This window comes from Ammospiza caudacuta, chromosome 3 (genome assembly GCF_027887145.1).
Source record: "Ammospiza caudacuta isolate bAmmCau1 chromosome 3, bAmmCau1.pri, whole genome shotgun sequence".
Taxonomy (NCBI): domain Eukaryota; kingdom Metazoa; phylum Chordata; class Aves; order Passeriformes; family Passerellidae; genus Ammospiza; species Ammospiza caudacuta.
In genome coordinates, this window is record NC_080595.1 from 45,467,063 (window position 1) to 45,581,979 (window position 114,917).

The 114,917-nt window shown below is 41.6% G+C and overlaps 1 protein-coding gene across 2 annotated transcripts; it reads left to right on the forward strand.

Moving 5' to 3' along the window:
• The first annotated feature begins 47,228 nt into the window (after positions 1–47,228).
• On the forward strand, positions 47,229–114,715 carry PGBD5 (piggyBac transposable element derived 5). Of its 2 annotated transcripts, XM_058801785.1 has the most exons (8): positions 47,244–47,452; positions 47,561–47,679; positions 72,753–73,180; positions 81,111–81,245; positions 92,228–92,410; positions 99,203–99,398; positions 105,252–105,357; positions 106,846–114,715. In XM_058801785.1, the coding sequence occupies exons 1-8, from the start codon at positions 47,244–47,246 to the stop codon at positions 107,039–107,041; spliced, it is 1,572 nt and encodes a 523-aa protein (XP_058657768.1). In that variant the 3' UTR covers positions 107,042–114,715. The 2 variants fall into 2 exon arrangements, with proteins under 2 accessions (XP_058657767.1, XP_058657768.1); XM_058801784.1 differs by having other exon boundaries at positions 47,229–47,679; positions 92,228–92,408; positions 99,201–99,398.
• Positions 114,716–114,917: the final 202 nt, after the last annotated feature.

Consider the following 114,917-nt stretch of genomic DNA (forward strand, 5'->3'; position numbering starts at 1 on the left):
GACAAGGCATAGCGTAAAGGAGCTGCTTAACTTCAGACATCCTGCCTCAGGGCCCCACACAGCAGAAAAAAAGGCTGTGGTTTTCCACCTTCAGCTCCTCCTGACATGCTCACAATGACAGCTAGGAAAGCTCTCAAAATGGAACTTAATTATTTTGAGTTAACCTGAAAATTTCTTCTCCATTGTTGAGTTAGCTGGCTAATTGGAGTTCAGTGATACCCCAGGCATTACAGAAGTAGCAAGACTGGAGCAGAGATAACTGCATATACCTGATCCAGCAGACTGTTAACCACAATTCAGGGATTATCAATTTATTTCCATCAGGAGAGGAAACAAATGGCAGAGTTGTTTATTACTTTGATAATGTGCTTACTACAAAAAATTACAAAAGGCTACCTTTTTAAGACAGAGCTTTCAAACAACAGCACAACGTTGCATTGGTTTATAGCCAGATCCCCTTTAGTTAGTGCTTTGCCCAAAAATATCTGTTAAACTTTTGATCAAGGTTACATTATTCACAAGCAGGACCATGAAAATAATCATAGGCCTTGGACACCTCCCTTTTGAAGAAAGGCTGAAAGAATTGAGGATTTTCAGTCTGAAGAAGAGAGCTTTTAAGAAGGATAGAGAAAGACTTTTTACCAAGGTCTGTAGTGTCAGGACATGGAGCAATGACTTTAAACTAAAAGAAGGTTGATTTACATTGGATATAAGGAAGAAAAGTTTTTACAACGAGGGTGGTGAGGTACAGGAATAGGTTGTCCAAATAAGCTGTGGATGCCCCAGCGCTGAAAGTGTTCAAGATCAGGCTGGATGGGGCTTTGAGCAACATGTGCTAGTGAAAGATGTCTCAGCCTATGGCAGGGAAGTTGAACTAGATGATCTTTAAAGGCCCTTTCCAAGCCAACTCATTCTTTAGTTCTGTAGTTCTGCAATGCTGTGACTGTCCAGATTGCTGTTCCTTTTCTTTCATTCCATATTGTTTCTTCAGCATCTCTCATTCTGTCACACACACCCCTCCCTTAGTGAACCCCTTACCTGTATTTGGTTTATATTTCTCAGCATTTTCACATTTGTTTGTTTGTTTTGCATTGTGATACGTATCTGTGTTTTTATTGAAAGTGGCATGGTTTCAGCCATTTGATTTCTTTAGGGAGCTCTATGGTTCCTTAGGGGAGCTCTATAGTTTATTATACTTATCACAAAGGAAAGATAGCAGTTGGATGTTGCAAGTTCAGTGAGATTTAATCAAATCCACAATGTGTTTTGGAAGAGCTGGGGAACAGAATTTTTCACCTTTCTCTTTTTTTTAATAGGTAGCTCTTAGAGAAAGAGATGGAAATTTAGGTGTCCCTTGACAATAGGAATTATGAATTTTTAGCATTTTAGCCACTGGATGTCACTAATGATTCACAGAAACATAGAAATCTGTGCACTTTTTCTGAAGGGTAAAAAATTATTTAAAGGTCACAAGATTTGAAGGAGAAACATTTCCATCTGAAATGAGAGCAAATTTTCTTAGCCTGCAGTAAGCAGAGATCTGGTTGAGCTTGCCAAGTTTTGTTTAACTTGATGATTTTTAGGGTGGCAAAAAGCTACTCTGTTATAAGATTCTGAGAAACAAAGCCAGCAAAGTTTTTTGCACATTTCATTTAAGAGGTGTGAGGTAACCAAGTTGGAAGAGAAACTCTGCATGGGAAAATGTATGTGTGAGTTGTGGTACATAAATCATGGATATTGCATGTAATCTTGTACTTACACATGTGGAGCCCACCTAGCAACACCACAACAGAAAAAATAATGAAAAAGGCTCAGATGGGCCATTATTGTATAAACCAATTAAGAGGAAAAATACACACCTGAGGATTTTAATAAATGTGCTTTGGGATGGCAAAGCATCTTCTGGCCAACATCCTCATAAGTGCCACCACTGCTGTGCCTTTTGCACTGCAAATCTCAAGAATACCAAATGACCTAATGCTGTCATGAATTTTGCATTAAATTAGCAAACCCTACAAAACCTGTTACAGATGTGTGTAGGACTTCTAGACTCCTCTTCAAGAAATCCTAGAGAGCGATTTCTATTTATGCAGCGCACATGCCAGATACCAGACATACCCCAGCTGCTTCAGACTTGCTGTGAATGTACAGATCAGCTTTGCAGCCACTGTGCAAGGGATGCTGTCTGCTGCAGCCCAGGCAGAGGTTTGGTCAGCTCCACTGGCCTCAGACACATTCCCTTTGACTGGAATGCCACGAATTTCCTGACGTACCCTGCCGATCTTCTCAAGCACCATCAGCTGTCTGCCAGGGGATGCCTGGTTTCTAGAGATTGCAGAAAAATAATCAGACTCTGCTTTTTCTTCTAAGGGCATAAAATGCAGGAAGGAAAGGAGGGCATACCAATCGAGAAATGAATCTATGAGTAAGAATACAGAGAGATTTTACTGTAGATTTAGGCAACAATACTATAAATACAGGATAACCATTCTGGTCTGGGGAGTGGCACACATGTTAAGGCAAGCTGCTTTTATTAATAAACACATATTTGACCAAATTGTCATTTAAATCTTCGTGGTTTTTTGCTATCTTGTTTTGAGTACTATTATTTTTTTGTTTGTTCATTATAATTTCCATTTTAAAGTTTCATCCTGGTTTCTAAGCTGTAGTCATGTGTATGTTTTTGTTCTTATTAAAGCCCAGGCAGAAGTGGAAGTGATAGTGGCAGTGTATTCAAGGTAACAGTTTTACAGTATGTGTTACAAAACAAACTCAGACTTTAACGAGGCTCAGTGTACTAACCACCTTGGTACAACTCTTATGACTTCAGATGGATTATATTAATTGAATAAAAGTTTAGTTCCTTAGTGTGTACAAAGGGACGTGCTGTGCCATGAGGCGCAATCAGTCAATGGGTGCTGAACATAAGAGAGACATCTGTGCTTTTAAGGGACTGATCATTCACAGACACCGTACCCATTGCTCTCTTTTATCACTGCTAGAGGCAAGGACAGACACTACAAGATGTGCTCTCAGTTCCTTTGTGGGGCTGTATTCTGGTTTAAGGCCTTGGGAAGCTGAAACTTAAAATCTCAGCCCTGACATTAAGTTAGTTTTGATTAGAGACAATGTGCTTACTCTTTACTTGTACATTTTTTGATGTACATTCCTGATGTACATTTTTAAAAATTACTCTGCACAGTTAGAAACTTTAAATTACATTATTTAAAAAATTAATATCCTCAACTAAAAAAAAAAAAAAAGTAAAAAAACCACCAAAAAATAATAATCCTAAACTTTATTTCAGTTAAGCTTACCCAAAGGCTCATAAAAGTCATATTTGATTTGAATTAAGTTTGCCTGTTCTTACCAGGATGCTGTCAGGCTGCATCAATTTTTTTCTGAGAAGAATTCTTAATCCTCATGCAGATGGGAAGTAACAATAAACACCATCTGCTGCAAATTAGGTTACTCTCTTAGCAACGAGTGAGATCAGGCTCTGTCTCAGCCTCTCATTTTCTGTGCTGAAGTACACATTGGCACTTCAGCCTGTAACAGAGCAAGTGATCAGAAACAAAGTAGAAAAAAGAAATGAAAAATCTTTCTTACTCCCCTCCTGGCAAGATCCTTCCTGTCCCCGACAACCCCACAGTTTTATTGCTGTATGCCAAAGGGGCCAAGATCGGCTCATCACCCCATCTTCTTCTGGCTCCTGCTTCTCCTGTGGGAGTGGGAGCAGCATCATGAAGTGCTGGCAATCTCTCATGACTGCTAGGTGCTGGGAGCCAGCCCAAGAAGTAAATAGGATCAGCAGGGGAGGGTGGTGTGTCAGTTGAGAGTGGATTTAAAGCTGTCTGCTGCTGGCAGAGCTCTCAGGGAAGAGGGCCAGTGAGACACTGTGCCTGACTTCCCCTGGCAGAACCTGTTCACTGACTCGGCTGCCCCGTGGCTGCTGTTCCCCTCCCCAGCTCCTCTCCAGGACTGCTCCACGATTAGAGTGTGTCAACTTGTTAAGGACAGCAGGTGTCGGAGCAGACGCTTCTCATTAACTTGGCATGACATCTCTCCACAGAAGATCTCCTGCACCATGACAAGGTGATTTTGAAAGAGAATGGTCGGGTTTTTCCATTATTTTGTACCCTGTCTGATGAACTTTCTCTGTTGGCAATGTTCACAGTGTCTTGACCAGATTCGGGCAGCTCTTAATTCAAGTGCTGTGCAGATCACAGATTCATACACACTCTTAGAAGATAAAAATTCATGGATTTTAGAAGTCATTTAAAGCATCCTTCTGATGCAGCTATATCAGGAAGTGTTATATTTGCCCTCAAATCACCAAAATACACTTGTAGTTAAAGGACTCGAGTTTGACTCATTACCAGGGGAAAGTTCTCTCTGCTCCTTATTCAAATATTTGTGGAAAAACCTGCACATCTTGACAGTTTCAAGAACTCATAGAAATCATGTTTGTGTCGTTCCTTTTTTGTATTTGTCATACTATGGTTTCCAGTTAATGCACAGGTAGGTGAGTGTCAGCACGATTAGTCACAGGGAACCAACCTTTTTTAATACTTTCAGAAAATTTTACTGGCTCTGTATTGGATTTGGTAAATTAACACTGGTGGTGCTCCTAAAGTTTTAAGACTCAGCTAAGTACTAAAAGCCATATAGAATATTCAGTTCCTCTATGATACACCTCCTGAGCGTGTACAGATGATAACCTCCTGGGAAGGGTACCTGTCATGAGCACACGTGCTACACTGTCCACATGGCCGTGTGCTGCTCCTGCAGGCCAAGCACTACACATCTAATCTACTGATGCTTTGAGGAAATATCCCCATTTCCAGGCATACAATAGGCTGGTTGGAGCTAGTGAGAAATAATGCCAGCTGCCCAAATGTGAGAGATCCCTTCATTGTACCCAAGAAAAGATTTTGAGTGGAAAGAGACCATACCTGAGACAGATGGTATCCTGAACTACACGTAGGGCTGCCTTTGTCTAATGCTGTACAGATGGGGGGGGGGGGAAATACCCAAACTACAAGACTATGATTTTCAATCTTCATTCTGTCCTTAGGCTAGTTTTGTCAGACTCTCACTTGGGCTACCAAATAATTTACACACGGCAATAAATGATTGGACACAAGCTCATATTTTCTGTTGATTCCACCATTTTCTGCTTGTCCTCTGCCATCTATTCTTAACAAATGGCTCTTGTCAGGACACTTGTGCAGCCAAGTGCCTTTGATAAAAAAAGTTTTTCTCTGACCTCAGCTGCAATATAGAAAGATATTACAATTGCAGATGAAATTTTTCAATCATAGTTTTATGGAGCTTTTGGTTTAGATAACTTACAACATTTTAAGGGACTGCATATTTAAAATCCATACTTGAGGCTTCTTATGAATCAGATCCCTACAAATGGACCACATTTAGCATCTGAAAAGCAAGGCAGGCACAATCATGAGTCATTTATTAAAAAGTAGGACATATCTGTGTTTTACCAGTGGTGTAATTATATGCACTGGGTTAAGAAAGTTCTTTTTATTAAAAAGGAATTTTTAGCATGCACCCTCCCGAGATATAAGCAAAGAAATTAGCAATAGAAATTACCTGATTGGTCATTAAGTCCATCCCTTCACAGCAGGATAATTGCTGTGCAATAAAGAACACAAATCGCTCCAATAAGCTTACATTTGTCATGGGGAAGACTAAAGGCAAGATATGATTTCTTTATACAGATTAAAAAGATTTGTCTTGATGAAGTGGTCACCATTTGTTATACAAAAAAAATAAATCTTTGTGCCAGAAAGGCAATGCCCAGCCTGACCCAGTTCTTCAAATGCAAGAACTGTGTTTTCATCTTTTCCAATGTCTTTGAGAATACTGTTCCTGTGAGATATGGAAAAGGTGTGCAATGGAGATTGATTAGAAACAGGAGTGCTAAATATCTTTTGCTATGAGGAACTACTACTCCTCCCTTACTGATCAAGGTTACTGGCATTGTCAGCTTTCTGAGAAAATACATGTGGTCCTATTCTGCAAATCTTGCATGAGGAGCACTGGATATATGGAGCTTTCTGTGGGGACTCCCCAGACCCACACTAAATGTCAGGATGGAGGGCAGGGTTCTGGCATGCCCACAACATTACCTGTGGCCTTGCTCTAAACTGACAGAGCCAGTTACCCCTGGGTCACCCCACTGTGGGGGAGCTGCCAGTGTGAGGGAGGCATTTATATCAGCTGCTCTCAGTGCTCCCACACCTGCTGCTTGCTGGCAATTTTCATTAAAATCTCACAATGCAGCACTTGTTTCCTTGAGTTTCTCTTCATCATAGCCAAGTGGCAGAGTGAACAACAACTGTTTTTCAGTACTTGGATGAATCCTTGGGGACATGTACAGGGGATGAGGCACATATATATTCGATTGACAGTTAGAGAAATTAGAACGTCTCAGATTGAGATCAGAGTTGCACACCTCCCTGATGCAGGGTGCAACCCAGAGCTTAGCTGACAGGTGGTTTTGAGAGTGTTCTCTGGGTTGCTGTCTTTAAAAAGTTGTGGCATTGAGGAAAGCCCCATAACATATTGAGTGTTACTTTGCATTTTAGAATACTTGCATCTCAGGAAAGTAGAGCAAAAAACAGAGGTAGAAAAATAACGAAGGAGCCAGAGTGGTCTGATCTTACTAAATAATCCCATATACAGATGCTGCTAAGGTGCCCGAGAGTGCTGTGGGAAGAATTTGAGCTAATGGAATCACAGGAGATGAACCTGGAAGAGTTACGGTACATCTGGAAATGCCAAAGAAGGAGGATTGAACTCAGGGGAAGGAATAGTTCCTGCTTCAACTATGGGAGAAACTCATGAGGAAAACAATGATGCTGTAATATTTTAAGCCTTTCTGAAGCTCACCTCTAAATTGTTGCCTTCAAAATTTTTGGCAGCACTGAGTCATCTGATGCTCTGTGATGACAATTTCCCTCACTGTTCACAGCTTGATTCCGCTTGACCAGGTACCTTAGATCACCTCCATTGCCTGACTGGTTTTGTGCATGATGCCGAATTTTGCCCCAAAAGGCGAGAATAACTGCTTAAGAGACTCAGCCTAAGTCAGATAAGCAGGAGGTATTTTATTACGACGCGTCGGAGAAATCACGAAGTGGATTTCTGAGTCCACATAGCAAAAGCAAGCCTTATATACAATTTTGGGTATAGGATTACATCAGATCAGATACATCATCATGCATATTCATGTGGGGCGTGGTGTAGGCGGAGCGTGGGCGGAGCGTAGGTGGAGACATCTCTTTTGGGGAATTTTCAGGTGGTCGCTCCTGTTGCCTTCATCATAGATGGGGTCTTTCCGATGAGTCTTCCTCTTTAAACTTTTGAACCTCTTCCCTAATTTGGTTAATTCCCGGTGTACTTGGCTTGGTCTCTATAGCTTGGCAGAGTTCTTAGGGTCAGTTTGACATTGTTGGCTCTGAACATGCTTAGCCCATCAGTTCCCCCTATCCCTATCTCCTTCCTGTCCTTGTGTTTCATGCTTTAGCTGATTAATTGCTCTATGTGTTTCCTAATATTATGCCTTCTTCAAATGCCTCACATTCTATGTTTTCTTGGAGGCTGTCTGCTTTGGGGCTTCATGCACCCCTGAAGTCTCATAAGCTGCATTTCACATAGCTGTAGTGAGTGATTCCCAGCTGGGTATGTTGTCATCCACAGCAATGACATTGTTTGATAAAGAGAGAAAAGAGCCTGGGAGAATTTTCAAGGTAAAAGTACCTTTTGAGTAGATATAAATAGACTAAAGTTATCATCATACCTGCCTCTCTTCTCTAAAGTGCTGCAGATCACAGGCTCTAAGTGACACACTCAGCAAGGACAGGAGAATACAGAAGAAAGGAACAAGTGCTGTGGGCAGTTTAAAAAATACAGGGTTTAAATTTATTTTTGACTCACAGACCCTAAATCATGACTATTTTGTGCAAGTTGTGAGTTAAGCCGTGAAAGCACCTTGGGTCACCTTGCTACAAATAAAACTCATTGCTATTTTCTCCCATTGTCTCATAAAGTATGACAGGTGAAATTTCAGTTCTGCTTTGCTGTTCCAGCTCTCTCACATCCTGCAACCTCCATGTCCTAAAATGTTTTCTCTAGTCCCCTCTTTAAATTAAAAATGTTTCTAATTCAGGTTTTGGTTTTTTTTCTCAGATGATAGCAGTTGCTACAGGAAGTCTGATTGACAGCAGCTAGCCCCACATTCTGTCTTTGATGGTGTCTAAAACAATAAGAATATTTATTAAATCACTGAAAGATACTCTACTGAAATCTTGCCCTAGATAATACTCAAAGGGACTCAGATGCCTCAAAGCAAGTTAGCAACCTGAGATGTCAAAAAAATCTCTTCTTATGCCAAAAAATTGATTGCAATAACTTCATTAAGGAAACAAAAGAGCAAGTCTGGGGCTTACAGTTAGACCCAGCCTCAGCCAGATCCAGTGACTATCTCAGCCTTGTGCTTATAAGGACCCTGCCACATGCCAGACCCTTCATTCTATCAAGCCAGCCCTCTGCAGCAGCCTCTGCTTGGAGAATTTAACTGAAGATAATTGAAGATCCCTTTCCCTTGGAAGGAAGGACAGCTTGATGGGCACTGTAGCACAATTAGTAGTGATGCTGGAACAACAGATGTGTTCTTGTGGGACGTGGTGGGTTTGCAGCTCCCAGATCTCTTCTGCAGTGCCCCATGCAAACACTGAGCCCATGTTAGGATCAGCACTGCCCTGTAAAAGTCCTGGTGAGTCTTGGGAAGCAGGTACAATGTGGAGTGGAACACTGGAGGTGAATAAAGAGAACATGGGAGAGGCAGAAAGGATGAAAACAGTCATGGGATGGACTCTCACCACGTGGGTAAAGGTAAATGTGTTTATTTTAGGACAACTTAGAGTTCTGAATCCAAGTTTGGCAGATGGCCCAGTTTTATTTCAGGCCAGTCTTTACAGGAGGCATTCACTCCTCACCAGAGAAGGAGGAGAATTTTTTTCAAAACATCTGAGCTGACAGGGCCAGCTGGAAGCAGATAGCATGGAAAAGGCAAAGCAGACTTTGAACTGGTCTGCAACCAGCTTGGATGGTGGCAATAATATAATTTGCTCCTTCAACTCAGAGGCTTTGCAGAGGGCAGTGTCTCATCAGCAACCCAATTTATCTTCGTGACCCTAGGACAAAAATATCTACTTGCATTTCTTGCATTGACCTCTCAGATTTTTTGTTTGGTTTGTTTTGTTGTTGTTTTTAAATAGGGCACAAACGCTCTAACAGCATTTACCGTTTATTATCCTCCACCTCATTCAGATTATGGCTTGCAGCTTTTGCTCACTGGGGAAGTTTGCATAATAGTTTCAGTTCACTTGTTAACAGTAATTATTTTTTCCAGTCTCTCTTTTGATGTAAGCTGAATAGCTTGGCCTCTAAGAGATGTAATTAGTGATTCCTGCAGTTTGCTATGGAACAGGGCAATAGCATCATTAAATTCAAGATAAGTCTTAACTCGGTGTTTCAGATGCTCACATAATGTGTTATGCAACAAGGCAATAAAAGCTGCACAATTCTGCCCTTTGGAACTTTGCCCCAGTTATTTCTCCCCACAGCTTCAATGCAGAGAGGAAACACAGGTTTCTCATTGCAGATGAAAGGACATCAGCTTCTCAGATAGCTTGGCTGGCATGTGCTTGGCTTGTGTGACATGGGATGAGACAGCACAGTTCCCCCTCTCCCCTCACCCTTTTGTCCATGCAGTTCATGGAATCTGGGTATAACGTGCAGCAGCAAGGATGAGATGTGATCCTAACACAAGCGAAAGCCAATAAATACTCCCAATTTATTTGGATGAATTGTATCTAGAGAAGTCAGGCCATTAATTCAAGAGGCTTATAATTTACTCTTTTCTCTCAGCTTGTTGGTTGTCTTCTTTGGATCCCATTTACTGTAACAACAACACTTGAAATTTTTTTAGCATTTACTCTCAGTGGATCTTAAAATTCTTAGTGTTATTTAAGTCTCATCTCACTCCTCTAAAGAAATCACTATGATATTAATAGAAATACCTGTTACTTACCTCATAGGGAAACCAAAGCACAGAAATTGTAATGTAGTTTGTGTATGGCTGTGCATGAAGTAAATGATAGACCAAAAAACTGATCTCTAGTATCATGCAGCTTTACCAATTCCCTACCTGCCTGTCTTACTTCAGTAAAAAAGGAAATCAGTAAAAAATCCAATCACATGGAAAAAATAGAATTTTATTTAGTAATATTAAAATCTACTGTTTAAAATATTATTTACTATTTTCATTTTATTCATACCCTTTCTTTGCAGATAACTAGAGATGATTTTAAAGTAACAGTTCCTGAAGTTTATGTAAAATCTTCTTTAAAAATCCTTTTTTTGGGACTGTCCTTTTCTCAAAGTCATATGGCAAACCTCTGACAGAAATCCAGACTGCCATGAAGATTGATAGGACACTGCCACATAGGAGACAGGAGCACATTTTTAACAAATTTCAGTCCTATCCAGGGCTGTTATGCAGAAGTGTATAACGCTCAAAAAAATGGCAACTACACCAAAACTCATCACTTTTTTTTCTGTCTTCCCTGACCTGAAAGCAATCACATAGCTGGCTGGGCACCTCCAATGTTTCTTATCAAACCATCAGTTCTTCAAACCATGCAAAGCCCACACAGTCGTTCTTTGACTGTTCCCTCAAGTGGGGGCATACATACAACATGTGTCCATTGTACAACCAGAATTTTTAATAAGATTAATGCCTTGTCCTGTTGATATTCTCAGAAAGCAGAGAGAGAGGAGAATAGAAATGTTCTCTTATTTCCTTGTGTAGCCTTTATTCACTTATTTTTGTGTGGTGTATCTCTTGCCTACATACATATTGTGAAATGCAGTAATGGTCTCTTCCCGCCTTCCCTTTCACGTGTTTTCCAACAGTTTTTTCTTCCTGTTCTCCCCACCCTTCCATTCCAATTCTTCATTTTAACGTTCCTAGGAGAATATCCTAGATATCCCAATGGATTCTGCGACAGATTTAAGATCCATTTTAACCAAGGGAAATCTCTCAATTTCTGCTGTAGATAGAAATAGCATATCAGGAACTGGCGGCTGGCATATCTGGTGTCTTATTCCACAGCACAGATCACACACTGGAATTTGGCAGCTCTGTCCCATATGCTGATTTTTATCTTTGCAGAGATACAGTTCATTTGTAGGCCTTGTACATGTTTCCTAATTTCTGAATTAGCCAGAGCTCTTTTAATTTTAACATCCAGACTGTCTAGTAAACATGTCTTATTACAGCAGTACCAGTATTCCCTTGAAGATAATATCCATTTCAATTTTTGCTTTTTTGGACAAGCTGCATCTTGCCTAAAACCTACAACCCAGAATCAATTTTTTAAAGAGTCCTTTTACATTCAATTGATTTTTCTGTTGTATCTAATGTATGAGGCTTTTAGTTCATTATTCTTGCTGTGGCCAATAGGCAAGAGGAATTCCTCTAAAGCTTGTTACCAGAGGGATCAAGCCCAACTTCTTAGGATGATTTATGGAATGTGCATGGCTGTACTCAAGTGGCTGATCCTCTGTTTCTCTTCCCCACAACTGCCTGTCCCACTGATGGATACACATTATTGGGATCTGTGATGTGAGAAGGACTGTGTAGTGTGTCTCTTCCCAGCTTTGTTTTTGCCAAAAAGAAAAAAACAACAGGTGAAAATCTCTGATTAGGTTGGGAGCAGAGACTGTTCTAGTGACATATGTGAAGAGCAGCTCCACTTGCATTCCCAGGAAGATCAGCTACCAATAGACGATAATTAGTTCATTAGCATCCCCATTAGAGTCTGACAGCATGTGATTAAGCTGCAGAGAGCACAGTGTAGGAGCCAGTCGACAAGCTAGGAGGAAGCCACCCAAGCCACTCTGAAGAAGTCTGCCAACACCAGAGCATTGGGAGATACCACTGAGGTGTCAACACAAGTCACAAGGAGATGGATTGGACATCCCACCGGATCTTAGGGAATGTGAAAGGTTGATTGGCTTGTTCTCCACTTTCTCAATCTCTTCTTTCACCACTCCCCTCAAAACCACAAACTTTTAATTGATTCCCAACATGAAGCAGATCCATGTAGAGCACTGCTCATCTCTGGATGATAAACACCAGGGTCTTTCATTCTCCCTTCTCCTTAAACCATGGTTTAGTGACTAGCAGCTCCGAGCAGCACAGCAAGGCACAGATGCAGACAGATGTTCAGGAAGGCAGGGCCCATAAGCTGACCCCAGAAGAGTATCACAGACAAGGGAAGTGTGGCTGCCCTGGTGTTTTGGTGGTAGCTTTGGTCCTGTGGCTGTTGCAAGCTGTCATACTACTCTGGGATCAGTACCTCACCCAGAAGAGGTTTCTGTGTCCTTATAAAGACCTATGTAAAATAACTGGATAGGGAGTTTTTGAAAGATCAGCTGTGGGGATTATTCATCCATTCATTGCTAAGATAACATTTTCTTACACCTCTATCTTCTATTGTCTTAGAATTTTTGTTACTACAAGAAAGCACTACCCAGTACTATTTCTTTTATTTTTTGCTCTCTTTCATGTTATAAACTGTGTTGCTGATGGAAAAACCGTGTCTTCTTACCTATGACATAGATTCTCTGCATTAGCTGTAAGTCTTTTGACAACCAGAATAGAAACTTCATTCTGTTTCACAGAGGGAAAGGTTGTTTACCTTGTAGTTCCTCTGTTTCCTAGAACCTGCAAGGCTCCTCTCACTGTGTGGGAGGTGGATAAGTGCATCACTTCTGCATGTTTCTGCCTTGAACGGCTGCTCCATACCCAGGACTCAGCAGTGGAGGCGTGCAGAGGTTCAGATGACACCAGCAGCTGCCTGGCCCAAGCTCACTTGCACAGGCACTTCCACCAGCCATGCTCTGCACTGTCCAGTCAAGTAGTCCCTCACAAAGCCACCTGGAAAAAGAGCTGAAGACAGACCAGAGCCCCTCTTCTTGTTGTTACAATTTCCCACTCTTCTCAAAGGCAGAGGGCATAACCTTGCGAGTCAACATACACACAGGGGCACAAATCCAAAGGGTAGCATGCCAAAATCCAGAGCTGGAATGTCCCTTTAGGACAATGTAGCTGCTAAAAACACCTCCTCCACAATCACTAAAGATTGCATTGTATAAGTTATTTTACACTCACCTAGGGAAATATCTTCTCTATGCCTTGCCTATTGCAATGACTTTGCAGTTTGTGAGAGGCCTAGGCTGTATTGATTTGAAGGATTTCTTACAGTATACTCACCTCTTTATTTTTAATGAAGTGGCCTAAGAAAGTTCTGGCAGCTATGTTTTAGCCATTTTTTCCCCCAGTGTGGCTTAGGCATTATTTTTCCTGTAGTTAGCTCTCTTTTATGAGAAGCATAAATCATCAGTTGTATAGCACTGTACTGGGGATACAACCTTCAAAACTGTGAGAAAGAAGCCAATTACTGTAGAAATTATTTTGGATAGCCAAAGAAAGCTGCCTTCATATGCCAGACTTAGCTGTCTTGTCAAGACATTAATATTTTGTTGGCAAACCGGTTTTTTTTTTCTTTTAATCTATATTTTTAGTTCAGAGGCTATACTGATTTTACAGAATACTAATAATGAACTAATCCAAACCATGTAAAATCAGGGCACAAAGATATACAGAAAAAGCAATGAAAAGGAGAAAAAACATGAAAAAGCATATTGTGGCAGGGACTGAGTTCCTATCACTGTCTGTAAGTCTGCCTGACACTTCCCAGATAAGACTGCTTTCTGTTGACTGTAATTATATAACTCTTTAGCTGTTTAGGATGAAACATGCCTTGCTGGGGGACTGCCACAAATAGATTTATTTCTTTCTTTTTCTTTTCTTTTTTTTTTTTTTTAAGCCAGTCAAATACTCAATAACAGAAAAGAAACCACGGGGAAGCTTTCTCTGATGTTCACCATCTGGAACAGTAAATTCCAGAATGGCATCCTATAAACCAGGACCATCCAGAAAAGCCTTTTTAATGGATTATTATATATTTTGCTATTGACATAAGCAAATAAAAAAACCTGCCTGCTTCTTTAACCTATGTAGCAGTTCTCTGTCCTTGGAAACCTCAGTCTTATTCAGTGACCTATCCATTTTAAGAACCCACTGTTTCTGTGATGGGATGGATGTGACAACTTCCCAGTTTTGCAAGGCAGTGCAGTACATCAGATCTATTTTTCAGAAACTGAGGACAGCAAAGGTGACTGACTTTGCTGGTGATGAAGATGAGAGACTAAACTTTTCTATGTATTTTGATCCTTGCAGAGGCAGCTGTAGTCAGTGTTGTGAGCTACAAATGCAGTGGCAGATCTTTTGGTGAGGAGGCAGACAGCTTTGCATGTTAACTTCACAAGGGGACTATTCCTTTGTGCTTTGAGAGCAGTACTCCAGAAGTGCCTCATGAATCCACCTGTAAATGGCTCAGATCCCTTTAACAGAAAGATGAGTTGTTTAAGAGCTGTCCCTCTACCCTGTGCCTCTCCATCTCTTTCCTCAGCCTTTAGTCCAATGTGTGTTTGAGGCTCATTCTCGTCCATCAGTTCAGTCATGTCCACTCTTGGTTTGCTGTGAGGGATGGATGATTCCTGATCCCTTAGCTCCAGCTCCCTCTACAGAAAGCAAATAACAAAAAGTTTCCCTGGGGTCTGTGATCAGTGACCTACTTTGGCTGGGTAGCTCCAGGTCTGCAATTTATGATTGACTCAGACCTCATTTCCAGTGAACAGAAAGCACCAATGGACCAGTCTGAGGCACACAGCCCAGAGAAAAGCCACAACAGTTTTAGGGACTGGTCCTCTCTTCTCTGAAGTTCTTATGGGTGTCATGGTTTAACTCCAGCCAGCCACCAAGCCTCAGTCACTCACTCACTCACTCACTCACTCACTCACTCACTCACTCACTCACTCACTCACTCACCTCCTTCCCCACCAGTAGAACTGGGGACAGAACAGGAAGGGTAAAAGCAAAACAACTCAGGAGTTGGGATGAAGACAGTGTAATAGGAAAAGCAAAAGCCATGGATGCAAGTAAAGCAAAACAAGGAATTAATGCACTGCTTCCCATGGGCAGGCAGGTGTTCAGCCATCTCCTGGATCCCCCTTCTCATTCTTCCCCCACTTTATATACTGAGCATGATGCTATATGATCTGGAATTTCCCTTTGGTCAGCTGGGGTCACCTGTCCTGGCTGTGACTCCTCTCAACCTCTCTTGCACTCCCAGCCTCCTTGACAACAAGGCAATATAAAAAGCAGAAAAGGCCTTGGCTCTGTAAGCCCTGCTCAGCAATAACAAAACCATCTCTGTGTTATCAGTCCTGTGCTCTGCACAAATCCAAACACAGCTCTGTACTAGCTGCTGGGAAGAAAATTAACTCTACCGCAGTCAAAACTAGCACAATGAATTATATAAGTGGATAAAGGGCACAGTGCCTTTGCAAGAGACACTCACTTCTTAGTTTTATTAACAATGGAGGAAAACACTCATGACATAAACAAACTCACTGAAGCCATACTTTTTCAAAGCATGACTTCTGAAGCTGAAGAGATGCTGAGCTTTTCTCTCTTTCTTTTTGCATTCTCAGGGTATCCTTCTTCAACTATTGGAAGTCAAAAGACATCAGATTTGTCCTTGTATGAGGTAGAAAACTTTTTCTTCTTGAGTTCTGATATCCTGGTTAAAGTCACATTTTTAATATAACTTTCAGCAGTCAGTGCTTGTATACATACCATTGGCAGTTCTACCAAATCAACTAAACAAAGCTGAAAAATCAGCTGGATTGCAGCTGGATTCAAAATGCTGGTCTGTAAATACACCCCAAGCTGAAATTTTGTTAGCAATAAGATTGATAAGAGTTGCCAGATTTTGAACAATTTTTACAGCTCTTGCCTTCAAATCTTGATGTGCTACTAAACTTTGGGAAATAAAATATTTGAAACAGATGTCTTAAAACCATGAATCTGTTACTTTGATTGCCTGAATTTACTTGTCACATGATCTTACATTTTGTCAGATTTTAAAAAAAATTATTATTATTATTATTATTATTATTATTATTATTATTATTATTATTATTATTATTATTATTATTATTATTACTACTACTACTACTAAGCACTTGCAAACCTCATCAATTTCCAAGCTTCTGGTAGCATTAGTATCAGAAAAAGTTATGGCTTCCTACCACTTTGGGTGAACAAAATTGAGCTGGATTTTGTTTCATAAGAGGGTAGTTGATGAAATTTCCAGACTGCAGAACTTCAGAGAGATGTTGTTCATTGTGATTCAGTAGCAAAGGGAAAGATGAACATTTCCATCTGACATGACATACCCCACCATTCAAAGTCTCATTTCATGAACTTTCAAGGCACCCTTTCAAAATAAAGTGTACCAGACAATTTTAGAAATGAAAGCCAATGCCTGTACACAGACAGTTCCTCTTGCTGGATTAAAGACATGCATGCCTAATGCTGTGACTAACACTTCCCACCTTATGTCCTGAAATGCAGCATCCTGTTCGGATCATCTTTTGCTTCCTTTTTCTTCTCTATGGAGTTATATAAACAGCTTTTGTCTCTTATGGCAGTTTTGGCTCATTGCATTCAGAGCATGCCTGTGGCAACTACTACATGTAGCTCAGATTTCCTTCTGCTGCCATCTGCTTTCTACACCTGATACAAAGCCTGGCCTGTTAGAAGAATCATCACTGTGAGTACTCTGATTTTCTTCCACAAGAATCTGTTATTGTTCCCCAGAATCGCCCATCTCAATCACATCCATCCTTATTGGGGGTGCTGGTGGACGAGAGGCTGCGCATGGCCCAGCAATGTGTGTCTGTAGCCCAGAAAAGCCAGATGTACCCTGGGCTGCCTCCAAAGCAGTGTGGGCAGCAGGGCCAGGGAGGGGATTCTGCCCCTCTGCTCTGCTCTTATGGGAACTCACCCAAGGGCTGCATCCAGGTCTGGGATCCTCAGCGCAGCAGGGACCTGGGCCGGCTGGAGCAGGTGCCAGAAGAGAGCAACAAAAACAGTCCTAGGGCTGGAGCATCTCTGCTATGGAGAAGGGCTGAGACAGCTGGGGTTGTTCAGCCTGGAGAAGAGAATGCTCTGGGATACCACACAGCAGCCTGACAGTCCCTAAAGATGTCCTACGAGAACGCTGGGGAGGGACTTTTCAGCAGGGTCTCTTGTGATAAACCAAGGAGCAAGAGTTTTAAACTTAAAGGGGGTCAATTTAAATTAGATATAAGGGAAACTTTTTATAATGTAGTAAAACACACACAGATTCCCCAGACATGCCCCATATCTGGAAGCATTCAAGGTCAGATTGTATGTGGCTCTGACCAACCAGATGTAGTTGATGTCCCTGCTCATTGCAGGGGGGTTGGACTGCATGACCTTTAAAGGTCCCTTCCAACCCAAACTGTTCTATGATTCTATGTGACTTGTTTATTTATTGTCCTTCAGTTTATTTATAGCTCATTTGAAATCATCAGCAGCTCCTCCCTCATGCTGCAGATTATTTGACCATAGAAGCTGGTTCACAAAATTGCCCCGAGCAGGATGGCTCACAGAGATGCTTATGTTAACTCCACATCCAAATATCTGGGTAACAGAAGGTCTAAACAAGATTCCTTCTTGCCTAGATTTATTTTTTGGACGGGATGGTTCTGCACTAGACATGTGATTTCTGCACTTAAAAATATCATTGTTTCTTTGGAGGCTGCTTTAATTGCATACTGAAAGTACCTGAGCTGGAGATTGTGTTTACTTGTCTCCATTCTCAGCATAAAGATGCTTTTGATCAACAGTTTCTGTATAACCTTTTTACTTTAATTACTGGAGGGTTCTTGTACTGGGTCAGAATAAAGACAGCTCTAACTCGATATCATGTCTCTGATACTGGCCAATAGTGGCTACTTAGAAGAAGAAATTGAGAAAATGGCAAATATGAAACAATCTTTATTCTATTTATTGATGCATCAGCATGAAGAGCTGCAGATTTTTGGACTGGGAGGTTTTTTTACCTCCAAGATTTAACTGAGCTTATATTAAACATCCCATGGCCAACTTGCACACTAATGAATATATCTAGCAGGGCTTTTTTAACCTACTCTTGCTTTTGTCTCCCTAACACCTCCCACACAAAGAGTTACATGGTTTCATTACCTGCTGTGCAAAAAAAGCACTTACATTTTTATTATTTATGCTTGCTACCGGCTATTTTGGTTTTGTGCACCTTTATTCTTTCATTACAAGAAGCAATGAAGATCTGTTGTTCTTTTCCAAGCCATTATCATTTCATAAATGTTGATCATATTTTCCCTCAGTCATCTCTTTTCCAAGTTAAAATGCTCTGAGCCATTTCCATAGCTTTGACCCGACTTTCCTTTGTCCACATCTTTTATGGCAAAAAAAAAATTCTCAGAAAAAGCATGGGCATACTGTACTAATCCAATTAATGATGGTTTCTATTTGTGATTCCTGTTTTTTTTTTTTCCCCAATGTCAGTAGCTAAATTAGAGCTCATTCACTTTTATGTATACATAGAAGTGTTTTTCCTGTATGTGATACAATGGTCTTAACCTTAAGTTTCACCTGCTATTTTATATCACAGCTATTCAGCATTGTGAAATCCCTCAGACACTTTTTGCAGTCAGCTTTAGAACCGATTTCACTAAACCATTTTTAATCATCAGAAAAGGTTTTTCACCTACACATGCAGCTTCCTTGCCTGTAACTGCTTCCCAAGTCTGAGCACATTATCTTTGGGGTTCTTAGTGGCAATTTCCCTTCTTTGTGAAAAGTGACCAAGTGTTCATATCTTCTTTCCCCTATGTCATTAGCAGATTTTAAATGCAAGAATGACTTCTCTTCCATGCCATGACAACTATATTTGGCTAAGAGCTTTCTGTGAGAGCTCACTGAAAACACAAAAAGGAGCAGTGCAGCAGCAGCAGCAGCCTCTGAAAACTGGGGATTCAGATTGCAGAAGCAAAGCATCTGGGTCAGCTGGAGGGAGACAGAGCTGCTGAAGGTCACGGCAAAACAGCTGCAGAAGTATTAAGGAAACATAAAATGAGGTCTGTCTGAGAGAAAATCAGCTGGAGAGGCTAAATGATCAGCCCATATCAGGTCTTGCTCAGAAAGCTAATTCAGATTAAGCCATGCAATGTGAATGTGAAGAATTATATTAGAATCATGTCACAGAAAAAGAATTAGATTACTTGAGGGACATGCTGTATGTCTCATTCCTATTTGGTTGTCATTTTAAATCCAGATTAGGGCTGTGCTCCTTAAGACTTATTAGCATCTCATGGCCTATCTGAGTACATTATGAACCTCTATTTACAAGCAGTCATTCAAATAGCAGAACACAGAATTTCCTCTGGGTGGCTGTTCCATGCCTGGACCAGTTCTCATGACCCAGCCTGCGACTGTGTATGGATGGTATTTTGTCCCAGATTTTCATATTAGAAACTGCTCTTCTTTGGGTGGCAATTAATTCAGAGGAGGAATAGTACTTGGTTTTGTCCCACAATAAATTTTGAGGAGACAGATCATTGAACTGGTTTTGCTTCAGTCTGTTAGTGATGAAAGGTGCGAAAGACTGATGGGATCAGAGAAGCCAAAGACTGACTGGATAGGAGGGAAAACATCATTCACAGTCTACCAGCAAACTCATTTCCAATGGGCTTGCACTAATGACTGAAGACACACTATTTTGCCTGGTGAGATCTTTCACTCAGCCTACTCTGTTTTGTCTTTATGCCACTGCTTACCTCTGATCCAGCAGATTTATAAATTTCATCATTTTGAGAGAGAGGTTGAAAATTTGTTTTGAAAAATATTAGGAGTTGCTTCTTCATTTCCCAGTCTTGGCTTTTTGTATGTGCTGCATGCCTAATCCATCTTTGTAAGGGTCCATGGAGCTTGTTGCAAGTTGTCCTTCTCAGTAAAGGAATTGTGGCATTTTATCAAATGTATTTTTATTCTCCAAACTTACATTTCCAACTGCTCCTTCTGCAATGTTAACACATATATTTAAAAAGGCAAGGAAACAAAATTGCTACATGATCTATTTGAAGCAAAGCAATGGCTGACTGGAAATATGAATTTATTTAAAAATATACATGTTTTAGTTGACTGAGACAGAGCTTTAACCACTATCAGAAAATTCCTTCTGTATGTGTAGTTATGTGACTAACAGAATTACAAGGAAGAAGAGTTGGCATTTCTTTGTGGAGCTTTCTCCTGTGTCATCACAGAAATGTACCTGGTTGACCACTGAGGGAATGGTTTTGCTGTGTGAAAAGACAGGGTTTGTTATGATGTGCAGCTGTGCTGTGCTAGTGGAGGCTTTTGTGATGCTGTGCACAGAGCCAAAAACTCTTTCAGTTTGGATAACTTTAATTAAAATTACAGGTAACAAAGACAGAAAAAAAATCCACGTCAGAGAAAATACAGTGTGTGTCTGTGTGTCTTCTGTTCAGACTATTGGAAACTCCCAGAGAGTTATTAGCTTGAAGAGTTAGACACTGGAAAGGTGAGTTGTATTTCCAATGCAAAACCTTTGTCTTGAGCATCTTTGTCCCCAGCTTTCCAATTTAGTAAATAGATGGCCAAAAACCCTCTTGCCACCTTCTCTGCCTTTATTCCAACATATTTGCTGACCAATTTTCATTCGGAATTTGATGACTGGAGTTGAAGATACCCATTCTGGGAATACCTTTTCATTCCCACCCATCCATTCATGATTTCTAGGCAAAAACTTTGTGTTTGGGTGAGTGTGGGGGGGTGTGAATTAGTGGAGAAGGCAGAAGGTGAGAGAGTCAAACTAGCAGAGGGAAAAAGGATGTTTGAAACAGTGACAATTTAAAGGGGCGGAGGGGGGAAATGTTGAGTTTAAGTGTTTGAAAAAAGGGGCAGAGAAGAGCAAAAATGCTTGAACTAAGAGAGAAAAGGGTGAACAGAAAGCCAATGATCAGAAAGAAGGAAAGAATAAAACTGCAGGGGTAAAGTAATAGAAGGGATGAAAGCCTAGGAGAATGGTATTAAAAAAGCCTCAGTATTTTCATGAGAAATCAATTTGGTTTTATGCCCATGCCTTAGTGAATGAAGTTGGCTGTGGTGCCAATTAGTTTCTGGGAGTTTACAACTTGTCCTCATTTTTCACTGCATTTTTCCTCTTGTCTCAACTGCAGTTCCATCTCAGGAGCACAGCTGTAAGCCTCTTTTCTCTTGCTGGAGTTCTGGGAACCATGACCTTCCATGCCACCACCATCTCACTGGACATGCATGAAAAGCTGCAGGGACATCCAAGGCAGGACAGGCAGCAGCTGTCTTTGGACAGAGCTTCTTCAGCTGCCACACACATTCCTCAGAGTAATAACCCAACTTGTCAGGGTCTAGCTTCACCTTGGCAACTGCTCACACATTCTCAATACAGCATTGTTGCAGTCTGGGGCGTCAGAAAACATTCATTTGTCTAAAGCCCTTTAAAAGGTGGAAAGGAAATGTACAGTTTTTCAGAGGAGTTGGTACGCTTTCTGTAGCATTTTAAAATTGTGGGGAAGGCATAATTTTTCATGAAAATTATGGGCATTTTAATATTAATTTCAGTTGAACTCCATTTAGACACTTGAGTGTTGTTCCCGAGACCAGTCAGAGAAAAGATCTTCCCAAGACCATAGGATGTTGTGCAGAAGGACAACAGGAGCAGCAGTTTTGAAAAAAATTTTTGGCACAAGGAATAAAAATAAAATTTTAACCAAAGAAAGGAGAAACCTGAGAAACCTTTCACATTTCCAGCTGTAGAATCCACAAGAACCCATTTCCAGAGCTCCCTGAAAGAAGTGGTGAGCTTCACTTTTACTCTGCATGTTCCACAGTGGTGTCTCAGCTCTCCCTTTAATATGAAAGCAAGGTACCCTATGACTAATTTGTTTAGCATCTAAAAGGTCCTTAATTCCTCATACCCTGTAAAAAATCTGCAGTGAGATAACAGCAAAAAGAGCATAATTTATATAAAAAAATTATAACAGTGTAGTAGTTTCCTTATGCATGAATACTTCAATAGGAAGCCCTCTGGAGAGCATTTTTATTAACAAGAAGAAAATTAATAATAATAATGATGGCAAAAAGGAAGAAATGCATTTTGCCTTTAAACAAAGGAAAAATGTATCTAGAAATTTGCTTCCAACAGAGACATTCTTCTAGGGACATGCACTTACTGTGTTACATATGGATCTAATGAAATCTAGGCAACCATGCTTCAGTTTCAGATATCTGATATTTTTAATAAACTGCAAGAATAAAATCCATCTGTCAATAGCATGAAGATCTTTCAGGGGCAGGTTTTATTAATGTTTATTCCTGCCAATGAGCTCGTAGTCACATGAGGAATCCTAGTTAAATGAACAAGAGAATAATGTGAAACTTCTGCACCTCTATAGATAATTACACATAACTTAGGGAAGAAATCTTAGCAATATTTTCTTTGTTCCTTCTCTTACTGAAGGTGGTGGTTGAGCAAAACATTTATAAGTCACATATACAGATTTGTAACCAGTGCCTGAAATTAAGGTTTTAAAGCTACTTTCTATTGGTTTTGATCCAATTTTGGGATGTGCATGGTAAATATGAATGTTAATTTAGTCCTTGTGTTGACTCCAGCTACTAACATAGAATGCACTCTGCTTATCAATAATGAAATGCTTTCCCTCGCATTAGTGGGAAACTGCCATGTAGTATCAGATTTGCATGGCATAATCCTGAATCTACATTTTTCCTCTGGCTTTGAGTCCCTTAGAGTTCCCTTAATGATTCAAATGGTCAATATATGTTTTAGACTCTGCATCCCTTACTATAATTTCTCTTAATATTACTGTTGTTATTACCAGATATCCTTCCTTCTTCAATGAGTTCCCCCACTGACAGAAAGAATGAATGTGTCAGGTTCAAGAGAAAATTTCTGAAGTCCATGTTTATAGAATTATTCACATCTCTCTTCACTCCCTCTCACCCTTTCTTTTCTCAGATACAGGGAAGGTAAATGATTAATCAAGAAGTTGATTGCTAAAAATAACAATAGCATCAAAATCCTTTGATTGTTCTTATTGTGCAGTGAGTTCTTACATTTTAATGTTTTTTCAGTGCAAGTCACATTCTATTCAAAACTAACTGCCAATTTCTTTCTAGAGTGTATTGGTGGGGTATTACACTGGGGATTTCTTTCGATTCTGGGGTTTAGGTTTATGTTCACCTGCCTTTTCCTTCATTGATTTGCCCCTGGCATTTCAGGTACTTATCTCAGCAGAATCATTGACTTAAGCTAAGGCAACCACAACAAGCAAATGCAAAGCTGCACACCCACACAGCAATTTCTGCCTGGCGTAGTACACGAATGACAAATGCTCTTTTGCCTGTTTATGTCAATCACCTCTGTTCTACTCATCAGCTTGAATGCTATCATCATTTTCCCTTTCATTAGGTAACTTTAACAACCTCTCCACTGCTGCAACAACAATTTAAACATGAATGCTCACCCGTCAGTGCTTAGACTCATTCTGAGTGAGCTAGTGCTCAGCGGAAGTGTGAGTGGGTATATAAGTCTCAAAGATGATTTTTCTGGTAGCAGTTTTCCTCTGTGAGTCAGATTCTACATGAACTATGAGAACATAGATTGAAAACCCCTCCTCTAACTTGATTCTGTGTATTTTCTCCACTTTTCCAGCCTACAGTTGTAGGCAGGCATCATTAGTGTCTACAGAGGAGGTCATAGCTCCAAATGATGTGAAATACAGTAGCTGGGAAGAGCATCTGAAGTTGTTTACTGTCTCTAAAGAGAATATTCAAATGCTGTGACATCCACTCATCAGCACCTACAAAGGAACTGTAAATGAATATTAGATATTTATGCTGAAAACTAGGTCAAAATTTGTCCCAAATACCAGCTCCTTAAGTATGCTTGCTTGCTTGCTTTTGAAACATCCCTGGCAAGTAATAGGAAACATGATGAGAACATGATTTTGCCTTCTTGTGTGCCTAGTCTGTTACCTATTTTCAAGCCTGGGGACTGTTCATCACCAGAATTTTGTTGCTCAAAGCCATCTTGATTTTGCATTTGAAAAACATTTGCAGATGGAGCGAAGAAGCCCGTTTCCTGTAGTGAGCACTCCTCTCTCTGCCACTTTCTTGTTTTCTTTATGGTGATTTTTCCTTTTTTTAGGAGGAAAAGACAGCATTTAGCTGAGTATTACCATAATGTTTTCTAAAAGCACTTTCCATGATTGAAGAGACCACTGCTGGATTCCTCATAAGCCTGCTCAGTGGCCTTGCAACAAAAAAAAAAAAGTAAGATAATGAGACAAATCTTCAAACTGAAATAATTCCCCACGTTAATAAATATTTCAAGTCATCCCAGTAATGCTACAATTTTCTAAGAATACCCAGAACCTTTCATTTATGACCTCTGCTAATGCCTTTTACCGGCTGGAGTCGTTCCTCTCCGTGGCACTAATAGCAGCGTGACAGACAGGCCCGTAATGGCGTCCCGGGGGCTGAGCTCAGCCGGGGCCCTGCCGGGGACAGCGAACTGGGGGAGCTGGGCCATTCCCTTTGGGAGGGCCTGGGGTGCCTCTGAGCAGGGGATGTCTCTGCCAGGGCTGGGCAGTGAAGGAATGGTGCCCACGGGACGACAGGGATGATCCAAAGAAGGGGAGAGCTGGGGCAGCCCATCGGCTGCTCTGAATTTTGTGTGGGACTGAGCACATCCATGGCCACTTCAGCGGCAGGGAAACAGTGGGTGAAGGTTGTGAAAGCCCCTTCCTCCCCACCTCTGCTGCTGCACTCAGGAATATTGTCCAACATCCACAGCTAGCATTTACCTTTGGGATTAATGTTTCTAAAGCAACGTCTCCTAAGAATACCAGGGACTAGGACCAGAATTTAGCTATGTAAGAAGGTAAAAAAAAAAATCCAGATTTTGGCAATCATGACCCAGTCATCATTTTGGTCCCTATATGCAGACAATATTCTGAACACTTCTCATGGAATATTTCTCATGCATTTTTCTGATATCTGTTGAAAAGGTTTGCTCCTGCCCCCACAGAGGCCACTGAGGGGTGGAGACTGTCATCATCTAAGTGGGGAGGAAAAGGCTGCTGCCCTGTTTGATGCTCTGGGACACATTCATTTGAAGCAGATGGCGGGAGGAGAAGGCTGAGAGCTACAACAGCACCCTGAAAAGGCCCCTGCCTGTCCCCAAGGCTGGCTGAGAGCCTGTCATCAGGGCCTCTTACACTGTAGGATCTTACTCTGTCACTGGAACAGAACTTGCTGCAGGACGCAGCCTTCCCTGTGCTCCTGGGAACACAGCTAACTGGTGTCATTTATGGAAATGCCTTGCCCAATTTTCAATAACAAACTTCTTGGGCAGACTTTGGGACCACCACTGTCATTGGGACTGACAGCCCAACCCAAAACCACCCATGCTGCTAGCCATTCCCAAGCTACTGTTTCCCCAAGGGAACAGGGTCTGGATTGGGTTATGCACGGGATTGCCCATCCATGGCCATCACTGGAGGGAGCTGGTTCTTGGGATCAGCACTTGAGCTGAAATCTGAGCAAAAATTGAATTAATTTAATCCCTGGCAGACTGATGGGGAGCAACAGTGATCTCTGAATTCTTGTTTGAAGCAAAATTGTCTAAGCTCCCTCTGTGTGCCAGAGACAAACATGATGCCGTGATAGATAAGTAATGTGATGGTTGACTCTCACAATTAAGAGGCAAACATCAGGTATATATGTTTACAGACATTTTATTGACTTAAGAGTTATGTATTAACCTCCTTGCATTGTCCTCATGGGATGGCCTGGGTTTGGGACATTTGGGAGTGTTGGCTTGTTACTATGGCAGCACCTGACCTCCAAGATTTAAGGAAGTAAACTCCACCACTGGACAGTGAAGAAGGAGTCAGTGGACAGAACTTTGGGATGGGCTAAAGAATTGTAAAATGTGGGGTGACCCCAACGTCTGGGAAGAATGATGTGCATTGCATCATGACTTCATTATATCAGGAGGCTAATTAATTACTTTATTATACTATATTATTCTACTTTATTATAATGATTAATTACTTTATTATACTATATTATTCTGTAGTATATTACACTACATCTAAACTGAAACTGAGCAGTTTCAGTTTAGATGTAGTTTCAGTTTAGATGTAGTGTAATATAATATAGAATGATATAGTATAATAAAGTATAAGAACTCACTCAACAAAATCTCGTGACTGTCTGCCCACCGACAGTCTGGACACGCGCTTGGCCCTGACAGGTCAAGGAAACAAAATCCCATCACTTTGGGTAAACAATCTCCATATTGCATTCTACTTTGGCACAACACAGGAGCAGCAGATGAGATAAGAATTGGTTTGATCATTCTTTTCTCTGCTTGTCTCACTGCTTCTCTCAGGTTCAGAGAATGTGAATCCCACACTAAAGGGTTAAAAGGGGAAACCTCCATTGTGTGGATGAGGGCATGGTGGGGAAAATCCTCTGCTTCCAGTGCTGTAATATTTTCTCTATTCAGTCTTCTGTTGTATTTTTTATATGGTTTTAATAAACCTTTGAATTTTTTACAAACGAGTACCATTCTCACACCATTCCTAGCATTTTCCAGCACTATCTCTGTCATGCAGGAAATTATTGACAAACAACTCCAAGTTATGCAATACAAATCCACCTGGTGTGCACCTCATGCTGTAATGCCTTTCATCCATTCACAGTATCAGTGTCTTTTCAGACAGATGTCAAATGGTGGTTGCAGGGGTGGTTTTTTCATAGGCTTCTGGTGTGAACATCTTTTCTTGGAACTTCTGATGAAAAAATGTAGATCTGTAGCTCAGCATGGTCAGTTTTCTTACAGTCTTGCTTAGAAGCAAAGAATTTGTAAGACCTAGTGAACTGAGTTTGTCCTCCATATTCTCCTTAAACATGCACAATTAAGGGAGGAGCTGAAGAAGCAAAACAATGAAACAGGACAGGTACTCTTAAGAGACACATCAAATATGCCTGACTTCAAACTGAGGTGAAATCAGCTTTGCCTCTGTATGGAATCTTGAAGGGGGGAAGAGATTTCTAACCTTAAAATGACTGAAGGACATCTTTGCTTACCCTACACTGAATGACTTGGGTGCTTTAACAAGTCCAGACAGGGCACTGTACACTGTGGCCAGCTACAGTGATTGGTAGGGAGCAGTAAAGGTGTGCAGTCAGAGGTGCAGAGCTCTCTCTCCTGGCTAGCATGTGATTCAAAGCAAGAGGCCACATCTGCAGGTGATAAAACTAATTTCACTGTAACCCAAGGACAACACTGGTCTGTTTGCTTACAGGACATGGCCAACTGTCTTCCCCCACATATTCTTGAGTAATGCACTGGAGATGATCACAGACTACAACTTCCACTTTGCAACTTTGACTTTATAGTATGCCACATCTGTACCTTTCACAGACAGGAACAAACAAATCAATACAGGCTAAGTTCTGGTTAGTGAGTTTCAAATGTTCCACTTTTGGATATATTATCTAGAAAAAATACTACCTGTATTATAGAATTATTAGCACCGAAGTGCTAAATTAAAGGATTTTTCTTTTTGATTTTGACTGTTGATACTAATGAATTGTTTTGCTTAAAATACAGGCCTTGCTGAAGATTTGTTGTTACCTTGCAACAACCCTTGTCTGTAGTTTTTATAAAACATTGAGCTATAGCAGTTCCTCCACTGGGGAAATTTAAATGTTTAATAAATGCACATAAACTAACCTCACATCTTACCCAAAGAACAGAAGAATAATTCTGTGTTTCTGGTTTTACAAACAAGGACAGGATCCTGAATGTGCCAGAGTCAGTGGAAGGAGCAGCTCTGGTTGTGATTCCTGACTGCATCCCTTCCCTCTGGAAGATGGGTTCTTTACTATTTGTCTTCCTGCATGCTGCTGTGATCCCAGGGATGTTTGTCGTCAAAAGAGGGATCACCTTCATGTCTAACATTTCACAGAGCTGAGTGCCTGATGAGTCCAAATTTGGATCAACCTAAAACCATTAAAAAAATAGGTTTTTTCAATTGGAATGTTTCCACTGAAAACTGCTGGCATTTTCTAAAAACTGATCTAAATTCACTTCTAAGTGGAATTAATGCTTTAGCACTTAAGAGAGATATTTGGACTCAACCAGCTATAAAAAGGCAAGTTCTTCTCTGACCACTGCTGAGTAATTCATGCATCTAATTTCTAAATTGATTTCTATTAAGTTACATACAGCTGAAGAAGTCAGAGAGCCAAAGAAATTCCGTTTTAGTTTCAAATCAGAAAGTCAAATTGGGATGAGACTGAGAAATCAGATTTCAGCACCTCTCCTCTATCAAATCAGTTGATCCAAACTGTGCTTGCTTGAATTGAGTAAGAAAAATAAATTTGTAACACATAATGGAGTTCCTTAGAGAGTTTTTAATCTATGAAAATATATGTATTTAGGTAAGGGACTACATGGAAGTAAACTCTCCTGAAGAGTTCTCATGTCAAATTTACTCATTATTGAAAATGATAAAACTCTTTTGTATCAAAGGATCATGGTGGATGACACCTGTGATGCATAATCATCAGCTTTGAATGAAGCTTTGGACAATCAAGGTAATTTTCAGCAAGCTGGTTTCTTAAGGAATAATGCAGATTCATTCAAGACAAAACTTCTTGCAGGAAAGTGTCAGTTCTGACATTTATTTTTACCTTTAAAAATTTCAAATTGATAAAAAAAGTTTTAACAAAAGTATTTTTCTAATTACACCATATTTCAATTATGTTTAATGAGTTTCCCCCTGTTGAAACACTTGTTTATTACTCCATGGTTTGAGTAACATGAAATTAAAATTGTGTGGAAATATTTCAAAGGTTTTGAAACAAAAAATTGGCAAAAATGAAATGTTTTTCTTCAATTTCTTTCTTAAAAAGCCCAAAGAGATAAATAAGCAACCTCCAAAGCCCATCAAATCCCAGGATTTCACTTCTTGATCTATAGATAAAGTAAGTTCTTTTATTTGTTTTTTTTTTTTTTTCCTTAAAAAATCTGGGTCAATATATATGCATTTAGCACATAAGTTTGTTTCAAAACACTGACTAATATTTGTACTGTTTTTTTCTCTTTTCCAAAAGCCCCTGATTAAGTTGTGAAAGAAACCAATGTCTTAAAGTTCAGCGCTACAAGGAAATTACAGATGGTGCATCAAGCCCATGAGAGCCTCTCTAACAGAAGGGAATGGGCCTGTAGTTATGAAAACACAATAAAGGTCTAAAAAATCCTGTGTGAATTCCATAGGCTGTTCTCAGCCCTCCAGCAAAAATTAGCACCAGGGAAATTTCTGCAGCTGAAAGCCTCAAGCCCAGTCTCAAATTCTACTCTTAAATGTTAACATCTGTGGTTATACTGTATAGTACTTCCAGAAGATCTCTCACTGAATAAATATGATCCACCAATAACATGTTACATTTTATGTGACCTGCAGCCTCATCTGGGTAATTAGGAGATGAGTTTGTGTCATTCAACCATCTTCTGTTCCAAGGTATCATTGGGTCACTTCCACCCCCTCGTGCACACTGGCACATTAAATCCCACAAACTAATTATCATTATTTGCATCTCTCTCCTAGAAACAAAAGGTGGCCTGAGGCATGTTCTTCCATTGTTGTTTATTGGTTTGGCATTCTTGGTCCCAAGAATACTAACTTTTAAAATATAGACACTTCAATGGCAACTATGGATGACAGTGACATATGTGTTCCTGCTATGACCTTCATTTCTCTTAGCTTTAATACAAATTTTAGTCACAACTGAGCAGCTCCACCAGCATTGCAGGGGTAAGAAAGGCATAACCAAGGCTGAAACAATCTTCATTTGTAACTGCCCTTCTCACCCTGGCACCTAATGTATGTTTTGTTTTCTATTTTTATTTGTATTCTCAGCATCTTTAACAAACAACATCTGCATGCAACTGTTTGTGTTGTTAGGAACAGCAAGACAGCAAGCACACAGCACAGGCTGTCCCTGGGGGTGGAAAGGACTTGCCTCTTCCCAAAGGACCTTGATGCAGCTGCAGCATCCAGGTATTGATTTTTGAGCTGCTGAATGGGTTTCAATAGGATCAGATAGGATCCTTCCACACTGTCCTTGTGCCAGGGCTTGATTTGGTTTCCTGAGAGCACAGGTATTCCCCACCTCCCTGGACTGTCCTCAGAAGATGTATGATCCATGCCTGCACAACGACAATGCAGTGACAAAATGGCCTCTCAACTCCCTCCCTTTCCTCTGGATAATTTGTTACTGTCCTTGTCTGTTTAGCGATGCATTTTATAGTGGCAGCTGATTCTTTCAAGCTTAATAATGCTGCCAAGCTGCTTTCTGACATTATCCCAACATAATCACTATAATTCCTTCTGTTTCCAATATAGGTCAAATTCTCCCTGATTCAATAAAACACTGTTTTTTAGTAAGCATCATTCATCTTAGGGTGTATTAGTCTGTTTCATTTTGGTAATTGGTCTCTATAATTTTTTGTTTGCTCTTTCAACATTTTCCTTGCTCCTTAATTATCTAATCACCCTATGGATTATTAAGAAGCTGAATCCCTGTTAAATAAGGTGACCATAGGCAGAAATTTCTTTGCAGTTTCATTTCCATTCTTTCAGGATTCAGAATTCTTGGAGCTGAGCAAAGAAGTGAGTTCTGATTTTCAATTATAGGCATAGAAAAGAACAGGAAATAAAGGCTCTCGTTGTATTCAAATCTGAAATGGAATAGAAGTAAAAATAATTTTAAAAATAAATGGACTAACAGAGATGGTGCAGGGGGCATGGGGACTGGATATTTTATTCTATGGCATATGATAACTTTTCAAATGTGGAAAGCATCAGCAATGTTGGAGAGGGAAACAGACAACTGTAGATGTAAGGGATTGTACTTTTCTTTATTATTAGATGTATCTGAGCCCAGTCTCCAAAATGACAGAGGTGCAAGTCAAAGTGATTTGCAATGAACACATTAAAAATAAATACTAACCAGTTTTTGTGACTATAAGTGGCTTTAGCCTGGAAGGGGCCTCTCAGCCACAGGCAGAGGCTCCCCAGCAGATGAGGGTCCTACACATAAAGACTTGGTTCCCAAGAAGCAGTTTTTCAGAAAGTTCCAAATATTTGTGGAAAGAATACATGATAAAAATTGTTCTGGTCTTCAGTATCTTTTGATGGGTAGTAAAAAGCTGCAAATGAAGTTCTACTTTCTATTTTTAAAAATTGCTTAAATAATAAAAACTTAAATTCTGAATTTAAATTTGTTTATATGTTAAATACTTTATTCTGATTCTACTGAAATGCTTAATAAAGTCTAAACATAAAATATAAATATATTTAGTACATGTACTGATAAATGTAACATATTATTAATATTTTAACATGTCAAAATTATGTGAATGAAAACAATGCAACCTAAATTCATTTATCAAAACAAGACAAACACAAGACATTTTTTGTCTATTCTCTATTATACATGTGAAAAAACCAGGCATATTTCTGTGAAATATGGGGAGAGGAGATCACATTTTTAGGGAAAATGGATATATGGATATATGGATAATTTTGCAGCCCCGTTTCCACCAGACATTTTTAAAAACACTCTGTTTACTGTCTGATGACAGTTGAAAGTTTAGCTTATACTGTACAAACAGATGAATACTGAAAGTAATCACAAGTAATCATTATATATTATTTATTCTTACTTGTATGCTCAGTGCTCTTATGGCTCTGTAGGCCCAGCAGAAAGAGTGGTGCCTTCCCAAGAGGGTAGCTGGAAGACTTTGATCTGTGACAAGCTTTCTACTCCTTCCAATAAAATAAATATAGAGCAGAGGTCTACCTTCTTATGTTCTGCAGAGAACTGCCAAATAAAATTAATACAGTCCTTGTCTGATTTGACATTTTTTGCTGGGTTAGCCTAGAAAAAACTTTTGCCACACCGAAGAGCAATTCAGGATGATGTGATTTCTTACACTGATTAAGTCTTTGACATGACTTCTTGAGGGATCACATCTTTTGAAGATAACAATTTTATGTAAGTGCGCTGTGATTTCCAAGTGTATCCAAGTGGAAAAAAAGGCAAGCTCCTCAGTGTCAGGGACAGCAATTAGGGTTGTGAGCTCCTGGAGCAGCAGCCACTAGCTTTTAGTTGACTTAGAAGATGACTGAAATCAGAATACGAGATGAAGTTGCTGTGCAAGAGGTGATTTTAAAAGTAGTCAAGGCATGATTCAAATAACAAGTGAAGTGGAAACACAACTGTCTTAAGGAAAAGAAAGCATTGAACTTTAGATTTTCCCTAGCATTATATTTTATGCCCTCCAATTCGTGGAGGCCCAAGAGACTCCATAATTTCTCCACGGTCTCTGCCTGTGTAGGGGAGCTTCTGCAAGCGTAACAGCCTCTTGATCTGGACACAGACAAAGTCTGACCCCGGCCACTGGAGGAGATGTAGGCACACTTTTTCTGCAGTTTCACTGCCATTTGTAACTCTGTGCATGTGGCTTCAACACCTGTTAAATACGGAAGCTTCAACACCTGTTAAATACGGAAGCTGGCTGGGTTACCAGGTCAGACTCATCCCACACAGAAGTACACACACAGAGAGCAGAAATACTCAGGTTTGCTGGATGCTTTAGCCTGTACCAAGCATCTCCTTTGGGTGCACAGTGTGGCCTCAGGGCTGAGCACACAGCAGCCCAGTCCAGCTGTCCTGCATGGAGCTCTCCTGGGGCTCAAGCACGTACTGCTGCACCAGAGCAGCCTGGTGCTTCTCAGTGCTTAGGGACAAGAACCACTGAGTTGTCTTTGTTGTTCTCTCCACAGGGAAAGGGGGCAGAGTGCCAGCAAGACACAATAAGTTTTCCTCTTGTAAGATTTTCTGTCTCTGGTGCCCAGGGGACATCATCAGGGGACTGCAAGGGCCATTCCGTGTCTCTGTGAGAGACCTCCAGTGAAGTAGTGGGACAAATCAGATGCTTTCCAAACCCTGGGGGAACCTGCTGTAATTCTGCATTTTTCTGGAAAACAGTGTGGTTTTTGCTTTTGTTTGGAAGAAACTGCTTCTTTCCACTGTGACCTGTTTATATAAGAGGGCAGAATAAACCAGTTTCCAAAGATGCTATTATTTTCTTCGGTGCTGGCTCCCTTCCCCCATTTAAGTCTGCTTTTAATATGCTTTTTAAAGTCTGCTAATGAATACATTTATCACATTTTCCAAATATTCTTTTGTAATTCACTGACTTAACCATTTTTGAAATTGCTACATTATCCTAAACATTTATTTTAAGGCAAAGATATATGGAAAAAAAAAGAGTACATTTATTTTCATTAAATTGTTCCTTTTTCTTCAGACTTCCAAGATCTCTTTCTTTCCTTAGATTGCAAAGTAACCAAGAGTAACTAACTAAAACCAAATAAATTATTTAATTAAAAATAATGAATTAGGAAAAATAAAATTTATAACTAGAGGGAGAAACCTTCCAGCCTTCATTCTGTCTAGTAACAATTTTTACTAAACTAATCAGGCTAAAACAGGTGAATTTAGACATTCTTGGGGTGAACAGGGAAATAAAAATACCTATTTAACCAGTGGTCATCTCCTTGTAAGGGACTAAAAGGATCAAACTGTTCAGATTGCATAAAGCAAAATGTGCATCATAATTCCATAAAGGCAAGAAAGATGTCAATAATGTTTGGAGCACGTGAATTTTCACATGAAATATTCTAAGACAGAGCTGCTGGAAGCCTCTTAAGGCAACAATAGCTGTAAATTCGTATATTACTTGTAAATAACCTTGCTGTCAACACAGGGAAAATTTTAATCAAAACAATTATTTTCATCTTTTCACAATTTCAAAAATAACAGAAAGGGAGCTGAGGTCTTGTCTTCTAGTTTTGCATTTGTTGTTAGTGGAACTGGTGCTTAATACGGGCAGCAGTGCAATAATCAGAATGAAGCTGTTTATCCTCCCAGCTGCTGACATTCGCTCCTTGCCTCCCCCATCCTCCTAGGCTGCACCTGGGCCCCTCTGATAACTGGTCCCTGGTGTAGTTGTGCGCTGAGTAGCTACATCATTTCTTCTCTCACCTTTTCATCTCCTCCCGTCTCCAATGAAATGTCACCATTTTCACAGTGGCAGCATTCTATTATTTTCTGTCCTCATCAAGAATTACAATAAATGCTGTTATTTCTCATTGATAATGTCTACTTCATCCAAATGTGAAAAGAGAAGTTGTATGGTCCACATCTTGGTCACCTCTTACCTCTCGCTGCAACTTGGTTCTCTGTAGCTTCCTCTCATACCTGTTCTTTCTGAGGAAGAGCTGAGGAAGAAAAAGTTTGCATTACATATTTTCCTATGATTGTATGCACCCTTGTTTCCTTTTCCATACTTTTGTCTCTGTTTTTGCATGAGATTAAAGCACTTCAGTTCTGAAGTTCTCCACCTCATTATGCTCTAATCAGCAACTATTATCCATGAAAGAGAAACTGATTATTTTTCTGACTAATTCCAGAAAGGCATAGTTCACTATTTGGCATCCATGAAATAGGAAAGCAGAAGGCAAAAAAATAGTAAGAAAGGAGTAGAAAATAGAAACATCAACAAGTCTTTGCCAAAGTTTGCAATGCACTTACACCTAGAAAACTTCATTGAGCTTTGATTAATCAATGTTTAAAAGGATATAGTGAAACTATAAAATTATAGTTAAATACAAAATTATATAAAACAATATTTTTAAAATATGTAAATGTATAAATTTATGTTTACCACAGAGAAGATGAATGATAAATAATTACTGCCTTTTTCTCATAGTACAAGAACTGAGGGACATCAAATGAAATGATCAGGTGACAGGTTAAACAAAAAGAAATGCTTCACAAGCTGTTCTTAAATAGTGGAATTCATTGCCACAGCATACTGTAAAGGGTGTTGAGAAAGCTGATAGTAAAAGTTTGCTCAAAAAGGAATCAGAAAAGTGAAAGACCATTAGACAGAAAGGTATAGTTACATCTGTTCTTGAAAATTCCTAAACATTATCATTCTTATTTTGCTTCCTTCCCTCTTGGTGGGACTCCTTTTCCTCTTAACCTCCTGAAGGACATCATTCCTACTGTAATCCTCCCATGTCCTTCACCTCTTTCATAGGAATTCCTGGGTATTGATTTGTCCTAAAACCACACCACGATGAGACTTATACTTCTAGGGCATAAGTCTTCTGAAATATCAACTGGTTTTCCTAAGGTTTCATCCTTTTTTAGCATTTGCACACTGCTGAGAATACCTCCAGGGATGAAGAAATGTGACTATATCTTCCAGCTTCATAATACCATGCCTACATCTCACAGACTTTCTTGTGGTAGCAGAGATCAATATGAAAACAAAAATAGGAGAAAGAAATAAGAGATGGATGGGTGCATTCTACATTCAGCATTGATCAAGGGAATGAGTTTTGCTTCTGAGTTAATGCAGAAAAGGTATGACAGTGAGGGACATGTCTGAAATCCTGACCAGAAGAGCTTTTATGGGAGCAAGGCTCCCATGCCAGAGAGGCATGCTTCTGATGGAAGGCACAAAAATATGGCCCAACATCTGTCTGGTGACAAGACATCCATGTGACAAAGGAGTGTGGCATCTGGCACTCTCTGTCAAGCAGCCTGACACACCCATCACCCAGTGGCAGCACTGATCTCTGAATTACACAGGATGGCTGTGCACCAGACACCCTGAGCCAGCTGTCACTGTTGGAACTACTCATCCAGCCTGCAGCTGACTCTCAGCTGTGCCTGAAGTGTCCTTCTGAGAGAATGTGGCAGAGCCTTTGTGAAGGAAAAAGGGGCACAGATAAGGTGGATCTTGTCAGTGTCTCATGGAATCCAGGTTGCAAGCCTGCATTTTTGTGCTGCTTCCCACTCTGCACACAAGGCAGAGGAGAGCACTGACAAATGGAGGCTTCCCCAACACGCTCAGTATAAATCTTACAGCCAGATAAGGCTAATAGGGCTGAATATTATTGAATCACTGTTACTACCACAGATTATCTGGCCTACCCTATTGATTGATCTCAGTACCTGCTGCAAACACATATCCTCATGAACAAGCAATCATTCACTGACATGGCAAATTATAAACACATTTATGTGATTAAGAAATAGGCAGATTTCCCTTACTACATATCTACATCTGTGCCAGATTCTTTTTGGTGGTGCTCTGGGACAGATTAAGAGCAGTGGCCATAATCGAAATCACAAGAAGTTTCAACTTAAAATGAAGAAGTTCTTTACATTGAGAGTGGCAGAGCACTGGAACAGATTGCCCAGGGAGATCGTGGAGTCTCCCTCTCTGCAGAAATTCAAAACCCACCTGGATATGTTCCTGTGTCACCTGCTTGAGGTGACCCTGCCTTGGCAGGGGGGTTAACTGGATGATCTCCAGAGCTCCTTTCCATCCCTAACTATTCTGTGATTCCATTATTTTCCACAATACAGAAATTCATTAGTATGCCCTTATTCCTAAAGAAGTGCCCTATATACAGTCAGCTATTTTGCAATAGTCTTTACTTATTATTTTCTCTCAGTAGAATCAATGTCTCTTTACTTAAACCACCAGAATAAAGGCGCCCAGTACTGAACACATCTGTTTAACAAGCTTTGTAAGATAAATCTTGCAGAATATATATTTGGAAGTACATTTTCAAGACAGCTAAATGCTCAAGTTTTTCTTTTAGATTTCAGTGTGCTTTTGTGTATTTCAAGATCAAGGAGATTTATGGGATTTGAGCTTGCTGAACTAGAAGAAAGGGGAGAGTGTTACAGCCAACAGCTGACAATTTGACCTCTGCTCATCTTTGTAGAGTCTCTGCTTGGAAAAAAAAAGAGTTGAAATTAAACAAAGATGGTTTAAAAGTATAAATCCAGCTACTTTCATCAGACAGTATATTTGGGGCTATGAAATTACTGAACATTCAAAAATAAGCCTAGTAAGTGTCCTTGGAAAATAATTATATCAAACTATTAATCTATATTAAATAAATTGGTTTGACTTGTACTGCAGCTGCCTGCAGCAAATACCTACTTTACTAAGAAGTTCAAGGCTCCAGAGTATCATAATTTACATACCAGTCTTTAAGTACTGCTAAGACTAATTGTCTTTGAGACAGGGGTGTAATACTCAGTGTGCTCCCGAGGCATCAACTTGTTAGTAGGTGCTGAAGTAGTTGAAGATATCCAGGATGCAAAAGTGGATGGTAAGATTTCCTGGAGAAGACAGTTGTCAGACACCTAGTAGCAGTAACTGAGGATGGGAAGAAGTTATGAACAAGATTTTGTCTTCTTTCTAGAAGGCAAAGACATGGGTTACATAGGAAAATGGAGCCCTGGGAATGACAGATATAGAGTTACCCAGGGACATTGCTTGGTGTTTCAATGGCTGTTCAGACCATGCCTGGAATTGCAGTGAGGAAGGCTGAGTCGACAGAGCAGCAAGATTTCCCCTCTTTACTGGGTAAGGAATCACAGTCAAAAGAGAATGTTCCCTCTGCAATTGTAGCAATTCACTAATAAGGATGACCAGAGGGGAAATCAAGCCGTGCAACAGTTTTTTAAAGAGTAATTACTATAAATCCAAAAACCTGCAAGATATTTTTTGTTCATATAAGTCAGTCAGTTCCTGATTCCTCATTGCTTCACAAACACACATCAGGGAGTGTTATTAATTTGTGATTTTTTTTTCTATATTTTGAGCATGGCAGGGTGAAGAGGATTTTAAAAAAACTCAACAAAACCAAAGAGAAAGAGCAAGCCACCATGGGAAAAGACTCCTAAAATCAAAAGTCCTACCAGGGAAACCTTACAAGGAAGATGAAGTTCATGAGCCTATTTTTAGCTAAAAAACCCCCACTGGTCCTGATGAGACAGGTGGACCAAATGGGAGACAAACCAATTCAGGGCTGTGTGTAAAGGAAATGAAGGGGAGCAGTGTGTGTCCTCAGCCTTCAGTCAGCAAAGAAACCTCTCATCTGTGACAGCACATTTCCCAGACAATAGTTGTGCAAAATGGAGAAGATGAAGGAAAATGCAACTGTTGTATAAATCAGGAGAATAACACCATATTTCCTTAAGCTGTTTGTGCAATCTCCTCCAGGGATTTATCTCACACATAAAACATTTTGAAAAGGCAGGTGGCCCAAGTGAGGAAAAGTTAAACAGACATTGTAGTGCACAAATGAACAGTTTGACAGCAAGCAGCTGCAGTATTTTGTGTAATATCTATCTTAAGCTTCAATAACTCATCTGGCATTCAGAAGTCTTTCTCTTTCTCTTTTATACTAGACTCCATGTTACAGACTAACTTTGAAAAAATAATAATTAAGTACCTGTCAAATATCACTGTCCCTCTAAAATTTAGTAAACCCTTTACCCCCTGTGGTCTTTCATTTGCTTCATGAAATTAGGAAGACTAGGACATGACACATGAAGCACGGATAGGTTTATAGTGTTAGCTGAATTTCCATGAACATTCTGCTGCTTTCAGCAGACATAGCCTTGCAAAAAAACAAAAAACAACTCAGTAAAACTGTGCTCACCTAGCAGAATTTTTTCTGCATATATATATAAAAGAAAGAACATGAAAAAAGTTGTGTGTTCGTTGTCCCTTTTTGGAGAAAGCAGACAATGGGGAAGGCTGATACCCTGAGGTCGTAGATGCCTATTCCAATCCAGGCCAATGTGTTCTGCCTAATTTTTGTAGATTTCTGATAGCTGGACAATGCTCTGATGGAAAAATCATGGTACATCTCTAGACAAAGTACAACTTGAGCGTTTGACCAGTGACAGAATAAGCACAAAGACAGAATTGATCTCTTCAAGTAGTCTCTGATGATTTAAGAAGAGCAATCCCCAAGCTAAGCACTAGGAGACCTTCCAAGGTCTGAGAAATGGACTGCTCTGCCATGAAGCCTCAGTGAGCAGGAAGTAGCTTCCCAGTGTGAGCTGCAATAAACTGAGATACAACCAGAAACAGTGGCTTTACAGCTCTTATTTGGATTTAACCTCTAGGTTGGTGCTGTCAGGAAGAAGACAATGCAGCAGCAGGGGCATTGCCAGCAGCTCTCTGCAATGGTGATCCATTCATTGATCCACCAGGTAACAATGGCATGGCACACATGGCAGAGCAGCCTTCATGGCACACGTGGAAGGGCAGCCTTCATGGCACACATGGAAGGGCAGCCTTCATGGCACACCTGGAAGAGCAGCCTTCTGGCTCAAGGTTGCTGCACCTGGTCACCAACACTGCTTTAATGCCTCTTGGACCACATCATTTCCCTGCAAAAAAAAAGGGCCCGGAACAGGACTCCGTCATGTAACAGTGCTCTCACATTTCCTTAAGTCAGTTGGAACAGGCTTTTAAAGTAAAATGTTATGCTTCTTTTGAAATGTAATCAACCCAACACACAACAAGGTCGCCAAATGATGAAAAAATATGGGAGTATGTCAGGGCATGCCCATGTAACAGTCATTAACCAAACTGCCTAAGCTACAATAACAACAAAGGGAGAATGTACGTCTGACGTAAAAGCCAATTTGTATTATTTCTTTTGGTTTTTTAAAATTATTTTCAGCATTACTTAGTGGGAGCTTCTGAAAATGCATTTCAGTTAATAATTTTCTCCATCTTGCAGTACCAAAAACTCTGATTTTTATCTTGACAACACTCTTTGGAAATATTCTTCTTTTGAATCCTGACTGCATATTTGGAGAAAAACTGGCATGCGAATAAAGCCATTTCTGACAGAAGTTCACAAATATTTTTTTCCAGATGTCTTTTAAATATCCTATTTCTAACAACATTGCAAGCTATTTAGAGACCTCAGCTCCTGGAATTGGTAGCTTTCAGTGGTGCATCTCAGAATAGAAATTCCGAGTGTGCTGAGCCAGCAGCCAGTTCCATGCCCTGAAAGAACCACCTGATGGGCCAAATCCTGAGAGCTGGCAAGTGTTTGTACATTTCATTCACTGCTGCAGCTGTTCAATTACCCTCAAGAGCAAAACCCACTTAGTTTGTGATGGCTGAACATTCAGCCTTTGCTTGGAAAAAAACAATTATCTCCCATGGGGGGGCAGATGTCAAACAGAAGGTTTTTTTGAGATTAACAATTATTTTTACTAATGAAAATAATCTGCCACTCTTCTTCCCTGCTCCCTTTTACATTTTCAGTTTTTCCCCTTTTATGATCAACGTTTGACTTCTGAAAGACTTCTTTTGCTACAGCTAATTGAGACCTGATCTATTTCATGTTTGCACTGATTGAACAGAGTGGGTAAACTCTTAATTTAGTGGTGACTAACAGACATCTGCCACAGTCTATGACTAACATTACTCTGTTTTTGTGGGAAGATGTGATTCCATTTCAGATCCCTAAGCGATTCAAATCACCCTATAGAGATGGTATTTTGACTTTTCAATCTTTTTTTCCCCTCCAGAAAGAAACTGAATCCCTTAAAAAATGTGATGAAGGGAGTTGCTTTTAACCAAAACTTCAATGAATCTGTTTGGTGTCTGATGAAATGCAACAGAGCATGAGTCTAAACTCACTTTGCTAACCTGTACTGCTTTGCAAGGACTACCTATTCCAATAGGATTAAAATTGTCTGACAAATTACTAGAACAAAAAAAAAAAAAGGAAAGAAACAATCTCTTATGTGAAGGTTTAGCACAAGTTATTGATGGGTTGGAGCCTATTTAGATAAAGCTAATCAATGCATCTTGGCAACTGCCAGATGGGGTACTGTATTTCCTGGTGGTTTTAAAGGGCATTTTAGAAAAACATGCTAGAAACCAGAATGCATAGAAAAATAAAGTGATGGTAGATAATAAACAACTTGAGGAACTGGTTTTGGCCACTATGGCTCATCTACCTACTCATGGGTTATGTTTTCTGTCTCCAAGAAGAGGTCTTCAAAATGTTATTGCGGATTTGGGGCCTCTTTTCAATAACATCGTATCCTAATGTTATTATATTATTATTCTAAACATTAATGTTTTAATAATAATAATAATAATATGAATATGGTAATTTAAAATTAAACATCAACTATTAAATATTTATTGTAGAAGATGAATGTTTGCACTATTTAACGATTTTACCACTTCTGTGTTGGAAAAGTAAATTAACAAGCTGATACTCAGAAAGAATGAGCTCATTCTGCAGCTGAAGAACCCTCTAGTCTGAGCTGCAATGACAGTGTAATCTGTGGAGGAAATAGACAGAATATGGCTGTATCCATGCACCCAGACAGGTACCTGCCTTGGCACCTGAGGCATCCTTCAAGAGAAATCCCAAGAAAGCAAACTGGGGAATCTGCAGACCAGTGGTGATAAAGCAAGGGTGGCCATGGCAAAGCAAATACTATGCATAACAGCAAACTAGGAACCAGCCTGGCTGGGATCCCATTTTCTGATCACTTCCTTCATGTGCTTCCACAACACGACTTTCCCTGAAATTCCTATTATGTTTTTACTGAGCTAATGAACAAATACAGGATAGGATATGAAATTATGATTTGCAGCAAACAGGGTTGTAGATGGTAGAAATTCAGGTAGCTTTGCATGTGTGATTTGCATGCTAAGGAGTGTTCTCTCAGACCTGACTGTGAGTTGTAGGTCACAAGGATCTAAGTTCCTGTCACTAACTTTGGGCATCAAGCCCTGCAAACTTCATAATCCTGTAGTGTGCTTTAATAGAATTAACTAGCTAAACAAAGAGCCTCCAGATGGTTCCACACTACCAGTCCCAGGGACTTTCTAGGTTTAGGTCCCATGATGATCAAAAGTTAAACCTGATCTGCACTGCAGGGGGATGCAGGCTGTTGTAGAGCAGTGGCTTAAGGACTGCAGCCTTTAACAGTGCTCCCCTGAGGCTCTGCCTGACTGTGGGTGGGGTCAGCCCTTCCAAAAGTGCATTTCAAAACTGCATGGTTTTCAATGGAAAAGCAAGTATAGCCGTACAGCACTCTGATTTTTGAGTGACAGCACTGCTCTGCTCTGGCCAAATGCATTTAGCTTCTCCCACACCCCCACCACAGAGGAAGGAAGGGTTTTTGCAGATCATTGCAGAACACCCTATGCACCCTCCGTAAATTATTGATTAAACTGCTGATTTTCCACACATGCATGAGCCACACACCTTATCTATCCCTTTGGAGCTTAGATGAGTCCTGTTCATAATACAGCTTTTGCTAAAAATGTACTGGGCATGCACAAAAATGTGGTTTCCACAGGCTCTTAATCTCAAAATCAAATTTTTTCATCACTGAAGCACTGAAATTTCTCTCCTGATTTTTAAATTTCAGTGCACTTTTGCTTCAGTATTAGAAGAGTCAAAAATCATCTCTCCCTCTCATACTATAAGAAAAAAACATATTTGTTCCATTTCTCTCATGTGAAAACAGCAGCTTGCTTTATTCCTTTATTTGGGTCAACACCATACTTGGGAAATGTTAAACATAAATCCAAGAATACAGGGTTCAAACAACACAAAGCAATTGGAAAACAGAAAGCAAAAAAGAAATACTTAGACGAGCATTTTATTGTATTCACCATGTCATGTGCTGTAAATACTTAATTAATTTAAAAGAAAAAAAAAAACCACAACCCACATGTATTATCAGTGTTGCTTCCAACAGGAGAGTTGCAGGGTGGATGAGAAGGAGCTCCACAACAGCCTGCATGGAGCATTGGATTTGGCAGGGCAGGACAGTGGCAGATCAGTCCCTGCTGAGCTGCTTTCCCCTGTGCCATGCAGCAAGACATGGAACAGAAGCCTTTGTGGAGGGTGAGCAGAGCACTGTAACAGGATTCTACAGAGATTTCTTCCCTGCAAAGTAGGGACACCAAATGGCCCTGTACTTGAGAACCAGACTGATCCATGATTTCTGCCAGTCCCTCCCTTCCCTCTTCTCAGGGGCTTGGGAGGAAACAATCCACTGGCTCCAATTCATTACTGTTTTCAGTCTTGATGAAGCTTTTTTCCCAAGTTTTTCTGTTCTTCTGAGGCCATTCAATAATGGAAGAGGGAACAGAAGCCTCAACCTGGTTAAGGAACTTGACTCTGAATCCACAGACTCCTTTCAGTGGGGTCTTGAGATGGAAGACAGTTTGTAATCTGAATTACAGGCTGCACTTTCAGAACAAGGGATTTTGTAATCCAATTAAATATTATTGCATCTTGGTGCACTTGTGTTATGAAAGGATCAGGCACACACGAGGGCTTGGGTCTACAAACTCTGTGAAATCAATAGGAATTGAGGAAGCTTAGGTAGGAGACAGAAATGTCAATATTCTTTTGGATCTAGGCCATGGTTTGACAGTGTAAATATGGTGGAAGATGGCACAAGACCCTTCTTCAAAGAGTTAACTATGAAAAATAAGTTTCTGAGAACTGAGAAACACAAGATTTCCCACTATCATAGTCTTAACCATGAAGATTGTCAGGGTCAGAAGGAGTTTGCAGAAGGCATCTTTGCTGTTGCAATAAAACCAGAAAACTTCAAGGAAAATAACACCAAACATTTTCTCTGTAGACAAATTAAAAGTGGATTCACAGGTTGCCATGGCTACAAAAGTCCATTTACTCCAGTAGTGTTTTCTAGCAGCTAAACACAAGTTTAAGTGATTCGGGAGAAAACACAGCTATGTTTATAACATTCCATTAGGTTTATATAATTAGATCTTTCAACTGCAAATCACCCCTGGTGATGGTTTTCTTGGCTGTTCATAAAAATCTAGTGGACTTATGTAACCATTTTTAGAATCATTCATCATATCTCTGTGCCTCTGCAATCATTTGGGATCAAATGACTGCTAGCATGTCATACATGGCAATTTTCACAGTCCAGAATACTCATTTTGGGTTGCAGTAATCCAATCAGCAGCTTCTGTGGATGCTCAGAGGGGTACATATGAAAAACTGTCTTAGACCATAAGGCAAGCCAAAACCTTAGGCATGCAGCCCTGTGTGGGAGCCTCTATAGAGCCTCTATAGCCTCTATAGCCTGAGAAAAGTAATCTTCCCATGCGTGCATGAGAGACTAAAGCAGCTTCTCTGCTTGTGGGACAGGCAGAAGAGGGACCTGTCATTGTATAGGCTATGCTGAAAGAGGGCAAATTTCCATCAGCAAAACCTGCATGTGTTTGCATGGCAGCAGACTCCATCATTAAAATGTCATGTTGGATTGGTAGATTAAAGAGTTAGTGCCACCTTTCTCCATCAATGCAGTGGTCTCCTCCCAGAGCTCTTGTGTACATCACTCTCTTAAGAAATGAAAATTGAAGTTTTGGCCATGAGGTGGGAAGGTTCTGGCAGTGTGCATCAGGCAGCTGGGATGGAAGCCTGTTTTTGGCACAAAGCATGCATGAGTTGGGAAACATTGTCCTTGCTGCAACCAGCAGCTAGAGAGGGCTGTGTGGGTTTCTTTGGTCTCTGGACAGTTCCCATCCATTCTTTTACTGGGAGCCCATTCTCAAAAACCTTATCTTTCTGTCCTGGCCTTTGGAGCTGTCCTTCCAGCTGTTGTGTTTCACAAAAAAGAATCAGCAGATCTGAAGACATTTGACATTTGAGACATGGATGAGGTCCATCCATGGACACTTCCATAGAACATGGATGCCAAGGTGAATTCTACATCACCTAAATGGACACCTCCATTCTTGTAAAAATCAAAAGTTTGTTTCAATGTCCCTACTACAAAGAACATGTCAACATATTTAAAGTGGCTTTTTTCAGTCTTAAAAACCATTGTGTGAGATGTTCAACAAAGGCCATCCCTAATTTTTTTGTTTTTTGAGAACAGCTATAAAACAGACAACATTTGTGAAAAAGAGTCTATGGCTTTCTACATGCCAACCAACCAAAGAGGATTCATGAGGTTCAAGATAGTCACTCATCATTACCAGCAAGAAAGGTTCTTGCTGGTAATGATGAGTAATATCCAATCATGCCTTCCCTTCACAGTATTCTGAAGACACAGGGTGGCATGGATCTATTAAAAGGTTAGCTTGGCCTACAGAGCTATGATTTCTGGTCACCAGTGAGATGAAACGAAGATAGTGCAATGCTCAAGTCACAGGCTAAGTTGGCTGAGCTTGCAATTAAAAAAAGTTTGTATATAAACTTACAGATTTTTTTAATATAGTCAGTAAGACAGTTTTGACATTTTTGAAAGTAGAAATGGAACTTAAATCTCATCCCTCAAAATACACTAGGCCTTCCTGTTTACCTAAGGAGGCAGAAGATTGATTTTTTTCTCTGGATTTGCCTGTATACATTATATAGAACTTTAAAGTTTTAATGAAGCTATTGCAACTTTAAAATATCTGAATAGAACATAAGGTTGGTCTTTTAAATACCTACACATTCCAGATTTTATAATTTTTCATGTTGTGCTAGAGTCCTTGAGAATCATCAGAAGGTCATTAATCTTCCTTTCCTAAAGACAGAAACATTCAGTGTTATAAAATTTGATAAATCTGCAGCACTAACAGATCCTCAGACCAACCTGCACTGAAATCTTGCATCAAAAATTGCAAATTTTAAGCTGCACAAAACTCCTCCACCCCCCTGAATCCAATTGCTGTTTATTTTGAAAGCAGTGCTGTGAAAGGGTAGGCTCAATAGCTGCTATTGCTGTTGACAAGGGAGGGAAGGACTGTCGTCCTAATAAGTGTTTGTACAGTAACCAGCACAGTAGGATGCCCAGTAGCAAACAATAAACCTTGATCAGGGATTTCAAACATTCCTGTAACATCAGAGAGACCATTCTGACTGCTGCACAACCAGGGGCATCAGCTGCTGTACAAAATCCTTAGATTACTCCAGGGATGTTTCGGAATCATGTTTAACTAACCCAGTCAGGGCACGGATGTTTTCACTTCTCTCGTTTTTCTTGTGCCGTGACATTACTTTTAAATCAGTGGCGATTTTGGAAGAATGGTTACTCCACTCTGTACTCACTTGAGAAACCAAAGTGTGCACTGGAAGCAGAGCCCGACGCCGGCAGAGAGCTGGACAGGCAGGAGCATGTGTGTGTCCCTAAGGCCAGTCAAAGTCTGCACGGCGCCCCAGCCGGGTGGCAGGGCCTGCCAGGTGCCAGGTGTCCCACAGACCGTGCTCCAGCACCTTCCCCACTTCCCTTCTCGGACTGCCCCGGCGCTGGAGCTGTGTGTCCCACTTTGGGCCAGGGACACGACGGTCCCCACTGCTCACGCTGCCCTGCATGACGGGCTGTGTGGCCCGGCCAGGCTGTCGGGGCTCGGAGCCAGCGGGTTAACACCTCGGCGCTCTCCTCCAGCCCTCTCGGAGCCCTTCTCCGTGTCCCCGCCCGCGGGCCCTACTGAGGGCCCCGCAGGCACCGAGGCCAGCGCTCCTGCCTCTGCCCTGCGCCGCTTCAGCACCGCGGCGGCGAACAGCTCCGGCCACGATCGGGGGCCGGGACCGGGATGGGGGCCGGCACCAAGGGCTAGGATCGGGGCCAGGACGGGGAGCTGGAGCGGCGCTGGGCTTAGAGACCCCCTCCCGGCGTCGGGGCGCAGCGACGGCCCCGCGTCAGCCGGCGCTGTGGTTTTAAATGGGCGGAGCGGAGGCGGGCGGGAGGCGGGCGGGGGGCGGCCCGCGCTGGCTCGCGGCGCCCATATAACCCCACCTCCCGAGCGCGGAGTGCCGCGGCAATTGGCTGGATGTGGTACTTGGAGATGTTGAGCTGGCTCCTTCCCCCCATGTCCCTGCACACACACAGGGGCGGGTGGTGCGGGCGGGAGAGGGAGGCAGGGCTCAGCCCCGGTGGCGGCGGCGGCGGTGGGGCTTCCCCTACTCGCTGCCTGCCCGCCGCCGTGCCCGAGCCGCTCCTGCTGCTGGGCTGCTGCCTGCGGCCGCAGGACCCGGCCGAGCCGGGCCGAGGGGAGCGCGGGCGGCTGCTGGCGGCGGCCGAGATGATGGCGGAGGGTGGCGGCGGGCCGGCGCGCAGGAAGGCGCTATCGCTGCTGGAGGCGGCCCGATCCCGCTACGAGAGCCTGCAGATCTCCGACGACGTCTTCGGAGAGTCGGGCCAGGACAGCAGCGGGAACCCCTTCTACAGCACCTCGGCCGACTCTCGCTCCGCCGCCTCTTCCCAGGACGAGGACGACGACGAGGAAGACCAGGGGCGCCTGGCGGTGTCGAGCCCGCGGAGCAGGGCGGCCCGGCGCCGCTCTCCCCGGGCGGCGGCCACCCCGGCGGAGCGGCGGCGGCAGCGGCAGGTCTGCGGCGGCAGCGCCGTCCCGGGCGGCCCCGGCCCTATGGAGGAGGAGGAGGAGGAGGAGGAAGCCGAGAGGGGGGGATGGACCCGGTCGCTGCGAGACGTCCCACCCCCTCATTTCAAGGATGGCAGCGGTACGAGGAGAGCGGGCTGCCTGGGCCGGGGGCGGCGGGCCCGGGCTGCCGTGGGGGTGACAGCGGGGGGTGCGCGGAGCGGCGCAGCACGGGAGAGAAACCCGTACGCGGGCCCGGCTGCCGCTTGGGCTGCTGCCCGGCGCCGGGCCTGGCCGGGGGAGCACGGCAGGTGCCCCCTGCCCTGCCCGGCCCCTTTCCGGGAGCGGCCCCGCTGTCCGGCCGCTGGTGCCCGGGGCCAGGCGCGCCGGTGCTGGAGAGCCCGGCCGAGGCGGTGAGCGGGAGGGCGAGGAGAGGCCGCGTGTGCTTAGTCACAGGCATCCCCTCCCCGGCGGGGCTGAGGCCGTGCCCCGAACGCCGGCAGCGCAGGCTGCCCCGCGGGATGAGGACAGGCGCTGCCCCGGGCAGGGTGGGTGTCCGGGCCCCGCCGCGGCTCCGCTCCGGTGTGCGGCTGGCTCCTCGTCCCCGCTCACTACTGAGGAAAGCCGCGGGTCACCTGCCCTGCGCTGTGCACTGAGGCTCTGGGATTCGGACTGGGATTCCCCCTGGCTGCAAGGTTTTCTGTGCAGCCGTCCCTAAACTTAACCCTCCTTGCGTGGCTTTTGGCCAGAGGAAATACCAAGAGAGTGGTGAAATGACACAGCGCGACCTACAGCAGCAGTGCACAGCACGGAGATCTCCGTGGAGTGGCTTGTGTGGCAAGTTACAGCGCTGGCTTGCCGAGGGAGCCATTATAACCTATAATAAATCTGCAGGCCTCGGCAGCCAAGTTGACCGTGTAGCAAGGCATTGCAAGAACAGGGTAATGGTTATGAAAAGCTGGGATGTGAAACTCAACATGTGCATCTCAGAATAGGATAGGATGATTGCCTAAGGTTGCTTGTCTTTTCTTTTTAGTAGTGTTTAATTCCTTCATTTGGCTGTTAAAAGTAAATGCCAAAGAGTGCTGCTGTCCTCAGTGTAGTGTGCTGAAATTTGTGCAGTGAGGTAGGCAGGAACCTGTCTGAGGAAGCAGCTTTGGATGGTTCGGGAGGAAGGTGGAGCTAGCACTGGAGCCCGGAGAAAGTTCAGTTGTGCTTCTGACAAATGTGCAAATAGGAGCTGTGTTTGCCTCTGTAAATAGCTGAACCTTGTAAAATGCTTTAAAATCACTGTTATGTGCCTCTGTAAAAAACCTCCTGAGTTGTATTGAAGGTTCTTATTCATAAGCATACCTAGGATGACATTCTGGACTATAAGCTTCATGATGTGATGATATTTCAGCATTGATTTTCATTTAGTTTATCTGCCTTTGATGGCTTATTCCTTCATATCATTGCTTTATAGTAATATCCTTTTTAACACAGGCAAAACTGGGATTAGTGCTTTAATACTGATTTGGAAAGGAATTGCATGACATGTTAGTTCAGGAATTCATATTTCCTTTGAACTGAAGGAGTCAGATTTATGGTTGACAGGAGCAATGCAGATGTCCCTTGAGGAAGGTGTATAGATATTGCTGTAAATATTTCCTCTCACTAATAGATGCAGAAGAGGTTTCTTCTGCCCTTTAGTTGTGTTGATTGTGATGATGATGATAGATGCTGCATGGTCTTCATAGAATGGTGATTTGGTTTGGCAGAAGTTCAGGTAGTGTCATGATTTAATATGTGGGAAGCATGAACTATCTGTGATATTTTTATTTTTGACTACTCAAATTCCAACTTATGGAAACTACTGCATTGTATATAACTGGGATCTTATAAATCCAGTTTGTACATTGACTGGCTTTAGGCCTTGCAGATATCATTATCAGAGTCATGCTGAACGTACTTGTGCTGGTACCATCGTTGCTTCATTGGACACCTTTCTGACACGAAAGTTTGTATCTATACTTGGTGAGGAAAAGGTCTCCACTGAGGTGCCTTGCAGTGACAGCATGTCTTTCAGCCCCTTATGGAACACAAGCAAGAAATACAAGGTTAGAGCACCAATAAAACTGTGTTCTCAGTTGAAATGTGTTGGATGTAAGATTCTATCTTTCTAGGTTCTGATATTAAAAGGAATAAGTTTACATGAGACCAAGATAAAAATTACCTTTGGTTAGCACCAAAACTTTAGAGCATGGCCTTTTGGTCAAAATCTCAAGGTTTGCTTAGGGCAAGTACTTGACATCATCTCATGCCAGGAGACAAATATCTCATGAGACTTCAGCCTCATTGATGCTGGAGATAAATTCTCAAATGAGACCAGGGTCAAACCTAGTGTCAAGCTCTTTGGTTTGGGAGACTGCTGCTTCATGAAAGGGAGTGTGTGGAGGAGAAAAAAGTTTGAGTTAGTTATTGAGTGAGCTAAAGCTTTCAAGAGAAAAAATAAAGAGCCACTTATAAAGCTTGTGGTCTTTTTAACTACAAGTAGAAAATACTATCACTTCCCTTTTTTCTTTTGAATTGATTGCTCACTACTGCCTTTGCCTTCCCAGCCTCAATATTAAACTTATGTCTTTAAAAAGCATTGTATCCATCCCTAGAATTAATCTTGAGCACAGACAGGCTAACTGACACTTCATCCCAGAAATACACTCAAGACCCAGATGTGCTGGAAGCTGCTGGCAGTGTGTTAGATGGTTGAGTATGTCCTTAGTCTGCAGTCGGTCACTGCATCTCTGTGTGGTGATGCTGCCTTGCTTGTGGGCAGGTTCTGACAAACTGGGAAAGGTCTAGCTTATCTTCTGTGCCAGGAGATAAGTGACTGGCAGAGCTATGCAGCACAGTGCTGTTTGTGTCCCAGATTTTTTGTTTTCTGCCACTTTTTCAGAGATCTCCACTTCCTGTTGTTCCTTTTCCATTTAATAAAAATAGTGGGTGCTTAGATTCCCTGGGGGGGAAAAAAACCCACCACAATGTTAATAGCTTTAGGTGACTTCCTTCGTTGAAATCCAAAATAGCTGTTAACTTTAACATAGAGGTTAGAACAGATGGCTTGCTGCCACTTTGTTTCCTGTTAAACTATTTTGCAAATCACTCTTTTAGTGGGTGAGAAAATTCTCAACCATATGATTTGGTACCCTGATTTTTAAACTGGTAAGCTGTAGCAGTGTATAATTCTAATGAAATCAGGTTCAGGAAACAAGTGTCTGTCACAAGCACCAAGGCAATAATATAAGTTCTGAGGTACTGGGATGTGGTTAATGGATATGAGGACTTGGGGAAGTTGCTGAAATGCTTTTCCTTCACAAAGAGCACCTGGCTACAGCAGGTTGTTTAGCATGGTGTTTAAAAAGATGTCATCCATGATCAAATGCTGGATCCAAGCTTTTTGACCTAGTTGTAGAAGGCAGAAAGAATAAGATAACAAATTGCTACTGGGATTGGGAAAGCATGATTGAAAAGGAGAGAGAGCAAGCAACTACTATTACAAGCCAGTATATGCCAGTAACTCAAGATAAGCCCTTCATCTCTGGTCACTCCTGCCTCAGACTTAATAGGTGTGCTCTTCCTTTCTTTAGGAGTGAGGTGGCTCTGAGCGGTGCTTTCCCTTGTAAGCTCAGTAATCTTGCCAGGAACTGTTGTGTAATACACAGAGGCAGTGTTGCTTCTGCTCTTGGTTTTTTTGGGGTCTTTGGAGGTAAGAATATCCTGGTATTGCTCAGCTGGATGTTCCTGATTTGGGGTAGCTGGTGTTTTCTTCCTAGGATCCAATGCGTCCTGTATCCATGTAGTTCAACAAGCAGAAAATTTGACCTCAGATGTAGGAGCACTTCTTACTGTTAGGATGCTATGATAGAGTTATGTTTTAGGGTGGCAGCAATAGCAGGGAAATCTAAGCAAAAGTTAAGGTTGAAGTCTTCAAAGATAGAGGCAATTAGTGCCACTGTTTCCTTCATTTTCTATGCCCTCCAAACCATGTTCTTAAGCCTAGACCTAAGGACAAAATATTAAGAATGTTCCTTGCTGAAAGAGCATAGCAGATCCTCTTCAAGTTGCATTTAGACTGTGAAAATAGCTTTTATAAATTTCCAGAGTGTTTCTCTGAAGCAGTGTGCCATAAGTTGCCATCTTTGAAGAACATGTTGGTGTATAAGAGAATGTGCTCAGGAAGAAGCTGCTAAGACCATTTCAGCAATCTTGTCACTTTGAAGAAGTTTAAGCAAATATTTAAAGTAGTTTCTAGTATTTTCTGTTCCCAAGAGCATGAACAGTCAGATGGGAAGTCAGCATTCTAACAGCAAGAAGCCTGGAGGAAGAGCTCTTGGATCAGGCTGGGCCATAAGAGAGGGCCATACACAGAGTACCACCTAACAGTGCAGGAGCTCTTGGTTCAAATCCTGAATAGAATCTGAAGGCTTTCATCTTACTAGATTGATGTCAATATTTAAAAGTTTTAGAGTAAGAAAAGTATGAATGCTACTTAGTCACTTATGTCAGATTCTGCTTCAGAAATATCTGGCCCAAATTTTCTGACTCTAAGTGGATAAAGTGATGCTGATATGCTTTGTTCTTATTTATGTCATCAGAGAACTTAGCTGCTTTTGACTTGTATAACCATGGAAAATATTGGGGGAAAATGCATATTTATATGATCTCTTCTTGCATTCTACGTAGAAGTTACTTATAATGACAATATCACAACACTTTCAGTGAGATATGATAAATACATCTCAAAGATGTACATTACTACTTTGCAAAGCCTTTATAGGATGATTTAAAGTCTTGAAGTTTTGCTAAATAAGTGAATTGTGCAAAGGCTTAATATCTCATACATCTTACAAAATCTAGATGTGCTTTTCAGGAGGTTTTAATGGCTTTAGAGCACATTTTTCTGCTTCCATCGTCACTGAAGAGAGCAAAGTGCATATGACAGCCTTATTGATTAAAAAATTTAGTGCAGCTTAGCTATCTTGCCATGTTCCCTTGTCTCTTTTGCTCATACCTCTGCCTTAAACATGCATTTGGGGAATAACCTGGTATTTAGATAGATTTTACAGGAAAAAAGAACCAACACAGTTTTTTCCTCTGCTTTTACAATCTGTTCTAGTCAGTACTTGAGACAGGAAAGTCTGTAAGCTCTGCAGATTAAGGTCTTCTCCATAGACACTTGCCTAGCCTTTTACAGAGGAAAAGTATATTTGCTCCTAGATCTGTTACTGCATGAAATGAATGTTTTCTCCTTGTAGGTACTGATGGGGTCATTTAAAGTAGATCAGTTCCAACAGCTACTAATGTCCTTTAGTCCACATCTCAGAAACAGGACAGCAAACAGCTTCCATGTCTGTCTGTATGCCTTTAAGTCAGCCTAGAGATGAAATCAGCCTCTGCTCAGTCTAATGAGGATGCTAATGGTGGCGTTGACTTGCAAACTCTGCATTGACTGCTAGGTCACGGGAAGTTGTCCTGGATGCCCTAGATTTAAAAGAAACTGGCAAGGTCTCTTACATGTTAGTGTTCGTATGAGTTTTGCTTCCGTCCTGTGCTAAAGCTTCAAAAATTTTGGAGTAGATGGATTTAGTAGTTTGGAAATACCTTGAATTTCTAAAAGGGAAGGTAATCATGGATACAGTCACACATCCTGACTAGAGGTACTAATCACTGAAATACCTCATTCTTTCGAGTACTGCCAAAAATTGAGCATGTTATTAGAAAACAGAACAGATGGACTCAAAAGGATTTGCATGGCTGAGACAAATGCATGAGGATACTATAATTTGACATCTCAGTTCCTTGTAGCAAGGCATTATTTCTAGGAGCTTATCCAAGCTCCCTCTTCATATTCTTTAAAGAACAGGATGTTAACCAGTCATTGGCTCTGTGTGAAAATGAATGAACTGATACCTGAGAAGGTAATTTAAAAATTAAGGCAGAGTTCCTTGATTGACAGACTGCAGGATCATAGGCTTGGAAAGCTCCACAGCTGATTTTGTGTCTGTATAAATTACTCTTGGACTATGTCCTTATTTTCTGTGAAAACAGCTGGTATTCATGTAACATGATAGAAAATATGCTTTTGAGTGTTCTTTCTTGGATAACATGAGGGATTCACATGACCTGTATTGACAAACCATACATGGTGTTAAGGACAAAGAGCAAAACCAAGCAGCTTCTGTTCAGCAAGCAGTACAAAGCTGTAACTATGCACCTGAAACCTGGGCAAGGTGAAGTGTAGTCGATGAGGCACACTGTAAGGATGCCAAAATCATGTTGGAGAGGGATACACAGGGGAAGAATACTGTGCATGTGTCTGTATGGATGGGGGCAATTAACTGGTGTTGGAAGGAAGATTATTGGACTGACATAAAAGATACTGTGAGCCCACCAGTGGGCACAAATGAAGGTGTTATTTCTAGTGAAGAAAAAGCAGAAAAAGATTTAAAGCAGCTGCTGTTATAACTGTGATTCATTTCTGATTACATATGGCAGGGAGGTGGGTGTGTATGAAAGATTAAATTCAAGTAAAAAATGAGAATATTTTTCTTTTTTTTAAAGTTACTTACAAAATTCACTGTTGTGGAAAGTCTGCCTATCCAGTGCATGTAGTCATCTCTGCATTTTTTGGAAAGGTAGATGGTGGTTAACTTCTGAGTAGGGAGCACCTGTAGGTGTGCAGTGCTAGGGTCAGCATGTAGCTGTGGGTGTGTGACTCTTGCCATTGATGTCATGGTGCTGTCTGCTGCTGGGTGCACCCTATTGATATAGACAATGGTAATCTTGTCAGTTCATGCCCAGGAAAACTACTTGGAGGAGGCTACATGTATTGAAACTTACACATTCAGATTCACAGAATCATTAAGGTTGGAAAAGGCCTTTAAGATCATCAAGTCCAGCTGTCAACTCAGCACCACCACAATGTTCATGACTAAACCAATTTCTCAAGTGCCGTATTCATAGGTGTTTTGGACATTTACAGGATGGCAACTCCCTCCCCAGAGGGCAGGGTGGTGGTTCATAAACCTTGTGCTGCAGCAGCCAACTGAAAATGAACCACCTTTGGTTTGGGGCAAGGGATTCCCAGGATGATCTTGAAAACTGTGAGATGCTCTTATATCTGTCTTGCTGGATATGTTGCACTGTCAACATAAATTCATGTGTGGATATAAATTCTTATTTAGCCTTTCAAAGGGCTTCTGACCTTCTGGACTGTATTTTTGAAAAGGATTACTAGATGAGAGGACCTCCTTAAACTGAAGTCTTTCTCATTTTTTGGCTGTTGTAGTTATTCCTTACTCATAAACTTGTCCTTTTATGTAGCTAGTGGTTGTTTTGAGATGAAAAAAATACAATGTTTGAAGGTTTATACTTGGAGATCTGCATTAGTTCTCTCTTGTCACTGACTCTGAGATTAAAAGAAATTAAGCTCTAAGATTTGGACTGCATTTGAGTGATCTGTAGATATTTTCATGGCGCTAACATTGTTGCAAGTAGTTTCATTTTTTTTCTTTTAAGGATATGTTTTCAAATGCATCAGAAACCTTCCCCCTTGGGAAAAGAGTGATGGATTTTAGGGTAGATGACATCTTGGTCTTTCCACTTGATGAATAAAGAATGACCTCTTAAAAAAGGCCTTTCTTCATCTGCTTCTGTACTACAGGGTAATGACTCACGCTTAAACTGACATCAGGGATGGTCTAAGAGATTGTCCAACCTCTAGAGCAGCCCCCTGCCCGTGTCCCTGGAGTCTGTCCCAGCCAGGTCAGTTGCAGCCAAGGGCACTGAGGCAGCCCCAGGCACTGGGGTGAGGCTGGCTCAGGATGTGGGCCCACGGCAGGGCCGGGCTGTGCCAAGCTGGAGCCTGGCCCAGCTGGGGTGGGGACTGATGGCCCTGGGGAGCTGTCATGGAGCGCTGGGCCAGGAGGGCCAGGCAAGGCCAGTCGGGCACGGTGGGGGCACCGGCAGCTGCTCCATGGCAAAGCCATGACTTTCTGTAATGGCTCTTCCACAAAAAAAGCATTCAGAAGGAAACTTGTCAGTGCTCAGTTGAACCATTCTTCCAGCCCACTTCCCTGTGGCTGTGCCCTATCCCTACAGGCTGTTGGTAGCCAGCCCTCCTCCTGTCAGCCATGGAGAGCCTGGCTGCTGCCACACTCGAGTGGCCCTGGGAGTCAGAGTGACTGGGAGATAGTGCTGTCTTGCCATTACCTTGGTTTCATGGGTGCCCTGCAAAGTTCTTTGGCTTCAGATTACCTTCAGTGTTTGTCTTGTGAATGAAACAAACGTGTGAGGGCTTTTGGTGCATGGAGCAGTTGTGGTAAGCAAGGAATCAGCTGATCCTTGTGGAGGCCCCCCATGGTCACTGTGTTCCATAGGACTTCACTGCTTTGTTTTCTGCAGTGAACTGGAGGCAAATTATTGGGGTGGGAACCATCTCTGCAGTACTGGCTGTTTCACATTGTGTTTTGCATTACACTACATCTCTTGCAACAAATCTTAGACATTAAAATATGTAGTGGGGCAAAGCCGGCAGATGAAGAAATATCTGATTGGATAGATACCATCCAATCGCCATCAGGTATTTTCACTAAAATTGTTATTACTGAAAATGGCTGTTTGTCTCGATTTGAATTGGATGGATGTCGCCAAGCATCTCTAAAAATGTGTGGCATAAGGATCTGACAAAAGCTTAAATATTCTGATGGGACATTTTTACTTTTATTTTTATTTAATTTCACTTAATTTTATTTTTTATTTTTAATTAATAAGAACCTAAAAGTGCATTCCTGAATGGAGCTGGACTTCTTGAGATTGTTTATTAAACCTTTGGATAACATGAAGCTGGGAGTGATTGGATGTACACTGAAGAGCAAACTGAGGATTTCTAAGCTTGCTGATAGCCTGAAATAGTCTGGTACAGGAAGCACAATGACATGGTGCAAGAGGGGAATGCTCAATATGAAGGCAGGGCTAACAGCAGAAGTGGAAAATGGAGGGGAAGAACTGTCGAGGTGGAAAAGGAACTGGTGGTTAGAGCTGAACACTAGACTAATGTGACTCAGTGTCATGCTGTTGTGAAAAGGCAAACATCCAAATGGAGTGTACAAGACTTGAAATGAGACTGTTTTGCTACTTAAGAGAGAGAGTCTGGGTAGCCAACCCAGGTGAGAAGCACGTAGTTAATTATGAAGAGAAAGGACAGAAGCAGAAAATCTACTAACTTGGCTGCCTTTTAGTATTCTGGTTTTAAGCCAAAGGGCCATATGGGTAAGTAAAAGAGCTATTATAGGAAAGGGAATTATCTGCCTTACCTGCTCTGAAAACTAAATATGAGGAATAATGGGTATAAATTGATGGATAATTGAATCAGACATGATAGAAACTCTCAGACAGTGCAGTGGTGCAGAAGACAAATGCATCACTGAAAACCTAAGAACAAGTGTTATTAACCTGTTATATCTTTTGTAACAGACTGACTGACACCCAGTATGTGTGCTGAATGGGGATAGAGGCCTTGGACTGAAGGACTTCCTGAGGTCCCTTCCAGCACTCTTTTCCTTTGTTTTAGATTGGCTAAGATAAACTAGCAAGCTGCTTAATGGCCAGTTAAATGCTGGACTGTTATGTAAAGGACTTGCTACTTGCATCTTCCATGTCAGCTTTTGGAGTGGGGAGAAAACTGTGCAGCTTGTGGGAAAGAGCTGTGTGCTTGCAGAAGGCTGCCTGGTCTGTTAAGGTGAAACTCCCTCCCTCCCTTTGTCCTGGAAAGTGGCCCAGGCAGACTTGATAGTTGGAGTGTTGTTTCCATACTCCCTTCTATGGTAATGAGTTGTGTGCCCATGAATCTTGTATCTCTACTCAAATGACTTACTCTGAGACTCCTTTATGTTCAAAGCACTAAACTGCTTATGTTAGGGATGTCTGATGGGACACTGCCCAAAGACTTGTGAGATTAGCAGTGCTATACTCTGGAGGCAGTGCATCATCCTGGGTGGTGCCTGGATTTGTACTTGCCTGGGTGGTGCCTGGGTTTGTAGTTGCCTCTGTTCATGACACTTCTTGAGGTACAAAGAGCCTCCTTGAAACTGAATCCCAGCACAACCCTCTGTAGACCATAAGGATAGATACATGGAGGAAGACAAGTGCCGGTCTGGAGGAGGCTTGGCTGGGTTATGGTGCAGACACCTGCAATAACTGATGATCATGGAACAGGTGTCCTGGCAGGAAAGAACATCAGAATGTTTACTGCATGTTTTTTCTGTTCATGGACTGGGCATCAGAAGGTTGTTTCTTCACTTCTTTGTGAGCATTGCAATATTGTTTCATCTTCAAAGACTACTTTTTGGCACTTAACATCATCTTTTTCCCTGATATTTACCTCAAGTACATTTAAAGAGATTTGCTGTTTAGCTTTCTTGTGGTTTTCTTCTCTAGCTATTTCTTTTTCTTTTTTTCCTTTTTTTTTTTTTTTTTTTTTCTCCCAAGGCTAAAAATAAGAAAGTATAGTATTTCTTCACATTTCCTTGCAAGAATACACTCCTACTTCTAGTGGTAGTTCTCTGCCTTTTCCAGTGTAGGGTCAACTCTTTGTTGACAAATTGCACAGGTGTCCAAGTAAGGTCTTAAAGTTCCTTGTTCAAGGTACTCATATGTCACTATCTTCATTAAAGGTAACCTGCTTTATGCTATCCAAAAAGTGACTGTTCTAGAAGTCAGTTGTTTGAAAAAGTCTCATTTTTCTGCAGAATAAGAGATTGTGCCTGATTTCAGCAGATAATTAGAGAAAAAAACACTTTAAATATGTGTTTTTAAGATTTATTTTGGCCAATAAATTCAGGTATTATCCCATGGGATGATCAACCCAGTATTTTCTGATAGTGTGTGTAGCATAAAATTGGTTCTAATTCCATGTCCTGGTAAAAAAAAAAAAAAAAATTAAACAATGCCTGTCTGTACAAGCCATGGCTGTTTCTGGTTACGAGGGATGCGAGTTCAGCCAGCAGTACCAAAACCTTTAATCCCAGTAGACCTGGATAAATTCAAAATACATTGAATTATGTTGAGTGCAAATAGTAGTGCAGACATCTCACTGCTTTCAGGGGACAGATGAGTGTGAAATAGTCAGCTATGGATATTTTTGAGATGGTACTGCCAAAGCGGGTACTGAGTATGAAATGGTTCTAGAAATATGAAATGGACTTGACACTGTTAATGTGATGTTGTTTGGTTTTTTTGTTTGTTTGTTTGGGTTTTTGTTTTTTGTTTTTTTTTTTTGGGGGGCTGCTGGCTCTGTCTCCCTGAATCAATGAAAAGAAACTAAGTGAGCATTAGTTTTTTTCTAAAAGCAGCCACTTGTATCATATGATGAAGCAGAAACGTTTGATAATATTTTATGGACATATATAGCAGGAGAGTGAGCAAGATGTTAAAATAAAAACCGTACCTTTTCTTTAGGTTTTTTGCTGAAAGGTTCGCTCAGAAGGGGTCTGAGTACTGACCTGGAGCAGCTTGACATTGAGCAGTGCACTGCCAATTGCTCTAATGTCAGCTTTCTTCCCAAGATAAAAGGGTGATGGATTTTTTTTTTTTTAAGCTGAAATGGGCAGCTAAAGGGAGAATCCGTCAGCACAATGCTTTAATCAGAAAAGGAACAAGAAATAAGTGTAACAAAAGCTGCTCAAAACTTTACTGTTAAGCTTTCAGTTTCTACTGAATCCTTTTCATCTGTACTATAACCTCTTTCTAACCTGCCCTTCTGTGCTGCAGCATTTAGTTTCTCTAATTGTATTTTGCTTTCTAAAATCTTCTCCTGTCATAAAAATGAACCTTTCTCTTATATCTTAACATAGATTCTACCAGTACTTCCCATTTTAACATCTTGTTCTTAGTCATTATGAAACTACCTTTTTTTTTTTCCTCTGGGCTCTGCTGGATACCATGTCTCTACTGTTCTTGTTAAAATTGCAAGTAGTCAGGGGCAGGAGTTCATCAGATTTTGCTTCTTAGTAAGCCAGGCTTTGTGCAATTTTGCTCTGCCCTATGTCCATTCTTGTGGGACGAGAAGGTAAAGGTCCTCCAGATATTGAGTCCTTATCCAACTTATGGGAAGATAGCTGATGGGGTGACAAATAGCTGAATTGCCCTTGCTGAAAGATGGCTCACTTGAGTTCAATCCTTATTAGACAGCACATTTGTAGAGAGGAGTCTGTAGGCTCCAACAGCATCTCCTGTGATGAAAAAGCAGTTGATGTTGAGATGTGAGGTCATGTGAAACCAGACTCTGCCTGTTCTTGCCTCATAGTGTCACATAAAGATAATAGGTGGTATTTCTAACATAAGAAAATAATGGCCAGGTGCTCTTGACCACATTGCTCACCCAGTTTGCTACAGCTGATGCTCCAGATCTGCTTTTGTGGGAGATACAATATGTGAACTGTCACACCCACCACAGCATCTAACGCAGCATTAAAAAGCTTTGTGTAAAGCTCAACAAAATCTGAGTTCAGATCTGATGGTTCATATGGGTTTGGTTATCCCATGATTGTTCAGTCTTCTTTTTGGATGAAGTTTGCACTTCAGGAGTGTCAGCTGCCCCCGCATGGAGTTTTGTGTTAGCATTTCATTGTGTCTGAATGCATCTGTGTTCTTGCTACCTAATAGAAGAGACCAGTGCAGTTTTAGAGGCTAATGCCCCAAGTAATGGGCCCAATTCTTTATAGCAAGCATTTGAGGAATATTCTCCCTTCTCACTCACTGTATTGGCAGGAGTGGAGATTGCGTTTCCTGTGTCTGGTTCTTCACTCACTTTGTGACGTGTACCCTGTAGTCCCTTATTTGCCAGACCTTGGTTCTAGAGGTAGGAGGATGTGACCAAAATCAAGTGATATTTTCTATAAAGAAAGCAAAATGTTATAGTTTTTATAAGCAGTTTTGAGGTAGCTGTTGCTTTTCTTTTCCTCATTGAGGCTAGCTGAACTCAATGTTCTACATACTGGTGGATCTTGAATGCCTCTGAAAGAAAGGAGACACGAAGATCTATTTTAAGTTTTTCTTTCTCTGACTACTGTGGTAGAGAGTCATTGTTAGCTACCTTGTTTATAATTTAGAAGAGGGAGGAGAAGGTAAGCAAGTTTTTAAACAGGAGCTTTTTCTGAGCAGAGTTTTAAGTACCTCTTTTGCTGTGTGTTCAAGGACTCCATACTATACTTGCCAATATTCATTCTTTTGCAGTTATTTCTGTGTTTTATTATGGACTGCATCACTTGACATTGTAATACTTACACTGTTAAGTCATTTGCTTGGGGCAATCCTAGGCTAGAAGAAGTGTGCTTAATCTCACTTCAAAAACATGCACTTCAGGGTAGTGTTGCACTGATGCCTAAGAATAATTTGATCACCGTAGTTTAAAGTTAAGTATCTGCCTCAAATGGTTCCTGCTGGGCTGGAGTGAAAAGACCCTAGGAGTGGTTACTGTTGTCAAACTGTAGCTTCAAAAATTTCTTAGAAGACATCCCTTTTGATGTTTATTGAAAGTACAACCTGTTTGCTTCATATCGTCACAACAGCACAAAGTTTGGGATCAGATCTAGTAGAAACTAACATTAAATCCCTTGATCAAAAGGAAAAATCCATGCTTCCTGAAGAACATGAGTTCCAATTTGCTTGCTAGGGTTTGCAGAGTGAGCAAAATCTCTGGTGGTCGTAAGGTCCAGGAGGGAGGACAAAGTGGCTGCAGGATAAACTACAAAGGATTTTCATAGTGAAAAGACATTCCCCATTTTTCCTGCCATGACGCATATTGCAGCCTCAGTCTTGCTTTTAGGATTAATAATTTGCATGGCTGACTGCAAAATGAGTATCTGCTCTGGAGAAAAACACAAAGCTCTTACACCTCCTTTTGTTTTGCAAGTGACACAAATTAAAATTCAAAGGGGAGTGTCAAGGGATGTGAATATAGTGCATTATTCTTTGAATCCAGAGATGCATATAAGTATATGAATAGGTGGTACTACCTTGATATGTGATATGTGGCATATGACTTGAGTGATATGTATTCTTTAGTGACATGAGAAGTGTCATACCAATGCAGAAGGACCTCTGACTGATCCCACCACTCCCCTGTTCTTACAAGAAGACAGTTTTCTTAAAGGACAAGGGGAAAATACTCCTTTTTATATTGATATAAAACCTAAAGTAGATCAGCTGAAGCTTATAGGATTTGAGCACGTGTTCAGCTCTCTGCTAGGTGAACTGTATCTGCAAGGCTGCTTTAGTCCTGAGTGCAGTTACTGGAGAGCTCTAGGGCAGTGTTCTCCAATCATTTTTGATCATTCACCCCTATCAGGGGAGGTTTTCTCCACAGGTACCCCCAATCTATGTTTATTTCTTTATTTATAGGTGATATACCTGCACTACTGTACTAATACACTCTGTACATTATAAAGCATACACAAAGCCAGAATTTAAACCAGGATGATACAAAGATGAAATTAGCACAATTTAATTTTTTTATTTTTTATTTGTTAACAACAGAAAAAAATATTTTCTTCCTGCTGTAGATTGTCTTATGCAGCACCCTGTGTTGGAAGCCACTGTGCTAGGGCCTATGTAAGGATGTTGATAAAAGTTCACATATGACCACCAAGCAGATGGTGCCTGGCTCTTGGCAAGGAGGACTGTGGTCATTTGTGTCCAGCTCTGCCAAACTGCTTCAGTTCAGGCCCAGAAAGAGAATTTCTGTGAAGTGGTTTGAATCCCTCTGCCAGGGATGCTAACAGACCCAGATGTAGCTGGGATGAAAAGCCATATGTTCACCTGCATTCTCTGTCTTCTCTCTCCTCCCAAATAAATAACATTCTACCTTGCCTAGTAGGCTTGGGGTTTTCTCAGACAAGGCTATAAAAACTCCAGGCCCAGTTTTGCTAAAAATACCCCCCACTAAAAACATCAATGAGGATTATAGAATCTGGACCTTAAGTGATGCATGTAAAAAATTCTGGATGTGGAAGGTAAAATGCTACCTATTCACGGCCATTCACAGTGAGCGGGAAAGGAGCTGTATCAAAGGTGGTGGAAGAAGCTGATGGAATTTCACAATAGATCTCTTAATTTTATGAGGCAGTCAACATAAAGAATTAAAGGAAAGAAATGTTTAAATGAGAGCTTTGTGAACATAGTAACAAATGGCTGAGGAACTGGAAGGAACAAATCTGTCTGTAATATAAAACCACTTAAGCAGTTAGGTCCAGAAAGCTTAGGAAGTGGCAGGCTCCTTTTTCTTTTAAAAAGTGAACACACCATGAAGTTCTTTGAAAACCTCTGCTGTCTGAAATCTTTCTTGCTGCTAGGTCCAAGATGAGAAATACAAGATACTTTCTCCTTTTGTAACCTAAACTATGTTCTTACAGAGACTAATTCTTATGAGATCTTTCAGCTTTTATTGGTTCATATGTTGGCAGCCCCCAGGAAGCCTGGACAAGTTGATCTCTAAGTGTAGCTGTGATCTGGTGTTCTGGATGGCTACTAGTAACCTGTCTGGTGACCTCCAGTCTTTTCACTGTATTCTGTTCTCAGAATACAGCACTCTAAGCCTGTGTTTGAAGAGGTGGAGTTTGGCTCCAGAGCGACCAAACATCTTGCCTGAAAGGCTGTGGGGGGAAGTACACAATGCTTTTCTTTGCAAACCTAGTTCCATGGCCTGGTTCCTGCTGCCCCTGCCAGCCGTGCAGCATGGCGTGGGCTGCGGTGGGAGCTGCCGGGAGCCGAGCAGTTCCACAGGCTGCACAAAGTACCTGGGCACGGGTTGTGAGAGGGCTGCTGAGGGACTGCTGCTGAGAGTGAGAGGTGCTGTGCCACTGAGGGTCCCACTCTGAATCTATGCGCTGTTTAGCTCTGAGTTGTGTTTCTGGCTTGCTCTCTGTAGATGCAGCTCCCTGAAAACCTTTCCGGGGGGTACAGTGGCTTGTAAACACGTTTGTGTCACCCTGAAGTTAACACAGGCAGGGCAAGTAATAAATCCCACCTTTTCCACAGGTGACTGCCTTTTTTTTCACTCTTAATTGTAGAAGAAGCGCACCGATTTCCTAAAACTGGCAAGTTGTGGGTTTATAAGAGTTATTAGGAAGCCTAAGCACTTGGGGTGCTGTGGAGTGTGTCATGTATCCTGCATGTGGTAAGAGGATTAGGGATGTTGATGTACATGGTGTAGAGAAGTCATTTATTGAACTTTCCAACTGCTTGCCTGTTTTGAGTTGAGATGTTCAGACAGCCTGCAGCACTGGTCACTTCTTAGTGCAGGCAGAACAAGAATGGAAAAAGACAGTCTAACAACAGGGGCAGGAATAAAAGATCAAAAAGAAAACAAAAAGCACACAAAGTGATATTGTGCATATATGAAGAAGTCCTAACCCTAGCAAGGATTTCAGAACATGACTTCCACTTTGCACCATAGGTGTACTAAGAAAATAGTAAGATTTTCACCTGCCTCTAAGCCTAATGCAGGGAACATGTGGCTTGCCCCAGGATTTTTGAGGGTGTTGGGGAGGAACATGGAGAATATAAAGCAAGGAAATTACAAATTTAAAAGTAGGTCTGTAAGTGCAGATGTAATATGGAGTAATGAGAGTTCCTTTACCTCTTAATCTAGGGTGATGATAGCAGAGAAGACTTTTCTTACTGGGCAGTTGATGAAACTTGCTTAGAAATGCAAGTGCATGCTTTCCTACAGAGAGCAGTAAAATCCAGGGGAGGCTGGTACAACCTAAAAGAAACAGGTTTGAAAAAGCCTGAATATTATCCCCATGCAGCCCTGTCACCAGCCTTCTTGGCAGATTCCAGAATTTGAGCTCTTCTAGCAGAGCTGCGGCATCACCCCACTGATGACCTCTCCCAGGTGGCTGCTGCAGTAGGTGCTGACATCTCTTTGTGAGAAGTAGCATTGAATACCTTGGGGACTATGTGCTTACCCTAACAACTACTCCCTGTGTTCTTCAGGAAGAGCCTGTTGCTGCTGGGGAGCAATTGCAGACACCAGTACTGTAGCTACCTTAGCTCATGTGAGGTGGAGATGAATCATTAGGAGGTTCTGTACTGAAATTAATGTTTGTGCCTTATAAGGTTGGTCTCCAATGCTTTACTGAACTGTCTGGATTTCTGGTTGCTATATATTTTTTTCTTTTTTCTTAAATAACTAATTTTTGAACAAAACAAAGCCATTTCTTTGTGAGACTTACTCAAAAACTGGAGGTTCATTTTTCAATAGCATATGTGTGTGTTGTATGTAAAAGGCAGGAGTTGATATGAAGGCTTTCAGTATCTCATTAGTTGGTAATTTATATTGACTTATTGACTTTTATTTACAAAAAATAAATTAAATATTCTGATGGTTTTCTTGGAAAACATATCAGGCTATTTTCCCTTCTTCAAACACAAAAGCCCTACCTTTCAAGGCAGGGTCCTCAAATCAAATATTGCTGATGCATAGGGTGGATTTTTATTTTAAATTTCTGGAAAGGAGAGAGTTCCATGGGAGTAATGGTATTTGTGACCAGTGTGTATTAGAACAGACCAGGAGCCTGGGAAAGAAAGATGGGATGGTGGGATTGCACCTGCAAGAGTTGCCAGTGCAGGAGAGGAGTCTGCCCATGGAACCATCCCAAAGCAATCTTCTGGGATTTAGCTATGAAGGTCACCCTGCTGGTTATGGGAGTTGTGCTGACATAAAACTATCCCTGCTGCTTTGTACAGTTATTTTGTAAATGTGCACAGCTGTGCCCACAGACAGATGTGTAGCTGCTACGTGATCTACTCAAAGCTGTATTACAGGTGGTGTATGGAGTCAGCACATCGATGGTCATCTCTCATCTGCTAGATATGCCCAGTGTCAGCTGGGCTGCCAGGAGCAGGGCAGTAAAATGTTCACAGAAAACTGCAGTGGCAAAAGAGCGCAGTGGACTATTGCCATGGAAGCTGCTGCAGCAGGAATTCCCCTGAGGAGGAGCATATGCAGTCCCACAGCCAAATAATGTGCAAAGAATTATGTAAACTGACACAACAGGGTACTCTACTTCAGCATTGACTCAGCTGCTTTAGGGTCTTTGACTCTTGGAAATTATTTTAACCCAAAGACCTTGTACCAGTGTTTTGGGAGGGTCTGTTGGATGTTAGAAAAATGGTGATTGGTAGATGGCAAGATCTCACCACAGAAATTAAGTATATAATTAAAGGTGTCAACATCAGCTGTAGTAGGCTGTTTATTCTTTGTACTTGTCACAGCTTGAAAGCTTTGTGGCTTTAAAACATGATGGTAAACACAAAGAAATACTCTCTTAATTAAACAGTTTTTTACCATGGCTTAAATCTACAACAAGGCACTTCCATGGAAACTGCCACAACATATCTGGCGTGTTCTCATTCTCAGACCAGCGCTGTTGGTGTTACAGCATACATTTAATCAATGAGAAATGTGTAAGTCCTGCCTGCTTGGTCTCTTGAAAATACCCCAAAATTTAGTTGTGCTTCTACTGTGTCTTTTCACACAAGATAATCTACTGAGTGACAGCCAAAATTATTTATCCTTGGTATCCCAGTCTTGATGCCCCATTGAAGTTCTTCACCTTTTGCAGGCTGAACTGCCAGCACATGGCAGTATGAAGGAGGAATGGGCAGGGTGCCTTGGTTATCACCCCAGGCTTTGGAAGGTCACCATCTCATCAGGGGAGGAGACTGTCTTGTGTTTGGTGGAACAGTGCATCACTCATCCCTGACCTACGCCAGGCTGACCTGCTACACTTAATGCTCAAGGATTTTGCTATAATGCTTTGAAAAGCTGAATGACAGTCTGCATCCAGTACACAGCACAGAAACAAGCTAAATTGCAGGAAGTTCTTTAGTTTGCGAAATACTTCATTAATTTTACTGTTTGATTTTCTAAATAAGTTCTCTATTTAATTTATCAGTAACTCAGTGCTGCTTGCTGTGGAGGCCAGGGACTCTTAGGACCAGAGTCAGCACAGAGCAGCTCTGTGCTGCTTTTCAGTCCACTTTCATTTGTCCTTGGATTGCTTCTAGACACAGCTCTTAATGCTCTCTATGGATAAAAGTCAGACTGCAGTCTGTGGATCGCTTTATTGCTGACGCTGTGAAGAAAACAATCCTTTTTAATGCTGGGGAGGGAGGAGAAAGTGGCCTTCAGAGAAGCTCTTTGGAACAATTTTTTGACTACGGTTATTACGTGCAGCCGTGGAGGCATTGTCAAAGGATTATTTATAAGGTTGGAAGAGTGCAGACAAATCACACTTTGCTAAATAGCTTGGAATAGACTTAGTGAAACTAAATGTAGAGCAGAAGTGTGGCTACTGAGTGCCTACGCAAGGGTGCAAAGTAAGTTTCTGTAAAGGTGACCTTGCAAAAACTTCCCCAGAAGCATGGGCTGCTGAGAGTGAGCCCTTACAGTCTACAAAAAGAAGCATCTTTGGAAGGATGCTGTCGAGTTTTTTCTAAGCCAAGAGTGTCTGCATGGGAGTTGTTGACTTTTTTATTGCCTCCTCCTAAGTTAGCTTCCAGCTCCAAACAATGCCACAGTATGGATCATGTTTTCATCATTTATTCTTGCTGATTCTTCTCATCGAGTTCTTGTGTAAGGCAGTCCCTAAAGGAAGCTAAGTTATTTTGCTAAGATTTGTCTAGCAAAATAACAGATGCAGACATCTACTCACCCAAAATCCTGGTCAGAACCACAGTTGGTATATATTAGGATGATGCCTTTGACTTAACAAAGTAGCTTTGGTAGCTTTTTCTAATGGAGATGAACAAAAACATGCAGCATAATATCCTAAAAACCTGGATGCTTGCCACCCAGTTCCTACAGGAGAGCAGTCTCTGAAATAAACTGGAATAAAACTCAGAAAAAAAGTGTGAAGTGAATTTACTTCAAGCTGTCTTGACAGGCTTGTTGTAATGCTGTCAAACCAGCTATGGTTTGAGGATGGTCTGATGTACATTTCTAGGCCATTAATAATAGAGCTGATATGAAGACTGATATTCTGGCAAGCCAGATAAGCTCCAGTGCTTCCAAAGGTTGCATGAGGAAACTTAGTGTGAACAGAAATTCTGAAAAATATTCACTTGGGAAATATTAAAACATCACTTTTTGTTTTCTTGCCTTTTTTTTGAGCTCTTTATAATGCTCCCTGCACATTGAAAAAGATGAGAAATTGTTTGAACTCGCTGTCATATTTCATTAATTGACACCTTCCATAAAGACATCATGATTTTTTTGATGGATGAGTATTTTCTGACGAAAAGCTTCTGTCAACATTTTTTTATGTTCTCTAAATAAGACCCAAAAATCATGATGTGTACTTTTGCAGAGGTAACTTGTCAGGAATATAAAACAGTTTCTAATTGCTTAGACTTAGGAAAAAGGAATTAATTGGCTTTTTAAACCTTGGTTTTTGAAGGCTGTACCATATATTGGAGGAGAAGGTACTTCCCAATGGCCAAAAAAATAAAAAAGTTTCTGGATTGATTTTTCTTAGGTATGTATCTGCATATATTATGCTTAATGTGCTATTCTTGTACGTGGCTATAAATTGTTAGATTTTTTCCTCAAAGAAGATAATAAAATTACTTCAAAATTATTGAACTGATACTTCTACTGCTCCTGTTCCTGATTTGGGAGTATTGGGGTCTGCCAAGCTGTTAATGAAGTTGCATTAATTTCAAAATGAGCTGTGATTACCTCTGCACAAGGTTTTTTTACCAGCCATGCAGTTTGGGTTATACATAGGGTAACCCCTGGGCCTATCAGAGTAATGCAATATTTTATTGCAGGCCTCAATTGCAGTTTGAATGAGAGCAGAGTCTGTTGCACAGCAGAGCAAAAGAACTTTCTTTCACTGTGTTTTCCCCTCACATATCTGATTTATCCTGCCCAAAATAATGATGCTTTTGACCTTCTTAAGATTTGTATACTATGTTGTAAGCACTGATAGGTTACAGTACATTTTGAAACTTTCTGTCTTTTGTTCATCCCTTATTCTGAGTCTGTGAATTCTGAGGCTGGTTATCAGAACAGAAAAAATACGAGAGGATACATTAACTTTTAAAAATGCTCTCAAATTACTTAATTCTGCAAACCAGTTAAGTAAGAAAAAAACATTTAATTCACTTGATATTCTTTTTTTTTTCCTAATGTATTGCTCAGCAAGGAAGACTAGAAAGGGAACGAAGCAGGGGGAAGAATGTGACCAGTGAGGACCCATGTAAGAGAGAAGACCAGGGATTTTAGGACAACAAGCAGGGGCAGCCTGAAGTTCCACCTGAACTTCTCCTTAAATCATTGTGGGAGTAGTGCAATGGGTGTGTTTGCTGAGCAGTTGGGTGTGCAGCCTGCTCTCTTGCTGGACAGCAGGCCAGCGAGGCAGCTGCAGTTTGCCCTGAGCCGAGCTGAGCCACAACGGGCTCTGCAATGCACACGCTCCAAGGGCAAGGGGCCAGCTTCTATTCACGGTCACATTGCCAGCACAGACACACAAATAGCTTTTCATGCTTCGCTTTTTCATTTATTTTGAGACTGTTCTTACAAATGGAGATGTCTCTTTGTGGGAGACATCCCTTCTGAGTGCAAAGGAGAAAATGGAACCAGCGAGTCAAAATAGCAGTAATGACTTGCAAGGTGGTTGCTGCAGATTGCACAGGCAAGTTCTTGCTGGCAGACAGAGTGAGAAGGAAGAGGAGCTTGTGTGTGTAGGCTGTATCATAGCAGAAGTTGTTTGTTATTTTCCACATCCTGCAAGGTCACTTAGAGCAAGCCCAAAGTTCTGGTGCTGGCATGTGTGCTGCCCAATCAGAGGTTACTCAGTAGAGCTGTCCCTGTCCTGACTGTGCATGGAATACTGGGTCTGGCTGGATGTTCAGACACTCCAAGAGTGCTTTTGCACTTTGTCTCTGTAATTTGTATTGGAAATCCTGACTGGCTTTTAAAGAAACCCTATGAAAGTAAATATATTCTCCATGCAAACACTTTATAGCAGAGGAGAGAGAAAAATCTGAATTTTACATACAGTTATAATTGTATAATCATTCTGAGAATGGACAACTAGGCAAAGTCACTTTTTCATTTGTCTGAGTAAAGCTTTGAAGGCTAAACAGTGCATGCATGAACACTGAAACTCTTCATATCAGTATTTGCTGGGTAAGTGCCATTTAAGTCAATGTAAAAATCCTTTAAAAGTACGAATTAGCTATTTAAGTTCCTTATGCAGACAGTTGGCTCTTTCTATGGGATATATTTGTGTATTTAGAAAGTCATATTTAAATATTTTAGGCTGGTCATTAGCTATGCAAAACTCAATTCATGTTAAAAATTCACTTCTCCTACTGAAATTCAATGTTGCTCTTGTTATATTGCATATCGGTAAATTATGAATCAATTGTGCTCACTTTGCTAACAAAGGCTGTTTTTTAAGACAATGAGATTATACAGGGGCTTTCATAATTTTATTTAATCAACAATTATGTTGATGTTTGAGTCAGAAAGTGATTCAGCTTGCTTTTTCAGAGCTGTGTGGGTTCTGCATGACCAATGAGATACAAAGCTTGTACATTTATTCCAGGAAGGAGAGGAGGTAGCAGGTTCTCTGTGTCTGGAGCAGGACTAGTGGGTAAGGAAAGATTATTGTATCCTGTATAGGTATCACTTATCAAGGTAAACTTGTGCAGCTGCTGAAAATTTTGTTACACCAAAATTACATTTTTTATGCTTCTGACTGCTCTTACCTCCCTGAAGATGGAGGCCAGCATGTACCTATTGTCCGTATCCAAGAGTCTCAAGATATTTCACTTTGTAAGACTTGATGTTTTATGAATTCTTGTTTGCTGTAGACAAGATTTAAAATATTACCCCTACTCCCAGCTTCTGCTTCTGAAGCCAGGTATTAAAAACTATCTCTGTGTGCTACCTGGAAGGTGGCCTGAGCACTGGAGTTGAGTTTGATAGTTACTCAAGATTTCATATAGAACTAGAATAAACTCTGTTCCATTTGTTTTTATTAGAAAGCCATACCTACTGTAGAATATAAAAACTTGATTAAGTTATGGGGAGGAATGAAGATACAGAATCATGCATAAAGCATCTTTTGTGAGCTCTAACAGTGCTAGCCAGTGCCAGCAGAAAATAAATCTCCTGATCAAAAGAAGAAAACATTTGTTAAGAAGCTTTATTATTGCACTAGTAGTTAAGGTGAAGTAAATATATCTGTTCTAGCCGCATAGTTTTTACTTGGTAATGAAAACCTTTTATCATTTAAGCTGAAATTTTCTGTTCTTACCAAAACATGGTTTGTGCAAGGCTCTTTCTTCTGGTCTTACAATATAGAGGAATGTGCTTTCAGCTGAAAGTTTCTCAATCTCACAAATTAAAATTAGAAAGTAATCTTTAAATAGATAGTTTTTTATTTAAAAAAAAATCCAGTTTTGTTTGCTTTTTGGCATTCTTTGCAATCTGAATGTTTACTGTTTAAAAGTCTTGATGTTGTTTCAAAGTCTATTTTTATTGTCATTCTAGTAGCTTGAGTTCACCAGAGTGCACTCAAACATTAAGGCTTAAGATCAAGGCCAACCACCATATTTGTGTAATTCCTTGTAGTTCTGTTTCATGGAAAATTTCTGCAAGCTGTAGTTGTTGCTGTGACTGGGAATGTGAAGTGAGATACAAGGGTGCTGGAGAATGCGACCGGAGCAATGTGCTAGTGGATCTTTGCAGAGCCAGCTTGTGTGATGGTCAATCTCATCTCTGATGCAGCTGGGAGAGCTGATGTGAGATCCAGACAGCCCTGTAGTGCAAGAAAGACTTGCTCTTGTTGGGCACAACTCCAAATGAGAAGCTGTATGCCTTCTGCTTTTGATTAGGAGGAGTATTTCAGACAGTTCTAGGGCTAAAGGCTGCTGGACTAAGGTGCAGTATTTCTTGGTTTGGGATTATACCCATGACATTTTCTTTGTCACAGCAGTGTAGAGTTGCTTTTAAGTGCTCCCCTGTCTGCTGGGTTTGAGGAGGCTGCTTAGCTCATGGTGTTGGTTTTCACTGCTTCTGTAGAATAGAGAATGTTCCCTGCCCTTACCTGATAACTAAAACACTACTACAAGGTGCAAGCATGAAAACTACTACTTTTGGAATGGAGCTTGGTTAGTTTGTGGGAGGGATTAGAGGAGAGAGGGCTTTAAATACTGGTGTCTGCATCCCTGGTATTGTGGGTTTGATGTTCCTAATTCAGTTTGGTGTAATCTGGTGTCTGACTGGCTGAATTTATACAGTCCTTAGAGCCTCCTTTTTGTTTTTATCACCCTCCTCTTATGGAGTAGTTGAAACTGGCAGAGAAGGTGCAAGATCAGTGAAATGCTAGAGTAATCCCAGCATGGGACTGCAAGGCTTATTACATTATGGGAGGAAGAGGACCACTGCATGCATTACAGTGCTAAAAATATTCCCTGTGATGTGGGGCAGTGGCACTAGCCACATGGTAACTGACTTGTTCTGGTAATGTGCTTTCTTGGGGATATCAGAGTGCAGGATAAAACTCCAATGTGGTGGTAGAGGCACAAAATTCTAAACCACATAGACCTGTATGTGACTCTATGTGGAGCAGGGGCAGATATGAAAGTCACAGAATTATGACAGTGAACTAGGCAGGAATTGGAGGTGCAGGAGGAAAGGTGCACCTCAGGTTATAGAGCCTAGGAATCATGTCATCTGGGATGAGGGCAGTGCTGCCTCTGGAGGACTCACATTGTCCTTCTGGGCTGTTTGGAGGAAGGCATTGCTTTGACATGCATATGGACCAATGAAAAACTATCCAGAAAGAGTCCAAAACAGCTGCTGAGGATAAAAGTAGCAGGTAATGTGTAAGTGGAGAAATAAAATGCCTGCTTGTCTCACAAGCCTGCATGCTACAAAGTAATGACCGCGCAGAGCAGAGGAGAAACTTTTCAGAGTGTATAGTATCATACAGGAGGAAGGATATAGGGGGGAGGGGGAGTTTCCTGGTGAAGTCTGTTAGGCAATGGGTACATACCATCATTTGCATGAGAAAAATACTCATGCTTTTAATTTCTGGTGTTGGATGTGCCTTGTGGTGATCAGGAGTGTGCCTATCTTTCCTTCTTTTATCCTAGGTCCAACACGAAAAATGCCCTTGACTGCCAGTGCCATGGACTTTTTTCAGCTCTTTGTCCCTGACAATGTACTAAAGAATATGGTGGTCCAAACCAACATGTACGCAAAGAAATACCAGGAGAGGTTTGGTAGTGACGATGCCTGGATTGATGTCACCTTGACAGAAATGAAGGCCTTCTTAGGCTACATGATATCAACCAGCATCCACCACTGTGAGTCTGTTCTCAGCATCTGGAGCAGCGGCTTCTACAGCAACAAGAGCATTGCACTTATCATGACACAATCAAGGTTTGAGAAGATTCTGAAGTACTTCCACATTGTGGCCTTCCGCTCGAGCCAGACAACGCATAGCCTCTACAAAATCCAGCCTTTTCTGGACTCTCTGCAGAATGGCTTTGACTCTGCTTTCAGACCTTCACAAGCCCAGGTAAGAGTTAAGCAGGGCACATCTGACCTGGTTGTCTCACTGGGACAGAAAGTGCACAGCACAGCTGCCTGGGGAAAGCTGGGGCTTCCCAGTGTGAAGCTGTGCTGCAGTGCCTCCTTGAAGCAAGAGAGAAAGCAGCACTGTCCTGTGTGAGGGCCCATCAGTGTCTGTCAGTGCAGGCACCAAACAGGTTTCAGTGGGAATGGTGCTCTCTGAGCTGCAGCTGTTTGCTTTAGTGACCTAAACAAGCCTGGACACTGCTCAGTGAGGCTGGCATTGGATTTTGCTAACCTGAGGATGGGAGGTTGCAAGTTGTGCAAGGGTAGAAGGGGCAGAGCTGGTGGGGCTGGGCTGGAGGGATGGAGGAGTTGAGTTTGCTAAGGTGGCTGTCCCTGACCTTAGCAGTAGGTGCTTGCTGTATGGTCCAGTAACACTGCTGCTTCCTCATGACTGGAAAGGGAGACAGGTGAAAATCTTTTCATATTCATCATAATCTATTTAAACTTCATTCAATACAAATTATCTGCTTTTGAAGCTGTTGCTACTGGTTGTGTTCAGAAATCCGGAAAGTAAATGGAATAAGCATGAAATATGTTACTGCTTGATATAACTTTTCAATCAATTCTCTGTTTCCAGAACATAAACATTTCACTTAAGCATTTGGAAAGGGTGTTGTATCCATAGTCCTCTTACTTTGCCTCTTTTCCTTCTGAAGCATCCCATTTTTGCCCACTGCACAAAATTAATGAAGGCATAAATGCTACACATCCATTGAAGTGTGCCTAAAATAAATGGCGAGTGATTACAGTTTATTTTATAGACAATAAAAATCATACCTATATAACCCATGAGAGCACAGCTGCCTAAAAAGCTGTTAAGGTAGAGAAGGGAGGAGGGAAGAGTGTTCTCACTGAGCTATGCAAGGTATGTTTCCATTAAGACAAAACAGGCAATGAGAAACATGGAATTGTTGGGACTGAGCTCCCTTAAAGATATGAAATCTAATCCTTCTGGCTGCTAACTTCAATGGGCAGAAGATAAAGGCTTTAGAAATTGATCACTGTGCCTAATGCAAATGCTTAGAATGGTGTGCTGTGGCACACACTGTGAGTGCAAATCCATTAAGGGATAAGATTTTATTTGCATGTATATCCTCTCTCCCATTCCCCATCCCAAGTAAGGCTTGAGAACTGAATTGATAAAATCACAGCACCCTGTTTGCAGTGGCAAAACATCTAAATCTTCACAAGCAAAATGTTTTATTATCCTGAGCTTGGTAAGGAGATGCTACGTAAAAAAAAATAAGGGGGAAGAAGTAGAGACAGCCCAATTTTCTTCTTTTCTCCTCCACTTCTGTGCTCCTTTGTCAGTGTTTACGTCAGCGATTTCTATGCAGCATGTTTCAGTGATATTGAGTGGAACAAAAAGCACTAAAATACAGCTTCAAAAATAACCCTGTGAGAAAGAATAAGGTTTTGAATCTGTTGTTAAAAATACCCTAGTGTACCTCCAGTAGGCTTCTGGGGGATGTTCCAGGCCTCCTTCTGAAGGGAGCCTTGTGCGTGACATCCTCCTGGGTGCCATCAGTCAGGGCAGCACACTACTTGTCTCAAGAGATGAGGACCCCATCTGCTCACAGCAGCAGGAAAGACCTCTCCCTGCAAATTGTCTTGAATGCAGACTGCAGTAAACATCAAACCCAGAATGCCCAGTGAGAAATACCAGAAATAATTAAAAATAATAAGACAGTTGCACAGAAACAAATGGAAAGATGAGAGGAAAGAACCACTTAGATGGGCTTTTGGAATTTCTGCCTCTGAAAGCCAATTGGAAAGGGGGACCCAGGTTTCTGTGATCAGTGATACCTGAAATCCCAAGGTCAGAATGGATTTGTTGCTTAAGGTACATTGTATCTTAAACATGAGACTTGTGGTACCTGGGTGGCTTGCTGCTGACCCACAAGCTTTATGCTACCTTCTTGTAAGTGGCATCAAACAGCTAAATCACAGCTCCTGTTGAATGCAGCAGGGCTGTGTGGGCTTATGGGTAGGCTTGTTACTGATTTGTTTCCTCTGGCAGTGTGGACTCACAGAGCACAGATTAGGAAGATGCCATTATTAACTCACTCCTATGGACAGAGCAGGAACAATCTGCATCCATCAGGCAGTACAACATCTGCCTTCACACTTATTTCTTCTGTAGATTTGATATTTTCTTTTTTGAGAGCTAGAAAAGATTCTTCAAGTGGAACTTCTGTCAGAAAATACTTAGGGGTTTTTTTTCTTGTCTGTGACCCCTTCCCCCACCCAAATGTGCTTGTAAAAAATAACACCACAGTTGCTATGAAAGGAAACAGGGAGAAAGAACTATGCCAGCATACCAAAACAAAGAAGACAATCTAGTGAATTATAATTATTTTGCTAAATATACTGAGCAAACAAAAGGAAATAATTACTCTCCAGCTTATGAAGGAATTGAAAGTCCAGAACATTTTAATTGTGCATCAGCAGTGCTAGCTGTAGTTTCTGAAGTTTAAAAAATGGTGTTCTGACCTAGACTGGTAAAACAAATGACAGGAATATTCTCTGCATCTTATCCCTCCTCAGCATCATCTGTATAAATAAACACTACCTCTACCTAAGCAACAAGAGGTGGTGATTTGGGTCTGCTCTTTTGAGCAGCGTTATTTCTTTGCTACTTAGCTTTGTAGCTGTGCTACTGTCTGCAAGCCTGAAGGCAGGGAGGATGCCCTGCCTGCACTTGGGAGGTATAGAGCAACAAATTCAAGGATACTCACCTGCCAAGGATATACACTGAATTCCAGAAACCAGAGGAGTTCACGGAAAATAACATCACTGCTCAAATATCCTTCTGTGCCTGCTGAGTGTTTATATGCTCATCAGCAGGATGTGGCTAGACAGGATTGCTGTCTCTGGCTGTCCCTGACTGGTGCAGGAGAGGTCAGGAGCATAACTCCAGGCTCTCTCTGCTTCCCTCTCCCTCTAAAGTACCTTCTCTTTGATGTTTTGGAACCAAACAGTTTTGCATCTGCCCAGTGAAATATCAGCTGGGAACAGTCACCAGCAGGAGTGAATCCCTGGCAAAAAGAGAGATGTAAGTCCAACCTCTTGCTCTAAGGGCATGGTGCTCAACTTTGGCCAATTACTGGGCAGCTTCTTTGTGTTTCACTCTTGATGGTATCATAGGGTACAGCTAAGCAGTTTCAACATAGCTCTTCCAAAGCAGCTCACAGCTTTAGATGACAGCCTCTTTGAAAACACTTAGGGGCAACCTGCTTTTTTGTCCTCATGCTTATATGTTCATTTGATGTTGGGTATTTCCAAATTATAAGACCTTGCTTGTGCTGTACCTCTATATTTCAGATTTCTTGTTCTCAAAATGATTCTTTAGGAGTTGAGGGTGCTGGTCCCAAATGTGAATCATTCTGTCTTAGAGCTTCTGTGAGAGTGACACAAATACATAAATATACAGAGTATGCTGGCCAAATATAAGACAAGTATGAGCAAGAGAAAGACAGACAGAGGAACAATAGGAATATTGAGTTGCAAGGTAAATTTCTGATGTCCTGTAGCTCTTGGCCAGTTGATCCTTTTGTGATGCCAGATTTTAGGGAGAGTTTGGCAGCAGAAAACGATGAAACTTCATTGCTATTTTTAAGTTACCTAATGGTAATGGAGTGCTGTAAGAACCGACTTTTTGTTTCTTAAGAGGACTGATTGATGACTGAAAAAACGGGCAGAGGAGCATGGAATCATGGCTTCACTGGAAGTCAGAGTTAACCTTTGAATGATGGCAGAGAGGAGCTGTAAAATGTGGAAAGGCCAAGCAGGACTTCAAAAATGAGAATAGAAAGAATCTGTCTGATATACTGGAGAAGAACTGTGATAGAGAAATAGAGAAAAGTGGTGTGGTCAGTGTGAGTGACTAGGAAAATGGCTTTCCAGCAGCAGTCTGTAGAAGAAGATTGCGTTATGTTGAATTAAAGTAAAACTGTTGCAGGATGATTGAGGGGTTTGGATGTAAACTTGTCTGGTTGGGTGGGTTGTTACTCTAAAATGAATGCCATTTTAGAACTCTTACTCAGAAAGCATGGAAAATGCAGGCATTGCCTGGCTGAGGAGATTTTGCAAGTAGGAGGTAAAGACTGACATTCAGATTCACTAGCCAGTGATATCTGCAGCAGGAGGAGAGGGACATCTGCAATGACCAAAAAAGGAAATACTGAGGGGTTCTTAAGGGAAGGGAGATGCTCTCAAATGCAGCATAATGGAATCAGAACTGGCAGCTAGATATGCAAGCAGAGATGTCAGACACCAGCAAGAGAATTTAGATTAGACAGGAGGAGCTTTGGAGCAGAGAGGCAGAAGCACAAGCTATCCTTGCAGAAGGAATGACTGACTGTGCATCCAGACACGGTTACCAAGGGGCCTCTGCAGCTGGGTGGTACCCACCAAAAGCCAGAGACAAGGCAAGCTGAGTCAGTTTCTCCAGGAGACAGGCTGAAGAGACAGCCTGTGTTGTGGATGGCCATGGAGCTCAGGGTGAGATGTTTCCCGGATATGTTGGTTCATTATCTAAGTATATGGAGTCCAGGAGTTCCAAGTGCAACAGACTTAGTGATTCTAGGCTTTGTCTACAAGCCTGTTTGGACTCTGTGAGAGAGAATGGGTGGAATTTTGGTGTGGAAAGAGCACTGGAAATGGTCTAAAATGGAGAAGAAAGAAAGGCACTCCTGACAGTGGCTGTTTTGTTCTGTGAGTGAAAGATATTGTGAGACAGAGCAATTGATGGAGTCCCATCTTGGAATCTTGCCTTTGCAACACTTGGAGTACAAATACAGAGTGGGGGGAAAACAAAGAGTGAAGGTTTGGCAGGTAGATCTATCAGGGATAAGGATTACTAGGGGAAAGGGGAAAGGGGAAAGGGGAAAGGGGAAAGGAAAGGAAAGGAAAGGAAAGGAAAGGAAAGGAAAGGAAAGGAAAGGAAAGGAAAGGAAAGGAAAGGAAAGGAAAGGAAAGGAAAGGAAAGGAAAGGAAGAGCAAAGCAACTAGATTAAGAGCTTCTGAGATCTGAACAGAACTGGGAATTTGAGAGAAGAAAATGGGGATGATTTCTATGAAGAAAATCCACCAACTATCTTTCATCATAGGAAGTCAAAATAGGAAGAGGGAAGCACTTGGGGAGTGAGAAAAAGATGGTGAAGAGGCAGCCAGGAATACATGTAGGAGTGATTAAGCCTGAAAGTAGATTTTTATCAAGGAAGATGAGAAGCAGGAAAGAATATGCCATGGGGGCAGTAAGCTCACTCCTGTAAAAGTGTGTATTGCTGCAACAGCAAGAATGGGGAATAGAGAGGGAGCAAATATAACTTTGCATGGGGATTTGCCAAATAGATGGACTTGAGATTACAGGAAAAGCAGGGAGACTGAGAATACAGGAGGGTGAACAAACTTATAGGATGGGCCAGTAGCAACAGGGCCAACTTTTGTCCTAAAAACACCATGTCAGTGCCAGGGGCAGGAACAGCTTATACAGTGCCTTGCTTCCAAAGTTCTTTACAGCTGTTGAAGCAGTGGTTGCATGTGGAGTGGGTGTCCCCCACTCTCTGAAGGAAGCTCCAGGGTTTTCAGTTCATTTTCTTGCCTGTCCACATTTTGTCTTTGCAGCAACAGCACATCTTTCCCGAGTCTGTTCACATTTTTATTCTATCTTCACAAAATTTGAGTTGGAAATCACAGAGAAATTACTTAAATTCAGTACAGAGGAACGAAGGAGGGAAGGCAGGACTGAGCATGGGCAGGAAGAAAAGGAAGATGAAGAGAGGTTTTAAATATTCAGATTTGCTTTCTAGATGTAAGGCTGACAGGCCTTACTGTGTCATAGAAGGCAGAAAGAGTGTGAAGGGTAAACAGGATGCAGTCGAGCTGCTGCAAGGAGAGTTGATGCTGTGGTGCAGAGGAAAAAAGCTAATGACAGAGGGTAGAAGATGTCCTAAGGTGATGCTTATACAGCCTTTTCTTTCTGCTGCTCTCCATCCTACAGCAGGGGAGATTATAATTGTGACACCACACCACTCAATGGGATCTAGCAGGTAAGAGAGCCTTTCCAGAAGCTGAGAAATTCTTAACCATGTATCTGACCCTATCCCAAGGATGTGCTCCTTTCCTCTGCACTTGAGAAGCAGAAAGGCAAAAGCAAGTTTAATGTTTGCAAAACGCTGTTCAGAATCCTCTGAGGCAGAAGTGGGAAATGCCCCAGGTGGCCTTTAGATAGGGAGGGTTGTGTTCTGTGTGGACCTTGAGAGAGGAAGATTTGGCTTCAGTGGGGAAACAGGGCAGCTGCAGCTGGAAGAACAAATAGCTTTGTGTGCAGCTCTCCTTGCTCACATCTGCATTTTGGTGTATAATTTGAACATTTTGCAAGAGTGCTTTCAGATGGTCCTGTGAATGTTTCATGAGTCGTTGCGAAGTGGAGTGCGTATAAATGACAGTGTGCAGCCATCACTGCGTGGGGAGGGCACGGGTGCCTATTTTGGGCTGACAGAATCATGTTCAGCAAACATCTTGTGTTCAGGAGGCAAGCAGCTGCTCATCTCTGGTGCTTAACTGCTCACCCACCACATCTCTCCTACAAGTGTCACTCCCAGGTTTAGTGTGGCTTTGTTCTCATTTCTGCCATGGACTGCATGGATGTGCACTAAAGCAGCACACATACAGGTGTGGAAAGGCTTTGTTTGAGGGTGGAAGCCTCTGCATGCCTGTGTCTGAGCCTGTCTCCTGGAGGGATGGTCACTGGAAAAGAACAGACTCCTTTAAATTATAACCCTCTGACTATTTTGCATGTCTTTACAAGGGTATGAATTATGGCCTGCTGGGACTGCTTTCCCCACACGTACAAGGAGGGGAGCCTGCAGTGACTTGCTCTGATTTAGATGTACATGGCTGAATTTGGCCAGCATTCATCAGCTGAGACCTTTCAACAGTTTGCAAGGCTTTGTACTTTCACAAGTGGCTTGCTAAACGCTTGCACATGGTGCACTCAGGTGTGTTTATGTTATGCACAGCTGCCCACGAGCTCGGGGGAGCTACTGGTACTTTGCTATAGGTGAGTTCCACAGTGTGATACCTAGCAGTAGCGCACTTCAGTTTTGCTGCTAAATTAATGGACAAAAGTGTAACAAAACAGTTCTGAGAAACAGGGAGCCACTTACATAATCTGAATGCAGAATGCAGAAAGTGCTTCGTTTTCACAGGTCTTCATTACTTGCTTCAGTCTGTCTTAGCTTTTCTATTCCTGCCTCTGGTGGTTTATCCCTGCCTTCTTTTGACAATTTTTTCAGCTCCTGAGGCAAGAGAGACTTCCCTAAAGCTGCTGCTGCTAGGAAAAATATTTTCTGTCTCTTCACCACCTCCTCAAGTGGCAGCAGAAAGCATCTTTTCCTCCCTTAATTTCTCTCTCTCTTTATTATGTCTTTTCCTTTGCTATAACCAAGGAATGTACTTTACGACAAATTGTAGGGGATGGTTGGGTGGAAAATATTCTGCCAAACAATATGAAACTTATGAAGTATGGAGAAGGATGCTGCTAAAAATCCACTCTCCCTGCCCCATCCCCTGTATCATTTTGGAGGGATGTTGAATTGTAGCAGATAGTAAGAAGTGAGAGCTGTGCTTTGCAATGTTTGCAAATTATGTGTAGAACAGCTATCCATAATGGGGTGTGCTTGGCCAGGCTGTGGTTTTTGTTGGATGGTAGCATCAAACAAAAATGGGTTTCATTCTCTGTTTGGGGTGATGCACACAAGCACAGTGCAAGGGTTGTATTTCCTTGAAAGCAATTAAAGCACCTTTTTTTTAGCAATCATGCATTCTTCCATTTCTTTCCCTGCCGCTTTTCTTGCCACTTGCAGGTACTACACGAGCCCCTGATAGATGAGGATCCTGTTTTCATTGCGACCTGTACAGAGAGGGAGCTGCGCAAGAGGAAAAAGAGGAAATTCAGTCTTTGGGTTCGGCAGTGCTCATCCACTGGTTTCATCTGCCAGGTGGGTTTTACCTCTTCAAATGTCTTCATTCAGTTCCAGCAGGGCCTTGAATGTATTGCAGGACCAAAGGTAACAGTCACTTCCCTTGGTTACCTGGCTGGGGGCTGCAGTCTGAATGCAGGAGGCCTCTGACTCCTGCGAATACGAGACATGAAGGACAATGATGACAGGTTCCTGATGCTTTGTTTGCTGTATGATTTAACTGAGAGTTTCTGTCTCTGATGCTGTCCATCTGGCTGCCAGCCTTCAGCTAATTACATTGAAATGCAGTTAAAAGGTCTGTCTGTATATCCTAAGTTTATTTAAATGTCTAGGTACTGTGACTTATGTAATTTTGAATGAGTCAGATTTTTTCTCTATAACACTGCACCTGTGATAGCCAGCGGTGTCCAATAGACTAAATCAATATGGTACCAAGATGTCAATTTTTCTGTGAGAAACATATTAGTGGGGGCCCCTATTACACATCTTTTCACACATCTACCTCTCCATCAAAGCAATAAAATCTGATGTGACTTCAAGGTGAGATGTCAGCTGGAGTGAGAGACATGTTAAAGGGTTTGTTTGTATTGTTGTAAGGGATTGGGAACATCTTCTCAAATTCTTAGATTCCCCAACAGCTGATGTATTTTGAGAGCCCTTGAAAAATCTGGTCATTTATTTTGATGCTTAGAGGTGAGGGGGCAGATGTTTACCAATATTTCTTTCTCCCAAGAGCTCCTGTGAAAACATTGCATCCCACATGTTCCGGAGTGGTGGTACAGAGGTGGGATGTGCACTCTGCTTGCTAAGGCTGAATACATGTCAGAACAGGGCCAGTGGATTTGCTGCAGTTGAACATTGGTTCAGAGCAGGATTTGGCTGGTGAATCATTATGACTATTTGAGTAGCTGTGCAGGAAAAGAAGCTCACTGGGAACACAGGTTTGTGTTTTCAGCAATGCTGTTAGCTCTGAGAAGAAATTTAGGATCCTACCTCTTCCATCTAGGTTTTAAAGCATCTATTTTGTCTGATACAAAATAGACTCACCTTGTGAAGCATCCTTGGAAGTTTCTGCTCTCAAAGCTCTTGGAAAGTAATTTGCTATATAGAGGCAGTGTCTTTGATCTCCAAGGAGAGCTTCACCAGTCCTACATGCAGTTTATTACTGAAGTGGGCACAGCGAGCACAAAGTCTGCTCATCTCTTGCCACACTCCCCCCAGCCAACTGCCACAAAACTAATGAGTCTTCAGACATGCCAGAGGTTTCAGATTCTGAGCCATAATTATGTTGCACCTCCTGTCCTGTCCACTGAGAGGCTAAATTAATGGAATGTCAAATTAAACAGAATAGATGCTCAGCACCACCCTAATCCTCCCACTCCCTTAATGAATTAGATGCTCGTGCTTCACTTGCATCCGGATGACGTCCAGGATTATCTTACCAGCTGCCTTCTATTTTCATTCCTTGACTTGGCTGTCATTATCAGCATGCTGAAATGACTGGGTGAAAGGGACCTTAGGGACCAGTGAAAAAGACTGTACCTTCATGCTAAAATGGAAAAACCTGATCTGGGGAGGATGGGCAACTTCAATTATTATGTGATTGAAATGCTGTGTTCATTTATGTGTCACACTTACAAACAGTTTTGCAGAATCCAAAGCATTTTTGGTGGTTATTTGGTGTATTTAGAGTATTAAAACAGAGGTTTTGATTTTTTTTCCTGTGTTAAACAAAGGGAGAAAATTGATCTAAACCGGAAATAAATCCAATGCTTTTCCCTTCATGTACACACCTTTCCTTCCATCTCTTGTGAAGCTACCACCATGAAGAAAGGACTTGTTTTCTAAAAGTTGAAGACTGACCTGTCTATCACCTGCCAAATCTTGGAAAAACCTTCAAAATATACATATTCTTTAATACTGTCTGGGTGAATTCCCTCCCTCGCTGCTTCCACATGATGACATTGAGGTCCTTTTATTCAAGATAAAATAAGACTATCAACACATCATAAATCAGGATAATTCAGTTTCAAAAATTTGAATAATATGTCTCTGTAAAAGGTAGGCCCACACAGAAGAGAGGAGAGACCTATATGTGACAGGTTTTCAGGGACAAAAGGAACCTCAAGAGGTCTTTGATGCTCCTGGCCAAAAACAATGTCCCCCAGTCCTGAATTAAGCCTGGTGTTAAAAAAAAGATGCATCTGAGGAGACATCTTAGTTTTCCCAGTGTTCTGCTTTTCCTATGGTGAAAAAGATTAGTTGGTTTTTCCTAATGAAAAATGGATGTGCCACATGCTGAGTTACTGTGTGAAATCTGGTTGACAGCTCACAGGTCAGTTGTTAATATTAGGAGTTTCAGCTGCTTGTCTCCTCAAATTCCTGTTCGTGCTTGTTCTTGTGAACAAAACTTTGAATCAGTTTTTTGGATATGAGTAAACACTTCTTTTTGATGGCTCATCATTTGCTTTTTTAAGGAAATGGTGTTTGGTTAAAAATCTAGCCCAATAAGCCATTCATGGAACAGAAATGGCATAAAGCTCAAGTGCTGCTTGTGGACATAAGAAGGTGCATAGGCTTATATATTCATAATATAAATAATGCTTGAATATTACACTAATTTTCTGTCTTCTGTACTCCAGATAACTTGACTGCACTCTGACAGTTAATTGTTTTAAAATGGATGCACAATTTCAGATTATATCTCTGCTTCAAAAAATCTCAAGCAGAGCATCTTGTTGCAGTGAATAGCTTTGTTGGCTGAGCATCTCTTCACGGTCACCTGGCCAAGTGGGAACATGCAGGAAGGACACATTATTCAAACAATAGAAATATATGTCTGCTGCAGTTGGGGACACAAGCAAAACCTCTCAGAGCGCTCAGAAGGGCTCCAGGAGAGCTGACTTTGGCAAAGTAGGTGGCAAAACTGCCCTGATACCATTGCCTTTTTCATCTGCCCTTGACACTGGACATCAAGGTGGCAGCAGCTGCTGTGGGAGAGGGCTTGGGCCTTCTCATTTCTTTGATTCAGGGGGAACAACAAACACAGCTTGCAGGACTTCAGGTGTGCCTCTCTGCTCCATCTTCTCTTTGCTTTTCTTGTTTCTTTTCAGTCTATCTCCCTACATACTGCTTAGCACCTCTATTTCCCTACTTACCACGGAGACACTTTTAAAACCAATATTTTAATGTCTTGATTGCAGTTTAAATTATTGAAGTAGCTTAAAAGTCTTTCTTACAGTATTTGCTTAGAGTATATTTAAATAGTAAGTCATGCTATTTAAATCAAAACTCCAGCTGTGTCAGGTTTTTTTGTGAGTTCTTATTTCTTTCTTTTTCTCGGAAAATCTGGAACACTTGATTATAAAAATGGTTCATAAATATGATTGGTAGGACTATTTCTCATTTTAGATATAGCAATATCGCTCATCAAAAAATGATGAAGAAAATTCTCAAATTCCTTACCAGGGCTAGTTATTTTCTCCTGGTGAGACATATCATGCTCTCTGTTTGCATTCTTGTGTGGCTCTAAAGGAATGAGCATGATTATGAGTAACTATTACTAAGTGATGCCTAGTCCTTGCATAGCTCCTCCTGCACAAGAAGGTTTTCTGATCATTTTGCAGGAGAAGTAAGCACAGGATGCTGGTGAACCCCAGCACATGGAGAGCTGGCAGAACAAGGTATTCCCATAGTGCCTCATCCTGAAGCACAGATCCATCCATAGCCCAAATGTAACCCTCAGACAGTCCCTGACCCAAAGAGCCATCAATTAGCAAGATGAAAGACTGTACTTAGATGGTAGAGAGCACTGCAAAGGGACAGTCAGGCAATATTAATCACTCTGATAGGCAATAATGGAATTAACTCATCAACATTATTATTTGCTTTAAAAGCTGGTATCATGCTGAGGAAAAAATTAGTTTATGGATGTGCATATCCTTTCCTATGCACTGAGATTAATTTTATTTTCTGAGGCTATACTGGAGACTTCTCCCTTCCCACACCTCCTCCCTGCCCCTGAATATCTGGACTCTGCACTTGCTTATATTCCCTGGCAGAAAATTCTTGCAATAGTGCACTTCATTTTCACAAATATCTCTGTGAAATATGTTACTCAGATTTATGAAGCCCTTTAGGTCCTTGTGCTGGGACTGACTTTGAGTTTCCACCTTCCACTGCTTCCCATGAAGTGATGAGTCAGAACAGAGTAAGGGAAAGTACTGTGTCTCTGCATCTTGAGTCTTTCTATGGTCCTGAAGAAACAGTGATTTGCATGACAGCCATGTTTAAAGAGTGAAACCTGAATCAGGGTAAAAAAAACCTGGATCACTACCTGAGAGGGTGAGAAAGGGCTCTTTCTGCAAAGAGCAGCAGTCTCAGTGAAGGGAGATGTCTGAGGTTGCTCCACAGATCAATGGCAGAGCTCTCAGTGGCGGCAAAAAAAAAAAACCCAAACAATGTAAACACCATGCTTCTATAGTATATGCTGTAGTTCATGTCAGACAGAGTAGCTACAGCCAGCTTGAATACTTCATAACCCCATTGATTTTACAGAGTAAGAACTTCCAGAATTTAGAGAAACCGAGATTGTGCCCCAAAGAATTTATAATTTCACAACACATCACATAAGTGCATTCAGTCAATGGGGTAAATAAACCTAGAGTCAGTTTTGTTTTCAAGGTCAGAGTTGCAGGAGAGTTGACCATCTGTGCACTTGTTTAATAAGCTGCTCAGAAATGTTGGTATTTCAGCCTATTTAAGTTCTGTTTAGAGATTAGTCTGAGCCCTTGCATTTCTTTAAACAGGGCCCTGATAATTCCTCTATTGCTAGAACAGTTGCATCTGGAACACACAGATGTAGCAGCTGCTTTGAGGAGGTTCTCAAGGTCAGGCTTTGTCGGTGAGGGGATCCCAGGAAATCTGATCACCTTCCTTTGTCAGCCACTGGTGACTGGAAAATCCTACCTACTTTCTTCCTCTGGCTCCCACCCAGCTCTGGCTTTTAATGCATGTGGTTCTGTAATGTCAGCATCTGAGAATCCCAGATCTCAGTTAAAAGTCAATTATCCTCTTGCTCACCAGTGTTAACTGGAAAGGTATTTTTGCACATGTGTGATGGGCCAGTCCTATTCATTTTATGGGCGTTACAATCTTACCATGTTTCTAAATTAATAGGAAACCAAACCTAAATGTGATCTAATGCAAATATCTGTCTTACATACAGTCTTAGTGTCTCTTTTCAAGTGTGAATGAAAGTTATTTTTAGTTCCTATCTGAACTGCTTGGAGTTTATGACAATAAAACTACCTGCATGATTGTGTCCTTTCTGCAGATATTCTCAGGGCAACTTTGCTTGGGAAGGAGACTTAAAGCACCAGAGCCCCCTGTTTTGTGAACTTAATAGGTTTGCTGTAGGAATGCTCCTCATGGATCCCATCCCTTTGTGCTGGGTGCAATAAGCAGAACTAAAAAAAACTCTCTGCTCTGAGAAATTCAGGATCTAAGTGCAAGAGCCTTAAGCTTTCTACAGCAAATCTCTTTAGTTCAGACACATTTTGGATGCCCAGAGAACTCTGGAAGCAGGCTGAGTGCAGCAGTGTTTCTTGGCTAGTGCACATGGCAGAGCTCTGGGACTAACTCACTGCTGGGTGCCAGTATAAACCCTACTCCTGGTGAGCCTGCATGGGCCAGGCAGTCATCAGCCTTGTGGTTCCTCCTTGGAAATGGCTGGGTCCTTGTGTCAGTGATTTGTCACTCGGTTTTGCCTTAAGATTTGACACCCTTTTAATGTATTTTCCTCCTTGAGCTGCTGTGTGTTATCCCCTCAACAGTTACAGCCCTTCTGATAGTTCATACTGCTCCTGCCTTGCATCACTTCTACATCTTCCCACTTACACACCTTCTCACAGCTCAGCTGTAATTTTCATGGAAAAAACTGAGCCAATGTTGTGCAATTGTGTGGCACCAGAGTGAAGCCTCAGTCATGGACTTGAGCTGGGCTGCCAGTTACACAGAGGAAGCCTAGAAAAGTAGCATTAAGAAAAAAGAGGACCGATGTATTGATTAGCAATTGCCTTTTGGGATTGCATCCTTTCTAGGAAAGGCTTTGAAGAGCAAAAGTAAAGAGCCCTGCTGAGATGGTGATGATTTCCAGCCAGACAGGAGAAGGGCAGCATGGAAAGAGGCAAATGTGGGCTTGTGTGACATTGGTTGTTGGATGCTTGGCTTCACAGGGCAAGTGTGAGCAGGAATCACTACACTGACACGGTATAGGAGGTCAGTGGGGAAGCCTAGACCATAAAGGCTTGTCTCCATTTTCCAGCCCCATTTCCTTTTGATGCTGCAGAGAAGAGGGAAGTGGTAGAAGGCTGGCATGGCTAAAGCAAAGGGTTAGGCAAGTCATCTGAGGGCTGAAGTGCTGTCTGGATGTCAAGATACATTGCAGCAAGGCCAAAGTAAAGAAGGATGATTGCAGTAATTGGGAGTAAAGCCAGACAGTTCTTAGGTATTTGAAAGAATTGGAAATTATTTACATGGAGCTGTTAGAGGAAATGAATCTCCCTGATCTAGATGTGGCTGCCTGGGAGAGGGTACAGAGAAGAATCTGCATTTGTTGATCCATGAATTGTTGACCCATGGGTTGTCAATCTGCCATGCAGGTAAGATGTTGTTGTGCCCTCAGTGACAAAGAAATCAAGGAAAGGAAAGCAAAGAACTCTAAGCCACATTGAACTTGCATTGTCAACTGTACCAGCATCTTTTTGCCAGTCTCACAAAGATCTTTTTAGAAACTTTGAAGAATATGTGCAAGCAGAACAGATGCTTGTCACTCCACAGCACAAAGATATTAGCTGCATCCATGAGTGTTAATGCAGATTGAAATCATTCTAAATAGAATGCAGAGGGGGAAAAGAAAGGGATCAAGTAAAGAGCTTTGTTAGGAACACCAGGAAGTAGCTGGGAACAGGTTGGGAAAACGGTATGTTCTTGCATACGCTTTAGAAAATAGCCTTTAGAGTAGCAGGAAGAAAATGAAGAGAGGCTAGAACAAATGAAAAAATCTGGGCTCAGTAAGAGCACCACCACTGGTGCCAATATCTGCTAGACAAGAGCTGTCTGGGAAGATATCATTAAAGAAGCAGAGGGTATGAACTGCAGCAGATTTGGGATGGAACTGGAGAGGAGAATCTCCCAGCAGTGTTGGCAATGGCAACAGTTGAAGGTGAGGTTTAGGATGAGGGGAAGACTGACTGAGGTGGGATCTAGAAAGTAGTGCTAGGAATGCACAGTTGTGGGTGGGCTGTGAAGCCTGTAGAAAAAATAAAGTTATTTTTTCAATAGCTATCAAGGATCGAAAAGTCATGACAACTTTACTTTTTTATCTTGCTTTTATAACTGTTATCTAAAAACATGGCTTCTGTTTTGTGGTTGTTTAGGATCTGCCCTTTGTGAAATGTTATTGCACAATGTATCTTTCAAAATCTTCTTTCTGTTTATTACTATCTCTGCCCTTTTTTTCCTTCCAAATGTCATCTATTTCATTTGAGAATTGTACCCTGGGGTGCTTCAATTACGTATGAAGGTGGAGTATTTGGGATGTGCTATTCTCAAGTGCTTTCAATACGCCATCTGAGCTTTAAATATGAGCAAAATCACCAATATTTCAGTTTCTAGGGCATATTCTCTTAAATATGCAGTCAAGATGTAGCTTTTGCTCCTAAGTGTTCAGTTTTTTACTCAGTTTCTGTGAGACCTTATGGATTTTCCAGAAGAAGGTAATGAAAACATACTGGAAAGTATCTGGTGCAGTAGGGCAGCCACAGATAGAGAGACGGCACAATTGAGTGCGTCACTGTTCTGATCAACAACAGGTATTCAACAAATATTCAACAAATAATTGAGGAATGAATAGAAAAAGTGCTGCATGTTAAATATCTTCAGCCCATAGTCACCTCCTAAGACAGATGATGTCACTTCCATACAGTCTTTCCCAATTGCTGCTGTAGATCAAATGTATCAGGAGCCATTAGAAAAGACAGACAGTGAAAGAGATCTCTGCAGGTATTCCAGAAGTGCTGCTTGGGCTGTCCTGCACAGAAGCAGAGGATGTTTGCTGCCAGCAGCTCCCACCTGTTATCCAGCAACACTTGTTGAGCCTGTACTTCTGATGATATCTTGCTGTTGGTGCACATGGAAAGAACACAAAATTCTAATGTTCCAGGACAAACCAGAAGGTGTAGTGAATGGTCTAACAAGCATTTTGGGGGAGCAGTTTCTGACTGTGCCTATGAAGGTCTAACAGCCAATTTCTGGCAATTGGTGCTTTTTCTGCAGATTCCTGACTACTAAATAACACTTTTACTGCATTACAGAAAGGCAGAAGTGCTGTGGGCTTCAGTTGGTAGGATCCTAATGGATTGAGGTAGAATGAAATAAGTTGGATGAGGGAAAATGAAGGCCATATGGGATCCTAGGCATTGCAAAGATATTTGAAGCAATCCCTTTGCCAGTTATCTGTACACAGCCAGTGTTTCACAGCAGCCTTTATGCTTTCCAACACTGCTGCTCTCACCCATCATCCCAATAAAGCTGAGCATGATAAAGCTTTGAATGATGCTTCTCCAAAAATACTGTGCCAAGAAAAAAGGCTGGTTTTGGATAGGTAAGGAACTGCCCAAGGGGAAAATATATTTAACATTGGAGGAGGAAGAAAGGTTCAGCAGTGGGTATGGACATTGGAATAATGTGCACTGGGAAGGTGAACAGAGCAAGGGGTTGAGATTCACAGCCGGATGCACAGGGAATTGTGCTAACAAAACCTGTGAAGTATGTAGCATCTTCATATGAAAGTAGGGGTACCTCAGTGGCCAGTTGCATGGTGGGCAGGCTCTGAAGGAGCTGCTTGCAGACACAAACCAGCCCACAGCAAGGGACCAGCTGGCACAGCAGCAGTGCCAGAGGACTGTCCCTTGGAGAGGCAGCACTCTACAAGGAACATGGAGCATGAGAGACTCTAAGATTTACTGGATATGGGAAGGTAAGGTGTAAGACACTTTTATAGACTTAGAGAGATTTCCTGCTTTATTTTCAGCTTATCTGCTAATGCAAGGTCAAAACTAATCTGTCTGCATCTTCTGTCTCCACTGCCCTGTCTGTAGATTTTGAGTGTTTGATGTGTGGTCTCTGTGCTGACATACTAGTAACCTAATCTTAGTTTTGTTGCCAATAATCACTAAATACCTTTGCTGTAAATTTGGAACAATCTGTTCTTTGAATGCATTCCACTGGCTCTGTGGAGCCCTGATTAATAACCTAAATGACTTATCATAATTAGCTAGTCCTCAGTCTTAGAACTGGAGAAAGCACTAATTTGACAGCCATCCAAAATTAGTGGAGCAGAATTAGGGAGTCTGCAAAAATTGCTATCTTTGTTCTCATCAGAGAGCTGTTTCTATCAATAAAAGGGGTTTTTATTTTATATATATTTTTTACCATAAATGGTGTATTTAAGACCTCCTGTTAATATACACTCTAGCTTTTGGAATTAGCGTGCATTTGTCCTTGCACCAACTTTGTTTTCAGCATGTCAGTTCCTTCAAAATACAACTTATGTCTAATTTCCCAGAAATTTCATATGTAACACATTCTGTTGAGTTCTATTCTATGGTGCATGAATTGCTAGGGAATATTATGCAGAATACTAGTGCTGGGAGATGCACAATCTAAAAGGAGAGATGCTGTTTAATTGAATTTTGTTTTTCTCTAAGATCATTGAGTTACAAATTACTGGAAGCACTAGTGCAAACATGAGCATTTTTGTTCTCTGAGGATTGCTATGAATTTTCATTTTTAACAGTGTCTGTTGGTAAGAGAAATAATCTATACAGAAAAGTAATGATGCATGTTTTGCATGGTTGAATTCTCAAACAAATTTAACGAAGTTGTTGTGGATATATCACTCCAAAAACCAAGGCAAAATTACTTTTCCCTGTCCCTGAATACTGAACAAGTTTCAGTTTTTTCTTTGACAGGTAAAATTTTCTGTAATTCATAAAAGATTTGAGTATTTCAGAGCCAAAGTCATGAAGGCAGGCCTGGGCAAGTTTTTCTGAATTTGCATTTGTTTATTCATTTAAATATTTGCAAATTCCATGATACTACAGTAGTATTTGAGTAACAGAGTACAGTGTTTGCTTCCTCTTATTTCTCTTTCCAGCAGGTTATTTCTGCTAGCTCTTAGAGCAAAATGAAGGTTGGATGTCTAGTGGGCTTTATTAAGTGTTGAACTTTATAAAAGGTGAAAGTTGTGCTTCCAAAATACTGTCCATGAAATCAAATAGAAGGCTTGTGTACAAACAAAGGGTTACACACTTTTTCCCTCTGCATGGTTCAAACTGTTTTGGTGGGTTGCTTCCAAATCAGGATCCATGTAAAGGATCTGAGTGTTAGCACTGTGCCTGGGGAGTTTGATGAGGGTGTTCTGGCTGGTTGGGTGTGCATTTTGCTCATTTATGGAGGTGCACATACACTTGTGTCACAACCTGATGGTTACTGCAAATGATGCAGTGAATATTGATGCAGTGAAGGTAATGGGCCATTTCCTTCTGGTCATCTTACACTGGCTTTTCTTGAAACTGAAGTTCCCGTGCTCTCCTTTTGCTGGCAGCACTGAAGCCTATGCAGATTCAGTATAAAATGTAATCCAGTTATGACTGGAGTCTTTCCCTGCCAAGCAAACAATCTTCAAACTGCACAACAGTGACAGGAGCCTCAGAAGTGAGGTGAAGTATGCCATATTTATCAGTAGCTGTGCCAGCTAACCTGAATTGGTTAAAAAAAACAGGCCCTTGAGAGGAACTTTAATTAGCCTTTATAACACGTGTCTGCTGCCTTCTCAGCTTGCCTCAAGTTGAGATGTGCACGTGTGTTGGGAATTGCATCTAATCCCTCTAGATTCCTTATAACCTTCTTACTTTTCTTACCATTTCTCATTTAAGATTTATGTCCATCTCAAAGAAGGGAGTGGTGCTGATGGGTTGGATGCTTTGAAGAACAAACCACAGCTTCACAGCATGGTGGCCAAAAGCCTTTGTCAGAACGCCTCTGGGAAGAACTACATCATCTTCACAGGCCCAAGCATTACCAGCCTGAATCTCTTTGAAGAATTTGAGAAGCAAGGTGTGTATTGGGTGACTCATTGGGTTTTAATGGCAACAGACCTAGGGGCCTCATGCCACTGAATTAAAAAACAAATTCCAAAAGTCTTCACTGACATTCCAATTCCTTGTATAGATAAGTTGTTCGTGTCTAAGAAAACTTCTCATTCATGAGAAGGTACTATGCAGAAGACTTCCTAAGTTGCTTTTTAAATCTACCTTTTTAAATCTTCAAAATGAGGATGTAAAAACAATTTTAATGAGGTTATTTAAAGTGCTTGCTTTTGTTCTTTGACTTAGAAATGTGAGGTAAAATCTGTTATGTGACTTGGGAGGCTTTTCAAGGAATTTCCTATCTGCTCGTAATTTCTCTGTTCCTGTTGTCAGAGATGAAGGATGGGATGAATGAGATGTGCCTTAGAAGTCTTTTTTGGTTTAATGTCTGTTAAAGATGTCTTTTCTCTAGAGGATTTTATGCCTTTGCAAAAGCTCTAGAAAAGTTTGCTTTTTTCTGTTTTGGGGGATTTTTGCTAGCATCAACATACCTTGATAGGACAGATTTTAGTTTTGAAAGCATAATAAAACTCTCCATTAGCAAAAACAAACTTCTCAGTGGAATGTCCATTGATACAGCTCACCCAAGCAAGTCTCTTGCCACTGCAAAGAGCAATCCCAAGTTATCCTTTCTGTCAAATGTCCCCTCACTCTGAGCATGGAAAAGCCACTTTCCTGAAGCTGAGGACTTGTGACTCCCCTGCAATAACAGGATCCTGCACTCTTGCCAGTCAGTTCTAAGTGATTTCATATCACTCTGGTCTCGTTCTTCAGCCAGCACAGCCTTTCAGAGTGATGTGCTGCATGGAAGAGATCCTTCCCAGCAATGAGGCTGGAGGCTGCCATCATGCATCACAGCAACGAGGCCATTTGCTGACACACCACTGCTGTCCAAGCTGGGCACTTTTGCCATTGCAGAAAATTAAACCCACGCCAACCATTACATTAATGAAACATGGCCCAAAGCAGGGGGAGAGTCTGGGAATTGAGACAATATGGTAATTCTCATTTAAAATGAGAACATCAGTGAGCTGCACCAGTGCTGTAGTTTAGCACTACAGACTGTGCTGGCACTGAGGGCTGCATCTGTTGAGCTCCGTGCAGAATTTAGCTCCTACATTAATTCAGGCAAGCTGGAAGCTCACTGGCTACAGTGGAATATCTGCATACCTCATAAAAGAGCCATGGTTTTCCAAGTGCTGTGAACAGCCAAATGGGAATGGAGTAAAGCATATTTGTAGTGCACTGGAGTTTTTCCTCTGAGCAGAGACCTATCTTTGTTAGATGGCTTTTCTCAACTGATTATAAGCATTACATTTTTAAGACTACCAAACCAATGATGCAAAATGCAGAAGATAATACACATACTCTTTGTACCTGAGATGAAATGTTAAGGTTTAAATGTAAAGACAGCTTGACTGAGTTCATCCTCTATGCTCAGCTAGAGAAGGATAAAGATGATCTGGCATGATCCATTTGGTCAGTAACCCTGGTGAAAAAGATACATGGCTACTAAACCAGCTGAATGTTTATTACTTGCAGATAATTCAGACTGTTCACAGAGTTGAATTATTCATAGGCTTTACACTGCACAGATCATTCAAATTAATGGTTTCTAGCAGGTAACAAATTCAGTAATGTCTTTTAAAAACATGTAATTTTGACTTACTATCTGATCAAATATGCTAATGCAACACTGAGATTTCATTTTGGTTCATGATTTGTTATATAGCTTCATGAGACTTTATAATCTCTGACAGCTGCCTCCAAAATTGAATTTCAGCTCTGGTACACACTATCACCTTCCTAGGGGTGCAGCTATGAGGTGGGTAGGGGGTGGACACCGAGAGAGCAGGTTTATTGACTTTGCAATGTAGCATGGCACTCCTACATAAAGAAGAACACGGGGAGAAAAATGTTTCTGTTTAATAAGGCAGTGGGATTTTCTGCATTTGCCATGAGCTGCTAGGGGCTAGCAAAGAGGTTTTGCCAGGGAATGTTGAGCTGGAAGGACTGTGAGACATTGGGAGAGGTGAGATGCTTGAGATGTCAAGCTGTGGTGAAGTCAGTAAGAGCCTTGGAGGAGATGGTGTTTATTGACTCTGCTGCAGAGCAGATTGTGTACTGCCAGCACCTGCTGGGATCCTGCTGCATTAGCAGGACATCTGGGGAGAGGCAAGCAAAGAAGCCTGGACTGGACAGAGAGATCTCTCCTCATCTACCACAGAGTCTCCTTCAGCAATGAAGTCAGTGTTGGGGTTTTTTGGTGTGTGACTCCTTTTTGGTGTATGACTTCAGCTAAACCTGAACAGAGCGACACGATGACCAGAAAATGTCACGAGAGCCTGTTGAAAAGTATCTATGCTCAGGTGCTCATGATAGTTCAAGACCCATTCTTAAACTGATAAATTTACTTTTTTTGTACAAGAAGATTCCATTTCTGGGCTAGAGCAGAACCAGTGGTAGAAAGATCCCATTGAGAGCCAAAACAAAAAAAAAAAATTGGTATTGATCTTAACTGTGTCGCCACATTTCTCTTCACAGAGAAAAGCAAGGCACAATTCTTCCTAAGAATATTTCTGGTTTTCACATTCTCTGAACCTCTGAGAAAGGAAAAGCAATTCTTATCTTATTTTCTATGCTGTGTTTGTGCAAAAGTAGAATGCAATATGGAGATTGCTTACCCAAAGTGATGGTGTTTTGTTCACTTGGCCTGTCAGGGCCAAGAGTGTGTGTGTCGGGACTGTCAGCTGACAGTCACGAGATTCTCTGCAGTTGGAGTGCAGTGGAGTGCTTGGCAGATTCAGTTTAGATATAATGTAATATAATGTAATATAGTGTAGAATAATATAGTATAATAAAGTAATTAGTTATCCTTCTGATAAGATGGAGTCCTCCTTGTCATTCCTCCCTGCCGCAGGGGTTGTCCTGTTTTGATATAACTGCTTTATTTTGTTTGGGGGTTTTGTGACTATGAACAGAGAAATAGGGAAATATTTAAATAAGTTCATGCTTGGAAGTCATAAACTTTCTGGGAACATGAAAGTTTTAAGGCAGCTTAAGACAATTCTGGAAAATCTGGAAAGTCACCCACTAAAACTCTATTAGTTCCTTTCAAAATTCTTGGTGGAGAAGACTTGGGGTGTTGGTAACCAGCATGCTGAACCTGAGTCAGCAGCGTGTGCTGGCAGCCAAGGTGGTCAGCACTGTCCCAAGCTGTGTTAACAGGAGTCTAGCCTGTAGATCAAGGGAGGTGATTATTGCCTCCTACAGTTTTAGACAACATGCCTCCAGTGCAAGAATACTCTGCATACAAGCATACTCTGCTGTGGGGAGGGAACTGTTCTTGTTCAGGTTGAGAAGAGGCTTTGGGGGGATGCAACAGCAGCAGCCTTATGCTACCCAATCATGAGAATGGAGCTGGCTCTTTACAGTGCTGCATTGTGGAAGGACAAAAAATAACAGATTTAGGCTGAAAAAAAGATGATCAGACTAGATGCAGGATTTTTCCTGAGGGCAGTGAAGCAGGATGCCCAGACAGGTTGTGCAGTCTCTGTCCTTGGAAGTTTACAAGCCCAGACAAGATAAAGCCCTGAATGGCACTGTCTGGCCTCAGAGCTCACCTGTCTCTGTCAGGGGGTGGGACTAGAGACCTCCTGAGTTGTTTTTCAGCCTGAACTATTCTTTAATCCATAGGATCCTGTCATCCTACAAAAAAATTTTGTAAAATCTTAACTATCATTCACTTTTCCTCATCCTATCCCACACATGTATTATTGTTAAAGACAATAATTCTCTCTCTTTATTGAGAGCCTGTGGTGTAGCACCTTCACTGTACCACAGGAGACAATAGTGTGCCTTGTAATATAAAGGGATGTCAGTGAACATAATTCTAAGACCTATGTGAAGATACCAAGAACTGAGAAAACTTCAGAAAATAAGATAGCACTTTGATCTTTTTCAAAATCAAAACCCTGAATAGACCTTTTTTTTTCAGGGGACATACAAAGAATTTCTTTCACTGGCCTCTGAATAGAACTGGAAACCTGCTCTGAAATGCCCCAGATTCTCTGTTCTGTGAGCAGACAGAGCAGCTGTCACTGCTATTTGCTGTGACATTCATTCATAGTCACATCCCTTGTTCCCTCTCTAAGCATTAGAATTGTCCTTTATAGAGGACAAAACCTCCTAAAGCCCTGTGTTCCATGCTTCCCTTAAACATATGATCCCTGAAAGTCTCTTCTGCATGTTCTGAACCAGGAGGAGCAGCTGTCTCTGTTCTGCAGAAGGGCTGGTGTTGGCAGAGCTGCAAGAACTGCCAGCCTGGTTGGCCGTGGCATTCCCAACAAGGTTTGCAGGATCCTGCAGCTCCAGCACATAGACTAAAACAAATTCACCTCTGCTCCCCACAGCAGTCCTACCCTGGTTTCCCAGCTCTGACTTGACCCAGTGTTGCATGCAGAATAAGTGATTGCAGAATGTGTATTTTTGCCTGAATTAGCTCGAGCCTGATGGCCTTTGTGAACTGCATTAGTGAAGATGTGGTGAAATAGGCTTCAGCACAAGCTCTCTGGAGGCTGGAGACTCTGGGAATGAGTTTTGGGTGACTATACCACACTTCCTCTTCTTTGCTAAACTATCTTAGGTGTATTCATTTATATTGCACCTACAGTTTAAGAAGACCAGAGAACAAACTGCTTCCACTGACTCTTGTGTGTGCAGAAAACACCTGTTGTGATTCTGATTTAATTACAGACAAAAACTTCATTGAGCCAGATGGGTGTAATTTTTATTGCTTCTATTGCTATAGTAACTGGGTGATTTTAAAAACCTCTACAGTAGATTAAGGGTTTCATCCATGATGAGAGATGCTAGTAAATCTGCAGAAGTGCTGCACTTTTCTGGGCTGTACAGCAGGAAGGCTACACGATGTGTTCCTTAGAGAGAAAACGCTTCCCATTATTCTACAAGAGGAGTGGAACACCTGCTGGAAGTTTTCTGCAGGCTTACTGCTACAATACAAGGAAAAGCTACAACTAATTATTATGGGATCTCAAAGATGGCTGTTGCTATTTTGAAGTTTTAGCACAATAATGTAGTTACTAGCTTGGTTTTATTCCATTGCAGCCTCCTGGAAAAAGTATCACATTTCAATGAATAATAAACTCTGGACAGCTAAGGAAATTCTTTGCAGGTTTGTTTGTTATCAAAGCAGGAAGATCTTAATATTGGCTAGAATAAAGCTTTATAAATGTTTGCTATGTTAATGGCATAGTCTGCAGGTACATGACCTACACTGTTTGGGTACCTCTTAGCAACAGAAGAAATTTTTAAACAGAAAAATAAAAAATCAGCTTTCCACTGGAGGTGCGGTTCCCTCTATAATGATTGTAAGCCTGTTGTCATCAGGCTTTTCTCATTTTCTTTTATGGAAGGAACTTACAGATTTCCAGGGACTGATTAATTCATTAGAAATAACTGGTGGAGTGCAGGTTTTCTCACCTGAGAATGAAGTTTTCCCATTGCTGTGTTAGTTGACCTTCTCTTATGAGTGTCTTAAATTTCTGATGGAAGAGCTGTAGCTCTTTGTAGATCTGCCCTCAGCAACTGGACCAATGCATGAGTAGATGCAATTAATTTATTAGTATTCCTGTAGTGTCTGTGAGCTGTTGAGGGCATGTTCAGCATGCCAATCACTATAGGTGAGGACAAAGGCTGCACCTGCACTCAAGAGCTTAAGTGCTCCCAGAAAGACAGAGGCAGAAGAGCCACATAAATGGAAATCCAGGAACAGAGGTAACATGTTTATGGAAACATAAGAACAGAGGTAACATATTTAGGGGAAGCCAGACATGGCATTCTGACTTTGTATTTTCACTGTAAGGATATAATGCAAAATTCAGCAGAATGAAAAATTTGATCAAGCAGACTTAGCTGACAGATGAGCTTTAAACCACCACAAGATGTGCACAGATGTCACCTGCTTCCATGCCCACTGTTTTTTTCTACTCAAATGGGTTAACACAAAACTGAGGGAGACCATGGAAATTTCCATCCAAGATGTCTTTGAGTCAGGGAACAATTTGATCAAGAAGATCTGCTTCTCTTGGACTAACAGAAACAGGCTGTTACTATTTCACAGCCTAATGAAAAATTCAAGCATTGTTATTAATGTTGTTTTCAAACCTTGTTTGTGCCCGCCTGGCTGCATTGAGATGCATTTTGTTGTGTTAGATTTTATTCATTGCCTCTCACATATGAAAAAGCCAGGAAGCTGTGAGCAACAGACTGTGTCTCCTGCAAGAGCCTCTGATGTCTTTGCAGGACAAAATCAGCTCTTGCTTTAGTGCCCTAAAATCAGTTTTCACTGAAATTTCCATCTTCTCCATCCTTCTGGCATATGCATTTTTTTAAATCAACCATTGGTTTCCGTGGTTTCCAGCTGCTTAAGCAGGATTTCCTTAGCAAAGCAGATGATGCAGGTGTGAGGAGTATCGAGCTAAAAATCAAGATCGTGGCAGCACAGTGAAGCAGTAGATTATTGTGACTAAAAGCATCATAGGAGATCAGGCTTTCCGCACTTGTCTGTAGGACACAAATCTTTGGTATTACAGAAGAAAACCAATTGGCTGACATATATGTTGGACTAGAAGGTTGTCAGGGAAGTTCTTTAAGAGGTCTTTCAGGCTTGCTCTGCTCGTTTTGCTCTCTAGGTCCATGCAATGGCTTGCTAATAGGGAATGTGTTTGTTCACATGCAGAGATTTACTGCTGTGGGTTGCTGAGCACCAGGAAGAGTGACTGCACAGGCCTACCTCCATCCATGCTGAACAATTCTGCAACTCCACAGTCCAGAGGACAGTACAGAATAAGAATGAAGGGAAACATGTCATTGATTTGCTGGTACAATAAAGGGCACTTTCGTTTTCTGACCAACGCCTATTCCCCAGTTCAACAAGGTAAGCAATATTCCTATTCTCATCTCCAAAGTGCATATGCTTTATGTCACAAGCCAAAGTGAGTCACTGAGATTGATAATAACCCTGAACAAAGAGCTTGATTGTAACTGATCATACATCCTAGATAAACAGTAGCTGTAGTGATTGCTTCCCTTTTGTATCTTCATACAGCTGTTCTTTCTTTCCCATACAAAGGTTAAAAAGCCTACTGCTAATGCAGCATCCTTGCCTGAGCTGGTAGAGGCACTTTCCTTTCAGGTTTTAAGATTATGTCTTTGCTGATGGTCAGAGAAAGGAAGATGATTACTGCATATGACAATATTAGTTCCATTTGCAAAGCATCTTGTAGGATTGCTACAACAGAAAAATTAATAAATGTCATGATGTACTTTGAACTCCAAGCAGATCCTACAATTAATTTTTCTTATCTAGTAAAAACTTAGTCACAAACAAGTATCTTTTTTGCCAGAAGTAGATATGATTAAGGTTTCCTGCTGTATGTTAAACTGATTTTGGCAGTCGATGAAAAGAAACCAAAACAGATAATTTGGATAGTTAGAATTACAGAGAGCTTCTTACTACTGAAATATTTTCCTTTTTGAAAGTATAAGATGGTTTTAAGAACATTTGGAAACTTTGGTAAAATGCAATGACTAAAACTTACTGAAATGAGTTTTTCAATAAGAATGTTGTTTCACTTTCTTAGAATTTTTATAATTCAAATTTATGTATAACTGCCAGAGACAAATGAGTAAAACATAAACATTTAAATACAAAGCCACCAATTCAAAGGCATCTTCTGCACTAATTTTCTGAATCCTAAGCAACTCTCACATGTATTTACAGATTACAGAAGCAAAACTAAGGCCTGGAATTACTATATGGTAAGCTGAAAAAGCTGACTTAGTGTGTTGTTCAGTGCTTTGCCAGAAGGCTCTTTGCCTAAGCAAAGTAATGAACTGATCCTGAGGAATTGTGCTGGGCATCTCAGCAGAGTGAGGACTTGGTGATTCAGATGGACTGATATCTGAGCACAAATGCTGGAAATATTTAGGAGAAGGAAGTGTGACACTTGAACACCCTGCTGAAGCCAGTCTCTGGAGTAATGTAGCTCCACATGAGTGGCTTTCACCATCAGGATTTCTGCTGTTTCCCTGGTGGATTTTGCTGGATTTAGATCATTCGGCAGCACTAACTGGACAAGACTTATTGCTACAAACTACTTACTTGTTTTTTATAGACTAGCATGGAGCATTTGATTATAATTCATAAATATTAGGAAAATACTCTGTTTGTAAACATCAGTGTTAATTGCCCTGTTAAAAAGAGGAGCAAAAGCAGACTGTGCTGGCAGCATCCTTTAAAAGCAGGACATGGAGGTGTGAGCTGTTGTGCTTGTGATTGAACTTGGGTCTGTTTTGGCATAAAGGGGATTGTTGGTGATGTTTGAGGTATTTATGATTACAACCTTTGTGTGAGATGGACAAGGCTTTCCCAACTCACTGCTCACCAAATTCTGTCTGGGACAGTTGACATAGTTCACTGTGAATCAGAGCAGAAAACAGAGCCTGGCTTTTTAAAGTGTGATGCTGGGCAAAGAGTCTCTAGCAGGGACATGGGAACAGATGGAAGCTCGGTGGGAAGGCAAGAGACCAGATTGCTTGCCTCTGATTTGGCATCACTAAAGTCAGTGCAGCAAAGAGAATTTAAACCAACTCAAAGAGAAGCTGGACTACCAGTCTCTCTAAGGTATGTATATATAGAGGAGGAGGAGAAATCTGTGCTGCTTGAGGCAGGCCTGTAGCACAGACGTGCTCAGCCCATGTTTCATGTTAGAGGAGGTAGTTAAACAGGGTTAAAAGCCACGTGGCCTAGTTGAACAGAGACTGGTGCCAGTGGGATTGTCTGGTGATGCACAGTGCATTTGCACTTGGCTGAGTGTAAATGTGCGTGGGCTGGAGGAGGCCATGAAGAGAAAACCTTAGAAACAGTAGGCAAGAGATGGTGGACAGAACACTTAGGATGAGGAAAGAGGTGGACATAGCTAATAATTAACTATTTATTGCAATTTTAAAAAAAGTCAAGAAGGTAAATCTTGCCTGTACTTGGAGTGCAAATCCCACCCAAGCCAGAGGCACCAGGAGGGCAGTACACTTGTCAGAGCAGATCTATGAATACTATTCTTAGATGAAGCAGGTTATTTATAATGGATGTTTTAAACCAGCATGTCACAATACATCATCTCAGATACTCAAGGATGGATCTAATTCCTTTGGTCTTGCAAACATATCCTGCTTACTCTGCTATCAAGTATGTGGTTTCTGCCTAGAACAAAATCCAGTCAGATTTTTAATTGCTCTTAAGCTTTAAATTTCCTTGGGCTTGTATTACAGAAGAAGTGAGAATTCAAAAGAGATAGGGACCCTCAGAGATTAAAAAGTTAACTTACTCTAAAGCAGGTCATCTGTGTCCTGGTTGAAATCTCCCCACCTGTTGGATAAGGCTGCATTTTGGTTTTTCACTCTAGATCTGATGCCCACTTCCTCAGCATCTCCATTATTGTGTTCTAGAGATAATTGCAATCTTTTCTACCTTGCATATGTAGCAGGATGGAGCAGGCAGCACCCTCACATGCTGCCCAGTAGGATGCCCAGAATTACATCTTCAGCAAAAAACTGTTGAACCCAAGATCTTTTTAAGTAGCTTCTTTCTGAGAATAACTTCCACAGCTGCTCTTCACCAACTAGCCCTACTTAAAAGCTAAACAGTCAATAACTAAGCATAGAAAACAGAGCTTGGGCCACATGTGCAAGGAATAAAGAGCTGCAGATGGCATCTCAAAAGTGACTTGTGAGAAGATGGGAGATGTTGTGGAGCAATCACACTTGTATGAAGCAGTTGTTTGACTCTCTGTGTGGTACTTACTCCAGGAGAAGCTGGAGTGACAGGTGACTGGTGACAGTCCAGTTTCCTGAAAAAATCAGCTTCTGAGATTGGCCCAGAATTGGAAAATCTGGGGAAAGAAGTATGGTGTTAAAAAGCATGTTTCCTTTCCTTATCCAAAGAATGGATAAGCTTAGAGTTTCAATTTACCTTTTCCATGTCTCCTTTGTGAGACTAGGAGGTTGTGTCCAAGTATGGTGAGATTAGGGATGGGGCTGGAGGACCCCATTGGGAAGACCTCAATCATGGGACCTTGTCCAACGCTGAATGTTGGCAATTCTGATAAAGAGCTGTAAGAAATCAAAGTCCTGATAAAAATCCAGATAGCACTTGGATCAATAAATGCCCCTTGTTCTATACTGTTATGAAATCTCAGGGTTTGACAAGATGGGTGCAAGTGCTGGTATTAGTGGGACTCCCATTTTCAAAAATGCATTACTCTAGATAGGCTTAGGATCCGTGTTTTCAGGAAACAAACATATGTAAACCTTTGTTTTTTGGCTTGTTTCATTTGAGGTAGTATTTCTCAAGCCTTGCTTCACAAGCGTAAAGCTTAGAAATTGAAATTAAAAAGAAAAAAGGTTAAAAGAACACCAAAGCCAAAAGGTGATGCCTTTCTGTGGTAACAGGATGGAGGCCGGCAGTCAGCACCCTTTCCAGCATGGAAGCAAAGGCAGGCTGTGGCTGCAGTGCAGGTGGTGTGTTCCCTGGAGTGCTGCCAGGGATGGGAACACAGCAGTGCTGGGGGAGGACCAGGAGGGGAAATGGCTCATCCATCGGATGTGCCGATGAGTCAGCTCAGGGCCACGTGCCACAGAGACCTGCAGCTAGGAATGACCCAGCTCTGGCAGTTGTCTTCCCTGGGAAGGTGGGCTATGGCTGTGAAACAAGCCTAGGAAAGGTAAAAATAGTATGCCTATACAGCTATTTATATTCTTAAAACAGGGGAATGTTATGCGGAATATAATAGAAAGTGATAAGGGAGTATATGGTTCTGCCACTGCAATGCATTCCTTTAAAGATTATGAATACAAAGCAAATTGCAAAGGAAATACAAATTCTCCAAAGGAAGAGAAAGGGAAGAAAGAGAAGAGAGCAAGAGGAGAAAGAAGGTGATTTTTTTTTAAACACTTGTACTGGGAACATACTTACCCTTCCCTGACTTGCCCTGATGAGATGACAAGTGATTTTGCAGCACTAATGCAGCAGGCTGGTGGTGTATCAGTTCTTTTTACCTCATGCTGGCCAGATATGTGTAGGACTCATTAAAAGAATCAAAACCACACTATAATAATTACATGAATGTAATGAAGAAATTTCTTTGTTTGATTGGTTTTCCCCCCCCACACCTTGGGCTACATTTACACCCAGCCTGAGGAGGCAGAGGTGAAAGGAGAGCGTATTGAGCAATTCAGAGGTAATATAATTTTGGACTCTTGAAAAATCAGACTTTAAACACCCCAAATAAATTTCTGCATGGCTCAGCTGTAGCATGACATTTAGTATGTCGCATACTAGCTCCAAAATAGAGTCTGCCAGCTAGGACAGCACAGGGGGCTTGACAGAGATAATGGATGGAATGAGACTTCCAGCTGGAGGAATGAAATGGTGAAGTCTGTAATCAAAACGTGAGTAGCATTTAAGGGCTGATTGGAAAAGAGTTGGGAGAAGGAAAGTGAAGAAATTGTCTGGAAAGACTGAGAAATGAGAAAGCCAAGGATTGTACCTGTCCTGAAATGATGCTGAGAAAGGATGCAACCAGCCCTGTGCTTCTCTAGACCTGGACAAAAGAGTGTTGTACCTGAGAGAAGGGAGCCTCACTGAGCAGTGTGCCATAGCCATGGAGTAAGTGGTGCTCCACACCCTGGAGAGCCCACGATTGAAACCTGTGGGGGCATAACATCAAAAGTTAGGGAACATGCTCCAAGTTTGTTTTACCCACCCTTCCTTCCTACAGGGAGCTTTCTCCAGGAGCAATACACCAGAAAAGAGTTAGGGGAGTTTCTTAGGAAGGCATTGGACTTACAAATATTGCAGGAGTGTTGGATAAGGCCAGGTCAAAGATAGACTCGATTTCTGGAGTAACCTGCTCTAGCACCTGCCTGTGCAAAAAGTGGTTGGTAGAAGGCTGCAGGGTGATGCCTGTTGACTTTCCACGGATTTCTGGAGTAGGCAGGATGGCCATCCCCTATGATGAGCTGAATTACCAAGCCAGCTATGGAGACAGGACAGGAAACAGCACTTGCAGGCAGAGAAATGTGTGCTCAGCTCCAGTGAGCAACCTATGGGTACTTCTGAGCTCTGGCTCCCCACAGCTGGAACGAGGCTGCTTTTCATTTCTGAGACCACAATCACCCGCCAGCCTCACTTCTCTCTTCCTGAGTTCAGCCAGTTGGCCACTTCTCACTGTATTTTCTTCTCTGTGTCAATTGGCACCCAGGGAAGAGAAGCTCCCCTGTTGGCCCCCATGGGTGGAGATAAGCAAAGGATTTAATTTCAAGGGACTAATTTGGGACCTCCAGAATTCAAAGCATGTAACAGCAAGTTACTGCTCTAGAGGTGACCACAACTTCTTGTAACCCAAAAAAGGAGAGATTAACACTGTCTATAGGGGGCTGCTGTGGGACTACAGGAATGTGTGAGTTCCTTTGAATATATGCTAAAGATGTTTGTGTCTAACACCTTTTCATTTCCAACTAAAAATGATCCCTCTTCTTCTACTTCCACTTGTTCAATGTACTAGCTGTGGGAAAAGAAATCAAATTAGCATCTCTGTTACAGATAATTTTCCAGCTTTAGGGGGAAAACTGTCAATAATGTTTATTTTATAAGCCATATATAGAAAACATATTTTTCAGTAGCTAGAATTATGATGTCAGTTTAAAACTGTTATGTTTCTAATTGATGCAGGAGTTATAATTAAGAGAAAAAGCGGAGAAATTCCATGCCCACTGGCAGTTGAAGCCTTTGCTGCTCACCTTAGCTATATCTGCAAATATGATGATAAATACAGCAAGTAAGTAAGAAGATGTGCATGTTTGTGTGTACCTCTTTCACACCTTCTCTGTTGCTGCAAGGTTTGAGTTGTTCATGTTGAGCTGCATGTGAGGGCCCAATGCTGCTTTCACTGATTCTCTGACAGAACTTCTGTTTAAATCAAAGATCAGATACTGGCTCTGCACAAAGCAGGAACTACATTGCTGGTCTTGGTTTGGCTCTGTCTACCCATCCATCAGACAAAAAAAAAGAAATTTTGAGACACAGATCCTTTGCAACTTATAAATGAGCATCTTATAAATGACCTTTAATAAGTGATGGGAGGATGAGCCAACAGACTGATAGAGAATTCAACCAGGGTCTACCAGCCCCACACGTCTCTCGGGCTAGCTCAGCTCTCCACCTCTAGCAGTAGCTGCTGTTTAGTTTATAATCTGTCCTGGTGATATTTGCATCACCTGGAGCCAGAAGGAAAAAGACATTCAGTTCTGCATGTAAAGCTGATCTACACAAAGAGAGACAGAATGTAGAACTTTTGGCTCCTGAATTCCAGTTGGTGTCCTCAGTGTTAGCTCTTAATGTAGCAGGGAGGAACAGCAGGGAGTAAGAATAGCAGTAGTGAAGCTTGGCTGTGGGAATAGCAATGAGGTACAGAAGATTTCAAGAACTAGAAATTGAGAAAAGAGAAAAAGCACAGATTTTCCAAGCCAGCTCTGGGCAAGACAGCAAGAATTCAGTAGAATATATTAAAGAGGAGAGGAGATGGTTGCTGGAGGATGATGTTGGGATCTGGTCTGAGGAAATCAATGTGGAAAAAAGCTGGGGTAGTAGATTTAAATGGTTACTAAAAAAATGAAAGTAGGAAAATGGGAGAATGGGAAATCTTATGACTGAAGAGAGAATATTCTGGCAGTCCTAGAATTAGTCAGAACCTAAATATAAAGATGTCAGTCCTTTCTAGTTCTGCCTTGTGGTCCACCTACCAGCAGTGTACGCTCTCGCTCTGCCCCCACATCCTCCCACCTACTGTTGACAGCAGCAGCAGCAATCATCCTTTGCTCACAATAAACCTGAGGAGAAGCATCAGCAAGCTTCCCAAGACTGTAATGTAATGTGACTGAGGCTTTTTTTTTAGTTACAAATTCAAGGGATTTAGACCTACATCTCCTATCACAAGGATATTTGTCATGGGTGAGCTCAAGGAATATTTATCAGTACTCTTATTTACATGGAGTGATACAGAGGTGAGATTATTGCTGAAGTTTGCTTCTGAGAGCAAGGAGGTCTGCTCTTTTACATACTACCAGAAATGTCCAAAATTGTGCAAATTTGCTGTTAATGTCTGTCAAATACGTTGTACAAAATTTCTTTAAATAATACTTAAACCAGGTGTTAAGTCCCATGTCTGCTTCTCCTTTGGGACTGCAGGATCTTTGGGGTGATTTCTTGCATCCCAGCCGCAATTGTTTGGCTGAACAATGTTTTCCCCTCTTTTCTTGGCTTTTAGGTATTTCATTTCCCACAAACCAAACAAGACCTGGCAACAAGTGTTCTGGTTTGCCATCAGCATCGCTATAAATAATGCCTACATCCTCTACAAAATGTCAGAGGCCTACCATGTGACAAGGTACAGCCGTGCACAGTTTGGTGAAAGACTTGTAAAGGAGCTTCTGGGCTTGGAGGACACCTCACCCACCCATTGATGCTTTGCTTTGGTGGCGTAGGCAGGGGCTGGAGGGAAAGCAGAAGATACCACACCTGGAGCAGCAAAGCAAGGAACTTGTGACACCACCAGTGCTGTCATCCAAAAATGCCAAGTGATGCCACTAGAGAGGTGCAGACTTTGTTCCTAGTATCAGCTGGATGTAAACATCTCATGCAGAAAGTGCCACTGGAAAAGCTGACACAAAATTGCATATGTGAATGCCCTGTGGGAATCTGTACACCGAAAACAGACTTCAATTAGCCGTCATCTCAATGCTATTTGTTGAACAGGGTCATCTTGTAAAGTTCCTCTTGGGCCAAGAGCTTGTCAGAAGCTGGCACAGCTCAGCAGTCCTAGATGGGCCTTACAGGAAACTCTGCACCTTCCTGGGAGTTGCTAAATCCTGGGACAAGCCCGTGCGGCTGCCCCGTGGGCTGTGGCTGAGCGCGGCTGCCGTCCCATCGCTGCTGCTGTCCTCCGCTGGGACAGGCGGAGCAGGGACACTGCAGCAGGCTCTGCACAAACACCACCTTCACAGGCAGGCAGCCAGGAACTGAGGACCAGTCATGATTTCTTCTTTCTGTGGTTTTTTTTTTTCCCTTTGTTTTTATTAATGTAACATAATGACAATTTGATCCCAGTTAGAACACAGGAAAAGTAGGAGAAACTAAGTACATTAGTGAATTTAAAATGACAAATACATTACAGTGATTTTCTTTTTTCACCATGATGAAACATTTTTTTACACAAACAGTGATTAACACTGTACGTATTAATTACTGTTAATTACTGTAATTAACAGTGAGTAAACCAGTAAGTAATACTGCCTCACATCTTAACTGCCACGGTCAGTGTACAGGTGAGAAATCAAAATATACCAACTAGATTTTTTCTTGATTTCAACTGTATCTTAAATGTTGCTTAAAAAGCTAATGTAATGGACTGTTAAAGTTTTAAGAACAATAATTTCTTGCTTTTTCTTTGGTAACTGTCAAGACCTTTTTGGTCCACTTTAGAATTTTGTTTGGTGCACAGTTGGCAGGAAAAAAAGTCACTAATAGCCAATGTTTTCCCATTATCACTGTGGGGTGTTCTGTAGGAATTCCTTTTGGTAGAGTTCAGGGCTTGGCACAGTAGTTGTAATTAAGCAGATTACATGTTTAGCAAAATAACGTAGCATTGTGTCTTAGAAAAGGAAAGAAGTCCAGTTGCAACCAACCTTAAACCTTGCTAAAATAGAGCAAGCCCAAAGAGTTCTTGTGTTCCTAGTGACACTGTAGAAGACAAGCATCATCGTGAGCTGATGGTCAAGGCCATGTTGGTGCTCGTGGAATCTGAAAGCCACTGGAGTTTCAGAAATAAATGCTGAGAGAGAGGTATGATTGAAACGAGGGAATCAATACTGAGGGGAACTACTACCCTGCCCTCTACACTTTATTGATTTCAATCCACAACTCAATCATCAAAAACCTCTGTATTCTGAAGGTTAGCAGTGATGGGCACAAACAGAATTGCATTAACTTACAGGGCAGAAACCACGTTGATTAGAGGACTCAAGCCTGAAAGTTTTACTCCCAAAGAATGACTTGAGTTGATTCAAGAGGAATGGAGTGAATGATTGATTCATCAGTGTAAATCTTAGCAGGTTACATGCATCTATCTGACCAGAGGCAGTAGAGGGTAACCAACATAAATTTGCAAACTCCTCATATTTCATCATTCTATGACATGCAAATGCATAGCATGTAAATAATAAGAGAGGAAGAATCCAGCAGGGGTTAGTAAATGAATGACTAGCCCATGGAGTATCCTTGCACTGACACCTTTCTGTTTCTACCAAAGTCTTACTGTTTGGCATAGACCTAGAGGCAGATCTCACCCGGTTGCAAGGAGAGAAGGGTCTGGCCATGGCTGACTCCATGGTGGTTCTGGACAGCCTGGAGCCTGTCCCACACATCCTGCTCTGCCTGCCAGCTGCACAATGAACAGCAGCAAGATTCCTAAGCATCCTTTTCACTGCTCAGTCCACAAGATCTCCACCTGGAAACATGGGAGAAAGGACAAAACTGTGCACTGAGGCCTCCTAACCACAAAAGAAGGAGGTGGGTTTGTACCACTCTAGCCCTTGACAATGCCAAGCTGCACAGGAACTCAAGGATGAGTTCAGAATTTCTTGACCCTGCAGAGAACTGAGCCCACCCCTCTTCAGACTGTGTTTGATAGCTGGTTCTTGTCAGTCTTGTAAGTATTCAAAGGGAGACAGCAGCTAGCCTGAAGCATGAAAAATAAATGTTCAGCAATATAAACCTATATTTTTCTTTTTTTTTCAGGAAATTTCACAGAGTGTTCTTATTGCTCCCTGCTTCAGACAGTGCCAGCCTATATTGGATCAGGAAGTGTAGCTACTAGCTCATTATATCCCATAAATTTATATGGTAGTTGAAACTGGGGCAGTAAGGAAAAGTATGGCTGGAACTTTACTGATGGGATGGCTTAAATGAAGAGTTTGGCTTCCTTACACTCCCATGCCATGCTGGGCTATGTGCAGGATACCCATGCCCCCAGCAGACATGGGATGGTTTCCAAGACCACCTTGGAGCCACTTGGCATTTCTGAGGAGTAGGCAGACCACTCTCCAGCTACGCTGTAAGCCCCTGGGATAAATCTGGAGCCCTTGGCCAATTGTTACATAACTGTGTATGCTTAAAGGCCTGGATCTAGGCCATCCCATACAGAAAATGCCTCTTCTTTTTTTGGATGGCTGTAGGCCTTGAAATATTTAATTTTTCACCAATGTATGAAGTTAATTATGCGGATTACTTGAGCTCAAATCATGAGATCCAACCTTTTTGCCTCAGGGACTGGGTCCTGAGTAGTTTTCCCTAGAATTGGTGTTGACGGGGGATTACACAGTGGCTATTACAGGGAAGATGCTTTGGTCTCCTTTGTAAAGGAGAAAAATGAAAACAAAATTATAGCTTTGCAATGAATTTCATTTTCTTAGCCTTAAACATCCCTCATCATTTGGAACTGTTGTTCTTATCATGCACAAACATTCCATAAGTAAGCAAAAATATTTATATATATTTGTATGTATAAAATATCTGAATTTTGGCTCTTGAAGCCAACAAGCAAAAGCCACCAAAGTGTAGTCTATATCTACAGATGACTCTTCCCCCTCATCTTCTCCTTTTATTGACTGGAAGTGGACAGGGTTGGGGAAAATGAAGATTTATCCTTGTTGAAGAAGCATCTTGCACTTTTTCTGTTACTACAACCAAGGCAAAGTAATTAAGGAAGATATAGAATAATTTTTTAAAGGCTAAAGTTTGTCAACTGCAGCTCAGCCTGTGCAGGATTATTTCCTTTACTGCAAACTGGCTTACTCAGATTTGGTTCCCCACCTGCTTGTAACATTAAAGCCTCTCCCTAATTAAAGGGGGGGAAAAAGTCTCAAAGTAGTGCAAGGATGCTCGTTATAGTGTGTGTGTGTGTGTGTCTAATTGTGCAATAGCTTGTGAAGTTATAGTTTGGTTTGTTTGTAGCCTTAAGACAATCTGGGTAAGAGATCTGAGAACTTAGCAGTAGGTAAAATGCAGTCGAAATGCCAACTAAGTCACAGAGGAATGTCTCTAAACTTTTTCAGGAAAAAAAAAAAAGAAGTTCAACACTGAAGTAGTGAAGGGAGCACAGCATAGCTCCTTTCTCTCCTGCTTAATTGAATTTTCACTGACATTCTAAAAACTGATACTTACTTGTTTAGAACTGTACTTCTAAGAACCGATAATTACTTGTTCATGGTATGCAAACTTTATTTCAAAGAACCGAGACCATCAGTAGGACATACCAACCACCTTCTATGCACACTACTTTCAGGAAATGTCTGTCATGCCACGATCCATTCTTGGAAAACATTTCTTTTCCCAGTGTGTAATGCCACACTTGACAGAGCTTAGAAGCCACTCGGAAGTGGTTTCCACTGTTGTCTCTGTTGAAAAATGCTTCAAGGGCTTGCAGGAATTCTGCCACTTTTTACTTCAGTCCATCTGTACACTTGACAATAGGGCACAATTTAAAGAAATCTCATCTCCATTTTCTGTTTCTAGTCTCTATCCCCAACCTTTCTATATACAAATAGTCTAGGAATCATAATTTATAGAAGTACAACTTTTTTTTCTTCAGGTAATTTCTAGAGAAAATTGAATTTAGCAACTCAAAAACAGCATTCCTGTTCTTTACCTCCAGATATATTTCTGTGGCCTTTTTTTCCCCCCAAAGATGTTACTTTCTTTCTAACAGTTATTTAGAAATCTGTCTTGAGTTAGTGAGTAGTGAAAGAAACCTCCAGTATCTCATTCTTCCATTCCTTAGTCCCCTTGTGGCAGTGCTGATTCCACTGACAAGGGGGGACTGGGGGATTATGCTGCTCTGATAATTCTGTGCATCTCTGGTACTTTCCAAGCAAGGATTGCAAAGTGTTGTAACAACCTCAGCACTCATGAGACATCATTAGCTTATCACAGCTTTTCCTTTCCTACCAGACACCAAGGCACAGCACAGATAAGGGGGGTGATGAAACTGCAAAGTGGAGTTTGCTCTCCTGCTAATTAATACCATGTTCTATGTTTTCAATGACTTGGTTCTTGTTCAAAAGCACTTTTCCTAACTAGAAATGAAAGTATGCCAAATATAATTTCCCCCTAAGTAAGGGCTGTGGCACTTAGCACAGGTTCCTTCATACAGGCTAGCATGAGTTAAAACCAAATTGCACTAAAGGTAAGAGACAGTTTGATAAAATGTAGGAGCCCAACAAGCCTAGAGGAACTTAGATATATGGAAAATCTGAAGCCCTGCAATAGCCCAGTAATCAATGTGAAATTCAGACAAATAATTACTGAGTTAAGAAAAGTCACTGAGGCTTAGATGGAATATGAAGTCTTCCATCCACCTCTGTAATGGAGTTTGCCATGGCACTTCCTTTGTGCTCGGACTGATGTAAGATTGGCTGTTTGTAAAACAAGCTCATCTCAGTCTGACTGAGGAAAACATTGAAGTGTCGAAGGCCTGTTCACAGTTTCACAAGGGCAAGGAACTCTAAACCCAAAACAGGTATATATTTGGCCTGCTGTTAACTAGGATACTTGCACCAGCACATCACATCATCTACTCATAAGCAAGCCTGTCATCAGTGCTACTTGATACATATTCATTCTTGTCACAACTCTTCCTAAACTTACCTTTGTAAGCATCAGAAGCATCATGAACTGGTAGCACCTTCATATCATCACCTCACTGCTGGGAAACAGTTGAGAACAGCTGTGCTTTGTAAAAAGGATTTCTTCCTCTTCTTCTGAGTGACAGCTTTGCCTCTCTGCAAATCTAGCCCTGGAGAAGCTTCCTGCTGCACACTTTCCTTTGCTTCCCTCATTCCTTGCACTTCGAACATATCCAAAGCATCCTGCAGGTTCTTGGTCAGTCTGGAAGGGTTGAAAGCACAAAGCTGGCCCTTCAGTTTACTTCTGTAATGTTGCTCTGCTGGTCCTTTCTGCTGTTTTGCAGATCTCAGATGAAACAGGGTATTGTTTCTGCAGGCTGTTCTGATTGCAATCACTGTGAAGGTGTTGTCTGCTTTCCCCATTAGTGCTGTCCTAGCAGGTCTGGATGGACCCCAAAGAGGTTTCAGCAGCACCACACCCACTGCTCCAGCTGGCATGTCTGTAATAGTCCTCAGCTCTGTGTTGCTGTCATAGAGAGACCTTTGACAGGGTCTGGGGATTTTCTTTGTGTTTTGCTTTGTTTTTGAAGCCCTTTCACTCTGATGGGTTCGGTGAACAGCTGTTAGGTATCACTAAAAGGCCTTAAGTGATAAATCCCTTTTGTATCACTCTTTTGAAGTAATAATTGCTTGTATTGGATGTCAGAGTGGTCCACATGATGTGCAGTGTGAAAACTAGACCCAGGAGAGCATCATTTGCTGTACCTGAACAGCCTTGGATGCCTGGGGGCCCTGGGTGAGGAACCCGGAGGGAGAGGACTGTCGTGCTGTGCTGCATGACCATGACGGGCAGGACCTGACGGGGGAAAAAAGCCGGGGAGACACAAGATCACAGTTTGCAATCCAAGCTCCTTGGACAAGCAGACTTCATAGTCAAGTTGCTCTCAGAAGGTTTTCTAGGAAAGGGAAAATTCCAGGCCTATGCAGTTTGCTGCCAGCCCTTGCAACTCTGTTTCTAAAATAAACACTCTGGCAAATGCTTTCACACTTCAAGTATTTACAGTGTGCTCTGGCCTTCAGAGAATTTTGACCTGTTTCCACTAGTTCCCCTCAATAAGCCTGGAAGTTTAAAAGCAAAGCACAGCACACTAGGTTCAGCTGTCCAGAACCCCAACCCACTTGTGTCAAAGTAACTTTGTGGTCTTGTTCTCAAATAATCTGTGTCAAGGCATTTGCAAAACACGACTGCTGAACAATTTGCATGTCTCTGTGAAACATAGTTGCTCATTTGATGGAAAACAGTTCGCAGGTCTCTCTGACTTATTTTGCCACCTGGATTTTTCTTCTAGATATAAACCAAATATTTGCCTGGCATTTCAGTACTGAAATAAAAAAAATAGTTTGATCCCATGGTCTGGGGTTGGTATCAGAGATAACAAAACTCAGGTTTATGCCAGCGATTATTCTGGTCCTGTGAAGGTGTGGCTAATCAGCATTGAAGGGATGTAGACACAGACACAGGGAGGAGTTCAACAGTGGGTTTGAGAAGGCAGAAGAAAATTCAGAGGATGGGCACATGTAGAGAGAGGAGCCACGTGATCCCTTCTAACTCTCATCATTCCAGCATGTATACCCCCCTCTCCTGCTGCCTTTGAATTAAAGAAAAGGCTGATGTTTAACATAACCAGTCTGCACAGCTTATTGAGTGACACAAACCCTGCTTTGGCTACATCCCTGCCTCACTCCATGCCTTTCCTTAGGCTATACGTGTTCCGTAGTCGTCAGCCTTGGAGTCACAGCACTGCTGCATGTCAGCACAGCATGGAAGCTACAGACTGTGGAAGCACCACACTAGAAACAGGAACAATGGGGATTCTGGAGAAGGAGTCTCCCCATTGACATTTTGTTTTCATTTATTTTTCAATGTGTGCAACTTACATTCCATCAAATGCAGTGACAGTTCCACTTGTGAAGATGGGCCTTAGCAGGCTGAGTGCTTTCGAGACCACTGGGCTGTGCTCACACCATCAGCAGCTGCGGTTCTGTTGCAAATTCCATATTCTTTATAATTCTGAAGATTTCTGTTGAAAGCATAAATTACAGAGGTAAAATACACACTGCAAATTTTTTTTTTTTCTTTTTAAAAATCTTCTCAGACCAATTTTATAACAGCCAAGTCTTTCAGGAAATGCAGGTGTGTGACCTCTTCACAGTAAGAGACACACAGCTGTGTTTCTGCATGGGACAGGGAACTACTTTTGTGACACCAGTTTTGTTCTACACAAAGGCATGCTTGCAATAAATTTTTACAAATTTTGTACACCATAAGCTGAATTCCGAGTTCCAAAAATGTGAAGTGTGGCAACAATAACAAAATTGATTTATAGTATCACTCTGATATCTTGTCATGTGATTTTATTTCTTCAACAAAGTTTGTTTACAATCAACAACTTTGAAATACAGTCAGATATATTACCCGTTGCTTTTCCTGTCTTGTTCTTTTCTGAAATATGTGGGGAAGATGTTTGGTCATGCTCTGGGTGCCTAAGTGAAAGGATGTAGAGAATATCCTGCAAGATAAGTTACAGGTTCACACTCTAAGACCATCAGAAACATAAACCTCCCATCTCTGTCCAGCCACTGGGGACAAAGGCATTTT

Coding starts and splice junctions, on each gene's coding strand:
- PGBD5 (XM_058801784.1), top strand. CDS start 47,241: ATGATGGCGGAGGGTGGCGGCGGGCCGGCGCGCAGGAAGGCGCTATCG. Junction 47,680..72,752: donor TCATTTCAAGGATGGCAGCG/GTACGAGGAGAG, acceptor CTTTTATCCTAG/GTCCAACACGAAAAATGCCC. Junction 73,181..81,110: donor TCAGACCTTCACAAGCCCAG/GTAAGAGTTAAG, acceptor TGCCACTTGCAG/GTACTACACGAGCCCCTGAT.